The following is a 144,179-nucleotide window of genomic DNA, read 5'->3' as shown; positions in this document are numbered from 1 at the left end:
AAAGTTATATTTAAAAAAGTCTGAGCATTTTTTGCATCATACGTGTCATATTAGAACAGGAGTCACACAATATCAACATTCAGGCCTGCGTCTTTTCTCTTTAATATGTAAGCAGCGAGTAGTTTCTGAAATACTTGCATTGCAGCTTTCAACTGAGCACATTTCAGCGAGTAAGGGTGAGGTGTATAAAATAAGCAGCTAAATTGCTTCCTAAATATTCAAGCGAGAATGAGAACTGCTCATCAAAATCTGGAGTATTATGTTTGGAAACAGACTGCTATAATAAATAAAATAAAGATTTGCCCACCTGCTCTTTGTTATAATTTCTGTTCACTACTTTTTTATATATACAGTCAGATATACCATGTACAAATAAAACAAGTTACACTGAAAAAAACCTTCCAGGCTGCCTTCCTGATTTTTTTCAGTGAATAATCAACCTACATTGCCATGAAAACTGTGTCTCAGTGGGTGAGCAACAATATTTACCTATGCAGATAAACATAAGAAATGCTCTTGGTAAAGTTTAGGGTTTATAATCCCCTGTTACTGGTAGTCTTCTATAATTTCCTGAAGTATTTGCTGTTTGGGCTGAGGTTACGTATTATTGTATTACTCTTTGAACTGTGACAAACTCTAGCGTGATACTTCCCTCCCACTGGTTTAAAAGCAGGCAGGTACCCAGCACAAGACACAAAGCAATCTTGTACGTGTGCAGTTGTGCATATGCCAGCCTATAGGTCCATAAGGATGTAACAACACAGCACCCCACACAGTCATTAAGGCATCACGCACAAATGTGATGTCCTCACAACGTGCCCCTGCGACAGTTGCCATGGGAAACCTAACTTTGAATTTCCTTAGGTCTCAGTGTAAAAAAAAGCATTAATACGAGGGGTTTGCTTCGCACCCTTTAGGCACAAAGCTAAACACTACAGGTGTTAAAGTAAAATCGTTTTGAATGTTTTACTCGCTTCTTTTCCTCTGGTGTCATGCTTCAGTGTTGTTCTGCTTGAAGAGCCCTAAGTGACCCTTTAAGCTTAAACACAGCCAGACAAACTTTTATCCCAGACAGTTATGAGGGAAAACACGGTAATGTCACGCAAACGTGATCCAGTGACTTAATTAGAACCAACTTAGCAGAGACGGAGAGAAGCTGTAAATCTCCTGAGACTCCTCGGGGGGCTGCTGCGGGAGGGTGAAGCTCTTGCGGCGCTGGGAAAGGGCAATACAAGGGCGGCAAAAAATCCCCCCACAAACCCAAAACGAAACAGAAACACCCAACCCGCATTTTACAAAAAGATATGTTAGAGTAAGGCTGTATATTTTTAAAAGGAAAAGGTTAAAAAAAAGCCTTTAGGGAGAGAGCCCAAAGAGTTAATTTCCAGCAGCACTTGAAAGCAGGCAGCAGCCTGGGAAGGCTCCCGGCGCCCTCTGGTGCGAGGCAGCAGCAGTAGTGGAAATTTCCTTTGGAAACCAGCTTTGTTTCAAAGTTCAGACAGATTAAAATCACTCTTAAACGTGCCGACGGGACGAGGGGTAATTTCCCAGAGCGACGAAGCGGGACAAGGGGAACCTTGCTTGGGGGTCACCTTAGGTGATGGGGAGGGAAGGGGGAAGCTTGCTTTCTTTTTTACTGTATTTTGTCTTTTTTTTGTCTTCCCCCTCTCCCCCCTTATTTCTGCTCCGGAGTCTCAAGTTGAGCCGGGCTGCGATATGAAGAAAGGAGCCTTGAAAACCGGGCGGTGAATGAAAACATCGCAGGCTCCTCAGAATAACGGTTGCAGCGTGACAAACATCTTTCAAAAAAAACCAAACCAAACCAAAACCCCAACCAAAAAAACCCCAACCAAAACCAAAAAACCCACCAAACAGCAAACCATGCGCCCCTGTTTCCCTCCGGTCTGGAGTTTCCAAGGGAGGGTTAGCCTAAACAAGCACGAAGAAATGTCTTCTTCCTACATGACTTTAATACTAAGCGGGAAGAGCCTCAAAAAAAAAAAAAAAAAAAAAAAAGCAGCATTCTTGATTTCAAGCACCTCTCCCGTAAGATACTACAGTCGACCCCCTTATTTTAATTGCCAGGACAGTGAGGAGTCCTTTCTGCTATCAAACAGCGAATTCAGATTTTTTTACATCTTTACAATAAATAACAACAAGTAATTTGTAGCTACTTCTGAGAAACAAAACACATAAGCGCACACACACAAGCCTACATACGAATGAAAACGGGCCGACAGCTCAAAACGGGAGAGCAAACCGCAGAGTTATTCCTTTAGGTACCTGCGGGCGAAATACATTCTAGTTTTAACCCCTAAAAAAAGGGAGATGAGGTGATGGGGGGTGTGTGTGTGTGTGTGTGTGTCTGTGTAGGCAGCTTCCCAGCTCATCTTTACCAACTGTTTCTCCTTCATTCCTAATACTTCGCAAAATGACCCATTTTCCAGCAAATGCATCGTCCATCAAGAGACCTGACAGAAAAGCAGGTACGGCTTTTTAGCGGGGGGGGCGGACCTGCAGCGCCCCCCCCCCCCCCGCAGTTTAGCTTAGTTTAGCTAAGGAGATACCCCGCCGGGGTGGGTGATCCTCGTCCGTACCTGGTTACAGCGATGATGCTAACGGGGTTTTTATCTCGCCTTTGCCCCCATCTATTCTTCTCGGCATCCTTTCCACGGGGGGCAGCAGGCGCTGGATTTCTTCCTCAGCTAAGGATAAATTTACCTTAAAAAAAAAAAAAAAGTGTGGTTTTTTTCTTAAGTAAACTTTTACACACACACAAAAAGGTTTTTTTATTTTTTATTTAAAAGGAGGCTTTTTAAATAAGTACTTCCACCTCCCGCCCTGACAAGGCTTGAGAAAGTTTGGGGAAATAAGCGGCAAGTCCCTGATGGCCGCTCTGCATTTTTGCATACCAACCAAAACACATTTCCTCGGGGAAAAAAAAAAAAGAAAACTAAACACAATTTATTTAATAAAAGCCAGCAGACTTTTGTTGTCAAGGTGCGGGCGAGGCTCTGCACCTAACCTGGCTTGTAGACATACACGCATGCGACTCTTTCACCCCAAGTTCCCCACCGAAGTGGTTTAAAAAGGAAAAGAGAGGGGGCTTTTTTAATTAACATTTTGCAGCCAGCGATAAGTCAAAGCAAACTGTCGCCGAATATTTGTAGGAAGGGTCATGTGCAGGCGGATTTGTCCTATTAATAGGACACAGGAAGAGACGGGAGAGCCAACGCCTGCCCTGAAGACAACGTGGGATGTGATTTGGGGGAATAGATTAAGGACAGATACTGGAAATGAGTACTTTGTGGATGCTCAAACGCGTCGTTATTTCGCGTTAAATAATTTTAGAAGCCACGCCGGCTTTTCTGCTGGAAGGATGCAGAGTTATTTAGAAGCAGTAGTAAAATTGGGGGGAAAAATACAGACGACAGCTCCCTGTTGGGAAGCTAATCAACATTATAGATTATAAACGTTCAACTATCAAGGGCTGCTTTGCCACAATTAGTTTTAAACCATAAACATATAAATACAGGAACTAATTATGAGACCACATCGGACTTTATCTGGAAATGACTGGAAAGTAACAGACCATTCCCGAAAACTGTCAGTACCTTCCAGGGAAGCTTGTTGATGCTGAAGAATTGATAGTCGATGGCAAAAATTAGGGCGGGGGGAGAAACCAATGTCCCCGGGCTTACAAGGCAACACACGATACATTTCTAAAAATCCCGATCACCTAATTGTTATTTTTGTAGTTAAAATATTGGCTGAAACCGTAGATGTTAAAGATCTGTTAGCAACACGGTATTACAGATGTACGGAACCTTAATATGACCTTAACAGTTTAAGAAGTAAGCGGTTTAGGTTACAGGACTACGATAGCTATTAATTTTCCTTATTTAGAAATAATTTATTTTTAATGAACAGGTTTTACAACACATACTTTACAAAGTATTTTTGCTTGTAGGTTTTTGGTGGGTTTTTTGGTTGGTTGGTTGTTTTTGTTTTTTTTAATTCGGGCTTTTACTGTTTTGTGTTTTGTTTTGGGTTGGGTTTTGGCTTGGGTTTTTTTTCCCCCAATTGCCCACTTTGTGTTTATTACCATTAATAAGAATTTCCAGAAGAAAAAAGAAATGGAGGCTATGAGGAGGGCCTGACCATACTTTTTTAATGAAGTGAAGGACAAAAGTTCTATTGACTTATGTGGAAACAGAATGAGGCCCTACGAGAATTGCTGGGTGTCCCTTGTGCAGGACCCAGGTTTCTTTTCCTTCCTCCCTTCAGCTTTGCGAGAAGAGATGGATGCCGAATACGTACGATCCAATTCTCCCACGCGGGTGCACTAGTGGTAGGGCTCGGAGCCGCCTGTACCTTCCCAGGGAAGCGCTGTTAAATCGGGAAGGATTTAACTCGTTTAGGCTCGTTTCCCTGCCCGAGCGGCACAGATCCGCTCTGAAAGCTCACCGGCACCTCTCCCCACCTTCCCCGCCAGCATTCCTGCCTTGCGCGGCCGTGGGGAGAGGAAAGGGGACACGCGTGGCAGCTGCCCCCCGGTTGCCGTCTCAGTTTGCAGGGAGCCCGAACAAGACCGACGGACAGCAAGACCGACGGACAAAGGTGTTAGCGGGCTCCCAGCCGCCGTGCTCGCTAGTTTCTCAGTAAGCCAATATTCCCACGCAGCAGAAACAAACCAGGGGCTCAGCAAATATTCCTGCCAAAGCGGAGTAAAAGGGGCTTAAACTGAATTATCAAGTACCCCGCAATATTCTGCTTTCATTCATGTTACAAATAAATTATTTTATTAACGACCCATTAACTGTTTTGATGACCCATGTTATTCAATCACCAATGCTCCATGAAAGTTCTTATTTATCTGAAACTTCATTGCAATTTCCAGTCACTCTCCATTTATCGTGGGTATAATATGTACTATTAGAAGAAAGCGAGAGGGCTCTCAAATAGAAAAACACAGAGCTGGTCCCACATATTGCAAGACGAACACTACATTTAGGCACCTAGTTCCATTTTTGATACAAATAAAAGTATTTTCCCACTTGCTGAGCACTCACTATTCCTGCTGATCTCACTAGAAGGTGCTGGATACTGAAGCCTGAGGAGAAAACAGGCCACCTTTCAATAAAGGCCTAACTATGGATTTAAATAACTTAACTTTAAGCACCTACATTAACAAACAAGACGCTCTACGACTTCGTTTCAATCCCCAATTCACTGTACCACGTTCCAAAGATGACATTAACAGACGTGAGCACTGCAGAAAGTGTGCGAAAGTTAAAGCCAAAAAAAAAAAAAAAAGCTATCATAAACGAAAAATTATTTTAGGGGATGTTAGCACAGTGACAGCCGCACTATAGAGCACGACCTGCAAAGTCGCTCATTCCCTCTGGAAACACAGCCAGTCCATCCCTACCGCCGTCCTAGGAAGCATATCGGCAGAGTAACACTCGTCTGTAATCCCCGTAGCATCGGCACCGACCCGGGGAGGGGATATTTACGGAACAAGGGCGACCGAGTAATAACCCCGTAGCAAAACTGCCGGGGGACGAGAACCGAGTGATGCCGCCCGACGCCCAAGATTTCTTTTCGTCCGGGTCCGGCCTTTGCAACCCATCAGTTTTTTGCTCTGAGGCGAGGGCATAAAAAACCCCCTCAGTCCCCTAAAATTTAACCGTGCTGTGTCTGAAACCCAGCTCTGCGCCTAGCTAACAGACTTCAGATGCAGTGGAACACATTAAGCCCACGGGGGAACAGAGGAAACCACGGCACGATCAGGGTGACACGGGGAGCAGCTGGGAATCTCCGGTCCTTCTGCCCCTGCGCATGCCGGGGGGGGGGGGGGGCGGGCAAAGCTGCAGGATCGGGCCCGCACGCTTCCCTCCCTGATCGTTAAATTAGCAACAGAAACAGTTAAAATTACTGCAGACCCAAAAATCAAAACACTGAGATCTCAGTAAAGCAAAGCAAGAAGAAAAAAAAAAAAAAGACAAAACCCCCACGCGGAACCAAAAGCTTAGGACGGGCGGTCAGCAACATAGCACGACCTATTCCTAATGACTGAACTGTTGCTCAGATTTTCCTTCACGACGCTCCCACCACGGAGGGAACGAACTTTTTTCTTTTTCTTTTTTTTTTTTTTTTGTCCCTGCAATGTCTCTTATCTTTTCTGCACAAGGCAGCAATCCCATCTCTCTACGCTGGGCCTTGTACAACGTCCTAAAACAGCTCAGTGTTAAATAAGGGGTATGCCCAAGATTAAGTTATTCTGATTGACGTTTATTTTATGAGAAAAATGCATTTTAAATATATCGGGAACAAATTAGACCCGAGGTAATGCAAAGTCAGTAACAGAAGCATCTTTTCTAGCAACGCATTGTCTTTATGTCTGGTTTATACAATGCTTAGTAAAAATGGATTAAACAGAACGATCCCTCGGTGAATCTAGGCAGTATGATAAAGCACAGTGATAAAATATGACTGTACCATTCTCTCCATGATACCTCCGGAGTATTTTATAATGGTACATTCCCCGGTTATTACCTCTCCTCATGAGTAACGACCGTGGGCTTGGCTGCCAGAATTAAAATGCACAGTTTAACCCGGGGAAGTTTTAAATCCCAGGACTGACCTTCACAAACAGTAAAAAAATACAGAGTTCGGGAGGTGTAGCGATATACTCTTATTAAAAATTGTGACACGGGAGCAATGCATATATTTTTAAATAATCGGTGTGACTGTTTTTAAAGAATTAGTATGATTTCAGCAACCTTGTCTTTAAAATACACTTCGAGGACCCTGAATATTACGTGTTCAATTACTAGGGAGGCAAAGGGCAGACAGGGGCACTCTGGATGTTCACATTTTGGTATTTTCTCGGAATTAAGGCAGTACAAATCGAAAGGAGACCAGAAGCAGGAACAGACGGTCACTCCACAGAAGCAACACGCACACACCCTCGCCATTTTAAACAGTCACCACGCAGGCCCCGGTTCTTGTGTTTAAAAGAGAAAGAAAAGAAAAAAAAGGACAGTGGACGGTAGTTTATTACATCAAACGGTAATAAACACATTAACTTGGGGACTGCAAAGAAGCCGAGTAACTGCTCGGGGGACAAGGTGGTTTCTCCGCGCTGTACCCCCAGGGTCCCCCGCCCGGCTGCGAAGCGCGACCCAGCCCTGCCCCGGGGGCGCCCGGGGAGGCCGGTCCTGCCTGCGGGGAAACCGCAAGGGCTTGGCGATGGAGACGGAGGAAGAGATCGTCCTTCGGATGGCGACACCGCCGCTAGGCAGTCACAGCCCCGCGCCCCGCGCTCGTTCAGCGAGAGCGCTGCAGTTTCAGACAGCCGAAAAGTTAAAAAAAAAATAGTAAGGGTGGACAATCGCAACCCTGTCGAGTCTTTATTTCCAGGCAGGGCCCTCGAAGAAAATAAGCCTGTCACCCAGCCCGCCGGGGGGGGGGGGGGGAGGACCGAAAATAAAGATGTCCGCGTGCTGCCGTCGGGTCCTCCCCCCTCCTATGGCGGGGGGGAGGCAGCGGGGCGGCGAGCCTGCGCCTCGCAAATCCGGGGTCCCGCTGGCCGGCACCTGGCGGGGCCCCGCCGCCCTCCTGCGGCACCTCCGGCCGGTAACAACCCCCGCACTCCCCTCGCTGGCCCGGACGAAAAGGGCGGGCTCGAGGCGGCCGCGTCCTGTCAGGGCTTGCGTGCGGCCGGGGGAGGGGGGAGACGAGGACATCTGCCTCCTGGCGGCTGCGCTCCCCGGCACGCACAGCGCGGGGGGGGCCGGGGACAGCGCGGAAAGCCCAGCGCGGCAAAGGGCGGAGGGAGAAAATGGAGGAAGGCGAGGGAAAGGCGGGATCCGGGCCGCCTGCCATCGGGGCCGGGCAGAGCCGAGGCGGCTGCGCCAGCCCTGCGCAGCTGCACCCGGGCTTAGAGGAGGGGCGCGGAGGAGCGCAGCGTTTCTTTTCCGCCTCCGAAGGCGGACAGGGGGCCGGGCTGGAAGCGGAGTGACCCGCGCTTCGTCCCAAAGGGGGAGCGAACAAGCCTCTTCCCCCACCTGCCGCTCGCATACGCTTAACTGGGAAACTGCAACTAGGCACAGCCATGTCGTACCCTCCCCGCCGCCGTCACGGCCGCTGCAAGTCCGCGTCTTCACACGCAACGGCAGCGGCGCCTGTAGGGGCGGAGGGGTGCTGGTGTTCAGTCAGAACCCGCTGGGGACGGGGTAACGCTCCCCGGCCGTGCCGGGGGACAGGGACACCCGATGGGTAGACGCCCGCCCACCGCGGCTCGCGCCCTCACGGAGGGTAACGGGCGGAAGACGTAAACACCCCCTTCCAGAACGTTCTCCGCGCGCTGACAGGCCGGCACAGCCCGCGGCGAGCGGAGGGCGCCCTCTGCTGCCGCCCAGGGGGCACGCCGCCCCGTCCCGACCCGCCGCCGGGGTCTCCTCCCGGGGTGGCGAGACCCCTTGTCCCGGGGGTCCTGCCTCCTGCTCCGGGCCGGGACCAGCCCTTGGAGGCACCGGGCAAGCGGAGGGAAACGGTTACGGTGAAAAATGGAAAAAATAATAATTAAAAAATCATCTTTCAAAGCTGATTTGGCATCCTGCAATATATTCCCTCCCCCCCACACATACACCTGCTGTTTGTATAATTTTTGTCAGGATTTTGTCAAATTTCTTTTATTTACAGCCTGAGAGTTTTAAGGCAAAAGTGCTGAGTTGCTGAGTAAAATTACAAGTTGAGTTAAACTCAGCTGACAAACACAAGATAGATTTTTTCATTCATTTTAAAAGAATGGGCCCAGTTTATCACCACTTTGTGGCGGTTTATAGTTCCATTAAATAGCTCCAAATATCTGATTGCAAATACCGAAAATGTAAATCCAGCTTGTCTAATCCAGAGTTTAAAATATTCTTGTGATGTCACAAAATGATGGCTTATAAAATATTTTCATTTAATTAGGAAGCACTAAGAGGATTTCTGCAAGGAAAAAAAAAAGCGGGGAAGCTCAGTTTGAATTATTTATGTGCTGTGAACTATCATGATTGCCACTGAAGCTTTTCAAGTACAAAAATGCAGGCTTTGCTTGCTTTTCATTTTTAGGCCCTAATTCTTTAATTATTCAGGCATGCAAATTCCTGTGAATGGGGATTAATTATGCAGGTAATCAAGGCTTTATTCTAAGTTTACTTTTAAAAAGCAAAGATTAGCTGATAGTATCTACATACAGTGTTGCTGACACTGTGTTCCTGCACTGAAATACCCGTTTAAGGTATTCAAATGGTTTGGGATTTCATAGAAGAAAAGGAGGGGTACGGATGAATTCGTCCCTCGAGTAAACTGAGGAATGCAATCCATGGCAGCACCGCTATGGTTGGCTGGCACGACTTGCTGTCCTGCAAGAGAGAAGGATGTCTTCTGTTGGGATCGAGTGCTCATCGTCCCCTTCCTTGTGCAACCATGTATACAAAAAGCTGTAGCGCAGCACGTGCCATGAAGAAGTCGGGAGGTCAGAGCCTGTTCTGGATTGGGAAGGGTGAGCTTGGAGCAAGAGGGAGGAAGAAGACCCTTAATACTCCAGCATTTGTAAAGCTGAGCTGGCCTCTGTTGGGGCTGCCACCCGGTGCCTTCGGGGGTCTGTCTCCTCTGGGAAGGTGCTGCAATCATTACGCAGCGTCATGGTGCTGTATTGAGCTGCCCCCTTCCCATTTACTTCACTAGCACTCGGATGTCGATATGGCGTTGGTGCCAAAGCACACAAATCTAGCCGCAGCAGGCGGTGACATGGAGAAGCTCAACTTCCATATGTAAACGCTGACCCATATCATTTAACAAACAATGCTGTCTGAAGTACCACAAAATAACACCAACAGCATTACATCTCAAAAAAATGTTTGCAGCTGTAATCACACTTAGACACTTCAATTAGCAATTGCGTATGTATAGTTTCCAGATACAGAAGTGTCATTTTATCTTTAGCATGACTTATTCCAGTGGAACCATAATTTGTTACGAAAGCCCTTCTCCTGACCTTTCAGATGAATATATTTGAATGCAGAGCTGAGCATAAGTCCCTGAAAACAGCAAGGCTTAGGGCAGGCAGCCTGCTGCCATCCCACCCCGGGCCATCTGTGGCGCCATCTTGTGTGAGGTGGCGGGGAGGTGGCCAGTGCCTCTTTTGGGGGTCACTCGCAAGCCGTCGGTCACTTTGGTGCTTCTGGCTTTAAGGTACGGCAAGTTATAAAGTCAAGATGTCTGGATTGGCCTGTTTTGGGTACTGCTTAATCATGAGTTACTTCAATCAGTTAAAGAAATAAAGCCATACCCTACAAAACACCTTTTTGGAGTTGGAGAAAGGGAGATGTCGTATGCCTCTGTCTAAAGAGCTGGATCTGAAGAGTTAAGGAGTAATGTTACTTTATTCGTGGTCCAAGGAGAAGAAAATTAGGTTTATTTTAAATGCCAGAGGATTATTTTAAAATGTTAGCACAAGAGCTAGAGGTCTGTGGAATGGGCAGCCTGAGTCCTTTGGAGGCCTTGTGGCTCCTTCATCTTCCTCCTCACCTGGAATTCCCACTCTGCTCCAATTGTTCAAGGCACCTTCTGGGCAGCAGGGAGAGGTCTACACCATTAAAAAAGCTATTTTATTTCAGACTGACAAAAATGCGCTACAGGATCTGTCTCATGCACACAGAGCAACTAACAAAACCTTTTAGCTTCTTCCTACCAAAGTAGTTTCCTCAAGCCTCCCTCCACAGCCACTCCTTAAGGCAGGAAAAGGAAAACCCAAATCCTAACCACGTTTCCCCCACCAATTAATTTGCTGGCAGGTATCCAAAAGGAGAAATGGACCTCTTGCTTTCATAGAAGTTTGTTTTTTGTTTTTTTTTTTAACTCACTGACAAGACTAGGTGATCAAGCAGCATTTACAGTGTGGCAGTTCTGACAACACTGGAAGGAAAAGACAGCATGTGGGATACTGGTACAGCAGGGGAAAGGTCTACGCATTTTATAACCAGTCACATTCAGGTAGATGAACATCATAATGCAATTAATTATATAGAAAATTATATAGAAAATATAGTAAATACAAATGTACTATTTACAAATGGTAAATAGCCTTCTCAAAGAATAGAAATAATAATGCTCATACTAATGAGTATTAGTATTAGCATAGTATTTTTCAGTCAGCTTGAAAAAAGACCTCCTGTTATGAACAGAACATACAAGTCCAAGTTCATTCTTTATTGTGAAGAGAACTTCTGCAATCTAAGAATAACTGCTTAGAAAAGGAACATGATTAAAAGAAATCATGACTAGAGAACCTGCACACTTGCATCTTCTGGTGACATTTACTTGAGATAAGAAAGGAGGGGAGAGAGAAAGAGAGAAATTAAGCTCACAAAAATCTGATTCACCCCCTTATTTTGTGAAAACATGATGAAATGTGAAGAATTAAAAAAACCCTCATTATAAAAATGCACACAAAGTAGAAAAACATCAGCACTTAGTAATGGAATTATGACATTCTATTATTTCCTTCATTGTAACAGTAAGGTATCATATATTGTCCTGCTTTTAGGACAGATGGTTTACGGAATGCCCGCAATCAGGACTTGCAAGCCATAGGGTTGCACGCTGTGCTGTAGTTACATCAACACAGCCATCATGGTGCAAATCCCTTTGTAGATAATGTAGTATTGGTATGACTTCTGAAGAAACTTCCTGCCTAGGGATAAAAAGGGGAGAGGGGATCAGACATCTCCTCTTCTCCCTTATGTCGCATTCAGTTTCTCAAAGCATTGTTTCTCCTGCCCCAGGGGTGGAAGCAACTTCCAGCTTCGGGTGGCTGGGAGAAGAAAGGCCGAGGAGCTGATCTTCAATTGTATGGAGTGAACAGCAACAGATGGATAAGTAGGAGACATGAATTGTTCCTTCCCTTCCCTTTCTGGATCTCTCTCTGGATTTAATTATCCAGTGATTTTCTAGCTGTCAGCTGATGGATGTGCAGTCTACCAGTGCCTGCTGGCTAATCCACTTTGGGGCTGTGTTAGATTGGTTGAAAAATGATTGAATTAGAATAATATTCTGCTGTCACATAAAAAAATAGTGGGAGAATGAGGAAGTCCATGGAAAAAGTATTATTGGTATCAACAGAAAAAAATGAGTTTCAATTTCTAAGGGGTAAATCTGAGTTTCAGTTACATTAATACAGCACCACAGAAAGAGCTGGGCTTGTTCTTATGAGATTGAGAATTACATAAAAGAAAAAATGAGAGAAAAAAATAGCAAAAAAATAATAGGATATATGGTCTAATGGCTTGGTGGGAATCCAAATAGACGATATTAAGTTTGGGTTGTGTGGTCAGTAGCATCTTGTAAAGCCAGATGCAGAACATAGTGGTAAAACAGTAACAACTGGAGGAAGAGAAATGGCAAGTTGTAGACCTATCAAAAGAAATACAAGTGAGCTCCTTTAAATGCATACTTGAGGTTTGCATAGCTGGAGATTTGTCTTATGCCGTGAGAATTCTCTCTGTGTGTGAAGTTTTTATTCAATGAATCATGCTTAAATGAAGAAGAAAAATAAAACCAACCAACCAACCAAAACAAACAAACAAAAGCCACCACCAAAACCCAGAATGTTGCATAAATCGGAGTGTGTTTTGACACTGTATCCATTCTCATGCTCTTACCTCTGAGTAATAGTTTACTCTTAAAGCAGTGATTTGGAGTTGAGTCCTGAGTAAAATGAGGAAGCTCTGTATATCTGAAGGTCCAAGGAAACTTGTTTAGCATATGTTTTTTTAATACTTTGTGCTTTGTGCAACAAACACACTGTGTGAAAATTTTTTCTGCATCAATGGTATGCCTTTATCATCCTGAATTGTTTCCTCTTAGATGTGTCTACATACCAGTATCACCATTATCTTGGTTGAATCAAATGTGACTCTTCCATTTTCTCTAAGTAACTGGAAAAAGAAAGTATTTTTTCATGCAGACTGTTTGCATACTGAGAAATAGAAAAAAATAGAAAAAAAATTAAAAATAGAAAAGATAGAATAGAATAGAATAGAATAGAATAGAATAGAATAGAATAGAACAGAATAGAACAGAACAGAACAGAATATTTCAGTTGGAAGAGACCTACAAGGACCATCTAATCCTACTGCCTGACCACTTCATGGCTGACCAAAAGTTAAAGCATGTTATCAAGGGCATTGTCCAAATACCTCCTAAACCCAGACAGGCTTGGGGCATCGACCACCTTTCTAGGAAGCCTGTTCCAGTGTCTCTGGAATCTTCAGTGCTCTTAGGAAAGATAGGTAAATCATTATTTTAGTATCCAGTGTTTATGAAGGGACTAGAAATGGCCACTGAGAACAGAGGCCTTGTACTTCCATGAAATTCCCTGAATAAGCCAAGAGCGATTCTCTCACAAGGTACATGTGATGACTTCAACAAGATAAGCCTGATCTCCTTACTTGTTTCTGTCCTTGGGAGGAAATGGTAATTTTTCCCTGTTTCACCTGTATCAGTAGTTAAACAGATAAAGAAACAAAAGCCTCTCATGTGAGAACACCAACAGCAATATTCCCTATAAGGAGCAAGAACTGATGCGGTCATTAGCATCTACACATGACTTCTTCAGAAGTGCCATCATTATAAATTGTACAAGAGTGGCCAATACCCTGCCCTTTATGTAAGAAACTGTTTACAATCTTGTCAGTAATGGCATCAAAACATCCTGGTTACTTTTTGCAACCCATGAAGACAAAGGTCTGGCTTACAGTTTTGGCATTTCCATTCAGCAAAATTGGTCCAAACATCCAAAGAACGTGGTATATTTATATCCTTTTGCTTTGTTATTGTTTGCTTTGTCTCAGCCAAATCTACTGTGATCCATTTAGCTTTTGCATCACTAATAACACCACTGCTGTCTTTCATAGCACTATGAGCAGTTAGCAAAGCACATAGAGAAGGAACTAGCATGAATGTTCATAGAATCATAGAATCATCATAGAATGGTTTGGGTTGGAAGGGACATTTAAAGATCATCTAGTTCCAACCCCCCTGCCATGGGCAGGGACACCCTCCACCAGACCAGGTTGCCCACAGCCCCATCCAACCTGGCCTTGAACACTTCCAGGGAGGGGGCATCCACAACCTCTCTGGGCAACCTGTTCCAGTGCCTCAGCACCCTCACAGTACAGAATTTCTTCCTAATATCTAATCTAAATCTACCCTCCTTCAATTTAAAACCATCACCCATTGTCCTATCACTACATGCCCTTGTAAACAGTTCCTCTCCAGCTTTCAATCCCATCAATCCCATTTCAGTTCCCTTCTCCTTGCTGAGGCAGAAGGCACACTGATGGAAATGACTCACACAAAGTCATTCAGTAGGCCAATGATTCAGTGAAGACTAGCGCTAGGTCTGTCACATTCAATATACTTAAATTTCCTTAATGTTGTGACAAACTACATGAACAATGACTAGCTGAGGTAACCTGTGACAAAGAATTAAAAGGCAGAAGGCGCCCACTTGCCAATTGTTAGATTTCTATGGATAAGCTTTGCATTATTTCACTACATTATCAGCAGGATGCTTTGACAAACAATGTACTACACTTAAAACAACAGGAACTGAGTTGGTCTATCAGCATCTACAATGAAGACCATCAGAAAAGCCACATCAGTCTGAAGGAGAGGTAACATTCAAATTTCAAAAAGGGAGCTATATCCATGGAAATTATTAGCAGAAACAGGGTCTTGTGGGTTCCAGAAATACTACATATGCTGTAGGATTACTCTCTTGAACCCAGCCCTCATTTTTATTTTCAAAATATAGTTGTTGAGTTACAAAGAAATTCTTAGAAATACTAAAGAAATGCTGTATTCCCTGGATATTTTTATTACAATGGTTCATTTTACCAAAGTGCTTCTCTTTCGTTTGGTTCCAAAATCTTTCTGTCCTTCACTCCTATTCTGATTAATGCATCTCTTCTCTTTTCACTGTCAGCTGACTCTCTTCTGCACACCATTTTTCTCTTATGTCAATGTTCTTTCCCCATTTCTCTGGAAATTACTACCTTACATTTTCTGTTCTCTCACAGTCTTTTTTTTTTTTTTTTTTTTTTATTGTGTAAGTAGGTATAATAGCCACCCTTAAATGCCTTTGAATACTTATTGTCCTATATTGAATTCTTCCAAACTGTATACTTACGCTACATATAGAAAACAGATTGCTCTGTATTATGACACTAAAAAGTAAGATTTATTACTGTGGCAATCTCTACAAGAGCTGGCATAATACAGTTCTAAGGAATGACAGACAATTAAGATTTGGTTTCCACATTTCAAAGGAAAAGTACCCATACAACTACAGGAAAGTTGCAAAGAAATTTCTAGAAAATTGCCTGTCTTTTTTTTTTTTAATTGCCAAAAGTAAATGGACACCTGCAGCTGTCAGCCAAAAGAGGAGTTTTCCCCCTTACCTTTATGCTTCATTGATTGTAAGAGACATTGTCTGTGGATGAAATGTGACACTACTTTTAGAATCAAACCGAGTTACAACTGTCTAAAAGAAGAAAAAAGGGAGTGAAAAAATATAATAAGGAAACATTTAGCCAAGAGATTGTGTTTGGTAAAAGCAATGAATACATTCTCAGTTTACAGCTCATGGAGACTCAGTAGACAGTAGCATAACAATCAACTGTAATTTGAAAGATTCCTGTTATACTAAAGACCAAGAGGCAAAAGACTCTATTAGCTCCAGCACGCACACAAACAAGCCCATAATGATTCTGTAAATAAAGCTTTATATCACTTTAGAAGGAATAATTTACTTAGCGTAAAACTTTCCTGCATCCAGAGACCCTGCAGACAAAATGTGAAGTGGTGAGGAATGCCCCACAGAATGGTATTAGATTTTGGGGCTCTGCTCTGGATTTGGAAGGATGTTGGGGACTAATCAGTTAAGGTTGGTAATCAGCAATTCTGTGTTGAGGTGCCAGCTTGGGGAGGCAGAAAATGATGTCTGATGATAGGTTAACGGAGGAAACAAGAGGCAATCTAGCAGTGAGGATTCCTAGATTCTTGACTGCATTTGTTCTCTAGATAGACCAGTCAATAGACAACCATTAAAAAAAAAGAAGAATGATCATTGGCTTACATGTATTGTCATAAATACAGAGACCATTTCAAAACATTTCTTGGTGTGAATTACATTACGTTTATATTGATGCATTTTCTTTGTTTAGGACTCTATGAGAGAACACAGTGACTTTACAGCTAGTCTTTTTTAAATAAAAAATCTCCATGGACAGATAATATTGTCCCACCATTTCCTACTAGCACAAGCAGTAGGAATTATTAATGTTTTTGTAACAGTACTGTGTAAAGGTCACAAAGTTAGTTTCCAATTTGCTAACTCTTGCAGGGATGTGTAGAAAAAAGTCATTGTCTCTACCCAAAGAGGATCGAAAGAATTTCATTTATACCCTGGTGTGAAACCTGTCAATCCTACAGGAACTGTTTATACTTTCTCCAAAGATCCCCCAATTCTTCACTTTTCTGGAGACACAGATATGGGTGCACAGCTACAAGGACAGTGGCACCTATACTTATTTCCCTCCTCCTTTTCAAAAAGCAGAAAGATAAATTGATTCTAGAAGCCACAGAGAATCGAAGACTTTGTACTAAGGCAGGGTCATGGAGACTTCGTTTGCTGAAGTCATTAAGTAACTGATTTCTGTTTCATGCTTTACATGTTTTGCCATCATGAATGGTATCACAGGAGCCCAGCATCTGCAAGCCCAGTGTCTTACAGGAGTTGTTTTGCATGCTTCATCAGGTAACCTGTCCTCATGCTTTGCAGGTTTCAGGGAGCGTATTGTATGGGGGGAGAGATGGAGACTATGGCAGCCACACGATGATTTCAGATAATCATAGAAGTGTAGAATGTTTTGGATTGGAAAGATCCCTTAAAGGTCATCTAGTCCAACCCCCAGTGCAGGAGTGCAGGTGTCATGCCAGGAGGGCATAATGGGCAAGCTGCTGGCCTTTTGGGCCCTTGCTCGGTAAGTCTATGGTTGGTTTGGAAAGAATATTTTTAACATCTTTTATAATGCATGTAAGGTGTGTTAGGGCTGCATCCAAAAAAATGCTGAGATCCTTCACCTCCAATGAAGGTGATGAAAGAGTAGAAGCAGTCAACACCACTTAAGATTTAGACCCTGGTCTCTACAGAAATCTTGTGCTGAGATTAATCAGACATTGGTTTCAAACGAAGAGTTAAATCTGAAAAGTATGCACCTTTAAACATCTCATAAATTGCTTATAACTGCACAAAATACCGCAGGGTGCATGTGAGCACCCCCACATGAACCTGAATTGCAGCCAGATAAAATATCCTGCAGCTTTTGCTGATAATCCTGATGAAAGAGAGGCTTATTGTAATAGAAAGAAAATGTAGGAAAGATTTGTAGATAAGTGATCATTATAATTTAGTGACCTGGGGGAGGACATGACACAAACAACATTATCTGATGAATCGTTGAAAACTGTAAAGGGAAGAGTGGCAAACCTTTCTAGATTGTTTCCAAAGTCTGGCCATTTCTGTATAAGTTAATATATCCAGTACAGTCATACCATAGAACTGCAGTGTGACAAAATAGCCAGGTTAGTCAAAACCTGATGCGCAGAGGCAAAGATTAAAATACCAGAGTAAAAGGGGGAAATGTATTGCAAAGCAGACACAAGGGTGAGCATAGTGAACTTAGCTGGACGCAGCTTTATAGAACGACTCACTAGACCTCATCTTTACCTGAAATGGGGCAGGGTTTTTTTAGGTTTAAGACACTAGCAACAGATTGAACTCTTAAGAAGTAGGCTAATGAAAGGACTGATATCGCAGTGCTGTCATTACTGTAGCTTTAAATGAAATGCAGTCCCTCCTAGGTAAGAGCAGTAGATGGTCCTTGATGATGGCTGGGCGGAAAAGACAGGAAGCTAAACAAACCAGTGTCCTCATGTTTAGGTTGGCAACATTAGTATCATCAATCCTGTGCTTTCAAAACTAATGCCTACACTCTCTCACCCACTCATTATTAGATTTACTTAAAAAATCAGGATAATTTTAAAAATAGCAATTCTAGATGTGTTTTCTTTTCTTAGAGGGATGTAGTTTCTGGGAGGAGGGGGAAAAAAATCCCATTTAGGAGTTTTTCTTGGCTTCTCACATATGGAAAAAAAAATACAGAGGTTCTCATCTGTTATTTAAAAACATCAAGCACCGGAAGGCATGTGATTAGCTTTTGAAATCTGACAATGATGTACTGTCAAGTGTATATGAATATGGATCATCAGAGTAATTTTTAAAAACAAAATACACAAAATTGAGAGATGATACTTGTATTCCAAACATGAGGACACACATTCGTACAGATTTATCTCAAAACAGTAAGCAGTATACAATACAAATTAATAATTTCAATATGAATAAAGCCTATAAAGTCCTGTATTTTTATGCAGAGGTTGTCATCAAGTCCTTTAATGGCTTGTCTTTAGGAAAAAATGAGTGTTTAAAAGCTCAAGTACAAGATGCAGAATATGACCCAAATGTATGGCTGCTGTTATAAAGTTTCTTACTGGTTGCTGAAATCTGTTGAATATTTTCTTGATATGACAGAAAAAAAAAGATGCTATTCTATGGTTTTCTGCACTTACTGTTCACCTTTCAGGATGTTTCCCTAACAGGAGACTGGACCAGATAGCTGGAGCTGTTATAGTAAGAGACAGATGTGCAGTTTGACTCTAGCCCCAAGATTTCTGGGAAATGTAGTTTAGAAATCAGAAAGAAAAAAAGGCAGGGTTTTTATATGATTATTTGCAATTAATGAAATTACAAGATTTTTGTATGCTTAAATGAGGTGATGATTTAGTAGCCTGGTGACAATCCCACAGAGGCACGTGTTTCTTCTGATGACAGAAATGCATTTAACGGTTTATCTGAGAGATTATGAGTAATACCTTTGAAAGCAATAAGATGAACTGCTAAAGAAGATTCACATGATTAAACTGTATCACCAGTGGTATATTGATAAATGAAAAAAAAAGAGGTAAACTCATCCATGTGGTTGTCAAGCCAATGGGAAGTGAGTAATCTGCACACTGCTCAAATTAGAAATGAGTAAATTCTCTCTCACTGTCTAGCACTGAAGCAGGGGCATGGATGGATGGGAGATGAGGCAGGGTAAATGGGAGCCTCACTAGGCCTTAGAACTCCAAATGTTGATGTCTGACTCAGTTGGAGGAGAGCACCATTGTACCATTTTATTTCTCACTAATGATTCCTCCCCCCATATTTCTCCCACTTCTTTTTTTAATGAGTATTCCTACTGTTTACCTTTAACGATTCTTACCAAGGTGCCTCAGCTTCTTACAATGAAAAGTGCCTCTGCAGAGAGTTACCTGAAGAAGGAATCAAAAGGACTACCAATGTGTAGTTTTCCTTTTAATATTATAAAAATTCCAGCACATGATAGGCAGGCACAGAATAGCACATAAGACTGTTCAGTCACCTAGCTTTGAAAAGATGATTTTAAGGGGTAAGTGTAATCTAAACCTATCATAGTATCTTTTGTGCTCAACATTTGAAAACACAGATAACTAAAAAGATGTTTTCTCAGCTACACAGGTCTGAGAATATGATTAGAAAACAGGAATGAAGCATGTAAATCACAACAAAATTACTTCTGAGTCCTGATTGTCCTTTGTTGCATCATAGGTAGTTGTTGATTTAGAGACTTGCAATGGCTCCTAGAAAAAGGGGAAGAGAAGGGATTCCTCTTTAAATAACATAAAAACAATAGCAGAAGATTGTGCGGATTACAGATTAAATCACAGGACTAAATTTATTTTCTCATGATTCCAGTATAAACCTTGCTGAACTCAATATTTGGTTTACATTCATTTGGGCTGCCTTAGTAGGACTACCTGAGGCTAATGGCCAACTTGGGTTCAATGAGGTTGTTTTACTCACTTCTAATACATTACCTGAAGTAGGGAATGACAGTTGTTCATGGAGTTTCAAAACATAAAGTTTGAAACCTTAAGTCTTTGAATTGCTGACCTAATTAGAAAAGTGCAAAGATTCCTTTTATTAGGTTTTGGTTTTTTTGTTTTTTTTTTTGTTTTTTTTTTTGTGAGGACCAATAAGAGCACCTGTTACTGCAGAATTAGTATGAAATAGTTCAATTTGTGAAATACTCCCTAGAGACAACTACTTTGGGTGTTCCTCTGCATTCCTGGATACAAACTACATCTCCTTTGGTCAAGCTAGATGCTTTCCAAAGATCTTTCTGAGTAAGTCAGGGCGGTTTATTTTATATCTCGCCATGATTTATGAAGGAGAATAGAATTTTCACAGCACAGCGACTCAAAGCAGAGTCACTGAATCACAGGCATTGTGGCTAAAAGGGACATTGATGCTTGTAGCCTGTGGGAGGATTATGTACTACTAAACAATCTCTGTAGATGTTTACCTAACCTGATCTTAAATCTCAGGAAGATGTTTCCTAATTCTTAAACTAATTTTGTGTAAATGCTGCTCAAATCCATTTATTCCCTATGTCTGCACACAACAATTTCTTACCTTGATATCTTTGCAACATATTTTTGCACATTTGAAGACTATTATCATCTCTGCTCAGTCCATATTTCTGTAAAATAAACAAACACAGCTGATTCAACTTTTCTTCATGGATCATGTCTTCTACACATCTTCCTATGACCTCTGGATCACCTCCGGTTGATCCATCTCCTCGAAGTATGCTGACCAGAAGACACAGTTCATCCATCAGTCTAGGCTTCCTACTGCTGCAAAGAGTAAACGGATTAGTTTGCATACAGCATGTACATACAACAGGCTATTTTATCCAGAGTATTTAACTTCTTTTTTTTTGCAACTCTATGATATTGATGACTCACATTCCAGTTTAACTGCTGAACCTTCTTCTGCAGAGAATCTTTCAGACTAACACAGTCAATGGAGTAAGAAGCCAGTCCATGAAGAAAAGAAAAAAAAAAGGATCTGAAATTGTATTAAGTGCAATGCAACAAAACCAGTAAATATCCACTTAGCAAGGGAAGAGTAAGTGAAACAGTCTGTTAATGCCATTTCATGCTGGTACCCCAGATGTGTAATGTATCTAATTATACATTTCTGTGGTTTGAACAATGCCTCTCAGCTTTGATGAAACAAAAAGTAAACAAAAATTTTCAAACTAGGATTAACTTGAAAATGTAAAATACATGAAGCGACTGAGTATGGACTCCTATGTTACTTATTAATCTAATTTGGTGTCTGTTAAACTGACAAAATGTTAGCAGACTTAGGAATTACAGGAAGACAGATACGCTGAGAAGTATATTCCAAGTAATGAGACATAAAAGAGAGGAAAGAAGAAGATGGAGAGAAATAGGGAGTGGAAAGAGAGAAGGAAGCTAAATGAAAGCCAGTGGCAACAAAAATTGTGGACGACTGCTGTGTAATACCAAGCGAGAGAACAACTAAGAGCAGCAATGGAAAGTTCAGTTACTAAGACCAGATTCAAACTGTGACCTTGGTGCAAACTTTCTGTTACCATTAATGTGCCCTCTACTGGACATCTTGCCAGATGTATGTCCCAAAATCATAAACAGCATGTAATTTGCCCGCTCCCATCAAATGAGTTTCATGCCTTTCTGCTGAATTCAAGCTCAAAGACCAGATGACTTGAGAACAGGGTTTGGCATCAGAAACCCACTGACGGACATCCTGAGTGTTAAGAAAAACTTTAGAGGCAGAGAGTGGGTTTGGTAGTCTCACAGAAAGAATGGACATCTTAGACCTAGGAAGCAGTTGGGTAAATGAGAGAAGTCATTTAAGAAAAGACTTCATGTGCAAAGGCCTGGTAACATAAATACAAAGGACTAAAGACTAGTAGTAAATATGTACATACATACTTAACAGACATTTGTAAAGAACACCTGTAAATTATGTGCAAGATCCTGGTCAGCTATAAGATACCCCTCCTTGTATGCTTCTTATTTTTATTTGTCTTCTTTTTGTTCTTTTCCTTTCTTTCTTTTCAACCACATTATACTCTGTATATTGTCCCTGAGCAATATTTTCACGCGTTTATTTTTTAGTGTTAGATGGGGGCCTTCATCTACAATTGCGTGGAGCAACAGTGCCAGACAGTGGCTGGCTGGGATCAATGCAGCTGGATTCTCCCTGTAGTTAGCCGTTAGGACCTGTGACAAGCATACCGGTTACCTGTGATTGATCTGAGCAGCACAGAAAGAAGAGAAAGGCATGTAAAGAAGCCTGTCACAGAGGAATCACCCCTGTTGTCTGCATTCCCCAGAAATTTCACAGGATTTGTTCTGATTTTGAACACTGTGTTTGGAAATAAGCTCTAGGGAAGATGATGTGAGCTGTGACCAACAATTTAAAATTCTTTTCCCCTTCAGCACTGCTCATACTTTAATTTATAGAGCTTTACAGCAGGCTTTTCCCTCATACTGTGAGGATTTCTCCTCCTGCTGGGACAGAGTGCCCTGTATGTAAGGCCCTGCAAGCTGTAGTAGCCTCAGTCAGACTGACAGCACCGTGTCCCTTGTGGCCAAGTATGGGTGTTGTACAGTCTGGAATAAAATGAGACCCATGCCTCCGCCAGTGAGTCTCGTTCCTGTCATCTCCTTTTTTAATAGACTGACTCCCAAGTTACCCTTGAGTAGTTACCTCCTGCTGAGTAAGCTGTCAGACAAATTCACAGCCTAACTGGTGACTTCCGAAGGTCACTTGGGTTCTCCACCCCAGGTGCAGGAAAAGCCTCTCCAGTTGAAGGAGTGGAGGTAAATGCATTTGTGACAGGTTGTGAAAGCTTTGAAATATTTTCTCATAGGAGTCATTTTATCAAAAGGCTATAGGGAAGTATGGGGACCCTGCAGCAGTATCGTATAGATGGCCTTTCCTTCTGCAGGTTTAGAGGAGTGAATGTTAAACTTTGTCAGCAGAAGGTCAAGGGGTGGAAAAAATGAATTACTGAATTTTCAATCAACTATATCACCTGCCATGCCAGTCATTTTGGATGTGAACTAAATAATGATTGTGCACTGGAAGAGCATTCAGCAAATGGTTTCAACCCACACCTACTTTTGCATTTATGAATATTACCTTACTTTCTGGAAGTAACTGAGTGCTACTAAGGTAGTATTTGTTTAAAGCAGTTTAATAAACTTTTCATATTTTGCCTATAATGTTGAAGTGACTATATGAATTTCTGAATACTAATGTAAGAATGACCTAATTTTATATTCTCCAGGTTTGAAGTTTTTTAAATTACAGAATTATTAAGCTTCATGAAATCTTCTTAGCCTCAGCTTAAGCTTTCAGCAATAGTTAAACCAATATTTGAAGGAAAGAAAATCTATTATTTATCCCCAGACAAGCATCTTCAAATCAATTAACTGAAGATAACAGTGAAGTAAGGGTCAAAAATACAAAAAAGATTTTGCCCTGAAAATGATGCTATCTCCAAGCTAGTTTAGACACAATGTAGTTTAGTTTCTTTTGCTGAAACTTCTTGGCTTTGCATGGAAACATGAAAAAGGCTAATTAGTTCAAAGAAGCAAGTAGGACATGCTGGCCTGATGGTTAGCATGCAGTCATTGAGGAGACGAAGGTCACCTGAACTGCAATCCTACTTCTATGGGTCTTGTGAGGAAAAAAGATGCAATATTTTAAAGAAGAAGGGGGGGGTGCGCTGTATAGAGGAAAGGAAGGCAGCCCACGGACAGCACCCACAGTTTGCACTCTTAAAGCTGGGGGCCGCGGCGGGGGCTGCGGTGGAGGGGAGAGGCTAGGGCTTATGAGTCCACCTCTGCCCGGCGGGAACGGGGAGTCCCTCCCGCGCCCTCCACCCCCACAAGTCCCCGCAGCCGCCCCTCGCCCTCCTTGCCCCGGCCCGGCCATCCCCGTCGGCACCGCCGCCTGCCGCCCCTGGGTGGCGGTGTTACCCCGCGGGACGCGGCCGCGCCCGACGCCGGGGCTGCCCCGGGCTCGCTCTCAGGGGCAGGGCGCCGCGCCGGCGTTTGCGGGGCCGGGGGTAGAGACTCGCCGCGACCGCCCCGGCCCTGCCGCCGCCCGTGGGCACGGCTCTGCCGCCGCGCCTCCTCCCGCCCGGGCCAGAGGGAAGGTCTTTGCATCCCCCGCACCTCCCACCGCCGCCCCGGCCGCGGGCAGCGCTAGCTCCGCGCCCCGTGGGCGCCTGAGAGTTCAGCTCCTCCGTCCGAGGCTTTCGGGGGGAGGAGACCTCGTCTGCAAAAAGCTTCAAAAACCGGAAAAAAGAGGGGGGAGGAAGGCGGGGGGGGGGGGGGTGGGTGTGTGTGAGGTGGCCCTCTTAAATTGTCTCTGGGTGTTGGTCGAAGAGTTTGGATGGCAGCTCTGGGTAAAGTTACGAGGCTCTTGAAGAAATGGTTTTGCAAAAGATAAACACGGCCTCATCTTACCCCAAAATCCTTAAAAAATAGTGGGGATTAAAAAAAAAAAGTGGTATTGGGTCAGGGGAAAAAAGAATAAAGGACATTTAAGTATAAGGGAAAGAGCGTGAAGGGAAAACTCAGCATTTTAAAAGGACAAATTGTTCATACTTAAGTATTAGGAAAAATGTAGCAGAAGCGGTCTGGAGGAAGGCCGGCTGCCTGCGAGAGCCGGAGCGTTGATTATTAAAGAATAAAACGTGAGGTACGCGGGGGGAAAGGCAGAGCGAAATCGATCATCAGGGAGAGCGCGGCGGTGGGGTGGGCAGGCTCCGTCCGTCCCAGGGGAGCTCGGCAGGAGCCACCCTGCAGCAGGGCCCTTCTCTGTCCCGCTTCGCTTCTGCTTCCCTTTCCCCTTCCCAGGGACCGGCTTGGGATCTCTGCGCGATGCCCCGAGGAGACCCTGTTTTTGGGAGCTGGGTGGGTGATGGCAAGGTGCGGGCAGAGTTGTCTGTAGGAGTCATCTAAAAATGTCCCGCGATTTCGCACTGCATCTCTTCAACCACGGCAGCCTGGTTGGGCTTTAAAAAAACCCTTTGTTTTCTTCGTCAGGATAGATACTTTATGATGAAGTTCTGTGTTCAGCCTCTTTTGCTTGCTTGTCACTGCCTGCTTTCCTTTCAGCCTTTACTGGTTGTACGTTTAGCCGATTCTCTTTGCGAGATGCCTAGAGCTATCTATGTTTACTGTTACTGCATGTATATAAATGTATGTGTGTAAGTGGGCATAGGTGCACGGGTTTATCCATACCTATATAACTTACCACAGGCCACAAACTTGTATTTGAGTGCTATTTAAGCGTGCGTATGCATGCAGATATATGCCTCCAGACAGGCACGCATTGTGTGGTAGACTGGAATACATAATTCCACAGGATGCAGGAATAAACTGAACAGCTCAGAAATCAGTGAGAAAAAAAGAAAGACAAGACAAAGAAAGAAAGAAAAGGAAGAAAGAAAGACAAGACAAAGAAAGAAAGAAAAGAAAGACAAGACAAAGAAAATACAAGACAAAGAGAAGACAAAGAAAGAGAAGACAAGACAAAGAAAGAAAAGAAAGACAAGAAAGACAAGAGAAAGAAAGAGAGAAAGAAAAGAAAGAAAAGGAAGCCTTGCTTTACTTAGTGTCTAAACACAAAGTGAGTTTTTGTCTCAGCGATTGATCTCCCTAGGAGCAGCAAATTAACTATCCTATACTTGTATTAAAAGCCAAATATATCTGGTTTTTAAAGGAGGAAGAATGTTTTCTTACGGTAGAAAATGAAATCAAATTTAGTCACAGGCGTTTGTAAGTGTGCAACAGGGTCGGATGGCCAAAGAGAAAATAGTCTGCACACACACACACATATATCGTTAGGATACGGAGCTGTAAGCGACCGGGGGTTAACGCCTGCCTCTTTTTGATTAGAAAGAAAGGAGCCGGGGGGGGGGGGGGGGGGGGGGATAAGTTTTAACAATCTCTTGCGAAGTCCATACGTTGTAAATCCAGCCGCGTTACCATACTAGAGGAAATGAAAAAATGCTTCGGTTTGAGAAGACGAGTCCTTTACTTCCCTTATTGGATATGTTTCATGTGTTTTCCCCAACACTCCGGCTTAAGGACAAGCCTTCTGAAACACAAACACACGCAGAACCCGCACACGCACATGCAGAGAGACAGATAAGATATGTATTAGATCCTGACACTTACGGGTGGGGGGAAGAGCAGGAGAGAGAGAGGGAGAGAGAGAGAGAGAGAGAGATCCTCCTACCTGGAGCCATAGATTGCAAGATACGTAGTGTTACCTGGGGAAGTCAGAACAAGTAAAAACACATTGAACTTCAGGGCTCTATGAGGCAGTTGATCGAGATCAGTGCTTGCTCATTTTCTCCTTCAGACTGTCTGTCTTGGGTTTTTGTTTTACCGTTTTGAGCAGCTCTTTCTAATTTTTCCTCCCTCTTTAGCTTTAATATCGGAGCCGGTTTCGGTCACCATGGCTCTGGGAAGAGCTGCTTATCTGCACGGTGTTGATTTTTTACAGTTCGGCCGGCTTTGCTCCTGGGTAGCTTCAGCAATGCTCTTGACTGGGATTTAATCGACAAGATCAGTTCGACTTTTTGTGAAATTTTTATGGCTCAGTCCATTTTCTAGATCATGCACAGAAACTTTCGGAAGTGGATTTTCTACGTGTTTCTATGCTTTGGAGTCATCTATGTCAAATTAGGGTAAGTCCTTGTGCACGACAAATCTCCTTGGCTTTTGGGTCACGTTATTACAGAGTTGTGAACAAAATGTTGCACAGGGGAAAAAAAAAAAAAAAAAAAAGCCAGGTTATTATTGCCCCCTCCCCGCCCCGCTCCCCCGGGTGTCCAAGCGGTGGCAGCCCCCAGCAGACGCCCGTGTTTCTCCCGGGTCCCGGGGCAGCGCGGCGGGGCGATGCCCGGCTCCGGGGCTGCCCAGCGACGGGGCGTTCCGGCAGCGCCGAGCCTGGAGGGAGCCGGTCGCGGGTGATGACGGATCCTTTTATTTTGTACTGCTTAAGCGAACTTAAATATTATCTCTGGCGTTCAACACCCTAAGAAAAAAAAAAAAAAAAAAAAAAAAGCAAGCAGCCTGACAGAGTTAACTCAGCCGCTGCTGCTGGGACAATAGAGCAGAGCTTAAGTATTAAAAAGGCGAAAGGGGCGGGAGGAGGGGAATCCCTGCTCTGAACCTGCACTCAGGGATTTGTTTTATGCAGGCCTAGACACAATTTGCGTTTCTATCCATCACACGGACGTGTTGAAATTAACTTGACAACTGACTGGTCCGGCTACCTCCGTGCTGAAGAGCCCGGGAAGCCGAGCGGGCTCCGCCGAAGGGACCGACTCGGGGGCCCGCAGGCCGGCTCGCAGCGGGGGGCTCCCGGGAAACCCGCTGTTTGCTCTTCGGTATTTGATCACCGCGATGGAGATCACTCTGTTATTTTAGTTGCCAAGTTTCTCCCTCTCTCCCTCTGCCTCTCCCCCCGTACCTGTATGCCCTTATTAATATTGCTCGTCGCAGTAGGCTGACTTGAGTTGAATTTCCACATTCCTGAGCCCCAGCCGAGTCCTTACCTGTCGAGCTACAAACTCTTTAAAGATCCTGTCTTTGCATAGCTGAGGGATTTTTTTTTTAATGATCAAGAATGCATAAGGTGAGTTGCAATCCAAAAACGCTCGCTTCCCACCTTGAAATCAATAATCAATACGGGGAAGAGAGGGGCGGAGGCAAAGGGCAGGCCCGAGAGGTGGAAGAAGGGGGGACAATTTCCCCACGGGACGGGCAGGCCGGCCGGCAGCGTGGCGAGGCGCAGCACCCCGTCCCGGAGCGGGAGGGTAGCGGCGTAGCGACAAGCGGGGAGCTGCCCTGCCCGGCCCGCCCCGGCCGGCCGCCGGGACCTGCTGGGGCCGCGCAGCCCGCCCGTCCAGCACGCCCCCCCGCCGCTGCCGCTGTCCCGGGCACGATGCGCGGCGGAGACAGCCCCGTCCCCGCTGTCAGCAGCCCGGGCAGCGGCGGGGAGGAGGGGGCTGGCGGCGGAAGGGAGGGAATCTGCAAGAGAGAGCACGCCAGAGCCGAGGATTAAGGTTTCACCCGGGGGGGGGGGAGCGGAAATTAAATCGGGCTCCTCGGGGATGAGAGGGGAAGCGGCGCTGCCTAAGCAGGGTCGGTGTCCCCCACCGGGAGCTCTCCCTGCCAGCTCCCTCCCCAGCTGCGGGCAGCCAGGTCAGGGCTGCCTGCTTTGCAGGGTGCTGGCGAAAGCCACGGGCAGCCTTCCGGAGGGTCCCCAGCAGGTTGCTCGGCAGGCACCAGCCGGTTTGCATCCCTGTGCGTTTGCTTATTTATTTATTTTTGGCACGGCTCTCGGCCCGCCCTCACAGCCGCAGGTGCCGCCGCGGGGGCTGGCGGAGCAGGCGCTGCCCCGCAGGCGACCCGCGGAGGATGCGCGGACGCGGAGAGGGCGTGGGAGACGCCCTCCCCGCTACCCCCTGCCCTGCCCCGGTGAGGAGCCCGCGTCCTGGCCGACGCACATGCCCGGGGGTAGCCCCAAATCCTGCCTGCTGAAGACAGGAGGGTGTTTTCGGTGCTCTAACCTCTGCGGGGCTACATACCTGCGCCGCCTTTTGTCGTAGCTGGGGTCGGCAGCGATGGGCTCTCTCGTTCTCCAGGCTCGGATTGACAGGGGTTTAGCTGAAAAGTGAATTTGATGAGGTTGTGTATCCATAAATGAAGCGATGACGGGGCCACCCCGTCTACTTCAATAGCTGGAGGACTCAGTACAACACATCCCTCACAGAGAGGCAGGCGAACTCAAAGAAAATGCTTTACAAAATAAGGGTAATGATACTGCTATTCGCTTTCACTGCGGTTTTATCTTTAAAGGGAACAGAAAATTGGGCACACGTTACAGTCTAGAAAGCAGATCTCTTTTCGAAATTGGTTGTGGCTGTTTTAGAAGGGGATTCAGAACAAAAATCGCAAGAATGCTGTTGGAGTGAGCCTGGAAGTAAAACCGAGTGGACAGCAGGAACTGTAAAAGCCCTTACAGAAACCCCATCAGATCCATCACCATGCCTGTAAGGCGATGAGGATACTTCACTTTCTCTGAACAATAGGAGAGAAATTTGCTCTGAGATCCAGCGCTACTTCTAGGCTAGGCATGTGGGATGCAATTATTGCCTCTTTCATCAGCTACTGGAACTACCATTTTGTTGAAACCGTATCCTTTGAGTGTAATGATACCTTTTCTAGTGAACTCTTTGCATAAAAGAGGGGGGGAGATGAAGTGAGATAAACTGTAGTTTGTCTTCCAGTGCATTAGGTTTATTTTGCAGCGTGAAGGAGAGAGCCATTGTGTCAGTGATAGCAAGAGGCTTTTTTTTTTTTTTTTTTTACCCTGCGGAGCACGTGTTCATGTCTTAATAAAACGTGCTAAAAGCTCCACTTTCAGTGGCTAACATGAGACCGAGGGGAGAGAAAATAACGCGATACATAAGTATTTACCCAGCTGTTGGACGGGGCGGGGGTGACATAGCAAGGTACCATAAAGAAGCCGCTATGTCCAGTTAGGAGGAGAGAGCAAGATCCCGCTCAGGTTGTCCTTCCTCTCAGGGAATTCCCGTTGTTCCCATTCTATTTTCTATCCCCTGGAATAGAGGGGAATTGCTGGAGAGAGACGCGTGAGGTGAAGCATCCCTTGGTATTTCTGTCGATGACGTTTCCATCCAGGCACTGAAGCATAAAGCGTCTGCAACCCTGCTGACTCCACGTATCCCCTCGCGAAAATAGATCACATCAAATACTGACCTGGGCTAGCAGTAGGATTGAAAGAGAAATATTTCCTGCGAAGATCGCAGAGCACTCGGCTCCGGTTTAATTAATAAATACGTCGGAAGTTAAAAATCACAGCTGTACCACAGATGCAAATTACAGCGGATGCTCTGGGGATGAGTGAAGTGACCTTCGGAAAGACGGAGCGGCGGGCAGTGCCCGGATCAGGTCTCTGGGGGCAACACCCCCCCCCCCCCCCCTTTTCATCTTTATCTCTTCTGGAGGAAAAGAAGAGGGGGCGGCCGGGCAGCGCCAAGGGGAGCGGAGAGGACCCCCTTCCCCCGCGGGGAGGAGGTCAGGGCGCGGTTCGAGGGATGCAGGCGGGGGGAGCTGGCGCTGCCCAAGGGACAACGAAAGGTGCTGACACCCCTTCGGGGCGCGGCGGGAACGCTTCCTCCGATCCCGTGTGGCAAAGGCGAGAGGAGCTGGGGAGGCACAGGGCTGCGGTGCAGGCGCTTCCCGGGGAGGCCGGAGCACGCCGCTCCCTCTCGGGACTCCCGGGGACGCTGCGGCAAGGAACCGGCCAGCCGACCCCGCTCCCCGCCCCGACGGCGAAGCTCACCTTGGCTTTGCGGCGTTTGCAGCAAACGCCAACGAAATCCAGCTCCCCTCTCCCCTCCCCGGGGCTGTCCGGCGGCGGGGAGCCCGGACGCCCGGCCCGGCCCGGCTCGGCCCCGCGGCAGGCAGCGGCTGGGGAGCAGCCTCGACGGTGGGCACCACGTGGCGGCACCGGGAACGCCGGCGAGGCCGCGGAGCTCCCGGGAGGAGAGACCCGCGGGATTTGCGCTCGGAGTCCCGGACCGTGCGGCTGCCTTACGGGGGGCTGTCTGGCACCGTTCCCCCCCGCAGGACGACACGCTCCCCGGCACCTCCGTGGACACCCTCCGTTATGCTGCTGTCGCCGCTACTCCTCGCCCTTCCCCGCCAAGCAGACATCCGTAAATTTTAAGACGCTCATCATTCCCCCTCTTCTTTCCCCTGGCACTAGACTTGCAGCTCGGTGAGCTACAAAAAATACTCGGTTCCGACCAGAAAGGAGTGCAGCGTGTTGCCTACCAGGCGTACCTTCAAAGTTCTTACCGGCTTCCGACGTGCTCTTGTGCCGGACACTCGGCAGGTTTGGGGTAAGAAAGAAACCGCAGCTGGGAATAGACAGATAAAGGGGGGGAAGAAAAAAAAGAAATACTTGATTCTTACCTGCTCTGCTTCATTTGCCCGACTATGGTGTCGGCAACCATTTCAGTGCCGTTCTGCCCCTATTTTGTCCAAAATACACGTGTTTGTGGAAGAAGAAACGACAGATGCTGAAATGCCCGTATTAGGTGTTACTGACAATATCGTCTTCTCCAGTACCACATCATTTTATTGAAGGGAATATATTCGGCTTCAATCAACAAAACAAGTGCACTTCTTGCTGCCCCCGGCTGACACACTTATAGAAACCATTTGAATGGAATTTAGCAGGTTATTGTTATCATCATCATCATCACCACGATTATTAATTTTCCGACATAATAACCGGCCCGTGATTTTAGAATAAAATTTAACTTCCCGAAGAGAAACGGCACGATTTGGTTTCTTTTATAAAATTTCCTCCCACCACACAGCTAAGCTGTGGATAAAACCAGCTTCAATCCGAAAACTGTGGAGATTGGTAAACCGTCTTCGTTTCAGCTGGACTGGGTCAAACTCTGCCAGCACCAGTTCGAAGTTATCCAGCGCCAGCATTTACTTTTCATTTTTACAATTCACTTTTTTTTCCTTTTTTTCTTCTTCTTCTTTTCCCCAGGCATATCTTTAAAAACAGATGCACATTTAAAAATATATCCGAAGCCGAACAAATGCTAGAAATAAAACTTCAAAAGTCGCTACCCGTTCTCCTAGTTCACGTTCAGCACAGCTGCCCCAACCACAGCCTGCATGTCTGAGAGCCAGAACGGGCATTACAGGACATACATACACATCTATATGTCTATCTATATATGTATACACATACGCACACACACTTACAGAAGTAAAATACGACGATTTAAAAATCTTAAAGGATTCTAAATAAGAAGAATCTGGGGTGTAAATAATCGTTCAAAGGCTTAAGCTTCTGTCTCTTGTTGATCGAGATTAGTGTTTCTCAAGAGGACGTTGACTGTCCCAGCGTCTCCACTGAACTTATAGATGAAAGTGGTTAAATGAAACCAAACCCCGAGAAGATTTTTATCGCATATTGGGCGGCAGACAACGTTTTTACACCGATTCTGCAATTCCCGTTCTATCGGAAAGAATATTTCGTTGTGTCACGGAGACAGCAGCACCCATGTGCCGGGACTGGTTAACTGGAGGAGGTGTTCCCAGGGTGTCTGGAAGAGCTCTTGGCCAAGAAAACTCCTTCAGTCATTAACCAATTAACCTGAGACGAACATTTACAAACCCTACGGACCGAGGAGACTTCGGAGCCCAGTTCTTGCTCATTTCGGCTGCATTTGTGCTAAATTACCTGCGGTGTACGTTTCTCTTTCGGGCTTCGTTTTCAAACCCTAACCCCGTCATCCGCAGCGCAGGTCTTTCCACCATCTCTCCCACCACTAAACCGTCTTTTTTTTTTTTTTTTTCCCGGGGGAAAGGACAAACGCCCAACGAGGCAAAGATGAAGAGCACATGTCTTCTGCACGTTTGGGGCCACACGGAGCGAGAGGCTCCCGCCTGCCGCAGCGAGGAAGGGTCGAGCATCCCCTCGTCCTGGGGCGCGGCGGTGCTGAGGAGGTAGGAGCCGCCCGGCTCGGAGGAAAGGCAGGGAAAAGGCAACTAACCTGCCGGGAAACGTCTCTTCGGACCGGCATCTTTTCAAGAAGGAGAGAGGGAGAGGGAATAGAGGAGACGACAGCTCTTCCTGCGGAGAGGTGCGGGAACCCGGGAGCCGCCGGCAGACGCTGCCGCCCCGGCGAGGCGCTGCGCCCCCTGCTCGCCCCCCTGCACCGGCTGCTTCACACCAGTCCTTTCCCTCCCCTTCTCTCACGCGAAATCCAATCTGGAAGCTACGAGTGTGCATGTCTTTATTTCTTATTCAGGCGGGCTACGACAACATATACGCTTTTTTTTTTTTTTTTTTTTTTTTTTTTTGAAAGATCCCCCTGAAACCGGAGCTTAATTTTCAACACCGGGGACAACAAGAGCCAAGCCCCTGCCGAGGCTGGAGAGACGGCGGAATCCTTCGGGGAAACTAGGGCAGCCGCCCATAATAAAGCAATTAACCGAGAGCGGAGCTGGGAGCTGCCAGCTCCTTCAGGATCTCTCCCAGGGCGAGCTGAAAGGGTGCCACGGCAGACGCAGGGAGCCAGCCGCCCGCAGCCCGCCGAGCGAGAGCTTTAAAAATGCCCCATGAAGCGGGTGAGGAGCGTTTGCGGAGCGAGGAGTACGGAGAGGGCTCAGCCAGGGAGCACGGATTCATTGCAGCCCGGGCTAGATCAGTGTCTCTCCATTGTCATCCTCCCCTTTAAAAAAAAAAAAAAAAAAAAAAGAGAGAGAGAGAGAGGGAGAGAAAAAAGTAGGCGGATTGCAGTGACTGACTGCCCAATGGCAGCCCCGAGTCTCAGGAGAGTTACAGAGAGAGAGGGAGAGAGACACTTTCTGCCATCCAAATCCCTTAAACCATCCTCATTCCAACACGAGAACCCACTGTAACAACTTCCAACCACTGAGACATGACAGGCAGGAGCCCAGAGGCAGCAGCAGCAGCGAGAGCAGCAGCAGCAGCACATACTCTGCACAGGGAGCAGCATTAGCACCAGGGGAATACTAGACACAACAATACAAACAAACAAACAAACAAACAGACAAAGCCCCCCCAAGCCCAAGGGACTGGATTCCAACTCAGATTCAAGCCACAGCTGACACCAAAAAGGGTGGGGAATTACGACCAGGGGGGGCCAGAAAGGAATAACCAAGGAAGCGAACTCCAAGAGTGTAAACGGGATTCAGCCATGATCCTTTTCTCATCTCGCAGTGTGTTACTCTCAGTGTATTACCCTCAGATTTTCCTCATCCTTACCAGTGGGAGTTACCTGTAAGTGATCCAGATTTTTTTTTTTTTTTTTTTTTTTTTTTTTTTAATACTGTTTGAAATGACCCCGCTAGCAGCTACCTAGGGGCAATGCGCAAAGCAAGCAGAGGGAGCCGGGAGAAGCCAGCACGGGCGGTAGCTCCGTGCAGTGCGTGGTGGTGAGGATGGTGGTGGCGGTGGTGGCGGCGGCGGCGGAGGTGCTGTGCTGGTGGCGGTGCTGGCGCTGCTGCTCGGACCCTGCCGAGGGAAGGTGCACACCGCCAGGTAACTCCCGGGGCTGCCCCGCCGGCGGGACCGGGGCCCGGCGCGCCCGCAGCGGGGGCGGCGCACCTTGGAGGGCGGCGGGGCAACGGGGCACGGAGCGGTCGGCGTCTTCCCTGGGGACTCCGACCCCGACTCCTCCTCCTGCCAAACCGGAGATGGGCATCGCTTCGCGCTGGCCGGGGGAAGTGTGTTTCTGCGCGGAGATCCCGGGGAGCTGGGGGGCTGCTGCAGCCGGCGGCGAGCGCCCAGCCCCGTAGCCCGGGGAGAGCCCCCGGCCGCGGAGCCGCCTGCTTGCCGGCTGCTTTTGCTCCGGAGGGATCTCCAGTCCCGCAGTTAGAGCTGGCTCCAGGACCTTTTCCTTGTGAGGAAGGGGGTGGAGGTAGGGGTGGGGGAAATGAGAGTCGGTGGGTGGGACTGCAAGGAGTTTCGGTCTCTTTTTTTTAATATCTATATCTGTATCTAACGTTGCGGTGGATAAATAGCGGCTGGGCTAGTCCGTGCGGGCTGCGGAGAGGGTGGCCGCCGTCGTGCTCCTGCAGGTCCCCTGGCAGGTCTCTGTCCCCGCCGGGCGCCGCGTTAGAGGGTCGGGGGTGGCCGTCGCGGCCCCCGGGCCGGCCAGCCGCGGTGCCGAGGGGAACCGGGTCCGGCCGGGGCTGCACGCCGGAGCCCCGAGGGGCTGCCGGGGAGCGTCAAGAGCTTCTGCTCTCCCGCACTCCGGGCGAGACCTGACCACGTTTAGGGCAGACGTGGGGAGAGGAGGGCGCTGGGGGCGGCAGGTCCCCCGGCCAGCGAAGCCGGTTTAAAACTGGGACCCTTCTCCCTCCCGCCCTGGGACACGGCGTGCCCCTCCGTGCCGAGACTCGGGGATCGGGCCCGGGGAAGCTCCGGGAAGGGCAGCGGCCGGTTCGGGTCCGGCCCAGGCTGCCCGGGGATCGCGGCAGAGGGGATCACCTCGGCTCGGGCGAGCTCTGGACGGTGATGGGGAAAACCTACCTCGGTATCACCGGCCTCGCATCCACCTCGGATGCGGATTTCCCTTCTCCCCCACCCCCGTGGCGAGGTCAGCCCTTTTTGCACCCCAGCGGGTGCAAAATTTTAGTTCCTACCCTTGAACTGAATGTGGATTTATATATCTATACATCTTACTTTTTTTCCTGTATGTATGCACGGGAGCACATGCACATAAACAAGCACATGTGCGTGCGTTCCTCTGCGTGTGTGTGTATTTTCTGTGGGCTATGGAAAAGTATAACCCACCGCTATGGAAGAAAAGTAGGAATAAATCCACTCATAAAAAGAAACTAAACGCCTATTTCTACATTCTTAATTCTTAATGAAATGCACATGCCTTGGCTACCGATTTTTAAAGGCGCTTGATTTATGGAAGCACGTTAAGTTTAATTCGGTTGGATGCTATTGATTAAATCAAATAGCCAGAGCTGCCTGTTTCTATTCACAGGCGGGATGTGTCTGCTGGTAGGTGACCAATAGCTTGTAAAAAAAAAAATAAAAAAAAAATTGCAGTGCTATCTCTTTTTGAGAAAAAAAAAAACAACCCAACACAACAACAACAAAAAAAACCCAAACCAAACCCAAACCAGGAGGAAGGAATCGTAATAAATAAATAAATACACCCTTTTAATATAAGCGTAGCCTTATTTTTCTCAAAACCGTAGGAAATTACTATCCTACAAAGTTTTCCTTCTATAAATAGTTCAAATCTTGAAACAAAAGTTTTAAACCGCACACCAGATGCTGGGATGCTAGCGGTTTCCCTTGCTGTGTGACATAATTATAAGGTCCGAAAGCAAAAGCTATAGAAGTATAATAATAATACTAAGGCGACTGCTGAGGGGAAATACAAGGGAAGCAATGCCTGCTTTATTTAGAGCGAACTGCTTTGGGATCTTTTGAGCGCTGCCCCGCGACAATGAGAAGTTGTTGCGGATAAATAATGCTCCCTCGCCTTTCCCTGTGCCATCCCCAGTTCATCGCCTCAGCGGCAGGTCACTCGGAGCTGGACCCGCGGAGTCGGAGCCGAGGTGGCTATTGCAATCCAGCAGAGCAGAAGGGAAAGGGATCAGGAGGTGAAACCCAACAAAGCGGAGCCCCAAACCGACGCGCACCTCTTTCCATCCATCACTCCAGAGGGACGGAGCCGGCTGCCTCCCCGGGGAGACAGCAGTGCGCCCGGGGCCGGCGGAGAGAGGCTGCCCGGGCCCCCCCTTCCCCGCTCCCCGCCCTCCCTCCGTGCCTCCCCCCGGCCGGGTTTGCTGCATCTCAGCTGCATCCCTCCCCCATCGCCCCCAGTAAGCGGGGAGCAGCGGTGGGGAGAGCCAGGCACGCTGCGATGCTTCGCCTCGCTCCCGTTTGAAAGTTAAAAGACAGAGGAGTTATTTCAGTGCTTAATGGATAGTAGCCTAGCGAACTTGTGGTGTTTATCTTGTGGGTAAATATACTTCTCTGGCTTACTAATGGTAGCTTTTGAAGATTAAAGCATAGTAGAGCCTGTTCGAGCATTATCTTCTGGTGTCTGTTTCTGCTACCCTCGCTCTCTGGAGGGGAGGATGCTTCCCAAGCTGCTATTTAGTGAGCTCTCATGGACTGTCAATGGTTATGTTAATTTTGCCCGAGATCTCTATCATCTTTTGGCTATGGGAACAACTCCTCCTTGCTGGTCCTTCAGGGATAAAGACGAACCTACCAAGGGCAATATGGAGTGGACGAGCAAACAGCGCAAGGGTGTCCGTGCTCCGTCTCCCTTGGTGGATGTGAGTCGGGGCAGGGCGGGACGGGGCACGATGCGGCTCCGTTATTCTGCTAGAGAAGCTGTAAAGCAAAAATCCCATCGTGAGGAAATGGGACTTTCAGAATTAAAAAGGCAACGATGAAATGAAATTTCTTTTTCAGAATGAAAAAGGCGCTAGGGCCTCAGTTTCTTGTGTGCACTAGCTGGGAAGAAAGTTAAGTTATAGCAGACTACATGCGAAATTAGTTTAAAGAGCCAACTCCTTTATAAAATTGATTTCTATATTATAAGTATACCGTCTGATAAAGTAATCTTCTTCGGTGTGCTTGCCTACTAACCTTTGGTCTGCTGAGACACTGTAAACATTTTTACAACCGGAAACAATTAGTGTCTGACTTTCTGAAAAAGAAAACTGACTGCAGCTAGAATAGCTGGTATTAGGATGATTGATGCATTTTAATGCTCTGGACATATTTTGGTAATCCAATTACATATTTAAAGTATAAAACTGACATTTAATAATATCGATGTAATTAGAATAAATGTCTAAAAAGCAGGATTATATATAATACTGTCTGGCACCATTTCTTGCAGCGCATGTTTGAGTGTGCATGTGTCTGTACACATATACGTATTTAGCTTCTTCTAAAGAAGATGGTGCTAGTCTAAGTTTCCATTTGTGTACTCCTTTCACTGTTCATCTTCTTTAGGCTTGGATGCATTCACCAGCAACATAAGAATTGGTTCTTAAGAAGCTTATTTCGGGGATTATCTGCTGGTACATAGGCAGAGTTAATTCAGTTATTTGCTATCAAGTGATTGGGAATAACTTGTAAGAGAGTGTATGTAGTAATAGCAGCATAAATCTTCAAAGTGGCTATGTATTCTAACATCATAATATAGCAAATAATTTATATTAGCGAGTAGATATTACTGGCTGGTTAGGAAATGTAGAAGGAGAAAAATCCTCTGCATGTTTTACATCTGTTCTGCTGATACTCCCGTGTCCTTACAATTCCACATCCTTTACAACAGGGCTTCTCCTCACTCGTGGGAAGTGGGTTAGAAAGAACGTGTATTTTCCATATGCCTACAGGAAAGTATTCACGCCTAATCCCTAAAGATTAGGACTGTTGGAGATAGTCCCTGAAGCTTGTCTCTTAACCTGTGCAGTGTGGGAAGGAGCTACGTTAGCAGAGAACAGCCAGCCTGCTCTGTGGTGTAGAGCTTTCAGGGGGACAGTGGGCACGGCTTCACCATTAGTATCAACCAGCGTGACTGATGCTCCCACATTAGCTGATACAGTCAGGGCTACACAGTCTGGCCCTCTCTTCCCATCCCGGTTAGGTCAGGGCTGTATTGACCTCTGTGATAAAGCTGGCTGTTATGGGAACAGGATTGTCCCCGGCTTGGTCACTGGACTGCAGTGTAAATCTGTCATTTCCCTGCTTTTTGCACCTTGTTCTTCTTGTAACTGAGACTGTGCCCTCTTTAAGGCAAGCTTTCGCTCTGGACCTCTGCTTGTGCAGTGTCCTGTGTCCGAGGAGAGCTCTGTTGAGATCCTTAGATACTCCTTTCACATGGTACTGTAATAATAGTCATCTATAAGAGGATTTGGAATAGAACTTCAACTTTACTGTCCCCCAGAGATGTCTTGGCTTAGAGACAGAACAGGGGAACCTCCAAAGGGTATTGACAATTTTCAAGATCACCTGAAGCTAATGCTTTTGCTCAGCAGAAACAAGAAAGATAAAGAATATTTGCATGCTAGGCTGCCATAATCACCGTGAACTTGGCTTATCTGCCTGACACAGGCTATTTCCATGAATTGAAGCTCTCATGCAAAGATGGGAGAGTAATTGTGATATGACTTCTTGGTAGCTTTAGAAGATAAAATCCACCATTTTTCTGAGAGATCCAGAATAAAATTCCCTGTCTAACACCACAGAGCTTTGGTAAATCTGTGACTGGCCACCCCCTGTCCCTGTCATGGTCTAGGCCGGCCAAGCACTCAAGTTCTGAATATCCTTGAATCCAAACGCATTTGGATGTAGGCACCTCTCTCAATCCTTTGTGGTAAGCAGGTTCTGGGAATCAGATGTCTAGCACACCTTAAACTTGGAAAAAAAAAAAAGTAATGACTTAAGTAATTATAAAGAAAGGTGGCAACATCCAGAATTTGTAGGATGACAGCGTGGAATTATTACATATGTTGCATTACTAACATAATATAACAAGTGGGTATAAAGCAACACAAAATATTCAGATGAGTAGGTAAGATTAAATGCAGATATGCTCGCCTATTAAACAAAGAACAAGGCTAATCCCTCAGAAGACAATCTTTCAAAGGAGGTGTTAAAGAGCTAAAGAAAGTGAGCTGCAATTATACAGTTAGACTGACAAACACAGTTTATGCAATGGAAAAAATGCACCATGTGAACCTGGCAATATGGCCTGCTAAACGTAGAATGGTGCCAAGGGTTTTCTTAGTGCATGGGACTGCAGTACTGTCAGAGAGATTCCTAACCCCCCAATATACAGTTCAACCCTCATGTCCTCCCAAGTCACCGCGAGCAACAGAAAGCTAGGGCCAGCTATAGATCAAAGGAGCTCTGCAGCCGTGCTGACACTATGCGTTACAGAACTGGTTAATGTTGCAAGCCCGATTTCTTCAGCCCATCACCTTTGCATGTCATTTTACCCTCAGTGGCCTCTCACCGGTGCTTTTCATGCTCGCTGGCAAACCACCTCTACCTGCTAACTAACTACCTGACAGGCAGCTTTTTGCAACTTCAGGCTCACCTGTCTGCTTGATTCTTCTCATTATTTTTATTCTTTCCTCCTTGATGCTTCACTGCCCTCCTGTACAGCATTACCCCAACCTGCCCCAGGTGTATAACTTACAGAGTATTACAGTAGTGCTCCACATGGAAGAGTTGTACGGGGAACCAGCCAGGCCTCTAGTCATGGGAAACATGACCAAAATATCTTAGCATGGAAACAAAATCTCCGTGACTTTTGGATCATGAGATTGCGCTGTGCACATGTGAATGCCCTGGCAATGAGCTGAACAAACTCGCCACTGAAAGCTGCAGGTTTACGAGCCCAGTATTCCTTGGGAGGCTAAGAAAGACCAGGAGCTCAGGCACAGGAGTGCTCTGGAAGAAAAAGCCAAGGAAGGCAGGTTCCTGGAGAATGTCTTTCAGTCCTTTAAGGGTTATTAGCATGCTCTCCTTCTCTTTTACTCTCCCTTCAATCCTCCCCCAAAAGTAAAAGGATACATTTTCCTTCCATTGTGGAGAGCTGCATAGGACTTGCTGGCTACTTCAAGACAACTCCTATGTATTTGCTTTTGCTACAACACATGCATAAGGAGCATTGCAAAGACTTCAACCAGAGCACTCTAGTGAAGAAATTCTAGATACAGAGACTTAAAGTATTTTCTCAGTAGGTTTTTCTGTTCATATGCAACATATTTCTATGAGACTTCCCTTCTGTTACTGCCTAAATGTTGTTAGGACAAACCTTCAGATAAAACACTGTTGTCTTCTCCACGCTTTCCTCTTGGGTTTCTTTCTAAAAGGCAGTTTTCTTGATAGTGCGATGGAGCTGAAAGTTAGCTGCCTCATTCAGTTCTAATGGAGTATAAGCAGCTTTTCTAAAGTTAAGATAGTTAAGGCCAAATAGTTGCTCTCATCATAAAAAAATCTTTCTTCCACTAGGATCTGACAGCAAGATGATTATCACCTATTAATTATTTTTCAGCAAATCATACCTTCTTTAGAAAATCTGAAGACAGGCTAAATTAGAGAGTTATTGTAACTTTTTCTGGAAATAATTTTAATAGTGCATACAGTTTGTACCCACGCCGTAGTTAGTTTTGAACATTTATTTTCTTTTCAGCCTATGCTTGTGGATCAGATTTCCCTCGTGGCAGGAACCCACAAAGGATAAAATTCACGTTTATGCAAAAATCCCACTTAATCATCATGGTGACATAGTCTTTGTTCCAGCTCTTTGTCCAAGGTCAAATTTCACCCTGAGTTCCTCAGTAATAAGAAAAAAAGGACATCCAGTGGTATAGTAAGTGTGCAAATGAGGGCAAAAGCTAGCCTCAGATGCTTAACATGTGGCGGAAGAATTTTCCCCTTGTGAAGTGGCACCAAGTCTATTGGTTACTGTATTGCGTGTCCCAAATTTTTTATTTGAAGTAGAGCCACCCTGTTGCTAATCAATGGCACCACTTTCGAAACTGCTTGAACTCCAGGGACTTTACTGGCAGATTTATGGTGCAAAGATAATGGTGATGAGTTGTATCTTCCACCAGCACATACCTGGAATGCACAACAAAGGCATTCAAAAATATTTTCTTCTGGATGGCCATCGCTATAGGTCTGTGCAGCATTTTAGGAAGCTCTTATATCTTGTCTTTTTAGCCCTGAGGGCCCAAGGGTTCTCTCCCCTGGGGTTACATCCACAGCTCAGCAAGTTAATAAAGCAGGAGCAGCTCTGCCACAGTCAACGCAGTGACTCTGGTGCAAGTGAGAGGAGACCCAAACGTAAAGTCAGCACAAGCCTTGTTCTTCCAGTATCCATTCGAGTACAGCCTTGGCACAGGCTGCCATATTACGCAATTTAAAGGGAATGTGGCCGTATTTCCCAAGAACATACAGCAAAAGCAATATTAATAGGAGGCCATGTCAGACAAAACCCAAAATCAGTTCTATGGGCTATTGAAAGAATCATTATGGCCTCTGGTGCCAGTAAGAGCTGACATAAAAACAAAATGTTATTTATTTTTTGAGGGGAGAAGCACTTCAAAAGCGCTGTGGCATTTGCTCGTTATGTGCAAGGCATTGTGGGGCAGCCCAGCTTTGAAAGCTGGAAGTAAGCATAAGCCATAAAGATATAAACCACTGTCTGCCTGCAAGTAGGGCCTGGAAAACAATTTGAGGGGTATTCAATTTAAAATTGTTTAAGTGCTGCAGTACTTGGACTGGATATCATATCCACCCTCCTAATCTGGCTGAAGTGAGACATAATTATGAAATGTGACTACTATTTAATAATAGTTTCTTTCATTCAAGGATCATAAGTGAATTAATCCTCCCAGTATTCAAGTGAACTGGGCAAGGATCATTTCACTCACTCCTGGGGTGGAATGCAGCAGCTGCTATGTAGTGCTCAGCAGAGCTGTATGGACATGCAGGACCAGCACCGGTCCTAACATCTCCAGCAGCAAGGCAAGAAAGCATCTGAAAAAGCCCAAGTGCATCTCTAATTGATCTGGACCCTGGCCAGGGCAGCGGGATAGCCCCTCGGAAGAGTACGCTTTTCCGCGCTGGGATTCGCTCTGCGGTGAAGACAGGCGAGATCTGAGACTGGATTGATGCCTGAGATGCTGAATAGCAGTATCCTGACTTCTGCCTGCCTCAGTTTCCCACAGCTTTAATAGGGCAATAACAACGCTGGCACGGCTTGGAGGTAGGGGAGGGGCAGGAGAGCGAAAGCTGCCGCAGCACTTTGAAAACGGAAAACGCGGCGTAAGTGCCATGTCATTACTTTCAGTGACTCTTTTCCGACCGCAAGCAGTGGAGATGGCACGATTGCGTCTCATCTGAAACGTGGCATCGCTATCGCTTACTTGACTGCCATACCCCTCGAGGAGAGGGCAAGGGGAAAGCGCCGCTCACCAAAGTCACGAGCATCGTTTCTGACAATGCCTCCTCCTTCCACGGGAGCCAGCCAGCCAGCCAGCCGTGGGCACAGCCGAGCAAGCCTCGACTGAGGAGAGCTGCTGGCCTCGGGGTGCCGGATGGCTGGTGGCGGGCTGGGTAGCAGGCAGGACATGGTTAAGGGAGTGCTGAGGGGAATGGCAGCATCTCTCATGACTCCTTTGGCTGCTCGCCAGGGAGCCATGTGACTCCTTGGTTAAAAGAGTCCTCTCAACCATGAGACACTTTTTTCCCCCCCCTCTGGTTGTACCTTTTATTTTCTGAACTTAAAAAGAAAACAAAACGTACCCACAAAACTTTCCACATTAAAGTTATATTGTAGTCCGATGACTCAGGGTGAGAAATTCAAGGGGAATGAAGAGGAAGGGGAACATTCCTAAATCAGACCTGTTGTGCTGAGCCTTAAAGGAGAGGAGGATTTTGCTGGATGGAGAACAGCACTGCTGTACAGCATGGTGAGCAAGGAGCAAAGGACGGGTCTTAATTCTATTCCCTACTGCTGGGGGCTACAGCTAAGCCTGTCGGAGTAGCTTCAAATCCAGTGGACTTTGATGCTATCGAAAGGGCCAACGGTGGGAGTGCAAATAAATATGGCTTCATCTGATTCATAGTAAATTCCTTTTTCTCCACTCCCATGGCCTAAAGGGTACATCATCTAGCTTTATAGTTTTTGGTTGTTTTCTTTTATTGGCACCTCTCATCACAGTATCTGAGCACCGCCCGTAACAATTAGATTGGCACATCCCTAGTAGACTTCCTGGAGTCTTTTGTTCTTCTCCCTTCTCTGTCTCTGGGGAGCTCTGCTCAGGGTAGGTGCTTCTGAAGGGAGGGATGGGGTCAGGTTATTGTTGTTAATGTCACTCTGGTTATGTCGTAAAAGGTATATCAAAGAGGAAGTTCTTGCACTATGACCTAAGGGTCATCAGACTCTGGATTAGTCTAATCTCTGAAAGTTTGTTCCCCAGACAGATCCTTTCGACCGAGAGTAACTTACCTCTGGGCTCCGAGCTTTGTCTTGTGTTTTACAATCTTCATTGTTCCAGAGGAGCTCAACAGCCCTGGCAGAGGCAGAGGTTTGGTCTGCCTTCTCTTGCTGGGCCATGATCCACTAATTGCTGTGTGTAGGTTAGGCTTCACACCTTGAACTGGGGATGAAAGAGAATAGGAGAGATGAGAAGGACGTGCATGCAGAGGCAATATGCACAGCATAACCTCACCTGGGCTCATGCTATCTACTTTGAAGTCGGCATGCTGTTTGCATGGTCAGAGCACTTTGGAAGTCATAGAGCCTGTGTCTCGCTTTGATTTTGTCCTCTTTCGGGAGAAAAGGGCAAAAGATTTTGAAAATTGCCCGCAGGGCAATTTTTCAGGCCCATTCATCTGTCACGGTGTCTTGTAGGCTGCACTGTGTAGGCTGCACTGAGTGGTTGGAAAAGCTGTGGCTGGAGAGCGGCAAGTTCAGGGATGCCCGTTAGCCAGTAACACACAATGCAAGCTGTGCTGAGGATGTGAGGGGTGCAGGACAGGATTTAGGAACAACGTCTCGCTCCTTTGTAACCGCCAAACGCTGTCATGCCTCTGAGCAGAACCAAGGCATCGTCTCGGTGTAAATACTCAATTTTAAGGAATGCACTTGGGACAAGCACGTGTGCCTGCCCCTTTGTGCTCCTCTCCTCTCCCCACCCCAACTACGCAGCGTGCCAAAGCCAGCTCCTCAGCAACAAGACTTGGCAGGTGGCACCCGATGAGATAATCATGCCCCTGGGACATTAGGAGGCATGAGGTGCAGCCAGGTGCTCCTAATCTGTCCATGGGTGTGATTTTCTGTGGTAACCACACCCTCAAGTGTTGTCTTACTGCAATTAGGAAATTTGTTCAGTTTAGGTCAAGTACTTCTGTTAGGGTGCTCTTCACATCTAACATGTGTTGGCATGGCAGGAGCATGTGGATGTCCAGGGTCAGGCAATGTACTGTGCTGAGTGGTGTTCCTGCAACTAGCAGGGAAGAGATCCTACTTCTCACTACTTTGCTCTCTGCTTACTTCTGAACCTGGACCTTCCCTTCATGAAGACCCAGTAATCCGAGCATTAATTCAGGTGCAAATAAAACCAAATGGAAACGGCTCTCTGGGGCAAGACACTCTGTTTCATCTGTGTCGCAGACAAGGAACCGTTTAAGAGTTTGCCACTTTTGCTTCCTGGGATTTCCATTTTGCAAGAAGTGCTTTAAAAACTAAAACATCTGAGGGCTGTACCGCAGCAGAGATCAAATGACAGTTCCTTCTCGTAGGTAGAAAATGCCTTGCTTGCAGGCTGGCTTGCATTTCAATCTTACCATAGGTAGGGAAGCTAGGTGCTAAATCAGTCTGGTAGTGAAAAATACCAGCCAGATACTCACACGGTTTCCTACCTTCTTATTAAAGACTTGGTGTAAAAAGGTCCAACAGGTGGTCTGTCACAGAGGTGAATAGGAAAGGGGGGCCTCCAGCTGCTTGCAGAATTTGTTCCCCATGTCTTTACTCGGGCAGAGCTGTCGTTGCTTGTCATGTCTGCTGCAGTACTGTAAGAGGTATAGAACGAAACAGCACAGAAGCGGCTTCGAGTGCTGCCAAGGTCTCGGTGTGACTTTGGGGAAGCCATTCCTGCCTATACTATGTGCTGCCGTTCCTCTTCCAGCGTTGCCTACTTGGGCTGCAAGCGAGGGAAGATCTCTCTGTGCCTTCACACAGGGAAGCACGTGCAAAACTTGTGCTATTTGCCCTTCACTCGGCCAGCCTAGGTGCTGCCTAGTTTAAAGTTTAAGTTTAAATTTTGGCTCCATTCAAACATTGCCAGAATAACTGAAGGATTTATCTCACAGTATTTTGTTAGGACAGTGCTGATTTTTGGAAAGAAATGATAAAATCCATCAACTCACTGATGAAGATCTCCTGCACTGGGTAAAGATAAATCAGAGGGACTGGTGTATTTTACCTCTCCGAAAATGAAAAACACTTCCAGTGCTAACAGAAGTTCTGCTTTTCTTCTTATTGCACGGATATGTTTTTTGAGGTGAGGTGTATCAGATCTTTGCTTACATGAGAGTTGCCTTTGTATACCTAATTAGAAATCAGCTTTAGCTTTCTGACAATAGCTGGCACGGATTATGTTCACCCTAAGACATCTTGTGAGATAATTAAAGCGATGACTGACAACATAGCAGTGTAAAAGGAATGTTTCTCAAAGTAGAGCCGCTTTACAGGTTGCTTGTACGCGTTTTGTTAAATGTAGCCCTGGTATAACTACCCTGACTTTGATGAATTCCCCAGAAACGAATCTGGCGCCTTATTTTTTGAGAGCAAATCCTGAAATTCTCTCAGTTTCTGACTCCTTTTTAAATTCATGTTTAAATGCATGTACATGAATATACCGCTTATGAAGGGTGCCTGAATCACAGCCCTGGAAAACGAATTCCTCGCCTTACCCACAAAACCAGTACAGCACAAGCAGAGGGTGTGTGAGCGTCCCCACTCCACCCCATCCTTGTGTCTCATGGATGACCTAGAGGGGCAACCTCTAGCTAGGCATAAGCGGGTGGCTCACTCCCTGTACTTATTTAATCCTTGGCCAACCTGCTAAGGCTGCCAATAAGGGTGCCAATTGTGGTGGTGGTTTCTGTGATGTGGATAGTCGTCCACTGGGAACTGGATTAAGACCATCAACTCATTTCAAATACTCTAGGCCACAAAGCATCTGCCAAACGGTAACCATTTTTTTGGTCACTACTGACTTGGGTCATGTTTGGATCAGCGATGAAAGGTTCCATATCCCAATACCAATCCCCTGAGCCATACTGTTTCCCAGAATATTTTTTTTAAAGGAGAGGAACATTATTTATTGTCCTAGATTCTGCTTTGATCTGCTGATTTTTAGTGTGCATATTGGCCCTTTAAGGTGCATAATTTTCATTACTTCATTGTAGAGGGTTCAGATGCTGGGAAAGATTTTGGAAGGTGGCAGGTGGCAGACCCATGCGGTGTAATCCAAAAGCAGCTCTCAGAGATAGTGATTACACACTCTGGCACCTCAGTTGGCATTATATTTGGACCTAAAACTGATCTTACACCTTCGAACATGTCACACAGTCCCTCAGCAGGGAAACTGGCATGAAATTGAAGATCACATTGCTTCCTTTGCTCTTGTTCTTTCAGAGATACGTAGATATCTGTGTCGGATCTGTGGCATCAACCAGCTTTGCTGGTAGCTCTTCCAGCAGCTAATTGTATTGTCAGTGGTCCCTGCTGAACCCACCACAAACTTTCGTGTATGCCCACTAGCACCCCACGTTGTCAGGAGATGACTTGAAATAAGGCACCTTATTCATAAGACTAAGATGCTGCAGGAGGCAGAGGCTAAATCATTCGGCTCAAATCACACAGCCCAGCGGGGCAGGGAACTGGAGTGGAGATTTCCTAATCTTAGCCTAGCCTCCAAACCATTAGCAGTCCTTCTCTTCGGCACACCTGAGAGTGGAGCCAGGGCCAGCTGAAATTCTGAGTTTAGCTGGCAATGAATAATATTGCTTCCTGTGGCTCTGGCTCTTGCCCAGAAGAGACCCAGTCTCAGAGAATGCCTAGGAGGAGAAGCACGTTGTCAGCATGTTGAAGGAATGTCTTTCTGGCCTTTCTTGGGTAATGTAAAGCTGTGCAATATTGCCACCAGCTCTCCCTTGAGCTGAAGCAAGTCCTAAGAGGTGACTGGGTTTTTCTTTCCTGGAGATAATTTGCATTTACGCTAGCACGAAGGCACTACTTTGCTTGCATTAGTTCCTCAGAACAGTGAGTCACCCACCTTCTTCTTAATTACATGTGGAAGTGAAGCATGCTGTGATATCAAAGGAGTGACTGTTAAGATGATGATAGAAAATTCTGAGCAGGCCCATTACAGCTATGGATGTTCAGAAGCAACAGAGGAAAAAATGATGGTATTGAGTTGATGGTATTGTGAAGCTGTGGTAGAATCTGCTTTCTATCGCACAAGAAAAGTGTCAGGAGCATCTTATCAGTAGATCTCACAGTGGTTTATTGGTATTAGACTGTGAAAAATATATTTTGGATTTCCTTTTATTTTGTTTAAAATAATAAACAAAAAATATTTTATTCAATGTATCCTTCCACTGTGAAAAAAATTGTTTCTGTTAAGAGAAATAGAAGAAGATGGAAAAAGTAGGGAAAAAATTGTGTTTGAAAGATTATATGCAGTCATATAGACATGTATAGAAATCAGAATTCTTTAATTCTTAAAAAAATAAATGCATCACTAGAAAGCTCTCTTTTTTAAAGTTTCTCTGCTTATTGGGAGCTCTTTTATGTATAGTTTCTCTTTTCAGAATAGAAGTTTCCCTTTCAATAGCAGCCGAGGCTTAAATTCAAGAAAACACATGGAGAAATGTAAGCATACTGGCTGAAGAGAGCTTGTAGTTGCATGCATACATTTCAGCAGACCATGTCCCAAATGTAGAATACACAGGACATATACCGTGCCTAGCACCCTTCTATGTTCCCCAAGTGCAAAGGGATTCCAACATATGCTTAACTCTTTCATAAACCAAGTTCTAAATTTGGGTGATAGCTCTCAATTTTACTTTTTCAGTAGGAAACCCGTGAAAAGTGAGCTGAAAACGTGCAGCGTCAGAGTGTCAGTGAAATCTCAGCCTGGGACGTAGCAGTTTGTGTAAGTCAGTCGGATTTTTCCCTTCAGCCTGTTGGCTGTGCGCGAGGACCAGACTTACCGTCTCAGGAGTTTTGAGATGAAAGGTGATGGGGAGTGATGGGTAGCAAGGGACAGCCAGGGCAGGGCCTGCGCGTTCCCCAGGCAGAAGGAAATGGAGAGAAGTGTGGGGTGGAAAACCCAACGGGAAGGAGAATGAGCGAACCAGGAAGAGAAAAGGGGACGGAGCTCAGCAGCTGGAAGGAAGAAAGTGAGAAGTCAGGGAAGCATGGAAGACAGAAAAGATGGAGCTGGAGAATGAAACAGGCTTTAGGATGGTTGCCAGAGAGGGAGGCAGCTCTTGGGAGGTTCAGCATTTAGCCGAATCATCGTTCAACCTGTCTTGTTGGATCCAAGTCATGGCCCCGTCAGCTGGTCAGAAATGTAATCACCTGAGAGCAGCTTTTTTGCAAGTCAGTATGAGGACCACAGTCTGGAGAGGAGCGTAGCCTGGAACCGGGAGCCAAGCGCAGAGTTAGGAAGTGTGATCAGAAAGCGCGAACAGAGCAGCCCAGGAACCCGACCTCAGCCCAGAGACACCCGCTGTGCTGCTGAGGCTTATTTGTCCCCAGAAAGGATGCGACTGACTAGCACTGGTCGGGAAGAGAGACGACAAAGGACAGAGCACGACTCATAGCTGGCTAATTTCAGCTAGCAGAGGGTGATCCCCCTTTTGAGGAGGGGGCAGGGGGAGAGGTGCAGGAGGGGGAATGTAAAAGAGGTAAGAGACAAAGCGCAGTTTACATCAGTAAGAGAATTTGGCTTTGGAAGAAGATTTTCTGCATCGCTGCTTCACATAAATTGCGCTTAGCTCTACAGTTGCAGGATTTTGGGGGTCTCTGATGAGGCTTTTGAACTCCTAAGGACAGTTTTACTATTTAGCATCCCAATATGCTACCATCCACATAACCTAAAGTCTTATGTGGGTGCACCTTTAAGTTTAGAGATTCAGAAATGCTGTAATACTAGTGGTTAAAAGGGACATGGATTTAAGGCTCTCTTTACAGGATTTCGTTTGTGAGTATTGGGGTAAATGTACTCTTTGGCCTGAGAGTCCACAACTGTATGTATATTATACATAATATTACAATTCCTCAGTCACAGCAAATGCTGTGTAATACTGGTGTGCAAAGTTGAACCGGGACAGTCACTGCTGAGGGGATGCTCAGCTTTTCCTGCCTCTAGAGCATGAATTTATTTCAAAAGCCAAGCTTTCTGGGGGTATAGCATTGTTTGTGTGCAGCCAAACCATGAAGGATTTTCTTCTCAAATTAAATTCAGCTCTTTTCTTCCCATCTCTAGAGCTAACTCTTTTCAATATTTCAGCTGACTGGGATCCAGTTTTTAAAATATTTGTAGGAGCTATTACTTGTTGCAGAAGAGTCCTTGGCTTTTATAGTGTGCATGCACTACCAGGGTCTAGTTTATTACTTTGTAAAGTATTTTTGAGATATATCTTTGTTTATATAAAACTAAGTCCAGTACCGTGCATATTTCACATGTCTCTCTTCTTTTCTGTTGTTTTCTTCATGGACACACACACACACACACATATATATAAAGGCTTTATAAGATACAGAAAGACTCCAGAGAAGGTCCTTCATGAGTGACTATGAGTGGTTTTGGGATCTTCTTTTTAGCTTTATTTAGAGTTCTCTTTCCAAAGTTTTACCCAGTTTTATTTTAAATTGCTTAAATCATATACACACATATATGATTTCAATCTATGTCTCACAAGCCTAATTCTCAAAGTTTCACTCAGCAGTTTTCACTAAGGACATATATGCGTAGACCTAAGACCAGGCAAATATTAACGTAAGCTGGCTATTGTATCTCATCCTTCTGAGGAGCTCAAATTAAACTCCTTGAGATGAACAGAGCAAGATTGTAATCTGAAGTAAATTATCTTATCAAAACTAATCTCAGTGTAGCTATGCTGGTTTCAGTCTTGTCATGCAATCACGGAGCTGGTTTGGTTTTTTTTTTCTCCCTCTCCTCTATTATTGTTTCTAAAATAAAATGATTAAGGAAGGAGATAACTGATAGAGAAACGCATGAAACTGAAAGAAGGCTCAGAAAGCACCTATGATCCCCATTGGTGGATTCTGCTCTTTGGAATAAACCCCAAGTCGCCCACTTTCCCTGAGATGTGAACCCCAAAATATGCTTCCCAGGGACCAGAAAGCACCTGGCAAATACTTGGAGAGAGACTCGCTCATATGTTCAGCGACACACGCTGGCACACACGTGCCAGTCACCCAGGCAGAAGAGTAAATGCTAGCTCCAGTGCTTCCAAGTTGAGAACACATATCTGGGCAAACATAGGTTATTATAACTCTGGACAGCAAACCACAAAGGCATTCAAAGAATCACCACCACAACATTTTACAGAATATTATTACAACTGTCACCAACAGTTCTGTCAGAAATCTGAAAATTGCAAAGGACAAAATTTAACTACTGAGGAGCAAGGAATTCTCAAAAATTGTCTGGCAGTATGCTGGCACGTTTCAGAGGAGATAGATAGAAAAATGCTGGACTTTGCTGCTAACCATCCTGCAGAGCACAGGGGGAAAATTAGTATCAGAACGATACTCGACTACACCTCTTCCTTTAAGATCGTACGTGCATTCTCATTAGTATTTTTATGCCTGCTTGCTCTCCTCCTCTGTATTGCACCACCTCTGGAGCTGGACTAGCTCCAAGGACTAAGTTGAACACTGTTCTTCATCAAAATCTCCAATCTCACTAGAGCTGTGACTTTGGAAACAAGGTTGAATTTTATGAGAGAGAAAATAAATGGAGCTGTGCTCATCTGGCCTGTACCTGCACCAGCAAAATGTGTCACAGCAACATTGCAGTTAAATTATACCTCTGAAGTCACATGAAGACATCTGGTTGGGCATGACCTCTTGTGTTGTGAAAAGACTTATTTTGTGCATTTATATATTCTGATATAAAAAACATGGCATTTTGTGTTGCTCCAGATTTTAATTATGCAATATTAATCCTTTCTCCATGCCTCCTTAATGCAAGAGGTTGTCAGAGGAGAAGTAGAGATTTGGACAGAAGGATCTGGGAGTTGGCACTTCTGGAGCTTGGGAAGCTTCCACAGGAAGGGTTTTTGGTGGCTTGAACCCTTGGCATATCTTCTAGACAGGAGGTAGAGCAGGGCTGTTATGCAAAGGTGCAGAGCTTGAATTCCTTCCTTAAGTCCCACAACCAACAACGGCTCTGAGGGACCTTCTTCATGCTGCATCCCTTTCAGCTGCTATTTCAACCAAAAGTGATCCACGAGCACGTTGCCTAAAAGCTTTTGTTTACATTATTAAAGTGAAATGGTTAAGCACACTAGTTTCTGTTTTTGTCAGATTTCAGGAAAAGCAGATTTGTAGCATGAACTGTGCAGCTCACATTTCTCTCAGAGCGATTGTTTCAGACTCCTTGCAGACTGAGGGGAAGAGCAAGGTTACGGCAGTTTGTGTGTTGAAGGGCTAATGAACTACTTAAGAAAACACGCAGGATCAGAACGGTCCTGCAGCTTCCAAACAGTGAGCGAGGACTTGTTAACGTAGTTGGCCCCGATTACTGTCTGTGTGAGAGCCTGCCAGTATATGTGCAAAGTGTTGCTCTGTGTGTGTGTTAACTTCTGCCAGCAAAGCCTTGTTGCCTCTGTCATCATGTATTCCAGGGACGGCTGTCCTGGAGCCCCAGGCATGGCACAAGCGGACCGTGTGGGTGCTCCTGTATGCTGGGATGCGATTGCAGCCAGACAGTGCCCAGAGCGATGCCCGGTGGTGCCTGCCTTCTGTGTTCTTGTGTGATGCCCTGTACAGAAAAAAAAGATTTATCCTAGAAATACCTGAGAGAGTTATAAAACATATTATTCTACTACTGGTCATGCCCATCTCCCTCTAAAGCCAGGTGTTTTTTAATACTAAGAGTTCAGGGACTTGTCTGTAATACAGCATCAGCCCTGTGGAGTTGTGCAAGTGTGCAGTTGTGCAAAATCCCTTCAGCTGACACTGCCCGAATGACTTGGCAGTTGGTGTAGATCTGGAAACTGAAGTTCAGCATCATGTCCTCTCACTTTGGTCCCAATGCTGGGCGGGATACTGTGTTATCTAGGGTGGTTATTTGCAACCAGGAGAAAATGGGATTGTATTTTTGTAAGTGTAAAAAGCTGCCTACTTTACAGGCCACAGGGTGAATAAGAACATGTCATTACAGGAGTGCTTTTTAGGCAACGTGAAGCCGCCATCTGCATAAAAATGTGGATTGCCCCAGAGTCAATAAATATGATCATATAAGGCCTAGAAATGGAAAGAAAACAATTCCCAGCTCCTCAGTGGTACAGCACGCTCCTTTCCAGCAGTAATGACTTATAAAATATTACACATGAAGCCTGTCAATCATCCAAGGCTGACCATTGCATCTCTGACGTAGGAAATACCGATTCTGGGGGGAAATATGTTTATTTATGTCCTAGTGGTTTTATAACTGCTGCTTAGGTTTGGAGCTTCAGAAGTGGCTCCAGCAAGCCTGGGTTAATGGACTGAGAGTACGAGAGGTGCAGGATAAGTAACGTAGGAGGCATTTCCGCAGCTTACCAGCTGATATCACCACAATGTAAGTGATATCAATGTATGTGCTGAACAAAGCAATCTGTTGTATTGGGTTCCCGCCTAGCTCAGTTCAGCAAGAGGCTGACGTTTTGTGGCCTAATTTCACCAAAGTACTTAAGCCTGGGAGTATCCCACTGGCTCTGGTTCGAACTCAGTGGGAACATATGCGTGTTTAAAACTTTCCACACACTCTTAAGAACATGTCTAAAGCCCATGCTCCGTGTGCTCCATGGGATGAACACCGAAAGGCTGAGTGTCATCAGCAGCCACTGGTGTCGTGTGTGCTTTGGTCACAACATGCTCCCTTGGGTGGGCAGTTGCTTCACCAGACTGTTTTCAGTTACATATTTTCTCTGACCAAGGTTGTTTAGTTTGTCCCTTTGCTCTCAGACCTTCGCTTGGATGGTTTGTGTCGTTTTTTAAGAGCTGCCTTTAATGCAAGAGCTCAGACCTCTTTGGGAAATCTGCCTGCAATCATCAAAATCGAAAGGGACAAATATGCATATGGAACATGCTGAATGTGTAATGTCACACAGATGCCTAAAGGAGATATGAACTCTTCAGGAAATCAGACTGCTCCTGTGCAGGAAATCTGCCTTTCAACTCTTTGGAGAATCTGGGTACTGGACAGATTTCCTTTTAATTATCTGTCTCTGCTGTCATCCCTAGCACTGTTAAAAGCTTACTGAAGGTAATCACCTTCCCTGAAAGCTTGGAGAACATCCATTCACTCACTCGTGTGTGCTATTGTCCGTACATCCATCTGAAGATGCACGTATTCCCCAGCTATGCATATAGCGCTGGCTCCCTTCCCAGTGCCTCTTCTCACAGAGGTGTGCCCACAGCTGCCTCAGCAGCCCGTATGCAGAGATGTGGCATGACCCTTTATTTTTGGTCTTCTCTAGCTCTGCTCTGGAGGTCACTCCTCCTCCAGCACTGTCCTTTCCCGTTCGTTGTCATTCTAACATTTGCTATTTATTTATTTTTAAGCTGGAGCTTTGCTTTACAGCTGCCTGTACAAAGTAGCTTCTAGCAGGGCCAGTCACCAGCACCAGTGGACTTCATCATCTACCACCCATCCCCTGGTCTAGCAAGAAGGAAAGGGAAAAATGTGTACACAGGCAAGGTCCCGTGCAGGACAGAAACACTAAGGCAACAGTAATGAGCACTGATGGTTTCCTATATATATATTGCCAGTGAGGACGGTCATTTCTTTGGAGTTCTCAGAGACTCTTGTAGACTTAGATGGACTTTGGCTCAGGCCACCTTCTTTTGATACAACCATTTGCTTTAATGGAGCAAGTCAAATTGCTCCAGTTCCCTTCCAGTTTGAGATGCAGCTGATTGAAGGGGAGGGTGTGGAGGTTGCAGTGGGAGGGAAAAAGAAGGAATAGTCTCCTTTGAAAGCAAATAAATGCTACTACTTCTGCTAATTGCATAAAAATCAAAAGCTAAGCCATAAATGGTAGTGCAAGTTTGAGACTACTCAACAGCCATGTTCTTCAAATGCAGAATGCTGTATAGGTATAGAAGAGCTTAGTGTTAGAAAAGGCTCTTATCTTCACTTGTTAAACCACTCATGTGTTATGACAAGTCATCCCCAGCCTAACAAATGAAGATTAGTGCACCACCGGCACCGTTAAAAAGTATAGATACTAGAAACGGTAACAGTGGACCCAAATGGCCCCTGATCTTTGGAGAACTGACACCTCAATCCACTCGTAGCTCAGACCCCTTTCTCATGAAACATCCAAAACCCACCTGTCTGTCACGTACCGATGAACATGCAAAGTACTCTTTTTGATATGAGAACTGACTTCCCATTCCAATTAATCCAGTGAAAAGACTCCCGCTGTTTTCAATAGGCTTTGGATCAAGCCCAGGAGTGGCTGATAATGCACACCGAGCATTAACATGTGACCCAGAAGGATGGCAGATATCTCAGCTTCTGCTCATATTTGGCAGCTCCTGTTAAAGCCAAGGCATACCAGAGTGGCTCCTCAGAGATGATTCGCTGCAGAGCGGCTGAAAATTGGCCTCGGTGTTAATATCCAGACTTGTTTTCAAAGTCAACTGCTATACATAGTTGAGTGTAGGATTTTTCCTTTGAAAAATTCAGTATGCGGAAACCACAATTGCTCCATGATAAGAGGTAAACAAAGAGAAGAATAAACGGTGCTGTGAAAGGCAGCAGCATGTTGCAATCTATTTGAATGTTTATCTGCAGCAACATGCAGGGGTGGATTCATACAACCAAATTTAGGCAATGAGGAGAGGCTCTCAAGTTAGGAGTCTGGTCTCCTTGGGTGCCTCCTATAGTTAATGGAGAAACAAGGCAGGTCCATGGGGTAATTCAATCCACCTCTGTTCTGAATCATCCTGGGAGGTGCCTGGTTCTTTCCTTGATGGTAGAGGGAACCTGGAATGCCTGGTTGCCTAACTCAGGCACCTCTGGCAGCACTGTGCACGGCACAGAAAATGGGGCCTGGTGAAGAAGACTACCAAATGTCTTTGTTTAATTCCTATTAAAATGAATTAGACCTAGCCTGGCTGCCTGAATGCTGAGATGCAAGAGTTAGAAGAGAGCAAATGGGATGGATGCTAAAGAGGCAGAGGACCAAACGCTGCTTTGTGCCCGTGATGCCATGATATGGGTGGGTCACAAGTAGTGTAAAAAGAAAAAGTAGCACTGGCAGTCTTTGTGCTGCATGGATTTTTGGATTGATGAATGGGAGCTGTAAAAGCCCCGCATAAATTAAAATAGTCCTGAGGTGCTGCAGCAGTGGAATCCTTCTTTAGGCTGTTGGATTGAGTAGGGCGATGGCACTGATAGATAGCAACATTTCTTTGAAGGTGGGATAGTGAAGACCCACTTGCACCAACACACTGCTGTTCCTGAAGAAGAACAACTTCTCAGCCTTTGTTGTAAGTTATTAGTGCCACGGTCAGTGTACAGTTGAGGAGGAGGCAGAGCAAACCTGTTTTCTAATTCAGGTAAGGGGTTCAGCAGCAGTTCGAGAAGAGGTGACACAATCTCTAGAGCTGCTGAAGTGTGCTTGGGACTTCCAGGCAGCAAAAGTGAGTCACAGGGAGGGACAGAGAGAGAGAAAAAGAGAAGCAAGCTCAAATCTGGGAAGGTGGAGAGTGTGGGTGGAAGGCAAATACCACGAAAGAGTAGAGGGCTGCTGTGTGAGTCAATTGAATCCTATAGATACTAATATTTATCATAAATTCCAAAGAGGTTTTAGCAACCACAGAAAGTAGTAAATGAAAACTGTTTCCTGTGGTTAGAAGGACCAGAGAAGACGATGTGAGTGGAGGAAAAAGAGATAACAGGGCTGTGAACGCAAGGGAAGGAGTATTGCGGAGTATGACATAATGGAATATGGTTTAACAGCAATTACGTGGCATGGACAATAAGATCAGATTATTAGCTTTTCCAGAAAGATGCTCTGTTGTTTTTCCCAGTAATCTCTTATTAAAAAGGATGCTAGAATGCATGAACAATACAAGAAAACTCCTTCTTATTCTAGTGGCTTTTCCTTCCTTAACTCCATAAGTTTTGCACAAAAAGCATTGCAAGATGCAAGATTTTTTTTTCTGAAGTGCTGCTTCATTTTGGTTTTATGTGTCTTGCTTGCTTTGGTTTTCAGATGGCACCAAAATGAGTGGCTTATGATCTAAGCAGAAATACTTTTAACTCTGAAAGTTGCTTTTGGGGAGCTCTGTCAATTGAGAGATCACCATTTACTACTTTTACTTCACAGCGTTACCTTTCACAAGGACCTGCCCTGTGAGGTGCAATAGCCTGTCAATGGTTCATTTTTCTTCTTTCTTCAGAAAATACACTGAAGGATGAAGGAAATATTAAGCATTATAACAATCTTCTTACATAGCTTTTTGATTTTAATAACAAAAAAAATTGTGGAAAAAAATAATAGCAACGTATCTTTGAAGGTAAGGCAGCAGTACAGCGCATAGAAAAAGAGTTTTCTTTGACTCTTTTAGAATGTTACGAAATAAAGCCTAAACTTTGGGCATTCCCAACATGCAGAAGTGATTTTTTTTTCCCTTTTCTGGAGGACAGATTGCAGTGAATTTCAAATATAATTGTCAATGCCGGACTCTAAACCTTCTCAGGTGGTTCCATCTACAGGTTAAGTAGAGCGCTATTCAGAATGGATATAAGGGTGAGAAACTGGGCCACAGCTGATACAAGTTAGGACTATACATACAAGCCAAGGTAGGGAAGGAGAATTTTTATCTGAAATTATGGGAGGGATTGTTATGCATTTAATTTAGTGTTGAGACTTTTCCTGTTCTGTGACTGCCTCAGTAATTTCAAACAAGACTGTCCAGAAGATTCTTGGAAAGAGGCTACAGAAAACGGTACTGCCCTGACCTTCATGACTGTTTCTCTCATAATCTCTAGAGTGCTTTTGAACAGGAATTTGCAATTGGTATCAGAGTTGTGTCCAGATTTGACATTTGAAAGCTCCAAGAACTGTTGATGGATCCTGAGTGTGGCTCCCGCCTACGTGCATTAGTATGTGGTCTTTAATTCACGGTCACATTTTTCTACAGGATCCCTGCCTCAGGAGCACAGGCTCTGGGGCACTTATTTAGAGTGACTTTGGGTGGGTAGGCTTTCCTCTCGGGGCTGTGATTGAGCACAGCGTGTCCCAGAGGGAGTGGGAGGGTCCTGTGGGTCAAGCATTTGAGTGCTGCTGTCAGGAACCGTGTCCTGTTCCTTCCCCTGGCCTGACTGCCTGTGTGTTGCTAACTGAGTTGTTTAATTTTTTTATTTTTTTTTAAAGTTAGTAGTAGCTGTTCCCTGTATTTGGTTGCTTGATTCAGGTTCCTAGGATATGACTTGCTGAAGTGAGGAGCAATCCCAGCTGCAGCAGAAGTCAGAAGGATCAGTGTTTCAGACAAAATAAAGTATTTTGAAGGCTGGTGTCCTAAGACTTGTCAAACTGATCTCTGTGGATTGGCAAATACTTCATAGATAAATCTTGCTGAATTTCTAAGGTGGAAGGAATCATGTCTCCTATCCTCAAAGGGGTACTATGAAACAATTTTTCTGTGATTGTCTCACACATTGTATTGATCAGCACTACACAAAGCCAAGGTCAAGCTCAGAATTCATCAATAAAATGGAGTTTGAAGTGCTAGTAAAGCCTACAGTGTGCACAATGAACAAGGAGAAAGCAAGACAGAGTAATTCCTCATCAAGGGAGTACATCCACCCTGTGCATCAAGTGGAGGAGAGGGTCCTGTGGAAAAAAAGTTTGTGTTGCCATTGAACTGCAGGCTGTATATCACTGTGCATATGCAGAAGACAGATGAATTAAAGTTTCACTGTCGGTCCTCGTTCCGGCATTTCCTAACTTACAAGTTCTTGATCTCATGACCTTACAATGTCAGTGTAGAGCTGGTGTATATCAGTTAATATTATGTATGCTTACAGTGGTTTAAACGGAAAGACTGATAGAATGAACTAGGACATGAAACCCTGATGTAAATTGTATTTTTTTTTTTTTTCCTTTTCATTTTAGGGAACAGTTCTTTCCTCTATGACATAGGCTTCCTCTATGACATATACTATATTGGCTCACTCACTTTTAAATTAACAACTTAATTGAAGCCTGTTAAATCCTGGAATTTAACAGTTTGGGATTTTAGAGGCATTGCCCAAATTCATCCCTCATATTACTCTAATGACTTTGGTATTTGGCTTATTGTACCCCTTTCATTTTGGAAGGTTAATCCTGCTAGCCTTACTCACAATGAAGAGATACATCAACTTGGCCTATTACACTGGACTCCTTTGTGTCAACAACTCGGTAAACGAAGAGCCATATTTGGATGCCTTTGCAGGGGAAAAAAAAAAAAAAAGAACTACTTTGTGTCTTGCCAAAGAAACAGAAGCATTCACAGGGCAAATTAAAACTTTGCCACATAGCTGATGGAAAATCGCTAAGTGATAATTTCACACAGCAGTTTGCTGAAGACTGTACCCTGCTTATAAGACCTTGGTTAAATCCATCCTAACTCTTAAACTGTGGGTTTTATTAAAACAAGGTGTATTTTTAGAGAAAGACATTAGAACACACTGTAATTTCTATGGCTGATTACACTTTGCAAGAGAAGGAAAGCAAGGTGAATGGCTGGGGGTGTGTGAGCATAGGTACGTGTGTATGTATGCGTGTGTGTGCAGGTATATGTAACAAAGGTGGAGTTAACTATTATTGGAAAGAAAAAAATTCAAAAATTTCTGGTTTTGCTTTGTTTTTTTTTTTAAAGGAAAAACCTTGTAAAAGATGCAACTTGCAAACCAGCTTGACTGCATGTCCTGGTTTCAGCTGAGAGGATTGGTTTTCTTCATAGTAGCTAGTGTGGGGATATGTTTTGGATTTGTGCTGGAGACAGCATTGATAATATAGAGATGTTTTTGTTCTATGGATCTATTGTTGAGCAGAGTTTACACGGGGCCAAGGCCTTTTCTGCTTCTTGCACTGCCCTGCCAGCGGGATGGCTGGGGGTGCACAAGAAGTTGGGAGGAGACGCAGGCAGGACAGGTGATCCAAACTGACCAAAGGGATATTCCATACTATATGACGTCATGCTCAGTTTATAAGGAGCTTGGGGGAAGGGGGGGGGGGGGGCGGCAGCGTTCAGAGCAATGGCGTTTGTCTTCCCAAGTAACCGTTACACGTGACAGAGCCCTGCTTTCCTGGAGATGGCTGAACACCTGCCTGCCCATGGGAAGTGGGGAATGAATTCCTTGCTTTGCTTTGCTTGTGCGTGCGGTTTTTTTGCTTTACCTATTAAACTGTCTTTATCTCAACCCACGAGTTTTCTCACTTTTACTTTTCCAATTCTCTTCCCCATCCTGATGGCGGGGAGTGAACGAGCGGCTGCGTGGTGCTCAGCTGCCGGCTGGGGTAAAACCACGACACTGCATTAGGCCAGGGTAAATGGAGAAGGGTGGTAAGAGGAGCAGGATATTGTGGAATATATCTGAACAGAAAAGTGGTGGCCTGAGGTTGACCAAAGCTCATGGAACAGAGATCTCCCAGCTTCATAGTGATCAGCCCAAATTCTGTCTAGAGCAGCATTAGTTGGAAGACATCACCACACCACAGCTGCTGGGTGGTTGAGGAGAAAATGGATGTTGTGGCTTGTCAGCAGCTCCTCCATGGGTCCCACTAAGCCACTTCTGTAACTAGCAGTAATTAACACCCCTATTTCCAGCGTTAGCTCCAAGGCCAAGAGGAAGGCCTGGAAAGGTGAGAGTTCTCCCTCTGAGAAGCACCTAGGTTGTGGCTAAACTTGTGGAGTGAGTACTGTAGTACCCTACAGCTTTTGGACACCCGAAGAGAGTGGGCAGCTGGGAAGAACCTAAGCCATGGGAAGCAATAGGTTAAATTTAGTATCTCACCATTTAACAGTCTGAGGAAAAGCAGTGAGATTGGTTAGTGAAGAAAGAGAAAGCAACTATATCTTAGGATGCTACTGTCGGCATCACAGGGCAGAACTAAATTTCATACTGCATAGGTTTCAGTTTTCTTTTTGGCTGTTGTTTGCTCTTCTGTGACAAGCGTTAGTGTCTGAATCAATGACTGGAAGCTGAAAACAGAATCATTCAGATTTTTATGACAGCAAATGTTACAGTAGGAGTCACTAGAACAAGGTGCTAAAGGGGCAGTTCACCTTGGGAAGCGCTCATGTAAAGTCTGGATCCTTTCTGGCACGTGTTTTAGTTCTGGGTTTCTCAGATGAGTGATTGATGACCTCTTTGGGGGTCAAAAGAGGATTCGGGTGAGGTTACAAAGTTTTAGACAGCAGCATGCAGCCACTTGGTTCCTCCAAGGTGGAGGAGTGAGAGGCAACGGAGGTATGGGTGTCCCATGGTTGCACTAACCAAGGCACAGCGTGGTAGCTTCAGTTTGTTGATAAGAACTCAGCTCCTCCAGACCAAGGGGGATGTGCAGCAACCAAGGAAGGAAAGGACAGTGAAGCAGAGAAGAGGTGTGTTATTGCCAAGTGGGGAGCCAACATAGTCAGCATTTATAAATTCACAAAACTTCTGCTGTGTTTATACTTGGGCTGCATCTATGATAAGAATTTGAGGTATAATATATTCAGGATATCCTCCTTGTCTTTAATAGGAGATAATCGAGACACAAATTAACATTAACATATTAGGCATGTAACTAACATGTTAGCTAATGTCAGTCTGTTTAACACAGGTGAATTTGAAAATGGTACTGCTGAGCCACCTGAAGGAGATATTTAAGATTTGTTATACCTACACTCATGTACCTTCTCTGGAGCTGGCAAACACTGACATATGTTTGGCAAAAGTGAAGAGGATGGTTCGTTTTAGAATTACTACTTTGGAAACAACACCAGGTCAGCTAGGGAAAAAACCTATGGGCAGCTAGAAAGACAAAACAAAATCCCAACCCAACTTCTTTCTTCCATGCAAATGAATAACAGCAACTGCAGCAAAAACGACGAGAATAATTTAAAAGAGTTTGAAAAGGATAGTTTGGATGGCAGAGGGAAGCACTAAAAATAATGGTACTCTTTAATTTTTTAGTGCCTCCCTTCTTTGCTGTCAGCTTGTTTGTTACTGGTGGTACCTATGTGGGAGTCAGTTGGTATGTGCCTTCTAATTAATTTTTCAACTAAATTAATGCCTAGCACTGAGTCTGTACTGTGGAAGAGATTACAAGAATGGGCAAGTCACCGTCCTGGCCCACATACTGTTTAGGAAGGTAAAACAGATGAATGCAAGAGGCAGGAAAGAAGCACAAGACAGTGAAGTGACTTGCCAAAGATACACAGCAAATCGGAGCCAAGACTAGGACCAGATCTGGTTATTTTGATTCAGTATCTGAACCACAGGAGAAGTGGCTCTCCACCTTTCCTCTGTGGACCTCCTGGAAGAAAAGGTAAGCAATGAAAGCAAGTGTAGGCTACTCTTCAGGACCAGGAAACTCTTGATGCACCTATCTGGTGCATCCCTCACACAACCTGACTCAGGTTGTGAACATGGGAAGTGAGCTGATACCCTAGATGTGAACAGAGCAGCTGGAGACCTGCCTCAGGTTGCCTGATTTTCTGTAAGTCTGTGACTCCTGAGGACAATCTGTCAGATTTTTATTTTAAATCCTAAACATATGAGATGATTTGGCCTATCATCTTCCTGATTTGACATTATAGTGCCAAGGTCTCTCATTCAGAAAGACAATAGGAAGGTAAAATACTGCATTAAGTATATGCCAGGGAGGCTTCCCATGCCATTTAGAAGCTGTAAGCCTCTAAAATGTGGAGGATATTGAGGCAGACAACTAAAACCAGCAAAACTTAATCTAGTGTCCAGCAACTGCTTGGTTTTGATCCTATCTAAAGGTGTACATCTATTGGAAACTAAAGCTAACAATTTTCTACAAACTCCTGTGTGGGGTTTTGATCTCTTGCTTTTACATTGTGCTGTAATGGTTGGAATCTCTCAGCCCCAAAAGGGAACGGGTAATTCTGCAAGTTTCAATAAGCACTGAGGAGTTGAGTAAGAGTTTGCTTGGCAAAGATACTGCATGTGAAAAATTTCACTAAGTTAAGATGGTAGGAAGCCATTTAAGATACTCTTCTTCAGCTTTTCCATTAAAGTTCATTAAAAGCTTTGTGAAGCAGAAGATGTTTTAGATTAATTGCCACATTCAAATTTAAAACAAACAGGTTTTTTGTATAGTTCTGTGCCTCAGTATTCACATTGCTAACAGTACCACTTCTCACCTATTGCTATTGCTAGGAGTTTCAAATTCCTCATTTTTTAAGACCCGTGGCTTTTCTTCATTTCACACAGAGCAGGTTTGAAAATTATTTGGTTTGCTTGTACAGTGTCTCACCATGCTCAGAGGAAGGTTCAGAACATGTTGGAGCCCACTGACAGCTGATGCCAATTAAGAAAAAATAATGAAAACTAACATCTTGTAGCAAGGATAAGTGTAGAGTTGCTGCAGCAACACATAATTCCTTAATAAAGTTGTTGTACAGAAATCGCAGAAGCCCGGCTTCAATTCCTGGCTGCAGTAACTCACAATATCTTCACAGGGACCTACTTCTTTATGTTTTCTTTTTAGTCATCTATACCAGCGTCAGGTTACAATTTGGCTGCTTTCTACACAACTCTACTTATGACTGAACACAGGCCAGGACAGCTGTAAGTTTGCAAGTCAACAGCTTGCAATCAAACCAAGGAGCTCAGCCACTAGGAAGACAGTCTGTCAATAGGACAAAAATAAAAGCCACCCAACAGTTTACCTGCTTCAGAGTAAGGCATATTTAATTCCATCCCCTCCAGTTTGAAGTAACAACAGTTTGAAAATATTAGGTTACTTCTGTGTGAGTTCAGAGAATTAAGTGAAGTGCAGGTGATATTGGTGGAAATTGCAGCATTTGGTGCAGAATTTTAAATCCATGAAGACATAAGGACATTGCAAAGAATCAACAGCTTTGGTCTATGAGATCTCTTTTTCCCAAGATTTCGAGTTTTCTCTGGTCTTTCCCGTCTCATTGCTGGAAGTTATTAGCATTTCAGCCCGGTCTTGCTGTAGACTTCAGTCAGTAAAAGTGACTTTAGTGGGCTGCAATGTGTTAGGGTCTTATACCACAAACCATTTTGTGTCTCTTTTGGGTTTATGTTTTCTTTCTGAGTGACTAATTATTTTTTTGTAATCATGGGAAACATTTCTTATTCGTGATGAACTTTTCTCTGTGTTAGAGTTTTATGCAGAGATAGTGTGTAGAGATGGAGGATACACTGTGCTGAACATTTAGCAGAACTGAGAATAATCCCTTAATCTCTTTAGCAAGAAACTGACTGTCAATGTTTATGTCTTTCACTGAAAGACTGGTGTTGAGCTGAATAACCAAACTGGCTAGGGGACTGATCATGACATTTATCGTTCAAAAAGGGTCTATTTTCCTCTACTAGCAAAAAGAAGGATGATCAGACCCTTCTGTGCAGTGTGGATTCATTCATTGCCTTTCTAGAAAGCCCTGAGATCCCCAAAATACACAATTTAAGTTCAAAAATAGTAAGCCTATTTCATAAGTCTGGCCATACCATAAGCCAGCTCTTTTGCCACCCACAATTCCTCGGTGGTAGGTTATGGCCAAACTCCATCCTGGCATCACTTCACTTCTCCAGTCAGAGAGCAACCTAACAAACACACAAAATCATACAGCCTTTCTTTCTGAGTTAGAGACACATCCACCTACACTTTGTATGCATTGTATGTAACTAAGTTATGAATATATGATATTTCTGTCCCCTCTGAAGGAGTCTCAAAACAGTTGCAGGCCTCTGACACATGCTCAATTCTACATTCACAGGGCCATAGAGTTAAATACCAAGCCATGTCTAAATTCCTAGGTAGAATCATTCAGTTCAGAACTGGAAAATATCAGCCATTCAGCAGGAAAGGGTATCACATTTAGCCAAGCAGGTTTCTTGCCCCCAGCTTTACCAGAAAAGAGCTGGGATGGTCGTTGTTTAGACCAAATGTAGAAAAACTGTTTAAACAGAAAGAGGAGCATACAATATATAGTTAATACTTACAGGAATTTTATACAGGCAATTATCTGATTTTCCATCAGTTTTCTGACTCCAAAAAATGCCAGAGGATTTTTAACACCACAAGAGATCAGGCCCTCTGTTTCATCTCTGGGAGGCAACATCAAACTGTAGGACATGCGTCATCATCTATCACCATCTATTTTCGCTTTGAATTAGGCATTTGGTAACTCCAGAGGAACTGGATTTTGGGTTAGCATGAGATTGCATTGTTTTGTTCTACAACAAAGACGCTGATTCTTGTTAGCTTTTGGGAGTTGGTTTGTGATGTTTGGATTGTATTATGAGGATCATGCGCCATATGGGTTAGTTATCAGATCCTTCATGAAGCTATAGTTTTCCAAACACTAAACAAAAGAACCCAAAGGGGCGATTTTCTTACTCTTGTACTTCTGTAAGACAGAAAGAATGCTGTGGATTTTTTTTTTTTTCTTTCTGGGTGACAGGAAGTTTTGAAGCATAAAACCCAAGATGCTTAAGAGAGGTCTAAAGTATACTTTAAGACATGGCATTAAGGTATTATTTTATAATACTTTTTTTGTGAAAGGATTCAAAACATTTGCTTTATTAAAGTTGCTGAACAAATATGTATGGTGTTCACCCACTGCAACTAGTTTTTTCTTTAAAATAAAGATTATTACAGCTTTCTGTAAGCATTTTTTAGAAAACACCAGAAGTCAGAATAAAAGCACTCAGCTTAGAAAACACTAGCCACCACAGGAAGAGCTTTGGGAGGATGGATTTTGAACAGCATGAACTGTGATTTTTTAATTTTTTTTTTCTGGGCATCTGTGGGGTGGGCTTCCCCACACAGAAAGGCAGTTTGTGTCTCATGGTCAAATTTTCAAAATCAGCGAGATTTCTGTTGACCCTCCAAATGGGTGGCCAACTCATCACAAAGAATTGTCTGTCAACTGAGTAGGTTTGTGACAGGGGTGAGTGGTCCTACTTACGTACTGAACCCATGACCTCCTAATCCTATCTCATGTGTAATGCCTGCTAGACTGTTCAATGGTCATTAGACCTGGGTGAACAATTTGGACAAAAAAATCTAGCCATTCTGGGGATTAAAGATCTAAAGAAACCAAAACCTAGCTCTCTCAGAGTTACTTTGGGCTTTCAGCTTCCACGTAATTTTGTATTGCAGTGATGTCTTTCCCATGTTACATGTTTGTTTTGCCATGACAGTAAACTTTCATCCTGTATCCTATAGGCTAAGCTAGGAAAGCTCAAGGATATGGTACAAATCCTTTGTGTATAAGCTAGAGAAACCAGAGTTTAAGGATTCACTTTGATGGAATAATGCAATGGTAATCCAATAAAATAAGAAACTTTGATTTTTACTAGGATGAAATGCTCGGAAGTTGAATAGAAATGTAAATGCTGGCTTAATTCTAGATCTGTTTATTTAAACTGATATTGGATAGAAAGTTTTATGCCACATTCTATAGATAATCCATGAATTATAGCAAATTCAGAAGCATCTAATGAGTTGGACTCTTAATCTTAACTCTTAGGGCCCCTTGAGCACACAAACTGACCTAGAAATTAAAGAGAGACTGCATTTCAGCCTGCACCTGAAAGACACTTTTTCACCAACACATGTCATTCCTTACAACAAAAACTTCTCTAACTTTGTTTTGAGACATGAGAGAATGACGCAGTAAGGTTGGAAGTGATACCGCTTCATTTCTCCTAACCAGTTCACAGATCTCTGATTAGAGAAATTCTCCTGCACAGTTGTTCCGATTCTCAGAAGTGCAATGAAACCAAAATGTGTCAAGCCTACTTTGAATATCACTTACTGGGAAGCTAGTTTCCTCTGCTATAATTCTTCTCAATATTGCACCAAAACTCTGTTTAGATTTATTCAGATTGTGTATTGGTGGGAACCAGCATATGCAATATTTCGAAGACTCTTAAAATAGGTGTTTTTAAAACATGACCTTTTTATATTTAAAGTATTTAGTGAGGACACCTTTACTTGCAGAGTTTACCCTGTCTCAGACATTAAAATCTTTTGATGTAAATATCAAGCATAATCTATGCAAATTGTGTTTCTACACTTTTTTACCATACTTCCCCTCCATCTGCCCCATGTTTTCAAAGTCAGATGCTACAACTCCCCTTATTTGCAAATCAAAGGAGTACTGATAACTGGACGCTAATTGCACAACTGCTACTGTTCCACTAATGAGGGGGTGAGATACCAGTTCAAGGAGTCAAAATATTTTTGCAGGGCCCATTTGACACAGCTGCAAGATAGCCTTAACACTAGGTGCATGGAGGAACTGAAGAAGTCAGAAGCAATGGAAACTCACTGTAAAATGAGGCCTAAACAGTCACTGCAGATCTCAACTCTGTTTCTCTCCTCCTTCCACGTGTACCTGTTTTCAGATTTGGCAGTGTTTTGTTTCATTTTCCTCCTATACTGCTACAAAAGATACAAAGCAAGACCTCAGTGTTGAGCCAGTATTGGTTTGTCATAGAATGATAGAATCACAGAATGGTTTGGGTTGGAAGGGACCTCAAAGATCATCTAGTTCCAACCCCCCTGCCATGGGCAGGGACACCCTCCACTAGACCAGGATGCCCAAAGCCCTTGTATAGGGTAGTGCTCTGCTGGACCAAACCTGAGAGGAGCAGCACTCCTGCCTTTTCTACTATGTGCCTTGTCAGACTGCGATATGAAGGAAGGAGGGACACTTTGGGGTTTGGGTTGGGATGTAATGTTGGTGAGCAAGGAAGAGTAAGAGCATGATATAGAAGATACCCACTGATCACAGCTGCATTGGGGTATCAACCGAATTACAGCTAAGCCCAGGATTGGTGGGTAGCAGGCAGCACCCAGAATGGCACTAAATGTATGGGGTAGCAAAACCGGTTATCTTATCATTGTATCCCTGTGAGGAGGAGAGGGGAGTGTGTTTCCTTCAGTGCCAGTCATATTCAGTTTAACAGCTTCTTGCGCAGAAAAGCATGGACCAGTGGGAAGGAACATTGAAGAGGGTGATAGAAATGGTCGGAGATCTCATGCCTGAGAGGAGAAGTTGAATAAGGACTGTCTTGCTTCTGCAGGAGATTTATAAAAAATGTAAAAGATGGTGCAAGACATCTAGGAGCAAAATATTCCTGTTTCTGTGGGGCATCAGAGAAGAAGCCCGGAGTTTTAATTGTTGAAATTTAGGGAAAATTAAGTTAGACTGTTTTTATAAATAGTACTGAGTATTTGTCCGGGGTGAGAAGTCTGTATCTGATCCTGCCTCAGGGAAGGTGGATGGTCTACTGTCTCCTTAAGGTCACTTTCTGTCCTGTTTAGTCCCTTCTGCTGTTAATACTGTGCCTTCCCATCACCATTCAGACAGAAGCGATTACCACATTGCTTTCTCACAAGACTCTCTCCAGGGAATGCAGCTCATTCAGTCTCCAGCGTTTGTGGTCTTGTAATATCCTAACGGGAGCCTTTCAATGTAAGCATACACTGGCCAGCTCTGCACACTGCTGTGCATACATATGCCAGTCCAACAGAGTGCTTTGGCATGTGCTTATAGATCCTTTGATGCACGCGTTCTGCTGGTACGCTTAAAGATGTGTGAGCTTTGTTTTGCCAGGGTTGGCTTAACACCATATACAAAGGCGTGTCACGTCATCTAAATACCCACTGGGAGAAACTAAGAATGCAGGTTGCAGATTTCACATCTTAGAGCATGTCCATGACTATAATCACAACCCTTTTTAACTAACCTCACCTTCTGAGTGTTGAGTAAGTGCCATAGGGCTTAATGATATTTAATTTGTAGGATTTTAGGAAAACTTAATAGTTTCAAGACATAATTATAGTCTATGATGTTACTGTTTAAGTTTTTCTTCTCTAGAATGGTTAAATGTAATTCAGACAGAAAGGTTACACTTCTCTATCACTTTGTATTGCACTTAAGGGTAAAAGGTTAAAAAAAATCAGTGCCAGAAGAGTGACAGAATTGGGAAAAGATGAAGTATTTGTTAGCAGTGAAGGAAGGTTTATCTAAGAGTGTGAGGCTGGCAGAAGATGAAGACTGGAGTGTGACTCAGATGTAGCCGTTAAGCCGTGTTTAACCTGCTCTGGGTGCGCGCTGACTGACACTGTGTGTGCCGCACCATCTGCCTGTATACCCTATAGACTTCATATGCTTCATTTTTATGTAGCTGTTTTAGTACCACCTCTGCTGGCTCAGCTGTGAATCCCAAACGTTTATTATCACTTACCTCTTTAAATAGGTTCACTCTTTGGATTACATGGCCATAAAGGGACTTCTTTGAATTATTAGATTTAGAAAAAGAACTGGAGGAAGAAGGTATGCAAGATGCCCATAGCCAACAACATCTTCAATTTGTAGGCAGGAAGAAGCTTAATTGGGGTCAATGTAGACCATAACAAAAATGCAGGTAAATGCTTGTATATGTATGCTTGTCAGTCTGTGTGTGATCTTTTGAGAGAAGATTTTTAGAATGAGAAGTATTTCATCCAACTGCTTTCGCAAGCTTATAGCGATTTGCAAAAAGCCAGGGACACACCCAACATGGGCCACTGGGATAATAACACAGATGCACGATTTTTATGGCTGCCTACCAAATTTAGAAACTCCCTCTGGAAAAACAGCTCAAAATGGCTTTTGCTAATCCTTCTGAACACCTGGAATAAGCTCAACAAGCCAGGGAACTAGAAAAGTTACTATGTGGTTTACCATGGCTCTTACATCACTCAAAATTAAAATTTTGAAATAAGCAGCTGAAAGAAACCTTAGAAATTCATGGATAGCCCTGTTGGGTGTTACATTGTTTTGCACCAGTGTTGACAGTTCAGATTATAAAACACAGTGTTTCTGTTCACAGAAAGCCCACATGCTGAATACAATAACGTTTTGAATGTTTGGAAATCTGCACAGGAAATATATTCTTTTATATTCTACACTTTCTCGGGGGTTCCCCCCTTTTTTAACCCTCAAGGCTTTCTCACACATTTTATAGTAATGTCCAACTTCTGGGAACAGATCTGAAGATCTGATGAGTCTCGTAGTGTACTCACAACCAAACCCTCTTTCGTTCTCTTACTGACGTGAACAACCTCACGTACACAAACCGTCTCACAACTTGAATGGGGTAATTCATGTAAGGAAGTTAAGCATAAATTATCTACCCAATGGATCAGAATTTCTCTTTGCATGATTATCAAGAGCCAGTGGGAGTTTCGCTGGGCGCAAGGAATGCAGTGTTTCTGCACTCTGTATTTCTACTAAGTATCCGCCTTAGTGCAAAGCTTCTACCTCTTCAATTCATTTTGGGATTTGGTGTTTAATACGAAGTCTTTATGCAGGGATGCTTTCTGATACATTTACTCAGGCTGACTTGCAGCTTAATAGCGAATTTCTGGCTGAAGCAAATAGGACCACATGACCAGGAAAGCACGAAAGGTGTGAACTAAGCATCTAGCATATTGAAATTTGTGATAGATCGCTTGTATTTAATATGCTGGTCCTAACGCCATTTTCCTTCTTTAAAGCAAGGCTTTGCGAGATCTTATCTGAGCTGTGCAGGCTGAAGCGGACTTTCAGGGCGCCTTTTTTTGGGTAGCATGCTCATGTCACAGCCAGCCTAGTGAGCTCATTTAAATCTACCTGTCTAGCCTTAGCCCAACATCCTGGTTGCCAAACCTGTCCTGGGAGCAGGACAAGTACCCAGGCAATCAGCCCGTGCCGATCTCAGGTCTGTGGTGGTTACGCTGCAACTTCTGAGAGGTCACCTAAAGCCAGTCTGGGTATGTCTGCGTGAGGCTGAGCTCATGGCTGGGAGATGGTGCAGAAGGACCCCGGTCTGAGACATGGGTTGGCTGCGAAACTGTTCTGCATCTCCAACACCAAGGACAGGAGGGAGGCTGCATCTGCCATGTCACCTAAAATTGAACGATGCCGCTCTGCCGCTTCCATTGGCTTGTGCCTATGTAATTTTCTGTGGATTCTCTCTCTGGTTGTGCCAACCTGCCACTGAGTAATGTGACATGGCATTTTGCTTACTGGTAGTAACACAACAGTACTAACCATGGAATGGGTGCAGCGTCTCTAAATCATTAGAAAAATATTAGAAGAGACAAAATATCTTGATTCCAAAAGCAGATCACCAAAGACGGGGGAGAAACTGTGATGTAACTGGTTGCTCTGAAAAAGGGCAAAGAATAGCTGCCTTCGTGCCAAACCTGGAGAGGTCAATGCTTTCTGCTTCTGGGACTTTGTGTTTCTTTCCCCTTTTTTTCCCACATCTTGGAAACAATGCAAGTGTTTTCACTATAAATGAGTGTATACCAGCTAGTGTACTTTGAGGGAAAGGTGAAAGTGGGCCATTGAGGAGGAAAAAGTCTGCCGCTCAAGACTCTGCGACCAAATTGGGAATATGTCAAGGAGCCAGTGATCTGCCTGATACATTTGGGTGCTGCCAAAGATGCGCCCAATCCTCACACTTGCTTCCTTACCTCCTGCACACCTACGCAGGGGAGGCTGCCCTTCCCCTGATGGTGTGTCATTCCAAAGCTTCACTAATTGTAGAGAAAAATCAAGAGAAGACCTTATGTTCTTCATCCCCTGTGTTGGCAGACAACGGTCTTGCCTTAAGTAGGACAATTAGAGCAGATGGGAATAGCAAACGCTGCCACTGTTTTGAGCAATGTACCCATTCCAGCTGTAGAAACAGGCCAGTAAGTAAATCTGCCAACATCAAGCCTATACATTTTTTGCTTTAAATTTTGTTTGTGGATGTTATTTATTTCCATATCCAGATATCTCGTGGCCTTAGCAAAGATTTACCACCATGAATATAATGGTGAGGAAAGGAAAGAAAAAATAAATCATGACTCAGAGTATATCGATGTATTCAGTGTACAAGAAATTCAGTGTCACTGACAAAGTGAATTTAACTTTTTCTCTTCTGCTGCTAATTCAAGACCAGTCAGACAGCTTGATTTGTGGTCATATATCTGTGCACTAATAGCAACCTCCAGTGGTCATTTAGTCCAAATTGCACATTGTGTGTGGGGTCAATATGGCCTCTTCACCTTCCTCACTTAAAAGGACCTTGGAGTCTACTTTGTATGGCTTTTTAGGTGTAGCTTAAAGCCACATACATGCTTTCATCCTCATGATTAACAGCCGCTCCAGTGTAGCTTTAAGATGAACACAAAAATCTATATTTTCCATCATAATGGCTCATTAGTAGCTTTTCAGAATATATTCTCATTGACTGCTCAGATCTTGGCTAACTAAAATGAGTTCCTACCTGGACCACCATAGCAGTAAAGCCAGATGATTTCCTTTTGGAAAGCAGATACACTCCTTTCCTGTAGACCCACTACTACATGCTTTCCTCCTTCAATTTTTTTGTATCATATCCATGGAAACTCTGTGCATGCAAAGCCAAAAAATTAAGATATATCATATACTTAAATGTTAAATGGAAACTATAACAAAGCATGTATTTTAAGATGGATTCCACCAACAGTCCATCTTTAAGATTTTAAACCCACAATACGTACCTGCTATTAACTGAATCACATTCTAGAGCGAGCTAACCAAGGCTTATATGCTTCTGTGTATGAGAACTGTTCCACCATGATTTCAGAGCGACACCGTGACTGTGACACACTTTCATCACATCTCACAAATTAAGCAGGGTATGGTCTTGCCAAGTCTTGGACTTTGCCTGAAGGACTTCATCTTTCTCTTCCCTTTTTAGCCTTTTCATAGGAGAGAGCTAAACTTGGGACAAAGCCAAAATATGCACTCCAGTTATGTTTAATTAAGGCTTGGAGCTGATAAAGTTTGGAAAATGCCCATGTCTCTGCACATGTCATGTGCAATGGAGAGAGTTTATTCATTCTTATTTGCTATATGAAAACCATAAGAAAAGTATGAATTTTACATCTCAAATGGTGAAGTTTTTATTTCTCCATAATATTGAACAATTTTTGTGTAGACATAGAAAATGTACGGCTTATCTCGTCCAGCCATTTTGGTATTTCGAAGTTGTATTCCCTCACAGGGGAACTGCAATATCCCACCAAAGTTATTCTGCAAGGTAATTTTGCTTTCCACTGTGGAAGATCCCTATTCAGCAAACAACTCTGTAACTTTCTGTTAGATATCAGCATGACTCTTTCTAGTGCTAAAGGAAAACAGAAGCGGGGTGGAAGGCAAATAACAGCAGTAGACATCAGTACCAACTGCAAGTGCTCAGCAGGTGTCTTGGCTTTCAGGAATGGACATTTGTGTTACTGATGGTGGAAGCTGCTTGGTAGTTTCCAGGGCGTAACACAGGACTGCGGATGCTTGAGAACTGAAATGGTAGGTCCCGTTAACTGTGTTTATCTAGCCGTAAGAAAAAAGCTCTGTGAAACAGAAGCATTTCAGTTTGATTTCTAAATCTGATAAGGTCCTCGGTTTTTCAAGGAATCAAATAATTTTACAGCAACACCATTTTACATTGAACTTACACAGATAAGTTTAGTTACAGCATGTGTGTCACTAGCAAGACCAAAGGAGGAATATTCCACCCTTTCACAAATTGCCCCGTGCATGCCAGAAGAGCTGGTTGCCTTCCTGCAGCTTCCAACACAGGCCACAGCTTGCTAAAGCCTATCAGTTTACTCTGGTTTAGCAAACCAAACGCTTCTTGAAACCCAAATTGCTTTGGAATCAATCTTTCCCACACTTCAGATATTTTAACATCCTATTTTACTTTTATTGATTTTTATGTATACAAGATGTGAATATTTTCCACCATATAACAAGATGCCGTTAGAATGATGTGAGTGGAGACAAGAAAGAAAAAGCTTGTTATATTGCAGTTTGACATGCAAATTCAGAATGCCTGCCGTGAGAGAGTAAATGTCCAATGTAAATGTAAATATCCAATTTGCCAGTGTGATCTATACTATAGGACATATGAGGCATGTGAGGCATTTCTGTTTTCCATGAGTCTTCCCTTGGTGTAAAAAAATTGAATACAGGTAAACTAGAGATGTAACGGGTCCTCAAGATATCCTGTTATGTATCAAGTGTTGCCTTACTGACTGATTAATGAATATTATTGCAGTGGACCAGCCATACACTAAATAAGCTATGCGTCAATTTACAATCAGATAGGAATGTAATTTTGGGGGATAATTCTCAGGAGGCATCATGCCAGAAATACTCCTGAGCCATAGATGCCTTTGCTCTCTCTTGCTCTGGCGTGAACGGTAAGAATTAGCGAAAGGCCGGTACCAAACACTGATGGGACCTGTGACAGCTGGTGAGTAGGAGACTCAAATTTTGTCTCTAAGCACTCCCAGCCCTCCTACCTTGGCACAATGCTATTTAGAGGAGGAATAGCTTCTGGGCCTTTGGTTGGAGCTGCAGCTATCTTTCGTTGGGAAGCCAAAGTGAGTACCACTCCCTGGCTATGCTCCATTTCAGGCTCAGGACCACTGGCATTCCTATGTTTTTGCACAGCAACTGAAGACATGAACCCTTCTTGTAGTGGAAGGTGCTCTGTTGAGTGATGGGGCTTTTACCATCTCCATTTTGTCTCATCATGTTCACATCTGCACTGCTGCTTCTGGTACTCGGTGTAACCTTTTCTTTGGTAACACTAGAAAACTGGTGGGGTGAATGCCACATCAGCAGGGATTGCATAAAAGTGTCATCTCCAGGGAGTCGAAAAGGTGTGGGCTCTGAGGACACTCCTAGTGAGAGCCCGTGCTTGCTGCTGTGGTGTAGCCTGTGAGCGTGGGTCCTCGGGGCAGCACTCAGGCCACCACCACGCCAGCACTGTGACCTGGGGACATCTCTCTGCTGGGCAATGGCTCCCCTCCTCCCTCCTGCCACCTTCACAGCAGCCATCCTGTGTCTCCCAGCTGGCAGGTAGGGGAGGACATGAATCCAAGGCTTTGCTGATATTTCCCCGATCGCTGCTGTGTACAGGGATGGGGTCCTTGTTCCCAGTCCTCTCTAGAGCAGGCATTTAGCCGGAGGCACGCCTGCCCTTTTGTGAGTCATCCCTCAACTTACCTATCCCACCACTTTCATTCTTGACCATGCCAGCAATCGCACTATATAATATAGCGAGCTCTTTTTCTTTTTTGGGGGGTGGGGGGTGGGAGGGGTGGGTGTGACTTCATCGGAGAAATCTCTGCCTTTCATTTGGTGGGAACGAACACGTTGCTGTCCACAGCCCCCAGGTCCGAAGGGTCGGCTTGGAGCTCCAGCAGAGACGAGTGCACCGCAGGACAGTACCGTGCAGCCCTATTGGATTTCCATTTCAATAACACATGTGCTGAACAATGATTTCCCAAAGCTGGCGGTGGAAAACAAAATTGAAAGCCTAAACATATGCAGATGGCATTCAGAGCCCGGGACGCTCCTGCCAATTTCTGCAACTGATGCACGCTCAAAATATTTACTTAGGAATTCTTAATTAAGTAAACCATTCAGTAGTGGTGTAGTGTTTCAGATGTGTCGCCGTGTCACCACAAAATATGTCAGTGGTTCCTTCTAACAAAGAATCCATTATTGAGATTTTTTTTATCAGAGGCGGTGGGGTAAGATTTCGGTACAGTGCTCTGAGGCTTAAGCTGTGCAGCTCCTCTGCTGTTAATGGGATTCGTGCAGCTAAATCCCTTCATTCCTTGCTGAAAATGAACCCCCTGCCCAACAGCAGCTTCAGGTGAATATTGAGTAGCAGGATTAGGGGTGAGATCACGGTGACCCTACGGGCACCTATTCAAAGGGCTTGCAGTAGGGCTGGCTTGGCCGCTCGAGGGGAAATGTGCACTGCACTGCTGTGCAGCCAGGAATACAAATGAGCGAGGGTGCTGGAGGAGAAGGTGTAGCTCCTGAAGCCACTCCTGGACTGCAATAAAATGATAGAGAAGAAATTTTAGGGCAATTTGCTTTTTTTAAATCAAAATGTTAAAATCATCTTGGTTAAGTGCTTCATCTGTATGAAATGTGTTGTTGGTTTAATTTCTCTATTTTGCATCTTCTTTTGTTATATATTTGTCGGAACCGAATTTTAAGCCCTTTGGAGAAATGTCAGTACACATCTATGCCTGTACAGGAGCTTGGTGATAACTCAGAATACTGGTTAGTTACTGTTGTTTATCCACAAGCAGACAGCTCTATTTCATAATTTTGTAAAAAATTCAGATTCTTCTAACAACAGTAGAAATTAGAATTTTCCTCATATAGCGCATGTTGTTGTACAACTGTCCATTATAAGGATTTATTTTGTATTTATATATTTTCCACTTGTGCAAAGACTCTAAGCCCCTCTACAAAATACAGTTCGAGTGACGACCTTAGTATATGTGAGATTCATCTCAACTTGCAAGAACATGGTAACATTTGAAATCAATGATATGACTAATATGCTCAAGTTGGGCAAATGCCTACATTTGTAAGTATAAAATTGAGACTCAGAAAAGCAAATGATGAATGAGGAGTATATTTCTCTTGACAAGCAATACTGCATTAACGTTTATGTTCTTGAAACTCACACGATTTTAGGCCTCAGTGTTTAATTTCTGAAGTGTTTTCACAGATCTTTCACTCTTATGAATTGCTTGGAATATATAACAATTTTCATGGTTGTGATTTTTTCATTTTTCCACATAATTTTGTGAAAAGGAAGGTCATAGCAGTTTAGGTCCCGGAGAGGAGACACAACCATAATAGCAAATACATTTTGAGGGAGAATTTTCACTTTTTGCAACACTAGTAATCTATCTTTGCATAGTTACACAAGCATTATTTCAGAAAATAAGCTGAAACTTGTCTCCCACTGCCATGAACTTTTGCTTGCTATGACTGCAGTTGCTGTTATTTTTTCAAAGAATAAAAAACTTGACATTTCAGGATTCTGATGCAGAAACCAAGCCTTCCAAAACACCACTCCTTAGGTTTAGTTTGTTGGAAGCAAGACCCTGTCCAAACCCAGATTTAGATCAGCATTTTTTTTTTTTTTCCTTTGGATAGACCTCTACTTTTAACTACTGCTCCATTTCAGTGCTGGTGTTTACCTTGGATTAATGACTAAGTGATGAAGAAAGATGAAGACATTCCTGCCAATGGAGCAACAGTTGTTAATTGCTTAGGAAATGTGACATTATTCCACTAATGTTGTTTAGTGGGATAGCCCATGTGGATGATGTTTAATTGGATAACCCACGTGGATGACCTGACATAAAACTCTGAAACGCGCGCACGCGGGCTGTCTCAGTGCAGGATGATTGCAATCACCGTGAACTGCACCAGAAATCTTAACAAAACGCTGCACTCAGGATTTCCTTGTGATAAGGCTCGAGGGAGTTTGCACTGCAGAGAAAGATTAGGTGGGAGAAGATGCCAAAATGTGGCATGGAAGGATCTGCCTTTTGACAGTTATAAAGCAAAACATTCTCCATCTAGTAAAAAAAGAAATCTAGCCTTCAACCTGCCAAGGGGCAGGACCACGGCACAACCCTCCTGAATGTGTGATGGATGCACAAACTGAGGGACGCCACAAGAAATAGCAGAGAGGAAGCTTGAAATGCTGTTGGGTGCATTTCTTTAATATAAATAAAGTTTTCCAAAACCTCAGTTTCATGATTCAGCATTCCTTTTGGCACTGAAATTATAGTAACAATTTAAAAGTAGGCTAAACAAGTCTGAGGAAATATGCTGGTAAGTTCAGGCCAGAGAGGGGGAAGTCCCTGGAAGTAATAATAAACAAAGACCCCCTCCACCCTCAATAATTGCAGTTTAATTATTTTAATGAGGACTGTCTTAAAGCACTTCAAAAACACACAATAGTTACAATAGCCTCACAATACCTTCTGAGGCTGATATGATCATGCTTATTTTCTGGATACATAAACTGACCCACGGTATTAAAATACTTTAACCAAGGCCTGCTCCAAAACCAATGGGAGACCAAAGAATACACTCTTTAACCTAATTATGAGACAGTAGCAATGTGTATGGAGGAAGCAACTAAACTGAAAATTATACATGGGGTAGATACTGTAGCCAATTCTTTCTTGCTTTCCTTTGTTTTAAAAGTCTAAGTTTTTGCTGCTCAAATTGAGATACTAGTGGAAACTGGGCGGGGGGGCAGCACGTTAAAAAAAAAAGATGTCAGAAAGTTACCTCATGGCTTTTATCAGTATTTTTATTTTTTATTTTAAAAATTATTTATATCATATACAAATAATTTTTATATATAATTTTTATCACTAAGTTTGTTGCGTGGCCTCGGTAAGTCAATGACTGTTGGGCAGCCAGGGACTCAGAACTGTGTGTCTTGTGCACGTGTGTCAAGCATCAGCTTAAATTTCGAATGCTTGTGTATGTCTGTTTCTTAGGACCCAACCCCAGATTCCTTCGGAATTAGGTTTTCCTAGAAGGCTCAGTGCCTGAAGCAGCAATTGCTGCAAGGGAAATGGGTTACCCGATGGGGAGGTCTTGCAGGACACTTGTGCACCTACTGTGCCAAGGCAGGTGGAGGAGATGGGGTGAGGATGGGGCACACCCTGAGAGGCACCTGGAGAACTGCTGCATGTGCTGCGCCGGGGAGGTGCTGCTGCCAGGGAGCCCTGGCTGTTGCTCTGCTCAGAAGAACAGCTGTAAAAATTCACCCTTTCTCAGCTGACCTGCTGTTTGTGCATCCCGGCAGAGAGCGAGTGGCCGACCTGGGTTCCCTTCAGCCTCCCTTGGAGAGAAGACCTGCGGACTAAGCTGTAATGGCAGAGTTCCCTGTCCCCCTGGCATCCTCTGGTTGCTTAGTGCCTACAAGATATCTTTCCCTTGTCATAACTTTAAAGCCATAGAGGGACCAGACCTAGATCCTAACATTATTTGGGAAAGGGTCCTGGCATTTCAGTCGTCAAAGAGTGTACGTTTCTGAATACAATACACCAGCTATAAAGAAAAAATACTTTTCTTTGCATTTTACTGCAACATTTTCAGAATGTACATCCTACTTGATGTGCAAAGTTGCTTAATCAGAGAAATAAAAGCTCCATGAGCTATGAGAGAAAACAACGCTTTTACTTTTCAGTTTTGAGAAGTGCCTGATTTTTAAAAAAATAAGTATTGATACTTTACCCTGTGATTTTCATTAACTTTTGAAGCCATAAATTAATACATAAAGTACCATTGTAAAGGTCAGAGAATCTTATTATCTCTACATCAAACTCATAGTTTTTCTGAAGATCAGCATATATCTTCGAAAGTCCTGTTTAAAGATATAATAATTTAAAAATATTATTCAGTTGTTTAAGTAGAGATGGGCCAGAAACAAAACCTTAGCTCAAAACCTGCATGAATCTTGGGGACTCGCTGGTTCCAATTGATGCTCCAGCTTTGTGGCTCAGTAATCAGAGGAACATAAATTAAAGCTACAGGTCTGAGCACTCCTACTCTGAACACTGTGAGTGATCAGAGCTGCAACTACATTTTGTTCTTATTTTTGTTTAATAGTTAGTACCACATGGCATGCGTGCTCTGCATTTGCAATACCTTGTCTCTATATCTATTAAAAACCCCCAAGCCATAAATAAAAAAACACAATTGGTGAATTTCTCATGGATTGTTAACTTTGGAAAAGATGCACAAATACCTATTAAAGGCAAAGTGAATCATCATGGAATTTCCATTCCACAATAAAAGTGGTATTTCATTTGGCCAGGGAAGAATTCTCAGTTTCACCCTTTTTGCTCTGGCTTTACTGTAGTTTATTGAAATGGCAAAAAGAAACACTCTGATTTTGTTGAAATACAACATTTATGTACTGCAGTTACCTCTGCGATGAAGTTGATAAATTCTTACAAAATTCTTCAATTTTGTTTAGTCAGCATTTTCCAAAAGGAGCATTTCCAGTGGGAAATTTTTAACACTAAGAAGAAAGGCTTAAGCCAGTGTTCAGGATGGAGAGGAAGGTAATGGAGAAGTTAGTCTGTATCCTGTTACTAACCTATTTACATATGGTGACTTCTGTGACTGTGAAACTCCACTTAAACCCAATGCGCATGCTCTGGGCAAGCGTCTTTACATTACAGAGGTAGTCAACAACAGCATGTGATGGAAAAATGAAATTACTTTTACGATCCAATACCAGGCTGGGACAAACTGAAGAGGGGAGAGGATTTGTGGAGATAATTCCTTGCAAGTGCCAAGAAGCAATGATGCTCTTGGCACCCCGGTTTGCAGTGGAGGAGCAGGACAGCCAGCTGGGCAGCGTGGCAGGGGCTTTTCCAGGCTTTGATTGCGTAGCTGCCTCAGGACCCATCACTCCATGCTGAGCAAGGCTTGTTTTGCTGATGCAGCCATACTGCTCTCTTTGCTCATACTGATTTGTCCAGAGACAGTCGAAGCATCCCGTCATGGGCCTGGCTGATACCTGGTAGATATGACCCGAGGCATCACTGAATGTATATTCATGTTGTCTTATTTTTCAAAATATTATCACTTAAAATGTAGCCTGTAAAGATGTTGAAAAATGAGCCTGTAAAGAAGTTGAAAAGTGAGCTGAAAAATGATAAATATATGCACTAAAGTGAAAACATATGGCAGGTGCAAGTTATATGCAAATTTTATAATGAATTCTGAAAATATGCTTGAAGAATGAGAACTACAAATTTCTCTAGTCTGGATGGCACATATTAAGGATCACTCGTATGTGCTCCGTGATATTTGCCAGGTCTAAAAGTATGGTTATGCTGGTGAACTTTCATTAATCACTCAATACCCTGAGTGTAATAACGGGCAAGAGTGTTGGTAGTGTGAAGTCATTCTCTAAATTGTGCTCAACGGTTTTAAATGAGGGATGGATGAACTGGCTGCAGTAACTAAAATGCTGAATCTACATAGGACATTCAAAGCAGACATGAGCTCCAAAGATTCACGGATGATCAATTATCACTATTTTTTGCTTTTAAATATGTCTTGCTTTCCACATCTCCTCAGCTGATGGCTGCATGTAGGACTGGAAGCAAAAGTGCCAGAATTCCATTTGTTTGTTATTTCTGGCACAAATCAGATCAGGAATTACTGCAAGATTTCCAACCTCATTTGCCAGACCAGAGAGGTTGGTTTAAGTCTGCATAATTATAGGAAACCAACTTCCAACCTTTCCCCTTTTGCCCATCACCTTGCCTGCCACATGGCAGCACACGGCAAAAGCAATTAATGGCCTCAATTTGGTTATAATGTGTGTTTCTGCTTTTTTTTTTTTTCCTCCCCTTCAGAGCTTTGTCATCTGTGGTGGCTTTAGGAGCTAATATCATCTGCAACAAAATCCCAGGCCTGGCCCCTCGGCAGCGAGCGATCTGCCAGAGCCGCCCTGATGCTATCATTGTGATCGGGGAAGGAGCGCAAATGGGAATCAATGAGTGCCAGTACCAGTTTCGGTACGGGAGGTGGAACTGCTCCGCGCTGGGAGAGAAAACAGTCTTTGGACAAGAGCTTCGAGTAGGTAAGGGTGTCTCTAATATAGTGCTGAAGTGATACGTTAGGGCTGTTTTTCTTTTAGCTTTCTCGCTGCGGTCCTGCAAAGGTTTATATCCCTCTGGTATTTGCCTAGTGGAGTTGAACAGTGATGCTCCCAGAACTGTGGTCTGTATGTCTGCACTCATTGAAAAGTAACTGGCAAGAGACAGGAGATGTCTAGTGATCTCTAGATGAAGTCATTCATATCTGTGCAACTTCATACACATCAATGATCCTGTGAAAAAATATTTCCAATTGTCATCCTGTGAGAAGTTGCCATGATAACCTTGGTGCATATTATGACCAATCAAAAGGGAACTAAAATCAACTCCAAAAGAACCTCTGTGGACTTCCCAAAAACTTAAGTAATGGGAGAATCCCAATTAACTAATGGAAGTACAGTGCATATGACACTGGGCTTCCAATATATGGCAGTGATACATATCCATTTTAGTGTTGCTATCATATTGTAAAGAAAATACTGCAAGTGATTTGAGGCAGGAAACCTATTCAAAGAAAATAATACAGGACCTTGGCCTGACAAACTGTTAGCTGGCAGAAGTTAAACTGATCACTTTCCATTTACCCTATGTCTGATATTATTTCATAGGGGAGATTATGCAAATTTTTTCCAGCACTGAGGTCATTATTTTCCTCATCACCCAGCTGAGTATCCTTAGCCTATTCCTGACCTTCCTTCTCTCCTCCAAGGGCTGCCTGCTTACCAACCTCCATGCTGTCTGCTGCTCGGTATTGGGCTAACATTTTGTGGTGTGCGGCTCTCACAAGGGCCATTCAGCTTCTCAGTGGGGTTGTAGCCTGTTTTCGTGTCCGATTCTTCTTTGGGTGACACCTCTTTCTTGAACTCAATGGTTCGGTGAGTCTTGTGCCTCCAACACAACTGAACGTGGTCAGACATAAGAACTCTTAAAAACTGTGTGAAAAAAGGCATAACATTTCATCCCATCTGTGCAAAGAGGAAACAACTTACATGGTGCTTTGGTTGTTACTGGAGATCAAGGCTTTGGGGTTTTATTTTCAACACCCTTGTGAAATGGATGCCAGAAGCTGAGGTATGCTTAAGTCAATGATGGAACTGAGTATTTTTTTCAAAGAACATGCAAGTCTGAGAGTCTGACTGAGGTCTGGGCTTTTTAAGGGCACTGTAGCCCAACTGTGAATTGTAATTTAATAAATCAATTGGCACTGGGGGAACTGACTTACACCCTCAGACAGTCTGTCGTATTCTGTGAGCATTACCCCACACCAAATCACAGAAGTGCAGAGGGCTAAAACTTATAGAAAAAAAGACGCAGGAAACCAGATTAATGGGAAAAAAAAAATCTGAACTTTTTGAACTTCAGAAAAAAGTTCCATATAATTTGCTTTTGATGCTGAAAAGTTGGTGGTGAGGAATTTGCTCATCAGTGTCTCTTCCCACATTTGTCCTAGGATATTTCTAATTCTGTTTAGAGAATACTTCTTGCCTAACTTTTGTTTCTTAAGAAGAGCGGAAGTGGAAGACATTGAACATTCTCAAGACACCCCATACAGGAAATAAACTAACATTTGACTTCAGTTGACCTTCAGTTTTAAATTTACTAGAAATACATCTGGTCACTGGTCTGGTCCTCCTTGGTTGGTCTTACACTTGTTTGTTGTAAGTTGATGTCCAAAATGATGTTGCTACCAGAAAATATACAGCTGCCAAGCATGCTACCATTGTACTTCATGCTACCAAAGCCTGCAGGCATGCTCCGACCCTTACATAAGCAATTCCTCTTAACTTCTGTGGGATCATTTATGTACTTGAAAAGGCACATTCTGGAGGGTTGTACCAGAGTCAGTGTCATCACAACTTCCTGGTGAAAAGGCTTTCACCACTTTTGCTTTTCTCTGCAAGCTGAGAATCTTGTGACACCTCATCAGCTCTGTCCTTGTACTCATGAGTAGTAATCCTCTTCACCACAGAGAGACTCCTTTCATCCTCAGAGACCTTGCAAGTGGGCACAGTCCAAATGAGGACTAAAGAGGACTACAAGTCATGCCTGTGCTTTCGTTCTGAACATTCTATGCAAAATAAGAGCTACAGGGAACAAAAAATTTTTGGCATCAGGATGGACCAGCTATCAGGTTGGTCAGACTATACAAAGTTTGAAAAAAACCCGGAGTTTTCCTGAGCCACTGTTCAGGCCATATTTGCCAAAATATTCACCAGATTCTTGACCTCTTCACCGAACCTGGGTGGTTTCTTGCAACTCTGAAATGACTGATGTGGAATTTGGTGGGTTCTTTTATGGCTTAACCCAAACACAGACAAAACTTGGCAGTTACAGCTGAGTTCTGCTTTGACATTTGTTGGGTGTGAAACCACACAAACTGTAACGGATGGAGAAGGTTTACATGACCCCTGCCAGCAGAGCCAGATGAGTTCCATGCAGGTCTATAAAGGATCCTGTAATCCACATGTCTTTATTTGTTTTATTAGTGGAGTAGCACCCAGAGACAATGTGGTCAGTATCTAGGAAGAGGACAGAGTTTAGGAAGTGGTGTTATTATACTAGTGAGGAGGGAAAAGTAAAAAAAAAAAGACAAAAAAAGGACAAAGCTTAAAAAAAATACTTAAAAGGTACAAAATACTTGTAAGTATAAATATTCACATATGTAACAAAACACATCCATGTCTGACACATACAGAAACACAAAACCAGACATTTGGTTCTGGGTGAACAGACTGAAGGAAGGATGAAGACTAAAAAAGAAAGGCATGTTTTTCACGTCATCCCGAAGGAAAGCTCATCTAGGCTCTTCCCAGAACCGCTTAGGGAGATGAACAATCATGGCAAATTATTCAGGTCATAGGGAGGAGAAGGCAGGTAAGCTACGATAACATGATGTTAATTGCTCTCTATCTGTGTGGGAAAGAGAGGACCTACTCTTTAGCCACTGGGCCAAGGCTCTACCATGAACACTGGCAAGTGCAGATTTAGGGTTATTCTAATTCATATACCAATGCAACACTCCCCCATCGAAATTCAAAACAAGCCCTCAGACTCACCCAACATGAGTTTTCTCCAATAGCTGTGCATCTGTTGCCAACGCCGCCTCTTGGGTACCATTGCATTCCAACTATGCATGTCTTCCAGCCACAACCAGTAGCAGCCAGAAGGCATGACACAGGAGAAAATGTCCACCCTTGCGACATCTGGTAATTGTACTGTGCCAGGGGAATCCCCCATAAGCCAGCTAAGCTGGGTCAGTGCTGAGCTATTTTTTCAAAGAGGTACTTCAGTGAATGAGTGCTGTACCACCTATGTAATATACGGCAGTCTGTCAAAAACAATTGAAATACTTTGTTCAGAGGACAGAATAACAACTGTAGCAATTATGTTAGACATGGGGCATTTGTGTTGGTGTGAAAGATTTATAGCAGCCAGAGATAAAAAGTTACAGAGAGATCCAAATTAGTAGCATGAACAAAGGATGTAGCATGGGATGAATTAGTCAAGCATTGTGTATTACTTTTTTTGGGTATATTTATAGCTGGGAACTTTTCCATAGTCATGCTATCCCCAAAGAAATGTCACTACTACACTCACTTTGCTCATCCTGTCCCTGTACGTACTTGTGTTTGTCACCTTCGTGCATTCATCCCTAGTTTTCATGCCAGCTTCTCACAGTTCTCTTTTGCACTCTCCACTCGTTCCTCTTGCTGTGAGCCTGTTTAATGAATTGCCTCTTTAATGAATCACCTTTTTAGAGATTACCACTTTAACAAATGGATTCACAAATTAATTGGTTAATGATATATCAATTGTTATTATGTGCTTGGTAACCATTGTTGAAAGATAATTGTCCTTCCAACTCATTGAAGGCAAGGACTGTGATCTGGAAGTCTATAGCCTCTCACATTATTAATGCGAAAGAGCTCCAGCACTAAGGACTAGTCTCTATTTCCCCAAATCGTGATTGAAGCAATCTATCAATCATGTAGGTACCTCTAAAAGTTACAAATCATTAGTAACAATTGGAAGCAAATAACTCCAAGCAAAAAAGCAAGCAGTGCAGCCTCTGGAGTCAGAATCAATAACAGAAGTGAAACCTACTGTTTTCTTTGAAAGTAGATTATTCTGGCTAATTATTTGTGCATTGACCATTCCTGCTGGAATTCTCCAAATTGAAGTGCTTATTAACAGACTGTTCTTACCAGTGCTAAATCCAGGGCAAAAGTTTGTTTTGAAAAATATAGCTGTTAAGACATCAATAGTAATCTGTAGATGTCTCCTTTGTCAAACTCATGGTGTGGAAAATGATTATGATTTAGTAATTTTCATTTGACTGTATCATTGATACAGTGATTTGGCAAATCATTGACCTGGACACCTGTCAGGGAAGAATCAACAAATTGGCAAAAACCAAGGGGGTTCTGAATTTCTTTTAAAAAATCTCTGACCTTTGGTATTGATCTGTAGATTTCTGACACGTTGAAAGGACACATCTGAAGTGACGTTAAAGGCCTGCTTACTGTGGGAGGTTTAGGAGAACAACATCTTAAGAAGCTTCCTGTTTCCACGCATTTGCTCAACTTTTGGTCCACTCTCCAGGCGGAAAGGGGGAGGGATGGGAGAGAAAATTACAGTTTTAAAGACTAACAAAGTCTGTGCAGGGATTTTATTAACTCACAGGTGAAGAAGACTTTACAAGTTATTTTGGGCAACACAATCAGAAAATAAAGTTGAATGTCATAGTTATATACAAGCATGCACTCATACATATAAACTGCTAAGAAGACAGCATAATTTCTAACTAAGACTAAGAAAGGGAGAGCAACATCTTCTGAAGGCAAGATACTGATAGAAAAAGTGATTCTTTCTACATTTGTACTGGAAGCAGGTAACTGAGTCCACATTGGATCCCAACGTTTTAGCTGCAGGCCTGAAAGAACATGGGAACTGGACATGAATGATATGTAAGTGATGACGTCATGGAGAAATGGTGGCATCTTATCATACATGCCGAGGGGGTGTCAGTCAGTAAATTATTCTTGGTTCAGGCCATATATAGGCTTAATTAAATTTGGATTCAGACTCACATATGAATCCAGTCATTTTTATTCTGGGCTACGATGGTGGTTTAACCGAGATGCCAAATGTTCATAAAAACTTCCTACCAAAAATGGGAGGAGTAGAAAGGCTCGTTATTCTCCAAAAATGGAAATTCGTGCCCAAGCAGATGCATTAATCTAGCACAGTAGTGTCTAGTATGGTATGATTGGCCAACTTGGAAAGCTTGACTTTCAGTATGAGCAGAAAACTTTCAATACATGAAGACAGGCGGCATTCTTAGGAATGCTTTACAACCATACTTGTGCTTTAATGCTATCAGCAAATCAATAAAGGGAACCATAAATGAATCCAGATAGTTTGACTAAAGTAAGTACATTTCTATCTTGCCTTTTGCCTTTCTTTCCTTCTGCCATTTCTTTCTCTGTTACTTTATGTTCTCATTTTCCAATTTTTTAATCGATTTATGTTGTTAGTTACATATTTATTAATGCTTAGTAATATTTATATATCAGGTTGACTGTATGTTTATTATTCTAACATCTGTGTATTTATTATGGGAAAATCTATCTTTACAGACTTGCGTTATATCCAATAAAAACAATATGGGGGAAAGAAAGAAATCATACAGCTGGAAACAATTTGGAGGGGGAAAATGAGTTGGAATTAGATTATTTTAAATATGATACAGAGCAGGGTACACACTTCACTGACGGAAAGGCAGTAATTATCTTTGTCATAGCAGTAGGTGCTATGATTGGTTTAGGCATTTGTCTGTTCTTGTGAACCTCAATTGCACAGTGGCTTTTGGACCTAATGTGGAAAAATTTCTGGGTTTTTGTTGTTGTCATATAGCATGGTCCCATACGACAATGTCCTTTGAGCATTCAAGCAACTGATCAGAAAGAAACTTATTTTCAGTAATTTGAACTGGATGTCTGCATTGGTGCTAGGATATGGGGAAAAAAACCCAAAACATTCCAGTGTGAGAGGTGGCTTCTCAGGGCATGGCATCAGCTTTCAACTCCTAGTGCAGCAGGCTGCCTGGGATGCCAGGAGAGAGGTACACAGGATGTATTCAATCAGCTGAAATCTGTACCAGGATTGTGTGTGACTTCCAGAAGAACATGTAGGACCAATACAAACCGTGTCTTTATTACTCACTTGGCTACCTTGGAGTGACTGTTGATGTCCATTTCACAAAATGTCGTGTGGAGCCATTGCATTTGCAAATGTGACTTAGTAAAATTGGTAGATGCTATAAATACCACGGCAAATTGAAGGAGCTGTGGCTTATGCAAGGATAGTTTTTACTAGAAGCACAGTAATGTCTAACAGTATGTATAATTCTTGGTTATTTAGAGAGATAATTTTCTCATCATCAATCTGAATTAAAAAACCACCCACAACATAGTGAACCACCACCCATACCAGCTGGGTAACTGACAGGCAGGCAGGCAGAGGCAGCAGGTAAAGGGAAAAAAACCAACCACCCCAAATCTGAGGACGTCCTCAGTGTGCACATTTTGCAGGAAAGATTTATCAAAATGCAAACATTCGTTGCAAAGCCTTCTCTTAAAATGTCTCAAACAGTGCATTTCGTTTCACAACTGACATGTTGTTGCTCGAAGGAGAAGCAAAAATATGCTTAACCTTAAGGATATCCAGTATATTTGTTTCAGGTTATTAGATATATATTACTGCGGAAAGAGTTCAGTTATGTCAGTGACCATTCCACAAGTTGCCTTACAAAGGTAGAAGGGCCATGCTGGAACCAAGCTGGGCTTTTCCACCTAAAGACCCATGTGTTTCTGTGGGTTACCCTACAGGCAGCAGAGTACGTACTATAAGGTATGCAAGCTGCCTTGCGAGGACGGGGGTTTTTTTCCAGTGCAATTCATTTTGACGGAAAGCTAAATAGCGGAAAAGAAGCTGTAATAATCTAGTTGTTACAAGGTAAAGTAAGTGAGAGGGCTATTTTAGTTTGCATTATCATCTTTGGAGGAAATTAAAGAATTGATTCAAACGGTTCATACTTTCTGGCTGTAGAAGGGTGGATAAGCTTTTTACTACTAAAAGCAGCAAAGCAAGACAGTAACCCAAACCAGAATAAGAAAATGAACCTCCCAGCTGGCAGCAGCTGAGGTTGGGAAGTATTGGTAAAAATGTTATGAAACTACTGTGCTAAGAATTTATATTATTTTAACTGAGGAGATATAGCCTATTGTGAGAGTGGTAGGCTCAGACTCTTCTTCATTTTAGTATGTTTCTGTGACTTGGAGGTTTTTAGAAAAATAAAAATATCTTTCTATTCTAAGGAAGTACCGTCATATTAAAGAAACATCCTGTTTTGAGAGGATGGAGGATTTCCAGCTTAGTGAATCAATTTGAAAATTTGTGGGTGATATTTTCTCTGTGCTTTAAAAATTTCTTTAGATGCCAGAGCTTCATAATGATCTGGTGAGGCTTAATTAATGTTTTCAAAACACACTGCAAATCATAGATGAAAAGATAAACCTGAATGGACAGTACCATTTGTAAATTTTGAGTTGACAGTAATAAATTTTGCTTGACTGCTTTGCTGTATTAATTTTATCATCTCTATCTCTTTTTGTGTCTCTACAAAAGAAATACATAGCATATTTAATCTGTAGCATATATAATAATTTCCAACCACAAATAGACACATTTTTATATTCCCCAATTCAAAATCTCTACTCCCTAGTCTTTTTGTAAGGTCTAGTTCAAGTGTAGCTCAATCGTGGTTTTTTTCCTCTCAAGGGTCATGAGTTTGAAGAAAAGTATAATTTTCTTAAATTAAAATGTTATTGTTGCCATTTAAATATTTACCTCTTTGGCAGCACGCTTGCTTTAAAAGGCAGACATCCTTATTCTAAACATAGCACTAATATGTTAATACAATTACTTCATGAACTCTATGTGGCTTGTAGCTGGAAGAGAAATGATAGATGTTGACCTGCATGAAATCTGGAATTTCCATCCTGAGGGAAGTGCTAACTTTTAAAACTTCTGTTTCATTCCATTTTTACACATTTAAAAAAAAAAAAAAAAAAAAAAAAGGTTTTCTTGGAACAGATGTTTTTCTGCAGACATTTTCAAACTAAAATACACTGATATACCTGACCCTGAACAACTGGATTTTGGTTTGTTCATGCACTTAATTTTAAATTAGTTAAATGCATAGTCGTAAATTGATGCAGGGAACTGTAACTGGGGAGACTCAAGTCTCTGTATGTCATGAGCTCCGCTCTCGCATGCTTCCATATGTATTCTCAGCTACAGGGTTCCATAGCTTACTGCACAGCTTGACAGGAGACATCACGTAGCATGATATACTGCCTTACCGTGACCTTAAATCTCAGGTTAAAAAAAGGCTGTTACGGTCTCAGAAAACAACAACGGGCTGATGTGGGGATGCAGTTTAATACTTCATTTCAACGGTTCAAAAATAAATGGACCTGTTTTCTATTAAATGGAATAGCTCCATTTAAGTGTCGGTATGGAAAAGAAAAATTTCTTTGGAAAGGCACAGGTACTTATGGGTTTTGGCATTCTACAATCATCCTAATAAATATGTAATTAGCTGTAGTGGAAAAGGATACCGTTATATATAATGTGGTTTTACAGGCAGAGTCTGTAATGACCTCTAACTCTGATCATCTCCTCCTCAGCTTTGGCCAGAATAAAAATCCTCCTTTTCTCTTGCTTTTAACTTTGTCTTTAGTTACTCAGGATAAAATTTTCCATGTTACTTTACTGGTCTTCCTTGGGATGAGCAAGTCAGAGGTCCTGTGGAAAAGATAGTATGCAAATTCAAGGCTATTATTTAATTGAATATTGTACAATAATTTGGATACAAGAGGGCTAACTAACTGCGGAGTAACATTAAGTTCGGCATTTCCTTCCTTCCAAGTGCCTCACTTGGAACATTAATGTTCCTTTAATGTCATTTTTTTTCATGTCACTTTGTAATAAAATTGCTGGCCACAAATGATCGATAGCATCCTGACTCAATTAGTTACTTCCAGTGTCCCAGTCCTATTGGTCAATGACTTACAACGTAATGCATGCTTAAAACAGGAAAGCAAATAACATTTAAATTTAAATAAAGTGGTGCTGGTCTTAATCCAAAGTGACAGGGGCCAAACTCAGGTCCTATTGCTGTCAGTAGAAATTTTGCCATGGCTTTCCCCAGAGCCAGGGTTTTACAGCCACTAAAAAGACTCCTGGCGTTTGGGTACAAGCAGAAGTTCAAATTGCAGCTGAATTTCTTAGCAGGGACTCAGCTAAAACCTAATTAGTTAAATTGAAATCAAATATGCAACATTTGATGTTTTAAGTACAGAGCAACTTTGCAAACAGGCAGGTACTGCCAGATCTTGGCACGGCAAGGAAAGTTCTTTACATAAGATGACAGGTAGCACGGGACAGCAGCTAACCTGCCAGTATGCGATCCTGTGATATCTTGGGGGTCTAATGACTTTGGAGATTCCTTGAGCTTTACTACTGCGGTTAGCTATGTTGTCAAAATCTCTTCCCTAGAATTACAGATGATAGGTTTGGTCATCTAGTTCAACCTCTACATCAAGCAGGACAGGCTAAACATAACATTAGACTTCAGAGTTACATGTGTAGCAGCATCCCTCCCTTTCCTCCTCTGTTCTTTGGGATGCGTTCTGTTTGGTAAACCATCTGTTTCTAAATTGAAAAGCTTGAAATGCACAGAGAGGCATTTGCAAACATTGCGAAAAACACAGCATTTTTTTGATCTGTACATTTTGGTTTGCAAACAAATGTTTTAGCATTCAGGCTTAGATCGCCGCTCCATGCAGTTTCCTGTCTTGCCTCTAGTCATGAGCAATTTCTTTTTCTAATGAAATGGCTGGCATATTTCAAAATATTACGTCTGACAAATATCTTATTTTCTAATTGACAAAATTTCCTTCTTGAATATCGTGCGTGACTTTTTAGCATTGGATTAAATTACCCATGACTGTAGTTTATTTTTTACTGACGTATTGTATGTCCGTAACTGTGAAGTATAATATTACTGTTACTGACACAAGAGTCAAATTAAAATGAAAGCAAGCAAGCAAGAAAGCAAGAGGACTATACAATCTATATTTGGAGGCTTGAAAGAAATTAATCTAGCGTGGTAGTGCCAAGGTAGCTGTTCTCTCAAGATTCAAATTGGCCAACAACTTTAGTCATTTACCCAATATGTGCTTAACTTTAAACCCTTTGTTTTAAGTCCTATTAAAGTAAAAGAGGGTTTGAAAGTGTTTCACTTTAAATGCATGCCCAAGTGGTTTGCAGAATACAGAAGTCCTAGGGAAAGCCAGCATGCAAGATCGAGCTGATGTTGAGTCCTTCAGCTAGTAAAAAGTGTTGCACCTGTCCAATTGTGATCAGATTTGGCCTTAGGATTTAAGTGGATCTAGGAGACCACTTTGAGCCACAAGTGTCATCTGTTGCAATCTATAATGCTCTCTCCACTGCAGAGGTTCAACCTCCGATTTCTGGGACTGTGGAAGAAAGATGATTCCTAAGAAGACCAGTGTCAATGTAAAAAGTGGGCTCGGGTGGCTGAGGAGTCCAAGTAGACTGCTCTCACCCCAGAAAGCTCACTGGTTCAGTGGGAGAAGACACTTCTATCTCTAGATAGAAGCTCAACAGACATGGACTGAATTGCTGTAGACTGGAATGCTCTATTCAAGTTGCTAAAATAAATCATCATGGCTCATGATTTATTTATACCTGTTCACTTATTTCTTCATGACAACATGAAAACTTGTTTTTTGTCTGGTTCAGCCTCCACCCATCCTGTTCAGAAGAGGTCTCCATGCAACATTCCATCTGACATGGTCAATGCAACCTTGCAGTTTCTGCGGGGAATGCAACAAGAAGTAGCAGTGGTTTCTGTCTATGTTGCTGAACTAAAGGGCTTCAGACAACAATGGCAGAAAAATGGGGACCCCCTTCCTCATTTCTTTCCTTTGGCCCAGTTTCATACCACATAGCTCTAGGCATTTGCACAAGATGTCTAAGATAGGAACCTAGTCAGCCTGTATTCCTTGTATGGTCAAAGAAGAGAGAAATACTTCAGAAGGCGATTTGGATCTTAATTCGACTGCATGACTGCCTGGAGGTCCCTGTTGACTATCCTGGGAGCTTAGACTACCTAATTGGGTATCGAGCCTGTTAATGTCTAATTTTGATTTATCTGTGAAATTTTTCCTCCCATTTACATTTCTCAGAGGAGCATGTGGTTCTTTAATATACCTGCTTGCCCCACATAGCAGACATGGAAACATGACCTTCATTTAAAGTCCTAGCTATTCTTGGTACTTATTCACCAGTAGTACCTGCAAAAGTTGTCTTAGCTGATGACTTTCAGACAGATACTGGCAAAAAAAAAAAAAAAAGAAAATAATGCTCCAACCCCAGGCATAACTCCACCACTGCTATTTGGAAATTTAAGAACAAGTGGGAGTCCAAAATTACCACCAGATGGTGCACCTATTTAGCAAGTGACAGAGACATGTTCCACAAGAAAGGGTAGCCACAGCCTCCAGCAACCCATCAAGTTGCTTCCCCTGCTGTTTATTCTCAGCTGTGATATAAATTGAATGTGTTTGAAACATGGATCTGCCGGTCATACTATTCTGTTACATTTAATATGGAGTATGTTTTCAATCTCTGCGATGGAAGCCTTTCAACTGCCTGGCTAGGGACATGAGGAAGTGGGGAAGAGTGTAGCAGATCTATGAATGCATGTAAAGGGAGAAGGAAAGAAAAAGAGATGGGCCAGGAGCAGGAAAAATCAGTAATGGTGAATGCCAAAGAGCAGGCTCCAAAGTTAGAAGTGGTCAGCACAGAGCATCTATGTGTTTCTGTATCATTAAGTTGGGCTAGTTGTGGCTATTAATGGTAAGTAGTTGGAAGAAGGTTGAGGTCAGGGCATTTCTGAAGGATAGTCTTGATGTGTAAGTCAGTATTTTGGAAAGCTGCCAATGCCAGTATCCCATGGTGAAAACACATGGGATATTTTATTAACTGCATAGCAAAGGTGGTGAACTTTCCTAAACAGTGAAGTGTTTTTTTTATTCTCTAACTGCTTCTCATTCCTAACCAATTGTGGTACTCTGTACTCAGAGAAAGATTAGCACAAGTTGATAAGCATATATTTTCTGCCATATTTCTGAAAATGTCACAAGACCATGTGATTCAGATGGATTTGCTATAAATCAACACATTATCATGTGTAGGACACGAGTAGGTCTCTTTTTCCCTTTCTACTCCTCATTTTAAAGAGAATTCTCAGGCAATATGTAAGTTTCATGAACATTACAAAACTGATGAAGAAAATATTGTGAGTCTCGCATTCCTTTGCATGTCTTTTACTGCTTTCTATTCTTTTGGTGTTTTAAAGGATGCCATCAATAGAATTTAATATATTGCTAGATAATGATTAATTAGAAAAGTTGTTCTTTTAATTACAACTTGACAGTAAAGAAACATCTGAACTGAAGATTTCCTGAGAGTGAAAACATTTGCATATTCTTTAATCTGAGACGTACTCATTCTGAATGGATAAAATAATTTTTCGTTCTCCTTGTCCAAGCTGAGAGGAAGGCGTCACCTCAAGAAGCTCCACACAATTCCCTTCCTATCATTTTTCACATGCCCTGTGGCTCCTAGTTCAACATGAGAACTATCATTTTATGGTTAAAGCATGGACCAGGAGATAATGGACTTGGGTTCTGTTCCCAGCTGTGCCATATACTTTTCTTGTGACCTTGGGCAAGTCACTTCATACCTCGCTGTCTGGAGACTAAAGATGACTAATTTCAGTGGGGAATTGAAAGGCTTAATTAATGTGGACTAGCCTCCACTTAAATATTTGTGAAGTACTCTGGGATCCTCAAACAAAAATGGTTGCTGTTAAGGTCTTCTTATCCAAACAAGAACCAAAGGACAGAAATGTTGTAGAAGGATTTGTTCTAGAAAGCAAGTCCAGGCCTGAAAAAAGACCATACTGAAAAATTCTGAAAAGAATAGGCCTGGTAATATTATTTGCTGAGTTTGCATAAGATGGAAGTTTGAAAACTTTAGGTATTTGTCTAAATAAGGGTCTAAACTCAAATTTTCAAAGAGAAAGTACTTACATGTTCAGCACTTACATGTAACATAAACGAGAGAGAATAAAGCCCACAGGGAGAGTAACTGCTGGTTATTTACTGTATGCTTGCTGTATGTGTGCTGTGATTCTTCGAGTAAATCTTCCTGTCCGAGGCCCTCTTTCTTTAGCTACTGGTGCACAGTGACCTCCTGACACCAACAAGGGGGCTTGAACACTTTTCCCCTCCTTCCCTTTCTTTTTCTCTTGCTGTCTCCCATTTTCTTTTACTTCAGCAGTTCAGTAATGCTGAAACCAAGTTCCCTTCCCTTTTGTTTGCTTTTCCCTTGTCCGTTGATCAACCATGTTGCTTTATTACAGACACTGTAGTATTAAGTACAGTATAAACAGAAGCTCTTAGCAGGAGAGTTAGCTGGGATTTCCCTCCCCTCTTACATAACTAAAGTTTCTGCAGCACCACTTTCGTGTTTGTTTTCAGGGATTAGTGGCAATATTCCACATACTGCTGACATAATGAGGCATAAGCTTCGCTCAAAGAAGGCAAGACACTGATTTTTAAAAGACCCTGGACTACTGTGCTACTAGGGATGGGCATGGAAAGTTTGAAATGCGGCAGACTACCCTCAAATCTGAGTGGCAGTAAGATTGCTGATGGGGTTTTGCACAGCATGAAGTATTTCTGTGAATACTGTGTCCTGCTCAAAGTTAAATTCAAAGTGTCTGTATGGAATATCTCATAAAGCAGCATACGCATGCTGTCAATTTGTGTTAGCCAGAGGAACATGACATCATGTGATAGACAAAAACACTACTTGGTACCATATAGCCTAATCCAAGACTTTTCACGTGAAACATTTGTTTTGTTTTGGTTTTAAGACATTTGCCTTTCTAACTGGTCTGTTTTAATTAGAGCTCAACCTGAACCACAAACGATAGATTTGAACTTTCCCAGAGTTCAGTGGTGTTCAGATCTGGCTTTTGGTTTGGCCCATCACAAAGACAGGGGTCAGCTTCAAAGTTCAGATCTGGAAACGGGCTGCTGCAAAGTGGGGGGCTGAAAAGGTTATTTAATGAGACCCATATCTCGTTTTGACGGTGGATTTGCAGTAGCGGTTTTTAAATGTACTTTCGCTTAAGCAGGGTCTCAAAGAACGATGTTAATATCAATCTATCTATTTAAATACTCTTGTGTTTATAGTGCAGAAAGGGACTTCTCCCTCCTTTCCTGGTCACAAAGCTTGGATCCTGGTCTCAAGCTGGAGTACCTTAAAAACCTACAGATTTTTCTTCTGATCTTTGTTTAAAACTCATCCTTCAGCTCTAGGGTGTCACACTTAAAAACAATGGAAGCTCTTTGTGGGCTAGAAATTTGATCTTTTTATCCTCATAACATTTAGTTTTTTCAGCTGAAAGGGCAGCTAACTCACAGGACTGGCATCCGCCCAGTTGTCAAACTCTTGCAAGTGTGGATCAGCAACTTAGGGTGAGCTTGCTCAGTACCTGGCAAAACACAAGCTTAGCACAACGCAAATAATAAACAACAACCACTAGTCTACTAGATAAGATAACCTGACTGGTAGGGTTAGCTGGACAGGTTCAGATTAAACACCGATTCAGTGTCTTTCATGAGTCCTGAGAATATTCATATAATTCTTTCTTGTTTATGTGAATCTTGTCACTTCTCAACTCCTATCAGGACCAGAAACTCCAGAGCTGAAAAAAACTGAACAACTTTGCTCTTGTGATGCTTCCAGACTCATTTTGCAAACCAGAGAGGTTTGGACCAGAATCTAAACTTTGTGTACTTATCCAAAACCCTCTGAGCTCTTTACTCTTTTAAATCTCTTTCATATGTGTGATTTGTGCCGTGTCTTGTTCACTGGGGTTACAAACTTGACGACCAGGCAAAGACCCTTTAAAAACCAAGAAGGGCAGACATCATTACTTGAACCTAGCTCTCCTCCCAGAAAGATTGTAAGTCAAGTCAAATGTATCAGAAATGTGAATGCAGACACACAAGCAGTGCAAGAGCATTTGGAAAATACTTAAACAAATTCAAAAGCAACTTTCAACCTAGCTCTTTCACCAGAACTTTCTCATTTGCTTTCCACAAAATCTGAGCTCTGACAGGGGACACCAGTGACTTATGGGGTTACTGCCCAGCTGTTTGCCCTACGCCTGGAAGATGTGATTTCTGCAGCAGAATGAGCAGAGCAGAACATGGGCTCATACTGATGATCTGCAAACCCAGCCTCTCTGCTACAGCTGCCAAGGAAGGGCAGATCTGGGCTGGACTGTAAGCTAAAGCGTGGTCCTTCTGCTACCATGAGAGATATCAAGGCAGTGATAACATCCTAAAAAGCCACGTCGAGACTCACCACGTTTCACCTGTCAAACCCTATTTCGTGGTTAACCCCAACCGGCAACTAACGCTTGCTCACTCCCCCCACAGTGGGATGGGAGAGAGAATCAGAAAAGTAAAAGAAAAAACTTGTGGGTTGAGGTAAAGACAGTTTAATACGTAAAGCAAAAGCTGCATGAAGCTAGCTACTATGAAGGAAATTAACTTTATCCCAGCCAAAACCAGCACATTCTCCAGCCCTTATTCCATACCATTTATGTCATGCTTAGGTACCACACTGTCCAATACAACCTCATTAACCACTCCCCCCCCTTCCTATCCTTTGATGTAATACACAGCTATCACTCCCTTAGTCTATGGACCACTCTTGTAAAATGTCTTTAAAATGTCCACAAAATGTCCACTGAGTTCATTTAACCCATGACTTTGGGTTCCATCTGTTATGGTGGTCAGTCAGGACAGGAGAGGTGGTGTGTTGTGTGAAGTTATTGGGCACCAAAGCCAGCTCAGGTTGGGCCACTACTGCACTTGCACTGCTTCTTGTAAGACTTTGTCCTCCATTGGTTCAGGTGGTTCCTGCTATAGTAATTCCTGTAACATGCAACTCAAATCCCGGGTTACAACAATTTAAAAGTATTTCCATCACAATCTCCACCCCTGGTCCCTTTGGACCAGACTATTTGCTTTAACATTGCAATGAACTGCTCCCCTTGCCCCTACTCTGGCTTGGACTTATCCACAGACTGTAGTCCCTTAGGGGTGTACGTGCTCCGAGTGGAGCCTTATCCATGAGCCACAGTCAATTCAGTGGTATACCTGCTGTGGCATAGACTTATCCACAGCCACAGTCACTTTGAGGTGCACCTGTTCCAGCACGGCCTTCTCTATGGGCCACAATGCCTTCAGAGATGTACCTGCTCCAGCATGGTCTTACCCATAGCCATGGTCCCTTCAGAAGTAAACCTGCTTAGTCATGGGCTTATCCATGGCCCCACACCTTGAGGTGCTCCAGCATGACCCCATGCACAGCCACTGATGCTTCAAGGTGTACCTTCTCCAGTGTGGACTTAACCTTTGGCCACAATCCGTTCAGAGGTATACCTGCTGTGGCATAGACATAACCATGGCCACAGATGCTTTGAGATGCACCTGCTCTAGTGTGGACTTATTCACAGCCACAGATGCTTTGGGGCATCCTGCTCCCATGTGGACTCATCCACAGGTCACAGTCCCTTCAACTTGAGTTCACACTGGAGTTCCAGCCTGTCCAGTACAGCAGAACAGAAACAACAGTGATGCCCTGGCCATCTGCCAGCCCAGGTGCATCTCAGCCAAAACCAGCACACCCTACCTTGCCAAGAATGCACCAGAGAAACACATGAAAGCCCTCGCACCTAAAGGATGAGTGGTGAGTCACCAGCAATAGTGCTCACGTTATAGATTTGTTTGTGAATTTGACATACTGAGTTGGCCCTCTAAGGTGTCCTGCCAGGCATCAGAAACCATGCCAGGAATTTATGTGAGCAATATACTTGCAGGACAATCTTAATGAACAATGTGCAAAATTACCCTCCAGGAGACAATCCAACAGCAATTCCTAGCAAATGCAATGAGAACCTCTCTGCTACATCCCTGTGCAGAGTCTTACAGAAAAAGGCAACATTCTACTACACTATTTGATACAAATGGTTTTTCCTTTTTTCGTCAAGCATAGGAAATAGTCTTTTGTCTATGTTTATACAGTTTTGAAGAATATCTTGAGGCCACATTGAAGAGCAGAGTCACTGGACAAGAGGAAAGCATAAAAATTTCTGTGCCTGGAAAGTGGTATCCCAGGCAAACAGGAGCTGTTTCTCCATGATAAGCAGTCTAAAATGCTTTTCAGAGCTTACAGTCTGGCTGTCACCATTTCTGAGGTTGAGCAGTACTTCCTCCATATTCATTACTATTACCACAAAAGGGTGTGTAAATCGAGATATTTCTAGATGTCATTATTTCATAGTTATTTGACATAATAATCCTTTTGTATTGCTGGTGCAGTGAAAGCTACAATGTGACAGATGGTTATGCAATTTTATGATATTTCTCTGGATTTAGATTGGAAAACTGACAAATACTTTAAATAAATATTTATTTATTAGATCCTGTCTAGACCAAGTAAGATGCCTAGTGTATGCGATTCAGTTTAATAAAAGATATTGCTGCTCTTCATAAGCCTTATTTTACAAATGTCATGACTACGTAGAATTAGTACTTTATATAAAATCATTCTAATTCTGCACTTGATAGAATAAAATTAAATAATACTCTGAAAAATATTAGAAAAATACACTAGAAGAAGTTATATTGTGTTCAGCAGGAGATCTTTATCCTAATCAGTGAAACAAAGAAAGTTATCCGGCTTTTAATGTAATGAAATCTTTTTTCCTCAGTCAGAATATAAAACAGGATTATGGACTGATAGTAGAATATTTTAAGGGTGGGATCTCCTTTACTAAAACCACCATATACCCTCAGCAATTACACTTAGATGACTGCTGTCAGGATAGTTGGAGAGACTCACTGTGCAGGGAAATTTGGCTTAATTCTCTGATGGGGTATGTTTAGACTCCGTCCCTTTCTTTGCATTTTCTAACTCCAGTTTTGGGGCTTCCCCGTGCAGCTTGATAGCTTCTGGAAGTCTTGCTTTTTTGGTGTCTTAATCTCTTAGTGCTTGGGAAGGCTGGATTCCTATCCTGGCCACATGGAAAATACTAGGTGGCAGAACACCTAAAAGACAGGCTTTAGAGCCAACATCCCTTTGCAGATTTAGCTCTAGGCATCTAGCTTTGCCCTATAGATGTAATGAATTTTGTATACTGTAAACATTGGCATCTAATCTTAAACCAATACCTCATCCCTGCAAAATGTCTTGGGCTACGCTTGCTTGCTACTGGTCTTGCTTTGTATGTGTTTCCAAAAGGGGGTTTCTAGATTAATACATGTATATATATATGTGTGTGTGTGTGTATATGTATCAAACAGTTGTGTTGGTGAACCTAAGAAGTGAGTATGAGAAAAAAGTCTGTGCTGACAAATAGAAGCAGCCAGCTTTTAAGATCCTGCTTAAAGTTGCACATGTCTTACTAGCAGTCAAGAAACATCATCAACTCCAAATGGGGACATGAAAACATTTAGCAACTCTCTGAAACAGAAGCAAAGGCAACCTCTGCAAAACTTCTGGCAAGACACTTAAATTAGTTATTTTTTTCAAATTAAAAGTAAAGTAAGGATGTGGATCTAATACTATGTAGGCATGGCATGTGAGGATGTGTGAGTGCAGAACGTTAGGAGCAGGCTTTAAGTGCTGTGCACTTCTCTGGCAGGCATCGTGATGCTGAGCATTGCTGTGTCCAAATCCCTTTGTGGTTCTGGCAGTAGATGACCAGTTCAGTACTATGCTTGAATGATATGTGGAAGAGCAGAGCAGGCCCAGTCCCAGGAGCTGCTGCTTCTTTCCTGGAGCTCTCCTGTCCCACCATGCAGCTTCATGGACATCCTCCCTTTAAACAGGGTTGAGTTTGTCTTTCAGTTGTCGGTTGAGAAGTCTAGAGCTAAATTCCTCTCCATAAAGAGAATCCAACAAGAGGGCAGCTTATTCTCTCACAGGTCCTTCTGCCATGTGGATAAATGCCTTAAACCCCTTGTGCTCCTGTGAAAGAGAGGTAATAGTATCTCTCTTCTGTTGCCCTCTCCAGCTGGAAGTCCTTGCTTCTTAAGACAAGAACTACCTCTCACATAAACAGATTTGTGTCTAACACCAATTTCAGCTGGGTATCACTTAGTATATCTGTAATTCAGTAATTATGACAACATGGTACTGGCCCACTAATAGGCTCAGCACAATATATTGAGGTAACATTCATGATTTAACTAAACTGCCTCAAGAAAAATTCTGAAGCAAGAGCTAAAATTTCATCTGCGACGTACACAGACATTCACACCCACGGACACCCACCCTCAGACACTCTGGCATGCCCAGGTATAGGACCTTAGTACAACTACTCATAATTCAGTGAACCCTTTAAAAGGTGTTATTATTTAACATGTTTCTACAGCAAAGCACAGGTGTGCACAGTGATTTACAAAAGAATACAGTCATGACCACTGCCCTCAGGGACTTGTTATCTAGGTTAGAAGTGACATAAGATAATACAGGAAAAGATGACTTCATGCAAATGGCAGTGCAGATTTATTTTTGAAGAGATGTTCTTCAACATAGTATATTTATGTCAGGCCATTGAAATGATTGAAATGAGTTAATTAAAATACTGACCCAACAGAGAGTCCACTGAAAAGGTCTGATTCTGCAAGGTGATGACTTCTCAATATTCATGACATGGTAGTAGGGATGACAGAGTATTTGTGAAATTGGGTCCATAGCAAAGTCACATATAATCATAGAATAATTTATGTTGGAAGGATCCTCTATTGACAGCCAAGAAGAACGTCCATTCTGAACGGATTCACTCACTAAAGGTTCAAGCCTATACGCACATGAAGATCTCAGTAACTAAATGGTTTGGTAGCAACCTACCCTGCTGTCATATGCTACTAAATTGAGCACGAAGTTGACTTGAAAACAAATTCACTTTAAAAATGTGGTAGTGCTGTCCTTCATTTCCCTGACAGGTTCAGAGTGGAGGTTTGTTTTCTGCTGGTTTTAGGGTTTTATTTTATGATTTGGCAAGCATATTTTCTATTTCTTAAATAGAGGACAACATTGCCCTTGCTTAGCACCACACACGTATCTCAGAAACCTTTAACAGGCAAGTGCAAGAGCACTACCAAGAGCAAACCTAAAAAAAAGAACATGTATCCACATACTGTAGCTTTTCTTCCCTTTTTCTTAAATATTGTTTTTATTTCTCCCTGTGAAATGACCTTAAAAAAAGAGACCATAATGCATTGGCAAATCCCACGCATAAGAATTGTTATCATGAATAGATTGAGGTGGTTGAATTATTAGAATAGGATAGGGCAGGACAAGACAGGACAGGACACAATATGTAACAACATCTGGTTCCCCACAGCCCCATTTAATTTAAGGGTGTTAGCATACTTTAGGACCCAATTTCTCTGAGATGCCTTCCGGAGTCCATGCTTTCCATCAAAGCGTGCAAAGAAGTTTTTAAAAACCCTGTATGCCGCAAGATCTCCCCAGCCGAGTTTTCACATATTACAATCTATCAAACCACTAGTCATCATTGAAAAGAAAAAGCACCAAACATTCAGCAGGGAATCATTAAGTCCCACAATGGGACGTCAGTAGGTCCAGAAGAGAACACAGGCAGGAGACGATCTCTCTGCTCCAGCTATTGCTTCCCACATACTACTTTGACAGTATTAGCAGTAGCATTGTGAAAACACAGCCGGCTGTGACACTGCACAGGCTTTTCTCAATGGTACAATGTATCTGGGAACTACCCCCTCAAGCTTTGTGCACTGTGTATTTCTCAAGCCAGGCTCTTGTGCATTCTTTAAATGAGTGCTTAGCACATAACAGAGCAGTGGTGCTTTGGGATCAAAACTGTATTTCCCCATTTTCTGTAAGAGTGAGATACAGATTGTTAGGGCTGAGTTAGTGGGAAATATTTGCTGCAACAAATATAGTTTTACAGGGGTGAGACCAAAAATTTCATATTTCTCTGGGCATTTCTAAACATCCTCCCAAAGATCACAGCTAACTTACTAACCTCACAGGAGCTGTCCCAGAAAACTCCACCAAAGGACATGCTGCCAAAAGACAGTCAAAAACACAACGGAATTATGCTCACTTTGGAAGAGAAATGCTGACTATTGTTTATGGCTGCCAGGAGTTAACTGAATATGTTTAGGGGTAAATTAAGTAAAAAAAATTGTTGGAAGCCTCATTACAGAAACCACTGTGGAAAGTACCATGAAGTCTTTAGAAAATAACCATGAAATTGGAAAAAATGCTTGAAAAAATGTGAAAAGCAGAGGCATAGTAAATAGCTCTTTTCAATAGACATGCTTCCAAAAGTATATAAATAGTGACAGGAAGGAGCTGCGAAAAGGCAAGTGTGAAATAAATCTGGCTCATGCACAGCCCATTCTAAAAGAAAATTTGACAAACCCACATGAGCAACAGAAAACAATCCAGTTGACAGAGTCATTCTAGACTGATGGCCAAAATTCTGGCACCTCCAACCATAAAAACTTAGTGGGAATCTAGAGATGAAAAATGCTGAATAAGAGAAGAATCTGTAAATAAAACATTATGTCATAGCACTACATATTCTCAGTTTTGAAATCTGCAGTGCTCTATGTCCCAACCATGTGTAACTGGAAATAGACATCATGAGCAGCTTAGGAAGAAGCCGCTGAAACCACGTGCACCTCCAGCTCTAGCTCTATCTGGATGAAGCAAAATTAAACAAGACTATTTTAATTAGACTGTAGGAGGAAAAAAAAATAGGATGGAAATGAGAAACAAATACATATTGTAAAGAGAACATTACCCAACGTGGCCATCGGAAGACTCCATCAGATTTGACCAGAAAGTCCTGCGAGAGTAACAGATATTTGATCTGCACTGGGTTCATCATTCAGCAGCACTTCTGAGCACAGGTCCTACAAGAGGAACCTCACAACCACGGATGACTATATCTGTTTTTTTGACAACAGGCTACACAGTAATCATTCAGCTGGTACTTTGTCAATGAGTGGAAGATGAAGAAAAAAAGCTAGTCCACTACTCAGTGAGTGGACCCCTGAGGAGAGTGTAAACCAAGGATAATGTCAAGAAGGCCAAGCACTTCTTGCATCACCCTTCACTAAAAAGGTCAATGCTGAGCAGATGGTTATAGAACTAATTTAATCAACAGAGGAATACCATCTCAGCGTTAGATAGAGGGAAGGATTTGTCCAGGTTGAATGCTTTCCAGTTAGCTGTCCCTCATCTCAGCCATTTTAGAGCCATTAGTCCTGACAGCCATTAGCACTGAAAAGTTATGGAGAACTCTATTTAAGAAGAATTGAAAAGACAAATGTATTGCCTTTGTCTAAAAGAAAAAGAGAAAGGAATTATAGAACCAACCAGCTTAACTTCAGTAAATGAAACAATATGGTAACAAAAACTCATTTGTAAGCTCATAACTGAGAACAAAGAGATGAATAACAGTCAACAAGGATCTGTCAAGAACAAATCATGTTAAACCAATCTAATTTCCCTCTTTTGCCACCCAGGACCTCAGAGGCAGAAAAGCAGCACTTTATACCATGTGTCTTGGACTTAAATGAAGCTTTTGACACTGCTTTATATGACATTCTCATAAGAAAACTAAGGAAAAGCTAACCAAATGGGTGCATACTATCTGGAAATCGTACTTGGAGGGTAGTTATCAAAATGGAAAGATGTACTAACTGGGTTTGCTTTGTGATCTGTGCTGGATCTGGTACCAGTCAGTATTGTACTCTTGACTCAACCAAGGGAATAAACTGTGTACACTGAATTTACAAATGATGTCAGGCTGGGAGGGTCTGTAAAGAACTTGGATGAAGTTTGGGTCAAAATTGAAAATGATCATGGAGAAATGGTCTGGAAAAGAAGAAAAAAAGGAAAAAAAGAAAAAAAAAGAGGAGGCAAATCAGAAAGACAAATATACGGGTATGTATATGTGGGAATAATCAGCTGTACAAATGCAAGATGGGAAACATCTGGTGTGATAGCAGCTGTACAGAAGACGACTGCAAACTGAGTAAGAGTCAAAAATGTCCTGCTGCTGTGAAAACACCATGCTGGCATGAGTAAACAGGAATGTAGCATGCAAGACATATGAAGTGCTCCTTCTGCTCTAGCCGGAGCAGGCAAGTCCTCAGCTGGAGCTCCCTGTCGCATCTCCAGCACCGCACCGCAAGGCACAGGCCAGCCTGCTGGGAGAGCAGGGGGAATGATGAGAGCTCCTGAAACTGCTCTGTGTTCATGTTCTGACGATGGAACACACCTAGAAAGGGGTGAAAGTCTTTAAATATTTAAAGGCTGCTGCTAGAAGAAGGGAGCAATCAGTTCTTAGCATCTGTAGAGAAAGAAGCAGTGGGTTTACATTCAGAAAGACAGTTTAATATTAGTAAAATGTGTACTAGTAGGGGTCCCAAGGCACTGGAATTGACTGTGGAATCCCCACCACTGAAGATCTTTAAGAACAGGACAAATAAAAAGCTGTTGTGAAGGACACCTGTGTTATTAGCCTACGTTAGGTTTGAGGGATGGACTAGAGATCCTCTTGAGGTTCCTGCCAACCCTGCTTTTCTATGGTGTTTTTTTCTGCTTCTACAAAGTGATTTCAGTGGTCCATAGTACCGACATGCAGCACTGGGTTTAGTAAATTAGAGGGATAGAGAAATTAAACCAATCCCTGCTTTTACATTATAAACCAAGAAGCCCAAAATTAATGCAAAAAAACCTCCCTGCAAGTAGAGAAAGGATCTGCTCCAGACAGTGAGAAAACTCTCACTGACTTGTATTGCCCTTGGATCAAACCCAAAGAGAAGAGCCTGTACTCTTTTCCTTGAGAATTGCTAATAAGCATGTTGAATAAAATACAAAATTACAAAAGAACTAAACTTGCCTGTAAAAGTCTTCATCCAGCCCTACTTGGGGTGCTGTTTGAGTTTTAGTTTACTCATCTAGATGTATCTATTGTTTTTTGCCCATAAAAAATGACTCAATATGTCCTCAGCTTTCATTCGCAAAAGAAGACTTGTTGAAAAGGATAGGTTTGGCAAAAAAATCAAACTTCTGCCGTGGTTCATTTCTTCTTACCACTGACCTATATTGTATTGTGTCATATAATCAATCTGGTGTCTAGAGATGGTCAAAGTACACAAGGAATTTGTTTTGTTTAACAGCAGCATGTAGTATTTTTCTCTATCATTGTTGATCCAAGATTTAGCAAATTACTGGCTAAACAGTGTATATTCTACAGTTTAATACCTCAAGTTAAATTACGGTTCTAATGGTTGACATTCAGTGGCACTCTTATTCATCTAGCTGCTGACATAAGACATTTCAGAATGATGTGTGGAATAGTAATATTCTCGTCTAGTTACTCAGAAAAATAGATGCCTTGCTAATAACTGCAAAACGGTTAAATCTTTAACCCCGGAATCACAGCTGAATGATTAAAATATATATTTAGCATATATGATTCTCAGCTGATTGTGGTTACATGCTGAAAATACGCCGCTTAATATGTGCATGCTAGAATGTAGTAAACGACAGCAATTATAGAACTTGTAATAATTTCCACATTAGACCTTACTAAGTTTACTGCTCAGGTAGCAATCTAAAACTTAGTCAGAGATGACATCTAAATTAGAGGTAAAGTATAGGCTGCTCCACAACTCCAACAACGGATAAATAGGCTCCTCTCACCCTATCTGCCAGATATCACTCATTTTAGGAAGCGATGTTGCAGTATCAGCTGCCTGCATTGCTGGGTATTAGAGCACTTTTAAAATACAGCCCTCAGTCAGAACGCAAATAAGCTCAGGCAAATGTTAGTAACTCAGACCAGCAGACCGCAGGCAAGACATCTCTCATGGCCTGGTAGATTGCAGGAAGTGATCTTCAGCACCTCCGCCAAAGGCGACAGTCTTCATTTCAATTAGTACTAGTGGTGATCTCATATTGGACTTATTAGATCAGACAGTTATCAGATCAGACAGTTATGAGATCGGACAGAGTAACATTCACGTTACTCAGGAAAACATTCATTCTGTGTTTTGGGAATTAAATCAGAACTGTTGTCTTTGACACCAAAGCAGGCATTTCTGAGAGGGAAACAGACGAATCCAAGGGTTGCATTAAAAAGTGTCTTTTCTACCAAAATAAAATCTCAACAGAATTATTCTGGTCTACATGACAGAAAACATTAAGAATCAAACAAGAACTTTTCTTCTGAGATACCGATAGTGAGCATATATAGTGCCAAATAACTGGGTGACCACAGTATTCACTGGAAAAAGAGAGATCTAGCTTCAAAGTTGGGTCAAATCCCAAATCTTCTGCTGTTCATAATCTTTCTCCATTTCATGAACATTTATGGGAAGATTTGTCTCTGTTTCATGGCAGAACAAGAATATTTTTGAAATCTGAGAAAATTCCATAAAATGAGATTATTGTTCTCCATTCAAGTATCACAGCAATCATTACTTAAGTATTTTTAGCTGCCTAACAAAGACTTGCTTAGAACTGATTCCAAGTGATGACATGCTAATGGAAAGTTTTGTGTACAGCATACACATTATTTGAGCACAGAGGTTTCCCCTCCCTCCTCCATCAGCATTTTCTGATAGACTCCACTGATCCTAGGACTTTAGAGAACTGCTGAGGTAATGCTTACACTGAAGTTCAAGGGAAATTTTGGAACATCCTCTAGTTAAAAAAACCTAAGCCCAAAAAACCTTAATTCTTAGCAGGACAACTTAACTTGCAAAAGGAATCGGATTTTCAAGCCAGATCTTATTTCTGAGCCCTTCTTGTTTTCGAGCTGCATTGAAACAGGATAGTAATCTCTTCGGAGAGTCGATATGGTTTCCATTTGGTATTATCCCATGACTTGAGATAATTCCATCACTGCTATAGCTCTTAAGTGGGTGAAAGAAAGATATTTTCCTCTGTTCCTGAAGGTAATCAGGGGTATAATGGGAATGAGGGGGAGCAAAAGGCAGACAAAGACAGGATATTCTTTAGTTTTACAAAACCGATCAAGGGAAGCGCCGTGTGAAGACTCACGGACAGGTCACAGGCACAGTGACCATGATAAAATGGCTTATCTTCTACTCTGGATACATGTGGTATACATTGATCTGAAACATAAAATGTAAGCCACCTCTCTCTGGTTAATCTCTGAGTAAGGCTACTGAACTGTAGCTCACAGCTGCTATGTTCCCTGACAGGAACATGTTTCTACTTTCGCTTTATAAGCATTTCTACATGTGTTTTGAAGGTGTCTGAACTCAAAAATTTTCCTGGGTCTGATTTTGCACTCTCATTTATTCTCATCCTGAAGAGGAAGAAAAATGTATCTATATATGTAGTTACTATTATATCTCATATTTCCAATCTTTCAATTTGTAGAATGAGAATAGGGTTTTTTGAAAGGAGGTGAAGAAAGAAATCCTGCAAATCAACAGGGTACATTTTACAACACAGGTCTTGGCTTTGACTTCAGCTGGTGGGTGAAGAAGAGAGGAGTGAATATTGATAGGCGTTTTGTAGAGAACACACTAGGAACTACAACAGAGATTCCCAAACTTTTTTGGATTGCTATCAACCCTCAGAATTTCTTGTGGACCACCAGGCATCGTTATCATCAAACTTTTAATTGAAAACACTATTAAAAACAGTGTTTAATATAGCTTTGCGGATTAGCTGCAAACCCTTTACCATGGCCTCCTGGACCACCAGTGTTCTGCGGACCACGGTTTGGGAACCACTGAACCAGACTACACACATAGTACAACCCAACAAAACACTTCTGTGTCTGAAGGCAAAGTCAGTCCTTCTATTGCACAATGTACTCAAATAATACACAACTCGGTTTAACCTTCTTTAACCTTAACACAGCACCATTTTATTTTTCTCTTACCTTAAATTTCTTTTTTACTGCTTTGGAGAAAGAAGCAAATGGTGCCAAAAACCAGTTTATGATTGTTTCTTGTAGGATCTTTCTCATATCTGGCAGCACTGTAAACTTTCAGAAAGCTATCTATGAAAATAAGAAACATAAAAATCCCCACGCTGTGCACTGGTCATTCCAGAATGGTTATGATATCTGTGAATCCTAAAATAAAAAATTAAAAATAGCTTCTAAGTTGTTTTTTTTTTTTTTTCTCCTCTGGCAAATTTGTTCTTTTTTTCCTTCCTAAATCCACTAACAATGTTAAAGCTCTGTGTGTGGTCATTAAAGCATTTCAGCAACTTCCTACAAATTCTTTACAGTTATTCTTTCGCTGCAGTATTACAAGATTGTCTGTTTATCACCAGATAAACACACAGAAGAAAATGAGGATAGCACTGAGAAGGCAACTTTTAGGGAAAGGTTATAAATAAGAACAGCAAAACACCAAGGGCCATGATCCAGCTCTGCATTAAGCCAGCGACAGAGCGCGGTCTCATGTGAGAGCACGAATGGGCTGTAGCATCCCTTTCGATCGTTCTGCCTCTCTATCTGCGTGCACCCCACATGCAACTCAGCCAAACAGTGTCTAGTAAAGAAAGGGGGTTTATTTGCCTCTCTTCATATACATACTATCAACAGCTATAATGTGGAATCGGGAATGAGGAACCTTGGCAACTAATGGTATCACAGAGAACCAAAAAGAACTTTTTTTTCTAAAAGAACTTTTTTTCTAAACAAGACTGTGCTTCCGTGACAGTATCTCACTTGTTTTGGAGAGGAAATGCCGCCACAGCACTTCCACGCCCCTTGCATGCTCAATAGCCAAGGTGATGCAGAGGTTTGAGTCAGAGTGAGAGTGGAAAAGGGTAGTTACAGCAAAACTAATGTGGAAGAGGTCAACAAGGGAAAGGGGTAGTCTCTACCTTGAAAGAAAACAAAACCCGCCTAGCTCTTATCTCTACAGGCTTCTCTTGCAATACTTTACACTCAGCATCACTAATGGATGCCGCTGGAGCATTTATAAAGGTGGATTAATAGTCTTCCCCATTTGTGTCCTAGCCCTTTTGCACACCTGAAGGGTCTGGTATTTCTTACGCTGCCTGAATGCTTTTCTTTTTCCATGCGGTGGCAACGGTTAGAGGTAACTATTGTTTTGTGGTGAGCATTGCCACCAGTGACTCGCTTATTACTCATCTGATACAGACTCGACTAGACAGTGTAAAAACAAATCGTGTTGCCTCACCTTACCACTGCTCAGACTCATTGCCAAATTCCCCTCTGGTGAAGGGGGTTAGGTGGGACTGTTGTATGGCTGGTGCTTAGCTGGGGTAAATGCCCCAGTTGTGCCAAGCATTTTAAATATGTATGTAATTCTGTAAGAGTGAGAATAACCCACCAGAAGTAATGCCCTCCTTGCATTCTTGCCTGACACCATTGCTGTAGATAATGTGTGTACTTTCTTTAGCAAGTGCTGCCTTTCTGCCAACCCATCAGCTTTTGGCTTCTCTCCACAGGAAGCAGGGAAGCTGCGTTCACCTATGCCATTACTGCTGCCGGGGTTGCACACGCTGTCACAGCCGCCTGCAGCCAGGGCAACCTCAGCAATTGTGGCTGTGACCGAGAGAAACAGGGCTACTACAACCAGGAGGAGGGCTGGAAGTGGGGAGGCTGCTCTGCGGATATCAGATACGGCATTGAGTTCTCCCGGAGGTTTGTTGATGCCCGAGAAATCAAAAAGAATGCACGGAGGCTGATGAACTTGCACAACAATGAGGCTGGAAGAAAGGTATTCCAGAAAGGACGAGGGATGGGGAAACGTGTGCGCTGGAGGACGGGGGGAGGCTGGCTTGGTGGCAGGAGGCATTCCCCGAGAACGTAACCCTCTCTCTGCTGTTATCCCACACCCGCATCAAGTTACCCAGTGGCATCTAATGTTTACGTTTTGTTGCTGTTTCTTTTTATTCAGAGCTGGCCATGTACTATAGATGGTCCCCATAACATTTCTGCTTCCTAAGCCTTTTTTCCAGTCCCACTGATAACAGAGAGGACTTTGCTGGAGCTGTTCGGCATAACGATAAATCTTTGCTTTTTGTCTCCTTTGCAAAAATCTAGCAAGAGATGTCAGGGCTTGTGATGGGACAAGACTGAGTGTCTGCATTGCTGAACTCCCACAGCACTTGCAGCTATTTATTCCATCCAAAAGCAAAAAACTTATTTGACCACAGTTCTAATGAAATACAAACTTCATAGCAAATGCACAATTGTCCATTTTGCGCTGGCAGGCTACAAACAGCTGCGTAAGTGTCACTTTGGAAGAAGAAATAGTTTTATGTCTACAACCGTGACTGTGGAAACAATAAACATCATGGAGCTACGCTAATTTATGTCCATTGAATAACAATCCTCACAGCTCTCAAAGCTTGCCCTTTAAAAAGTATAACAAATCTTTCTGCATAATATATACGTACCTCAGGAGAGATTTTAGTCTACCCTTCAAAGTGTTATTACCAGGTAAAACAGTGCTGATCCTACCCTCTGGTGTTGTAGGAGACTCCAATATACCACTCCTCCACACCTAGTCCCCAAAGTGCGGCTGAAATTTTCTCCCCTAAACCAGTGTGTGTGCTTTCAGTCCTACACCAAGCACTAACTGCTGAGGTGGGCAGAGATGGTTGAATTGGTGGTGACAGAAGCAGTACAATTATCTTACTACCTGTATTTTGGAGAATGCTTATTAACACCCAGTCCATGCAACAAACCCTCCTGGGGATTGCAGTTGGTTGCACAGAGACTGAAGGTGGTGTATGGGCAGTTATCCATTGCGATTAAAGTGTTATATACATTCAAAGTGGTGAAAGAGATCAGTTATGGGGCATAATCTCAAGTAGAGACAGGCTCGATACTTGATTGACGCTTGATACTCAATTGATGTTTGATACTGAGGTCTCCAGATATGGAGACAGCTGACTGAAGAGCCAGACAGAAAAACATCCTTAAGAGGGGCACAATTTTTTTTTCCCTGAAAACTTGCTCTGTTAGGAGGTAAGAACACCTCACACTGCTTTATTGCAGCTTGGAAGACCAACTCCAGGTCTGATCACTTCTCTTAGCCTGGGCATTTCACTTCGGTGTCATGTATTGCATTTGGATGCAAAACAAGATGGAAGCCCCATGTTAAACTTGCAAAGGAGCATTTATTACTGCTAGATGCATGATGATCCCTGCTTAAACTGGCAACCCTCTGTGGTGGGTGCTGTGCCACCCCCCATGGAGATGCTGATGTATGTCCTGTTTTGAACATGTTGCAGTCTAGATGTGAAAGAGAAAAAAAAAGAGCAAAAGCAAATGCATACATGGAGAATAGTGATTCCCTTGCCCAAGGACAGTTTTCTTTGTTTTCTGGGTTGGACCTTTACGAAAGCAGCCACAGAGTTTTGTGCAATTTTGACGTGAAATCACAAGTCCCTTCTGAGAATCCAGGCAAACTTGAAATCTGACCTATGCCCACCTGAAATTTGGCACTTTTGGAGGTCCTGGGTAAGACCTGGATTGGATTGTGAGCCTGACACAAAGTCTGAAAGCAGGAAAAGTTGCTTATGTGTGGATATCATTCGGACATACGCCACATGGTCCTTATTCACACTCAAGTCAGAAATACTGCCTTTATGTCTGAAGCACAACACTGAACCTCCATCTTCCTCCTTTCCCCTTCCAAAATCTCACAATGCAACTGGGAAAAGCTCGTACCTCTCTGACTAAGACTCTATCAGTACCATCCTGCTGATCTGAATGTGACTTGTCTTAAAATTTGGAAACAGTTTGGAGCCAAGCTGCTGGTTCATGACCAGACCATGACTATTATTAAGGACCAAAGTAAGGATATTTTTCCCTTGTTCTGAATAGTGATAAAAGGTAAAAAGGAGACCACAGGCAACTCAGATATTTTTTACCTCTCTGTTACTTCAGAAGTTCTCAAATTATCTTCTCAACCTTAGGATGAGAATTTCAAGACAGTAAAGGAAATATATACTTTTGTAGCTTCCTACAGAGATTCTGCCAACCATTAAAATACGTCTTAGTTACAGTTCAATCTTATCAAAACTGGGACAGGGAAAAAAAATCCAACAACTTGATTATATGAACATCACTCCATTTCCCAAAGTCTTATATTTCATAGTACTTTCACTAGTAAAACACGCCACCCCCCCCCCCCTTTAAATCTATCTGTGTGGTAACACTCACAGCTCTTGTTCAGTCCTGGCTTAATTCATACTGAATTGGCTTTTTGAGTTGGGTAACAACGATATTTAGCCAATAAATCTGCTATCTTCATTTTAGTCTTCTCTTTAAATCCCAGAGCCTCCTAAGACAGAATCATGAGGGGGAAAGGATGCAGAGAGCTCCCAACCTCCCCTACAGTTATTTCCAACTTGCTCTGAAGTCAGTGGAAGGCCCCGATGACCTCATTAGACCTCTACCAGGTGCCCATTGCTACGATCATTACCCAGGACTCTGACCAGCACTTTTGCCCCCAGAGCAATTGTTTGGATGCTTTTTTTATACCATCGCATGGAATTTTTCATGTCCTGGGGTAGGAATTTTGCCCATTCTCCATCTTTTCCAGTACTTGTCCCAGAGGCACCTGGGAGTCAGAGGCATTTGTAACTATAGCAGTGACTATGATGTTTTGCTCTCATAGGGATGTTCTCAAAAGCCTGCTGGTATTTCACTGTTGTTAAAAATAGAGTCCCGAGGCATTTCTCTTCCGGGAAAAAACAGCACGCTGTATAAATAATTGCCCAAACTTTGCAAACAGATGGGGAGAAATTGTTCTGGGGGGGGTTTAACTTGAGTCTGGGGCTGAGATGCTCAGCACAACACTCTAATAAAGTACCTCCTTGAAAACAGATGATATTTAGGCTTTTCAGGGAATTTCTGGTTATTGGAAAGATTGAAGCCCCTAATTGCCCTGCATTGCATTTCTAAGAATTATTTCAGCTAATGGCAAATTTGTGAAGTTTCTAGTAAATTTGTAATGAATGGCACCAGTGGCAAAATAATAAACTTGCCATCAGTGCTGTTTGGAAGAAATAAATGCTTAGCGATTCCTGGTGACATGAGACGCTACTGATGGAAGATTTATGCTTTGCAGCAAAACAGCACTGTGCTGTGTAAAAAAAGCGAAGCAGCTAACTTCACCATCATGTTTTAAATGGCCGCTGTGATTCAGGATGGAAAGTACAAGTGTGGTAAATGAAAACAAGCCCCAAAAGGATTGCTAGTGTAAGTCTAATGCAAATGTTACTGAAAGAATGGTTTGTTGCAAATCTGAATGATTACAGAGCGATCTGTGGGCAAAACTTTGATAGAGTAATGAAAAATTAAATGCCAACAAAACCAAGTAAGCTTTGAAGCTGTTTTATGAGACAGATTTCTACCATGTATTTTTAGAAACGAGTATCTTTATTCTGGGGTAAATGAACTTAGAAAGAGTAACATCTGGGAACGCGCACCATTAATCTTAACTTTTTGTTGAAAGCTTCAAAACAATGACCGCCTCTCATGGGAATCGCAGTTATAAAAATGGGGTTTTCTGTTTGTTTGTTTTTGAGGGGGACAGCTAAAAGAACAAGCTGACAAATTGGTAGGAGATCACAGCTTTTACCAAAAAGAAGAGAAGAAATATTTCTAACAGTTTATCAATCAATTAGGCTCTTACGATAGACAATGACTGTGGTTATGTGGAGAAAAAGCTGGCCTATTTCTTTCCCTTCCAGAAACACACCCATCGCACTGACTGCCAGCAACTCAGCCTGGTACCATCCCAATACTTATTCCTTTGCAATGTCGATGGGTTTTTCTTGTTGTTTTTTTGGAATGCCTGGAAGATGACAACATCTTATTTTACATTTGAAACAATAAGAGTGTGGGGACAAAAAGAAAAAAAAAATTCAGACTCTCTTCAGAAGAGATTATTCAATTACTTGGGACAACATTTCCATCTAAGCCATGGCTCGTTCTCACAGTTTCTGGCGCCACAGAACTGTGGTACTGGGAAGGATTTTTTGCTGACATGCTTTGGCAGTGGAACAGCTAATGAGGTGATTGGTTGGTCACCATTCACGTTATACATCTATATACACGCACACATATGTAGGGTGTGTGTGTACATAATTATGTATATTTATACATATTTATGTGTTGTCTGTGCATAAAATATATAAGAAAATGTTAGCTCACTTCACATGAAATATTTAAATTAATAAGCTCGCTCCTGCAAGATGCACAGCATGCCCTAATATGTTGTAAACTGTCCTCACTGTCACCAAACAGGACATAAAGATTAGAAGCAATCCCCAGAAAAAGACTCCAGATGAAATGCTCCAGAGTTGCAGTGGAGACTGAATCCCGATTTCAAAAGTGAAAGCCAACTAATTTTATGCTCCTATAAGCCTAAAATATTTTTCAAAATGTGACTTTGTTTCCTAAGTCATTTCAGCGATTTAAAGAATGTGACTTTCCAGGTTTTACAGCCCTGAGTCCATCATTTGCTGAAAGTTTCTTTCTCTGAAAGAGACAAAACATTCACTGCACATCCCTGTGAGAACACTCATGAAAGAAAAGCTTTCGATAGTTGTGCTTGATGGCATACTTTCCGCTTTCCCATTTAAATTGATTTGCAGACAGATATAAATCCAATTTCAAAAAGTTTGGTGTTACAGCTTGGGTGGGTTGGATGGATAACTAATGCTTATCCATATGTCCTGAATATGCAAGCTTTGGCTCAAAATCTCATGAGGATAGTTCTCCTGCTTCCAGTTGGGCTGGATTTACTAGCCTGTTTTTTTTCTTCCAGAAACACACCCTTAACATTGGCTGCCAGGAGCTACATCTGGTACTATCCTACTTTTTGAACATTTTGCTTTAAAATTAGAGGGGGGAAATAGCCAAATATTTTAGGACTTGCTAAATGGGTTTATTCTAGAAATGTGCATGCCCATGCATACCATGCAATGTATACAAGACAGATATGATCCACCTAGTAAAATATTACTGCACCCCCGACAAAACCGACATCTCTATATTGCTCGACAGAATAAAAAAGGTAATGAAATGTTTTCATCCCTTTAAGATTATATTTAAAATTTGCCCTTCAAGCTTGACAGCAAATTCCATAGAAAAAGAGAGTGAAATACTGCAATTGCACTTTGGGGATAATTTAAAGGGTTCTTCTCAAGATTTTTTTCTTCTTGCAACATTTCACTGTAAAAATAAGTTTCAGGAAGTTTTAACCAATTGCAGCAGTTTATTGTTCAAACTTAGAAGCTATTTTCTCTTCTAGAAATTAAGGAAGAGGCATAGATAGGTAAGGCTCTATAGCCCCTCCACATAGTAGCAGGGACTTTCATCTGATGATAGGTTTCAGGTCTCAAAATCCCAGGAATTTCCTGCTAGCCAAGAGGACAACCTAGGTAAAGAGAGCAGCAGGCCGCCTTCAATTTTTTGAATGCATTCAATGGGGATACTACGGGAGCGAGTGCCTCACCCAGGGAGGCGGGTGAAGGGGAGGAGGAGGTGAATTGATGCCTCTCAGTACATCAGAGGGTACCCGGTCCAGCCGAGCTCTGGCCAGTGCCAGGGAAAAGCCATCTCACGCTGTGACCGGATGCGACCTGCTGCAAGGCGGAGGCTCCCTGTGCCCATCAAACACAACAATAAGAAAAATAGGGATGTGACAAGAGAGGGAGTAAGCACAGTAATTCAGTTCCTCCTCTGCCATCCCGCAGAGTATAAATACTGTTTTGCTGCTCAATGGAGCAGCCTCACAGAGGAGCAGAAAGAAAAATACGCAGCTGAAGCGCCCATGTTCCTCTCCAGCTGGGTCCATGTCTTCTCTTCATAGGGCTGGGCACAACCCGAGGAGACATGACATGAACCGCTCAATTTTTGGGCTCTGTGATCTGCTATTAACAAAGAATATTTCCAGGACATTTGTATTAGAGGAGTAGTGTAACACCCTACTAATGTTAGTTACACCCCCGGCTATTCAAGTTAAAAAGGCAATCCCAAACAAGCCCGACTTTGTTTCCCAGATGGGTCCATGAGATCAGCACTTTGAGGGCAGTGGTGGACCCCAGGCTGCACTGAGACTTAGGTTAGGCAGTGCCCACACGTCATCGGCAAGACATCGGCTCTCGTTGCTGCAGCCGCTCCACTATCAAAGGGGTGGTGACATCTTAAGACCAGAATCCACCTCTTTTGGTACTGGTATTACCCAAAACAAAAGTTGATCACTTGCATATTTGACAGGGGGAAACTCCTAAAGTCTTCTATTTCTTTTTGATACTGCAGTCAAAAAGTAATATGGATTTTGTTACATTCAACATCTGGTCCAAAAATGTGCATTTCCACTAAGGAAAACACAAACCAGAAAAGGCAAGCCAAAACAAACACACACAAAATGTTACTATTGTTTTTACATATTTTATCCAGATAGGATTTTTAATATGCACAGAAACTGTATCTGATGTTATGCAGTTGGGTCTAGATATGGAACTTAAAAAGATGAATTTCTTTTCATGTGTATCATTTTGTTTTATTTCAGTCTTCACAAGTCTTTTTCTACTTAACTGGCACTGGACAACCCTCAAATTGCATTTTCAGTGTATGATTTATATAGATATAAAAATATGTGGGATAAGAAAGCTTTAACGTTATATTTCACAATTCATTTAACAAAGTAGCAGTAGTTAGAAAATTTTGCTTGGCAAGATCATACTGGGGTGGGAGTGGGCCTGTATGTGGAAAAGGGACCTAAGGAATGTTCCTACCATTAGTCTGAGGCAGCACAGTCCGACGATGGGAATTTGCTCTGGGAGGTAGAACTTGCTGTAAGCCATTCAAGATTAGATATGAGGCACTGACATATGACAAATGAAACTGCTGAGAGAGCGGGTCGTACGAGCTAATGATTTTCAATCTTTAATCAGGCACTTAGTTTGGCATAGTGTATTAGATTTGAGTAAATAAGTACCTTTAAGGCTCAGGGTCAAAGCTTTGATGGGAATTCTGCTGAGGAAAACTGAGCTGGAGGGACATTTAGGAAGAAAAATATTAGTCGCTCTTCATTCACAGGGCGACTTCATTGAACAGGGTCAGATCCTGCCAGGTCCGGTGGCACCTTGCTGGCAAGAGAGAAGCCACTCGAGATACCACGCAGGCAGACATACCTCTGGGAAAGCTGGAGTGTGCTGGGAGAAAAAAAAAATCATGCTTAGAATCTGCTTAGTTTGGGCCTTGTATTCCCCGACCTCCAAGTTTTTGGGCACAGTTTTATACCCACAGCTGACTGTGGGCACAGAAATTATAGCATTCAGGAATTTAACTACCTGATGATTGGGCCTGCGCTCAGTGTTGTAACCCCAAGCATTCCACATTCATGAGAGAAGCCTCCAAAAAAATAAAAAAACCTGTGAGATTGGCTTCAGGATCATGAATTAATACTTCATGAAACTTCTGCTTTTTTGAGCCTGCGTGGCTTGCATTCGCAAGCTGTTCCACCATCATAAACAGTGGGAACCTTTGAAAAAATACAACAGTGAAATCAGATTTCTGAACAACAAAATGATTTACAAAACTGGACCTTCAGAAAGACAACAACAAAGGAAAAATCAAGACTTAGGATAAAGTTTTTGGAGATTGTACTATAGAGGGTGTCAGGCAGTGCTGTATATAAATGGCAGCATCAACCAAATACACACACAGGCAAATATATATATACACACACACATCCATATATAAATATACATATACAAAGATATCACCCAGGACACCAGAATGGGTGATATCTTTGTCTTTCAGGAACAATGACACTTTCTGCTGTCGCAAGGAAGCACATCAGTGGCAGAGACGATGTCTCCTTGGAACAGCTTCCAGAGTGTTGAGCCCACAAAAGAATAAGGAGCCTCACAAGCTTCACCTCCTCCCACTCTCTGAGCGAGTTACCGACTTGGCCTTTTCAACCAAAAAACAGACATCACAAACACATGCAGAACATGACAAAATGTGTACTAAACCACAAATCTACTCTTCACCAAGATTTACTATTTAGGGAGAAGAGGAGCACGGATCAGGTGTGGCAGATGCACCCCATTGGTAATGCTTTCGTGGAAGTCTTTAGATTGTACAGTGTTCTTTGGTGAAGGTGGAGAGAAGGTTGCTTCCATCCACCTTTTGTTATGGATTTTGCTGCAGTGCTTCTGGATACAACTGCTTGTTGACTAGTGGCTGAGCAAGCTGTAGAAACAGGCTAGTGTCAGGGGAAAAAAAAAAAAAAGTATAAGCACTTTTACACGTATCTACGTGCACATCTAAATACCAATAGATTACTTCAACCCACATTTGTGGAACAGGATCGGAATCTTGTTTGGAGGTCTTTGAGAAAATTGTGTCCTTCTGCACAGGCATGAAGTAGAGACAGAGGAACCCTTAAGACCCCGGAGTATTTCATAAGGCATCCCTCTACTCACTGCTACTGAGATGCAGCTGCCGCAGCAGAAGGCAGCAAGTTTTCTGGCTTCTGTTTTTTCCGAAGGGAAGACAGGAAGGTGATACAGTTTGTCAGTGGCCTTTCCAGTCAGCAGCTCATCACAGCCTTGCTGATTTTCTTTTTAGAGTAGTTGCAGCTATAGTAGCTTCTTCCCTAACCCAGTAAACCTTCCTGGAAATCACCTTTTCTGCCTCTGATAGGCTAACTTGACCTTGACCTGGGAAAAGCCAGTGGTTCCAGAAGGTCTAAGGTATTTTTGAAGAGGATGCTCAGCTATCTTGTACTTGCTACTGTATGTTGGCAAGGGAGAATCAAACCCAAATATTCTCTTTAATATTGAAACCCCAGAAATTTGGGAAAAAACAAAACATACAATTTAAGTGAAACTCGAACAACTCAGGAGGGTGCCCTCTATTTGCAGGGATAATCAGATCTGTGCAGCTTTTATTTTAAGGCCAGTTTCTTAAGCAGTAAGCATTTTTTACTTCCCTTCTGCTTCATTATGCCATTGTACTCAGATTTCGGCCCTTTTATCCTTTGCCCATTTCAGTCATGTTCTGGGATCTGCAATGAAACCACTACAGGAGATGGTCTGCAGCATCAGTAATGCTTTAAGACAAGCTCGGTAGCTCATGTTTCTTTGTTAGCGTCCCATTGCAAAGGGGAAAGATCAGCTTGCTTTGTTCTTAGGCCTTGATTTTCATAAGCTAATGATGACTGCGGGTGTAACTGTGGTCAGGCTTAAGTGGTAGCACGAGGGCAGAAAAACAGAGAGGCGCTTCCATGAGGCCAGTTTCCCCTCTGCTGCGCGCACCGAGCGGGAGGGCATCTGCTTGCCTTGCCCGGGTATATGCCCCTGCCTGGGGAAGGACGGGTTTTTCAACCGTGGCATCGGCTAGCTGCAGCGGAGCCGGGAAATTGGGAGCAGAGCATGAGCCCGAGCACCCTCCAGCATTTGAGTCCTTTATAGGGACCATCTGATGCTGGATTAACCTCCACCAGGTTAACCTCCTCTAGCAATAGCAATAATAAATGCTCCCACTTCTTTTTGGCTCACAGCTGAGCAGGACCCTTCAGTGGATTTTATTTCCTCTAATGTTGTGCAGTCGTTGCCCTGGTGCAAAAAATATATTTGTGGCTGAACATTTGCATGATGGTTGGGCTAGATACTGCAAGGAGTGCTGCTTTTAAAGGGGATGGTGTGCTCTGTGGGTTGAATAGTTAATAGGTATGCTGCTATTACCACTGCCGGCATACGCAAAATTTTTAATTATGCAGCGAATATGAATGCCTATTCGGCCTCAGAGTATATATAGTTCTGAGATCTTAAAGCTGGTGAAAATTTTTTAAACATTCTTTGAGCATTACCTAAAACAATGAAGATTAAATATTCTAAATCTTAACAACACTTTAAAAAACCATTTTTTTTTTCTGTTTTCAAACTGAAAATGATTTGAAATTTTTTTTGAAGTCACTGGAGTCCCATGAATTACTTTGGCTCTAAAGACATGTCTTCTGAAATTTAAGTAAATATTCTCCAGTATTTGGAAACAGAATGCAAATGTTTTTTAATAAAATGACAAAACGCTGTGTTTCCGGCCAGGCACCATGTAAACCAGATTGTGTTATGAGCATTCTGCTGAGAAGTGAGAAGATTTATAAGCATGCATTTGAAAAAAATTCAACCAGCAGCAATGAATATTCATATGAACTAAACAGACTGAGATTTAGGCAAGCTTGTAATGCCATTTTCCTGCAGTAACAATATGCAAATGTCTGTACACATAGGTTCTTGAAGAGAGAATGAAATTGGAGTGCAAGTGTCACGGAGTTTCAGGTTCCTGTACAACTAAGACCTGCTGGACCACACTTCCTAAGTTCAGAGAGATTGGATATATTCTGAAAGAGAAATACAACGCTGCAGTGCAAGTGGAGGTGGTACGAGCCAGTCGACTAAGACAGCCAACCTTCCTGAAGATCAAGCAGATTAAGAGTTACCAGAAACCCATGGAAACGGATTTGGTGTATATCGAAAAGTCACCCAACTACTGTGAGGAAGATGCTTCCACGGGGAGCGTCGGTACCCAGGGACGACTCTGCAACCGTACCTCTCCCAATGCGGATGGGTGTGACATGATGTGCTGCGGCAGAGGGTACAACACACACCAGTACACCAAGGTGTGGCAATGTAATTGCAAATTCCACTGGTGCTGCTTTGTGAAGTGCAACACGTGTAGCGAGCGGACAGAGGTGTTCACCTGCAAATAACGGCATCGTGTGCAAATGAACAGAACAAATCACCACGAGTGAAGAAAGTGGAGTACAACAAACGACGACAGCATCATTTTGCACATCTAATCTTCTTTGGGAAAAAACAAACAAACAAACAACCCACCAACCAACACCACAACAACCAATCCCTCCCCACTACTTACACTTCTAAGGATGGTGCATTTTGGCTGGCTGGCTGTTGTAACTGCTTTGGAAACAAGGGCAACAGGATTAAGGTGATGTTGATAACCATGTGATACTTTCTCTCGCTTTTGGGTGTTTTTAACTACAATCTGGGTGTTGTAGATTCTCCTAGTAAGTGTTTTAAGTTATACATATCAGAGAAGCTGATTGCATTGCAGCTCCCATGAAATTTAAAGGAAAACGACACTTTCTCCTGTTTTACAACAACAAAACCACCAAGCCCTGTGCAAATAAAGACTTTTTTTAAAGGAAATTAAATCTTCACTGACTAGAACACAGCAGTCTTGCTGCAAAAACCTTAATTTCTAAGAAAGCAGGTAGAGAGAAAACAACTGGTAGGGAGGCAAAAATCTATGGCGGAAATACTCCACTACCAGTTTGGAAAAAATAAAGTTCACAAAATTACATCAGCTGCCAGTGACACTGGAACTCTTTGAATGAACATTAAAAATAATTATTTATGTTTTTAATAGTATCAAAAATTTCTAAGCACTAACGGGTAGCTATGTCTTAATTCTGTACTAAATGTAAACTTATTGGAACTCTGACTTTATGATTTTTGTATTTGGTTCTCCCTAAGTTCTTCAATGCTACTGATCTGTTGTCACTCCACTATTAGAGAGTTAAATTACTGTAGGCCTTAAGCAATTACCAGAACTGAGCAAAAAGATCACGCGAAACTGTGGTTACAAATGCTTGATAAAGACTTTTCTCGCTTGGCTCCTGCATAAGAATGACTCTTTTTAGACTCAGGCTTGAGGCGTGCAGCACCTGCTCTCAGCTCCTTGTAGGGAGTTTTAGGATACAAAGGCATGCTTCGACAAATATCAAAGGTTTTGCTTTGCTGTTGAATGCACTGGCAGGATCTTCCAAGCATTGCCTTTAACCGTTGAAAGTTAATATTACCAATAGTTTTAAATAACTTAGGCTCAGTATGAACTGAGAAGGTAATAAAAATATGGTAGCCGAGCTCTAGGTTGCTTCAACCTGTGAGCTGTGGTGGCTTCACCAGCATAAGAAAGCTAGAATTTGGGTTAGTCCGTGTCGTCGTTATTCTAAGGTTGGCAGTAACATATCCCCTGGTAAATACATTAATGTTAAGAAAGAAGCTGACTTTTTACACCAGCACTCAATCATAATTCACACACCTTTTCCCTACGAGAGATTTTTTTAAAAAAATCCTCAGATGTTTTACTACTGTAAAATCTAGTGGTTTTAACCCCAAGAGCCAGATATGCCCACTTATAGTACAGCAAATTTAATCACAGAAATGTTTGCTTGTAGCAAGGGTCCCTACCTGATTTTTCTGAAAACCTGGATTAAAAATTACCTAACGTCTACATATCTGCATTTCTAGCTTTTGTTTCATTTTATTACTTTTATTGACGGGCTGCATAGCCATGAGCCCTCCCCACCTGACACAGGAGCACTTCCCACACCACACAGCGCTCTTGGGGCAAGGGGCTGGTGGAGCTACTGCTCCACCGGTTCCCATGCTGGATATGTGAATGAGCCAGGCTTACCTCCATAATTTATGGACCTGTATTATCAAAAGTAACTCATGACCTGGGGACCATTGTTTGAACACTCATGAGGACCCACCTTTCTGACTCCAAGCACTTACCCTCTGAAAATCAGACTCCCTTGATGAGTCTCCCATGGAACAATCCAAAATTGAAGAGCTCACTTTTTTTGTTGTTGCTGTTGGTTTCTAAATACCAGCTAGAAATTCAAACTCGGCCTCGGCGTGAACGAGTGCAACTCCACAGAAGTCAACAGGGGCCCCCAAAATTGCTAGAGTCACTCCAAATAATTTAAAGTCCCTTTGATTCATGGCTATTGTTGTTGAATAATAGTGATATACTGTACTTTCACTACATTCTTGACAGGAAGCAAATAAAGCTCCCAAGCACAGTAATGCACAGTCTTATGGTACTAGATACTGTAAATATATTAGAATAGTATTTGTTAAGTACAATTGAGGAATCCAATTAAGTTATATTATTGTATATCGTTTAAATGTCTATAGAGTATTTTAAATTATTGTGAACTACACTGCGTTAAAAAAAGAAAAAAAAAGGTTATATATTATAACACCAACCACTCTGAAAAGTGGACCAAAGTGACACTTTCTCTTGTTTTTTTTACATACCCCTATTTCCAATAGCTCTGTCAGCTATTGTAACACCATGGTAACAGCCCTAGATTAGCTGTCTAGAATGTAACGTTTCAGAGCATCCTATAAAAGGTTGGCTCGTGTGGAGGTGCAGCATTCAGAAAGGTACTGTATGGCACACAGCAGGGGCTGACCACAGAAATACATGGACTTTGAACTATGTCCCAAGAAAAAGCAGTTTGGTCAGAAAACACCATTACCACTAATGTACTGAAACATCCCCCAAAAAGGGAGACCTTTTAACGAAGGTGGCTATCATGAAAGTGGGTTACACAGAACTTTTATTTTAAAAAATGTAGTTTGACGTCAAAGAACTGTGACAATAGAGGTTTGAATGCGACCAGCAACACAACGTGGTTTAACAATCCCTTAGCCATGACAAAACTCAAAATACTGTATGTTATTAAAGAATTTAAGAGCAAAGATCAATGTGTTTACTATGTTAATGTTTTATGGCAAGCAGAAAACAAAAGATGAAATGCGTTTCCATTAAAACTTAATTTTTTCCCCTTCTAGTTCCCTTTATTTTTGTTTGTTATTCATTTAGAAAAAAGAAAGAAGGTGACAATGCCTTATGCAAAGGCCATTTGTGTACAGGCTTCTCTGGATGAGAAATGATATATAGATTCCATGTCCAAAGCAGTTTTTGTGTTTTGTGAGAAACACTAATGAACCTGCCTGCGTTTGGTATCACAGTCCAAAGTCTCTGTACCATTACCTACAGCAGTGGTACAGAGAAACCGGCACTAGCACCAGCCTTGCTACTACCAGAGACTTCAAGTGGCTCAAATAAGGAGGAGATAATTGTTCTGGGATAGAAACGTGCCATCGGACTCCAAAACGGTTCTTGACCATGAACCTCATGTAACAGATTAGTGAACAGAGAGGAGTAAGAGATGTAGAGGAGAGGACTGAAGGCCCTGACTTCAGCACTTGCATGTGCTCCAACTTATTCAAGTAAGTTACGGACACATCTGAAAACCTACACAAATATGGACCTAAAAGATTTTACAGCATCTACCTTGGTCAGAATAGTAGTAACCTCCTTGATGTTGAGAATAGTGTCTTCCCACACAAAATCTAAAGAAAATGTACAACCTTTGTTGTATATGCCCCTCGGGGAAGATATCCAGCTATAGATAAAGGTATAGCCAAATTCCACATGAACTAAGTCCAAAATAACTTCATTAAAATGAACCGAGTTGCCCTGGGTTTACAGCAGTATAAGTATGCGCAGCATTTTACCCGTGGATGCCAAAGAAAACACTGCACCTTCTTTCTAATTACATCATAGGAAACTTGTTCATAGAGATGCAGGAAGTTTTTATAGCAAATGGTAATCTTACATTCATTTGTACGATGACATCTGGCAAGTAGATGAAACTCATCAAGAAGTTTGCAAATCTTTTAACAAATCTAAAGCATGTTGTGAGTAGGTGACTTAAAGTTTCTTTCTTAGTTTAAGGTTAAAAATTCTACTGAATATAACAAATCAAGACCTTCTCTTATACTAGCTTTCCCATGCGAATAACCCAATATGCCTTTCACTATTGAAGGCACTATTGGCGTTCTACAGAAAACACTTTCTATAAAGCTAGAGATAATTTGCATTCACAGCAATTTTCATAACTGCACAGAATGACTGCATATTTCCTTTCCAGTCCTTCAGACCTTTTGTTGCGATGACAGTTCCCACAGTGACGGCGGTGCAGTAAGTGGTACAGTAAAGACACAACATTCTTCTCTCCGAGTGATGGTCACAATGAGGTGTGGGATATACACAACTAAAACTATGTTTAAGGGATAAAAACATCAAAGTGGGAAGGGCAGAGGAAGTCGTAAGCAATTTCATTTTGTGATACTGATGTTGAAAGAAACCTCCTGCATGCAAAACAAACTGCACTGTAGGCTGAACTTCACCCAGAAACTTTTTCCCCCTCAAATCCAAAGTCCTCCATCTACATCTCTGCACATTCGGACTGTTTCATTGGAGAACAAGCACACCCGGAGGTTGGCAAGCATTTCCCTTTTGGTGTTTTAGCCGCTATTAGGAAATTGTAGGGGATCATTTCCTGAGAAGGGAGATAGTTGCAAAGTTAAAATTTGCATTTCATTTTTTAAATTAAGATCTCGGGCTTTTTTCCTGCAAATTTCTGCAGTACAGATATATGTGCTTTAAAAGATTTCTCTGGTGAAGAATTAAGATGGCAGTTTTCACATAATACATGGTCGTTGGTTGCAATGTGTTCCACAGAGTGCTGAGGCAGAAGAAATAATACTGCTGTAAATTCAAAATTTTTAGTTGCGCTGTTTTTACTGAAAGCAATACACTATTACCTGTTTGGAGACTCTAGTGCCATTCCATTTTATAGGATGATCCTTTCCATAACTTGGTACTACGAAAGGCCCAAAAATGGGAATAACAAAGTTTACCTATGTTTTGGGTCCTCTTATTCTTCCTGTAAACAGACCCTAAGATCAATAAGGAACCAGCTTAATGACATTTAAACTTGTGCATAGGTATTAAAAACGATTAAGATATTTGTTTCATAGGTGATCCCAAACAAATGGCACCGCACCAGACATTGGAAATGTTTGCATCGGAAGCCAGCTGTATGATTAGCCTCTGCCTTCATTTACCCAGCAATTTAGGGGAAAACCAGCATTTTAGATCCCATACAGCTAAAAGGAATTCCCAAGGAGATTACAAGATTTTGATCTTATTGTTTAATTCCTGTGGCTGAGAATGAAAAGGAGCATTCCCTCAATCTTTGGGTAAAGGGAAACCCAAAGGCATTTTGAAGACTATTCACACCACTCAACTTAAAAGACAGGCTAAGTGAGCTGACAGCCTCTCTGGACTCCCTCTACAATAGGGAGAGTGAACTTGCTCCGGGGGAGGCGTTAGTTCAGCTCTGACGGACCCTCTCTTTCTCAACCAGAGAAAAACCCCAGGGAGACACGTTGGCTAATTTATTCACTGAAATTAAGCACCAAAAATTGTCATGTGAATAAACTCCCATTTCCCCTCTAACGTTTGCCTCGGCTGCTCTTGGGCACTAATTATATTTTCCTTAGGTTTGTGTTTTTTTTTAACTGCTAGCTTTACATGTTGTGGAATAGACACTGTATTATGTCAGTGCAATTGGCTTTGCTTTTCCTTTTTACTGCCACCCTGCTCTCATCTCTTCCAACCAATCTCCGACTCACGATTTTATGCGTGAACCATTTCCCCGCAGAAATGATTTCAAAGAGAATTGTAAAAGCCAGTCTATTATCCAGTGATTTGAAGAAGCAGTTTCCTACAAAGCAGCTTATTTATGGTTTTGACTTCCTCTTAAGATACGCGCAGTGCAGAGAACTTTAATCCATGGAGTGAAGGTTTATTAGTACTATGATACTGGTTGTGAAGGATGGTAATGGGTGCGTATTGTAATGCTCTCCCGGTTATTTCATCGGAGTGCATCCAGGCTGCTGTTCCTGACCGCATCAGGCTATGCCAAAAGGCTCTCGCAGCAGCTGCACCCCAATTACCCGCGTGGATTGCACCCCGTCATTGAAGCTGAGTTCAGCCTACAGGCTAGGCTTGTTAAAAAGGCAGTGGACAGTGGAATTTGAGTCACATATTTTCCGTAGTGCTAGCCATCACACAGAATGCGCTCGCTTGTCTCAACACCTTCCTGAGGTAAGGATTATATCCTTTAAAGACAAAGAAATATATGCATAACAGTACTTAAAAGAATTAGCATACCCAGAGAGAGGAAAAAGGCACTCCTCAAATTGCATCACATATTCCCAATAAAAAGCCTAAAATGCACACACATCACACATGCATTTCCATACACACATACAAATATATGTAAATATATTTAAAATATATAAAAATATATGTGTGTTCATATTTGAAAAGCACACACGGCGAATATTCAGAGCAATTTCTCTAAGATCCTTCCTCAATTTTTCCCTTTTCAAGGGGAGTGGATTTTGCTGCCTCTTACTGAAATACAGAGATACAAATTTTCCACATTTCCTTCCAGATGTGCTGTGTCATCAGCACCATAATAACACCTGATGACACTTCTTTCTTTCATTTGTAGGCCTTTTTGTTTGTGGGTCTCAAAGAAAAGCAAAAAAACCCTCTCATTTTGCAGTTGGAGAAAGTGGAGATGTGTGAAACTTCTCCCTCCCTTCACCTAGTCAGGAAGAGAAGGCAGCCTAATTTAGCTCTAAATCACTCACCAAAGGTCCCAGCAAAAGTCAAGAGTTAGGGCTACAACTCAGATGTCCTGGTTTTCGGTCCAGGGTTCCGATTATCAGCCCCACCTGCTGCTGTTACTGCAATGCACGGGAGCATCAGTTGTGATGAATATACGTTTATTGGCAAGCACCTCACAACCCTTCGTCCTTATCTCTCTCTTTAAAAGATAAGCTACTTCATATTTGCCCCTGGCTGGTATCAACAAATGTGTCATGATATGCACTCGCTTTGCACCCGTGTTAACCTTTTGAGCAGATGCAGGCACTTTCAGTCAGAAAATCATCACCGGTATGCTCTGTTAGTACATTTACAGTAATGAGTCAGATAAATGCTTTCTGTTTTTAAAAGGCTAGAAGCAATGCAGCAGGACAGGTTTGTCCACCCACTGCATTTGTTCCAGCAATTCTGGCACAGAGCTGCATCTGGGATCAAATAGTCTTAGGAAGCCAACATGCCAAGCTTGAACAGTAGGCTAATGTAAATATATAATGGCGTGGGAAAAAGTCTTTTGTTTGTTAATATTAGGTGATACAGAATATCTGTTGTTCAGGACGAGGAACCAGAGAGTTGTTGGATTACGTTCAGCAATGCCCAGTTGTCTTTTTTCAGTGCATAGCTTGCTTTCCTCTCTGTGCATTTGTGTGTATGTGTGTGTGCGCGCACATGCGGGGGGACTTGGGAAGCATTTAACTAAGTTAATGCACCAATAAAATTTCCATTTCATGGACAAAAGGAGCTGCTGGGGGGGGGGGGGGGGGACACAACAAGCATTTAGTGGGAATCTAAGCAAGAAATACCTGGAGATGGGTCGCAGCAGCATGGTAAGAAAATACGTGCTTTGGCAGTTTCAGCTGACTACCTAATCCAAACCACTCCTGGAGGAAGGAGAAAGAATGAGGAAGTCAGTTTGCGGTCACCAGCTTCTCTGCCTGTGATATCCAGTACATAATTATTACAGGGCTACGGTTCAGCCAGCTTTTGACAAATGAACCACCAAGAGTTTTCTCTGCATGTTTTCTATTCAAGTGTGTTTAGTCATAAATGCTTCGTTCTAATGGCATTTTCTTAGTCAAACAGAGCCACTCCTAAGCATTAATAATACATTTTATTCTTGGTATAAGCCTCTGAACAAGATTCTTTTATTCTGGTTGAAGGTCTTTTTACAGAAGTTGAATATCCTGGATTTTTTTCACCCACACACATTTTGACTCATTATACCCATAGCACCCTTCATCTCCAAAACCTTTGCAAGAGCCCACATAGTTTGTGCTGAAACGTTTCCATGAAATAGAAACAATCTCCGAGACATCCAATTAAATTAACAAGTTGATTTTAAAAAAGGAAAAAGTAATAGCAAAAGGACACAGGCATCAGCTCAGAACACCAAATCTCCTTGTTCCCAAAGACTTGACTCATACTCAGCTTGTCTACTCTTCAGGTTCATAAAACAGAAACTCCTGAGCGTATGTAATACTCCCATCAGCTCATCTAGAGATATCAGCATTTTAGCGGTATCTGTAAATACCAACTTTCAGTCCCAAAGATCTGAAGTAGGAAGCAATGAGCCATAAACATTCCCTGGTAGTGCTACTGTATGATTTGACTGTATTTGCAAACTTATTATTATTTATTTTTAATCAGTGCATATTTTTCAAATCATATTACTTTTAAAAATGAGGGGCAGTACTCACTTTCATTCGACACAAGCAGATAATAAGAGGTCATACACCCCTTTGGTGATGGTTTCCTGAAGTGGAAATTAAGATTTAATGTCAGATGCCCTCTACTAGTATTTGAACTTTTTTTGTATCTTTGACTCTGCATGAGCAACTTATGTATGTGTAAAACACATTTAGTGAAAGTACCAGCACTGACAATTTTTCTTTTCAAGTATTTCTGAAATTTTCTCCCCACCCCTAACTACTCACCAGCAAAGAGAACAAACAGAAATATTTAAAAAAAAACCAAAACAGCCAAATGGATGCTTTTCCGAGGACCTCCATTTACTTTCCTTTAAAAACTGTACCCTCAGTTTTCTGTTTAAAACCTTTTGCCTTCAAGAGATGCCTCTTTCCCCTAGATGGGTTCACTTGAGCTTCTTTCTCCACTTGAGCTTTTTTAGTTAGCTCCACTCCCTCACAATCTGATGCCTGTTCAAATGTCTCTACTCGAGCTGAGACAGATCCAAACAGTACTTGTAGAGGGTGTTGGCCACCATCCTGAAAGCCTTTCTGCTGGCACTTCAGAGCAGTGAAGTGTTTGCCCGCTCCCATCGTCTCCAGCTGAAAGAGGAGAGGACTGAGTGTACCCTTCAACCGTGGATGACTGCAAGGTAAGACGCATCAATTTAAGGCACAATAAATCAAATCAGGCCCCGCCCAAGCTCCCGACCTAAAACTGGTCAAAGGTGATGGTTATCACCAAATTCAGCTCCGATGCTACATCCTGCAGGGACAGACTAGAGGATGCCGTGACCTAAATGAGAGGGGTTTTTAAGTCCGGCTTCAAAAGTGATTACATCCCTCTGACTCTCACTTTTGAACGCCTCATCCTACATATGCCATTTCAGCTTTGAAAAGTTTGAAACACTTTTTGTTTGTTTAAAAGCTTTGTGTTTAGCAAAATTCCCATATTTTACTACCATTCAGTAATTCAGCTATTGGAAAAAAAGACCTCTCAACAAGGGATTTTCAGGATTAGCCTCAAAATGACAGCGTAGCTCACACACTCAACAGAAGCACCATGAAGAAAAGAAAAATCATAAAAACAGGCACATGAAGCTTAAAAAAATCGAAACTACTGAAAAGATGGAGTCTGTGCAGAACAGTACTGTTAGCACAGATCCTGCTCAGCATATAATTACAATAGTTAGGAGATCGGCATGGTTGCACATGTTCTATAACATGTTCACACACCTACCTTGGTGGGAAAAAAAAAAAACCCCAAACCTGTGAGAGAGCTTTGCAAAAAAATTTATTTGGTGAAAAAAGAGGGGTTAATCAAGACCAAAATAAGGTAGAGTTGGAACGAATCTCTCAAATTGATCATAAAAATGGAAAACTAGCAAGTGAGAAAACTTTTTAGAGTAGGCTTCCTCAATATCTTAATTTTTGGTTCATTTTAATTATACATTTTAACATATTTAACTAAAAGCTTGAAAAAGAGAAGGAACAAAATACAGAAAGAATTCACAACTATTAGAATGAAATAAGTTTGCTGGTCCAAACCAGACCCTATCTTAGATCCAAGAAATCCCAGAACTATAAATTTTTGGGCTCCCTTGGAAAGAGAATACTTTTCAGGATTCTTTTTTTGTGTGTTTGCGTGCATGATGGGAAAATAATTTTATTCCTAGTTTAAGGAGTATGTTGTCTCCTTGAACATTTTTGTTCAAGTAGACCCAATAATCTTTCTTCCCCTCCTACTTTGGTAAAAATCTGACCACGTGACAGTGGTGGAGTTTCATATTTCAGTTCCAAAAGACAACAACTCCTTCTTTTTCTTCCCTCTAGGCCTTCTCATATACATATATATATATGTAAAAAAAAGAGATGTTATTCTTCCAAGTTCAGACTCTCAAACCAAACAAAACTGGAATATACCATCATCTTCATCTTAGATAAATATATAAAGCCAAAATGTATTGAGTATTTTTTTAAAGGTAGTGGGAATATAAAGAAAAACACAAAACCACACGAAACAACATTTAAATAGTAGAAGCCTAATATTAAAACAAATCCAGGCTGTCATATTCTCTCCCAGTTTTAAAATAAACACAGGTGATTAAACAAGAGCTTACTGGCCAGACCTGAGGTCTCATTTGTGAAATACTACCCAATGACTAGATACTTTCCCCTTTTCCTTCATTCAGAAAACCCTGGTAGAACTCAATCCGGAGGTCAAGTGTAGCAGAGGACACTTCAGGGAGACCAAATCAAACCTGGGACGCCAGGGAGCACCCGGCAGCTGTGGCAAAGCACAGACTAGCACAGCTTTTTCAATATCCCCCCAGCTGTTTGCAAAACACAAAAATACTCATGCCAACAGCCGTACCATAGGCAATTCATGGCTAGGGTTATTTTCAGCCATGAAAAGTGCTCCGGTTCTCTGCACCGTTGGGTGGTCACTACTTCTGCATCTCCTAGGGGAGAAGAGGGCAGTATAGGCAAGACTCCAAAGCTTGATTTTGGGAGCTACAGGTGAACTGCTGGAAAACCAGCGCTCAGGCATCAGTGTGGTCATTTCTGCTTATCGCAGTGTCAGCTCAGGAGAACACTTGGTGGCCAGCAATAGAGAAATTATTGAAGAGAGAGGAAGGAGATGCAGTCGATGGCCAAGCAGAGCTCTTCTCAAGTGATGCTGCAGCCTTGCCGCAATGCTAACAGCTGCCTACTGAATCCCGCAATATTTAGCCTCTATTAATTGGAAAGCCTTGGGTCATATTTGTTTTATTGGTGCTTTCCCTAAAGCTGGCAGAAAGTGTCTTTCTTTTCAAGACCAGCGACAAATCAGTGCAAAATAAACATGCTGCCATGAGAGCGTGTTGTTACACATCTTCAGCACAGGTTGCAGAGTCACTCTGAGTGTGGATGAGGCAAACAAACACCCCCCCCCCCCCAGGTGACAAAGCAAATATTCCATTCGTGTCGTTATGGCAGTGGCATGTGTCAGGAAATCAAAGACACCAGGGGATCCCATCTGCTCAGGGACCAGACTGGGATTGCTGCCCTTGGGAGGCTGCGCTGCCAACAGCAAACAGCCACGGTGTGGACCGAGGAGCCGGAGAGGCGTAAGCCCAGCTTTCGGCACACCTCGCCGCGTCGCTGGCGTTGAGGAGATAATGTTTGCATGCTCAGGGCATGAATAAAGGCGAAATTTTCCAAACTATTTTAATGTAAATACAGGGGCGTCCACGGCTAACCAGCATGGCAGTTTGACTGGGATGGCTGCCAAGGAACAAATTTAAGGCAACGTATTTCATTTACTCCTAAACAATGGGTAAATGGCACTCTCTTGCTGTTTAAATGGCATACCCACCGCTGTCTACGTGTCTGCCCACAGGTGTTATGCAGTACGAACACTTACCGTCTGTTAACATAAATTTGTTCGCTCGTGTTTGCTTCCCCCTTCCAGCCTGGCTGCTAAGCCTATCAAAGGTCCCAAGCCAAACAAGTACAAACACCGCTCGCAAAGTGTGTAGGCAGCAATTAGAGCACGCCGAGGTAGGGTGCAGCGTTTTAATCGCGCTGGCCGGTGGCCAAGGAGCTGCAGAAGTGAACTGTGCTTCCCCAGCCACGCAGGAGGAAGGAGGAGGAATTTCCTTCGTGCCTCGAACGTGTTGCTATCATCGACAGCGCGCCTTCGTCTCAGAGCTGCGCCCTTGCCCATGCATTTCTACCTGCCGGTGGATATTCGCATGCCTATTCTTAAAATTCGCCTTCACTGCAACTACTCTTGCGACCATATTAAATAGTAGTAATAGCCTCATGTTTTCCCCCTGACGATGATCTGCAACTAGCAAACCAGCTGCTACTGAAGTGAACTTAATACCTTATTTGAGCAAACGCTGACTGCTCTTTGTTGGTTTTTCAGTATTCATGAAAATTCAGTACCAAAAAGAAAATACAGAAAATCTTTTACTATCACACAGTAACAGGAGGAAAAAAGTAATTTTAAAACATTGAACTAAGATATTTTATCATTTTACAGGCTTAAAAGCGAGCACACACAGACACAGTTTACTGAATTGCAACCAAAAATGTTTTGTGCCTTCTGGGACAAAACCCTGGTATCGTAATGATGATGGGTGGCAAAATAATCTGTTATTTCTGTGAGGTTTTAGTATTTTTTTTCAGTTATTTAGTCATACAAGAAGGAAATAGATTCAGCTCATGCAGCTTTTCCTTTGGATGTAAATGCAGGACCCCCCCCCCCAAAAAAAATCTCACAAAAAAATCCCACGGTTCACCGCAGTGCTCCCAAAACTTTCGGCTTTCTGTTCGCTCTTCCATTGCTGTGAGATAACTAGAAGTGCATCCTGGCTATTAGCATACAAATAGTATGTATAATCCAGTATAAACTGAATTGTTTATAAACATCAAACATTATTTATAGTGCTCTCACACACACAGAGGTCACCATGGAAACAAAGTAATTGCCATACTATTAGGACACAATTTCTCTGCGTGGCGAGGGAGAATGGCAATTTATCTGCATCTGGGTGGTTTCGTGTTACTGTTTGTGGTCACAGATCTCCCCTCCAAAGCATCTTTTGGATGTGAAATTAGTTTTGATTAGTGAAGAAAAGATTAGATCAATATAAGAGTGAGAGGATGTGAAACAGAAGAGCGCATGTGAAAACACTGCAATTATTTCACGGGAGTGACGCGAACTATTCAGCGACGGGGATTCAAAGACAAACCGAGGAATTTCAAGCCCAGTCGAAGGTCACTGTAGGCCAGTGTTTCCCATCTTGCCGTTGCCGATGGTCAATGGTTGCTGCCATCTGCTTGCTGCCTGGCAGCCTAAATGAAGTAGCGTTGATTACAGATTCAAAAGGTAAAAAATTGACATGAAGAGACATCCTTGTTTATAATCCTTCCAGTGAGGTCAAGGATTGAAGGGACCAGACAAATGTCTTCCCTCCTTAAAGAAAACGGAGTATATGCAGTACCAATATTTAAGTGTGAACAGAGTTTTATCAGAAAAATAATAGGGGCAGAGTTTCTAAAGGGTATGTCTGCTTACATACAGAGATAGGCATCTACTAAGATTTTTTTAAAAAAATATAACTAAGAATATAAGGTATTAAGATCACTGCTTTCCAGCTGGCACTTGAAATGGAGGCTATGATACAAAGAACCATATTCTTAACCCTGACAGTGTTGATGACAAGATTATCACACCTTGGCAATAACAGCTTCCTAATTGGTCATCCCTGCATAACAAAGGCCCTTTAAGAGAGTTCGCAGAAAAGGGATGATTCATCACAGCATCATACCAGACTGTATTAAGCCATGGCTTGAATTAATCATATATGTTTTAACACAAGAAAACACAATAAAATTCTCAGCTGAAATTATCAGTCCTCTCAACCAAGCCGTGTGAGAGCGGGCTGACAGAATCCTTGTAATTCTGATGAAAGGCTCACACTGAGGCTAATTTTGCAGAGTCACAAGGTTACTCCAAAAAGATCGTACGTATAAAGTCCCATTTCTGCATGAATTGAGTTCACTCCCCAGCTCGATTTCCTATGAACTGACCTGCAGTCTGTCTCATTGAAAAGTGCTCCTGAATTCAGAATGGAAGATTCCTTTGTGCAATCTGTCCTAATCACAGTGAAACCAGAATGGCTTCTATATTTCTGACAGAGGCTCTTTCTCAGAAGCGGGGCGGGGGGGAAGTGTCTTCTCTCTCCTTGCAGATGTAAATGCTGCAAAGTACTTTGGGAGCCTTTAGGATAAAAAAACTGCTCGAGTAAACACAGGGTATAATTATCATCGTCTGTCATCTCTGCGAATCCATACATTTTATATTCCACTTAAAACAGAAAAAAAAATATAATCCTCAGTGGGATGTCTTCCAGCGAACCAATTTAGCTAATGAGAGTGAATATCAATGACTGCTGGCTAATCAGAATGGTATTAGCATAAATTTTACTTAATGAGGACATATTTGCCTGGTGCCAGGAGCAAAATGGTACTGTAGAGTGTAAAATGCCAAGGATGGGTAAGTCTCAACTGGAAAAAAAAATAAAAAATTACCAGAGCAAATAAACAGAAATGTATCTGAGGTCACTGTTATACTAGCACTTTTTATGCAACCCGAGATTTTAACCTCACTTGAGGCTTTTCAAACTTTTTTTGCTATTACAGAATCTTATCACCCCTTTAACTGTGATGAATTAAACACCCTGGGGAACAGCTTGACAAGAGATTCAATTGAACTCTTTTAACCTCATGTTGGTAGGTAGATCAGCGAGGGAACTCGCTTTCTTTTTAATTTAAGGCAAGAGATACGGGAGCTCTGCCGCACCAGGAAAGTATGTTTTTCCTTTGTGCATTGTGTAAGGCTCTCTTCTGAAAAATGCCCAAATATTACTCTCAGCTTCAAAACCAGCAATGTTACATTGCCCTCTGTCTGCCTGTGAGCGATTTCAGGCGGAAAATTCCCTTCGGCCGCTATTGTCTTGAAGGAGTTAAGTCCCAGCAGCATCCAAGTGCTGTTATGCACACAGCATTTCTTCCTCTTTATATAGGCTCCATATCAGACGGTCTGAGAAGTCTCCGCGAACAATATGAAAGATTTTTGTCTGCAGTAACATAAAGGGGTTAGAGTTCAATGCTCTCACAAAATATTTAATCTTGTGAAATGCTATTTGTAGTGTCATTCTTGTATATACCTGCTTTGAAATTCCTAACCTTAGATTCTTCTATGTAAAGGAATATAGGGCACAAGTGTTCTTACCTTTGATATGCTATAGGATCTAACAATATTTAACTGGTGAAGTCATTTTTGTTTCCAAACCTGTGTCTCAAATATGCTTGGGAACGTGGAAACTCACAATGCCCTTATTCATGACATCAAAATCAGTTCCATGGTAACACATTGTGATGACAAAATACACAGATTGCAAGGTCACAAGTCACACTTAAGAACAGGCAGGGGAGAAATTGTTAGTTTAATGAATAACGTTAGCCAATTCCAACAGGAATAAAAATAAAGAAAAAAATAAAGTGCCTAAAGTAAACGCCCTTAAATGCACTTCAGAACCATTTCATCTTAAGTAGTTCTTCAAAGGCAGAAGGCTTCCGCAGCTTTCACCTCTGTGGCGAAGAGAAGCCCACGTTAAAAAGAAAAGAAAGATGCCGTACACTAATGATGGCACTAGCAGTGCTTCTCCTCTGTATGCAAAGGGAGAAAAAGCAACTGCAGGGAAGAAATTTTAGCAGAAAAGGAGTCACGTTAATCCCAGGCTAAAGCAACTAATCATTCTTACACTTTGCAAGGACTGGGGTTTCACACGCAGTGACGAGCCAGTTTTGAAGCTTGCATTTCCTTGGTCTATAGCCAGGTATTTGAAATATTTCTGTCACAGAAGTCAGCAACAGCAACTGTGGTACAGATCCTTCTTCTGAATTTGAAGTGATTCCTTCATTGCTTATTTACTGGACACTGTATCACAAGAAAACAATTCAAGTTTACTGGGTTTTAATGGACACAGGCCACCTCTGAAATTTAAGACCTTTTGCTGCAAGGACTCTAACATATGTAGGTACGAGAAATCACCGCAACTAGCTCATCACCTAAGTTGATAAAGCCTGCAAAAGAGGGAGAGGAAGGAAAAACAGAAAAGACAAAATTGCCAGCCTGATGTCCAAACAAATGCCAGACACCTCTAAGACTTTGACATCGCCATCAGATTTGCTTAGAAATTCTCAGGGCGACAACAGGAAAAATTTGGAGTACTTCAAGCAAATGAACCAGAAAACCCTGTGGTTAAGGGAATGTTCTTGAATATGGCATGTCTTAACCGTTAGGTGGTTGGCCCATGAAGTTACTGTACATAAAGTAACAAGAACACATTTGAATGAGTTTCTCCTTCTATCTCTCATGATCAAAACCTTCTTTGAAATCGCAGCTAAAATATATCATATACAATCTATTTGAAGCAACTGTGTCATAAAATTGGCACTGAATGCTCTATGCTTACCACAGTCTGAAAGGTCAATGGAGAGGATAGATTTCTTTTAACTTCTTGTTTAAATAGCATCTTATTTTTATTAGAAACTATGTTATTTTTTTTTTTTACCATATCATGGCAGACAGCCCTGTCCCAATACACCCTTACATAAACAGTGACTGAATAGGCAAAAAACAAATTGCAACTTAAATTCTACAAGGAGAACCTCAAATTAGCTTTTTTTCCATAAATCAGAGCAAAAGATTTGAAAAGCTGGAGCATTTCAAAATAAATTGGGGAACAGCATCTTTGATTTTATTTAAATGGCGTTTAATCACTAGATTATTCAAAAATAATGAAGCGTGCTTTGGTAAGACATTAACATTTTTAACATATTCCTGCTCTCCGGCAGTGAAGGGGACGGTAAAATTCCCTCTATATCATATAAAATGGCTTGACAGTTGCATACATACTTAACCACAGGTGGGGGGTTCTTCTTAATTTGGTGTCTATCATGTGATGCTTCATAAGCAAAGAATAGCAGGCCATGCTGCTTTATTCAGTTGGGTTATGCTTTTACTCTTTCTTCCTGCGTGTGAAAAGCATAACAGAGAACTAGCAGAGCAGAAGTAAGATGTGTTTTGTTAGTTGTCTGAAGCCCTGGGGCCCGGAACCGGATAAGTCCTGATATTATACCCTGGATTGAGCAGAATAAATCCATTTTGTTTCCTCCAAACATTTAGCCATTAAAAAAATATGAGATAGAAAAACAGACTTTGCTGTCTGCATGCCTTCTTGTAAAGCTTGTATTGTGGAAATGTCAGAATCATTAGGTCATTGGCATATATTTTGCAAGCTAATGCTTCTACTTTAATTCTCACTGGGGACTGCATGTCTGCTTTTCAAATAAAACCCAGACTGAAGAAGGTGAAGAGAGCTTAAAATGATGCTCGTGATGCTCTGTGATGGCTGATAACACTTCTAGATATGAATAATTAGGAAATATCAGCCAACGTTGATACAACCACAGCTATTAAGGTACCTACTCGAATATCAAGCCCCACAAAAGTAATTGGTAAGTGTTAAAATTGCCTTGTAAATATTTGTGGCTCCTTTTAAATGCACACAGGGACAGGTGACTGAGTAAAGTTTTAAAAGAAATACAGCACAAGGAATAAATTTAATATGCAAAATTATGCACATAATAGGAGAAGCACGGCGGGTTATGCTTCGCAGAAGACAAGTGGATGAATTTGCCCCCAAATGGCCAAAGACAGATGCAGAAGTGGGCACAGAAACACAAGCCCCATTCCAAAAATAGCTACTCATCTCTCAAGACATATATCGCTGATAACATCTGGCTTGCGTTGAAGAGAGATGTTAATACTAGTAGACATCATAACGCAAGTGGAAACACTCTCAGCTCACAACTGGATAAATAAGCCTTGAGCTTGCAGCAGTTACTCCTCTGCCTGAGCACATACTCCCCAAATCAGCTTTTCAGCTCTTCACAGATGTGCACACACGCTTTCTTCTGCGATCAAGCACGGAAGCGCCTTTACTCCCGAAAGATGGATTCCTTTGCTTACAGTCCTGCCCTTGCAGAAGCCGACCTGGCTCCCCTGCACGGCTCCTGCAGCCCTACCGAAGGCTCCTGGGGGGAGCGGGGCAGGGTTGGCACCTCCGGGCTTCCCACCTTGAGCTTGGGGCTCTAATGCACTCAAAATAGTCAGTCAAAACCCAGCCAAAACCGCTCAGCGCTACCTGCTTTAGTAGCGTGGCCAGTTTCAAGCGTACGAAACCACAAGTTTAGCGTCATTTTGGGATGTATAAATCAACCCAGGTTTATTTGAAAATGAATTTAGAGTCCATAGGCAAGTTAGTGAACTTGAACAAACCTTCGGACAAACGCAGTTTTTATTCTGAATTTCTAAACAAACCCTCAAACTAAACAAATCTCATGCAGTTTCTGTTTTCATTGTGGACATCTTGCACAGCCCTAACTAGTTGCAGATTTCTGGGTCCATTTTTATGTTTCTGATCCATATTTCACGGTTGCATGCTCCATAACAATCCTACAGGATATATCCTGACCAACTTTCACAGGAACTTCATGTACTGTAACACACTGGCTTAGAGTTACATTGCTCCAAAACATAGGAAAATCAGTTGTGAACACTGAAAAGTGCCATTTCACCTGGCATTCTTCAAGCTATCCATTTAACTTCAGAGTACTTTACTAAATAAAAACTTTCCTGTAAACTTCTTTAAAGTGAAAATGCAAGACCCAAACAGATTGTGGGCAATACATAAGCATAACCCTGCAGCAATCAGGGCAGAGATACATTGTAAAAGCTGAATCACGCTCTGATGTAGAAAACGTCTCAGGTTTGGCCGATCTCTTTCTTCAACCTATTCTCATTTGTATTTATTTTCATTAAAATTAGTCTGGCTTTACAACCTATGCTGTGTATCACAGACAAATATACAAAAATTGTTCTGTGTCATTCCTCTGAAACCATCAGAATGAGCGTTGCATTATCCTATGCAAATAAAAAATGAGTTTACAGGCACTCAGCTTTTATCTATAAGTGCCTCCCCCTTTCTACACTGCAAAAGTGGGTGGGATGATCAGTAAATAACTCATTAGAAATGCAAAATTAAGTTTTACTCAATTCTGTTTGTGAATCAACATTGTCCTTCAACTAATACTTGAGCAGTTCAAAGCTTATTGGGAAAAGGTGAATTTCCAAAAGCTCGAATACTGGAATAGAATAATTTTTAAAATGTACACTCAAAAAACATCCAAAATATAATCCATTCAATGTAAATAATCCTGTCAAAGCAGCAGTCTCTGACAAAGAGCAGAATGTCATGTTAAGTATCAGTACCTTCAGTGAAAGTCTGTGGACTAGTCAGAGAGGAAGACGGTTCACAGAGAAAACTGGGGAAATCTGAATTAACACAGTTTCTTTGAAATATTGTGGAAGGCAAGCCAGTCTGGAAACATTTTCAAAAAATGAATAAATTTTCACAATCGGCTTTGGATATAAATTTTCTCTGATTATTGGCTCAGTGGTACATCTATTTAATCTTAACTGTTGTACAAAAAGAGTTTGCCAGGTATGGGCTGCCTGCATTTTCCTTTCCAGATCAAGCACAAGAGTAACTGCAACGCAATTAAAAAGACGACCATATTATTGCTCCTGCGAGAACGATAGCACTGTTTTTGTGGGTTGGAACAAAAGACAACACACGCTGCAAGAGAACTAGCCCTCTAAAAGGCATAGGGTATTTTAATTTTATCCTGTCCTTAGATTTATATGACTTCATGTAGAGCTCTTTCTCCCTTGGTTTCTCACTAATTCCTTCTTTTCACAGCTTTCTTATTCTTTCAAAGACTTGCTATAGTATATAAGTTGCAATGCAATGCAAAATTCTCACTGGAGTGATGATCACTCATGAGCATTATCTGGTGCCATAAATTTGGAGGTGGCCTCTAGAACTTGAGGAAAAGATAAAGGGTTAAGCGCAGGGCTCGTGTCAGTCACAGCGCTCCTCCAATACACCTGGCACACAACTGAGAGAGGTTCAAGCAACATCCTCCTCTTCCTGAAGACAATGAATGAGGGGGCAAGGCAAAAGTAGCTATTATCTTCATAGCACTAGATTTATTGAGGAGAAGAGCGAACTAGTTGCCATCCTAAATTACAGAAATCACAATGATACAGTTTTAGGAAAAATTAAGCTACGGAGATAGAAATGTCCTAGGAGGGATAAAAAGATGGAAAGACTTTGGAGGTATTTATAACAATTTTTTGACTGTGAATGGTTACATTTGTTATAAGATTGTGATTTGGTTCTGGGGATCACAGAACCAAAGCTGAAGAGGAAGACTGATCTAATTTAGATACCAAAACAAAGCCCATAGAAGGTGGAAGCAGGGGCAAGCTATCCAGGAGGAACAGAGACACCGCTTGAGCTGGCAGGGATGGAGCTGGGAAAGCCAAAACTCAGCTGGAGCTGGCACTAGCAAGGGATGTGAAAGACAAGAAGGGTTTTTTGTAAGTATATTGACAACAAAAGGCAAGCTACGAACAGCATGGGCCCATTGCTCATTGGGATCTAGTGACAAAGGACATCTAAAAGGCTAAATTATATGATGTCTTTTTGCCTCAGTTTGCACTGGTAGGCTTTGCCCCCGACCTCCCAGGTCCCTGAGCCTCCTAGCAGAGTCCATGGGCATGAAGCAGTACCCACAGCAGAGGAATCTGAAGTTAGGGATCACTGAACTCACTTGGACATACAGGACTCCATGGAGTGGAGTAGATGGGTCCGAGGGTGCTGAAGGAGCAGCCCAACATCATTGTGAGGCTGCTGTCTGTCCTCTTGAAGGGTCATGGCAGCCAGTGGAGATTCCTGATCACCGGATAAAAGCAGATACCACACCTATCTGCAAGAAGGTGGTAAGGAGGATGGTCCAGGTCGATTAACCTTGGTCTTTGGGAAGGTCATGGAGCAAATCCTCATAGAAGCCATTTCCAGGCACGAGAAGGGCAGGAAGGTGACTGGGAGCAGTCAGCATGGATTTACCAAGGGCTAAGGATGATGACCAACTTCGTTGCCTTCTCTGACAAGCTGACCATCCCTCTGGTCGAAGGCAGTGAGGAAGGCAGTGCATGGTGTACACTTGACTTTAGCAAGGCTTTGACATAGTCAAACCCCAGGACAAAAAGAAGCAGAGTCTGCATGTCCCTACTGTGAAGAGGAAAAGAGAGGAAAACATTGTGGGACTCTTCGTTTACGGTAACTGAAATATCATGTTTTTATAGATTAGACTTAAGTTATAAGTTAAGTTATTCTCACACTCAGAGAGTGCGTATAGGTTGCTAGTTAGCTGAAGTTACCAAAAAAAGGTTTGAAAAGAAAATGTATTTATATGAAAATGAGTTGATAAAAGCTTTCTTTGATGACACTTGAGTGAAATCAAACCATTATATGTGGATAGGAACTCCATGTGAAAGTATAACAAAATCTCGAAGAAATAACATTTATAATTGTTTTCTTATAAAACATTTTCAGGAAAGGGAGTACTTACTCAAGGGGTGAAAATGCCAGATATAAGGTTGTTAAGAAAGTGAATACGGTAGGAGGACAGAAGCCACTAAAAGGTAGAAAATGTATTCTCAGATGTTTTTAATGGCATAGAAAACCTATCAACAGAATACAAAATAAAGTTAACAGAACTCAATTTCCCTCTTATATATGTGCCAACACATACTTAGAAGTGTACTTAGGCTAAAACTTAAGGAAGAAATTAGACTTATTACTCTGAATCTAGCAGAGAGTACTGATGCAGCTTTTGAAGGGGTCTCTACCAGCTCTGGAAGAGAAGGGGGCAACTTTTTACCCACACCTACTTCCTAAGGGGTGAGCCAATGCCTGTGTACAGAACTCCACATATCTACTAGGAAAGACATTTCTTAATAAATGTATTTTGCCCTTCTCCTCCTCATCTCACCCTAAGTACTTCAACCGGCTTGTGGAAAATTTCTTTAGAAGGAGAGTTCGTGTCTGTGAAATGTTAACTTAACGCCCTCTGAACACAGCACTTTACTGTAACTTTGAGGGTACGCACTGCACCCGTATCATTTCACAAAAGGATATCCAAGCATGGGAAGATACTGAAGTTTACTGATGGCATTTTGCTGTGAGTATAAAGAATGGAATGGTATCGTGGACACAGAGCCGGCGGTGTAAGTTTGGAACTTGACAGAGGGCAACGTAAATGTAGAGGTGAATAATTAACTTATGTAGGAAAACCAGGACTGATCTAGGGGCCCTGCTAGGCCTTGGGGGTTACAGATGGTTATCAATACTTCTCTGCTTAGAGAGAAGGAAAGTACACAGGAATGATAAATTTGGCTGAAAAAAAATTGTATCCAATCTGGCTGCTATAACTGTTGATCTAAAAACTTTAATCTGCAAAAAATGGATAGTGTATGAAAGATGTTAATCATAACAATTAGCTTAAGAACAGCTTATACAGAAGATGTTCTTCCTTTGATTCTCTGATGGTAATTGCAGTACAAAATAGTCAACTGAGCCCACTATATGAGGCCTCGCAACAACATTTTTGCAAAATGGCAAGCACCGGAGACTGTAGTTAACGTTGCAGGAAACCTAACTTAAGCCGAATGCCAGTGAATATGGACAGGAAAATGAAAAGTCTCCGGTGCTTATGCATGCACGAACAAAACAATTCGCCTTCTGCAGAAGCAGACTGCAAACTGCTTATGACAATGGTGGAGAAAAGGGTTTCACAAACACAGCTTTGCTCAAAAAAGGTTATTCTTTCAATTGCAGTTGGATGATTTATAGCTAGGATATAAACCTGAAAAAGACCTCGTGTCAGCAGACACTCTGCCTGTGCTTTCAATAAAAGAGAGGTAGTACAAACACCAGAGTTTGAT

General features: G+C 42.6%; 1 protein-coding gene and 1 long non-coding RNA gene across 9 annotated transcripts; one reads left to right on the top strand and one right to left on the bottom strand.

Annotated features, from left to right (window-relative positions):
- Positions 1-19,586: 19,586 nt before the first annotated feature.
- On the bottom strand, positions 19,587-21,091 carry LOC142600080 (uncharacterized). The gene is made up of 4 exons (XR_012833542.1): positions 21,013-21,091; positions 20,828-20,901; positions 20,678-20,744; positions 19,587-19,842 (listed from the first exon to the last, which is right to left on the bottom strand). It is a non-coding gene; the product is annotated as an uncharacterized LOC142600080 (long non-coding RNA).
- Positions 21,092-26,447: 5,356 nt separating this feature from the next.
- Positions 26,448-124,280, top strand: WNT7B (Wnt family member 7B). 8 transcript variants are annotated; one of them, XM_075760455.1, is made up of 4 exons: positions 26,448-26,813; positions 81,053-81,279; positions 110,081-110,352; positions 120,904-124,280. In XM_075760455.1, exons 1-4 carry the CDS (start codon positions 26,743-26,745, stop codon positions 121,381-121,383), a joined length of 1,050 nt encoding a protein of 349 aa, XP_075616570.1. In that variant the 5' UTR covers positions 26,448-26,742; the 3' UTR covers positions 121,384-124,280. The 8 variants fall into 8 exon arrangements, with proteins under 8 accessions (XP_075616570.1, XP_075616609.1, XP_075616602.1 ...); XM_075760494.1 differs by lacking the exon at positions 26,448-26,813 and adding an exon at positions 27,498-27,518; XM_075760487.1 differs by lacking the exon at positions 26,448-26,813 and adding an exon at positions 27,985-28,196.
- Positions 124,281-144,179: the final 19,899 nt, after the last annotated feature.

Source organism: Balearica regulorum, chromosome 1, assembly GCF_011004875.1.
Source record: "Balearica regulorum gibbericeps isolate bBalReg1 chromosome 1, bBalReg1.pri, whole genome shotgun sequence".
Taxonomy (NCBI): Eukaryota; Metazoa; Chordata; class Aves; order Gruiformes; family Gruidae; genus Balearica; species Balearica regulorum.
Note: the sequence above shows the minus strand (reverse complement) of the source record. Positions and strands in the feature narration are given on the sequence as shown.

Coding starts and splice junctions, on each gene's coding strand:
- WNT7B (XM_075760446.1), top strand. CDS start 33,915: ATGATCCTTTTCTCATCTCGCAGTGTGTTACTCTCAGTGTATTACCCT. Junction 33,998..81,052: donor CTTACCAGTGGGAGTTACCT/GTAAGTGATCCA, acceptor CCTCCCCTTCAG/AGCTTTGTCATCTGTGGTGG. Junction 110,353..120,903: donor ACAATGAGGCTGGAAGAAAG/GTATTCCAGAAA, acceptor CTGTACACATAG/GTTCTTGAAGAGAGAATGAA.